This window comes from Atractosteus spatula, chromosome 13, assembly GCF_055471065.1.
Source record: "Atractosteus spatula isolate fAtrSpa1 chromosome 13, fAtrSpa1.hap1, whole genome shotgun sequence".
Taxonomy (NCBI): Eukaryota; Metazoa; Chordata; class Actinopteri; order Semionotiformes; family Lepisosteidae; genus Atractosteus; species Atractosteus spatula.
The window spans coordinates 14,292,991-14,437,169 of NC_142718.1; positions in this window are offsets into that span (position 1 = coordinate 14,292,991).

The following is a 144,179-nucleotide window of genomic DNA, read 5'->3' on the forward strand; positions in this document are numbered from 1 at the left end:
CGGGCTGAAAAACACGTTTTGAAAACTGTGCTGTTCCTGCCCTATAAGTTACATGGGGGTTACCAAAGTTGCCAAAACATGTTTATTTCTGCTGAAAAACACGTTTTGACAATTTCTGTACACTGGGGTGAAGGGCTGACTCAATGTGCTCTTCTGAGCCAGGCAGTTACACTGCGAATCTAAGAGCTGAGAAAAAGCGTTTATTTCGGGCTGAAAAACACGTTTTGAAAACTGTGCTGTTCCTGCCCTATAAGTTACATGGGGGTTACCAAAGTTGCCAAAACATGTTTATTTCTGCTGAAAAACACGTTTTGACAATTTCTGTACACTGGGGTTAAGGGCTGACTCAATGTGCTCTTCTGTGCCAGGCAGTTACACAGCGATTCTAAGGGCTGACAAAACGCGTTTAATTCGGGCTGAAAAACACGTTTTGAAAACTGTGTTGTTCCTGCCCTATAAGTTACATGGGGGTTACCAAAGTTGCCAAAACGTGTTTATTTCAGCTGAAAAACACGTTTTGACAATTTCTGAGCACTGGGGTTAAGGGCTGACTCAGTGTGCTCTTCTGAGCCAAGCAGTTACACTGCGAATCTAAGAGCTGAGAAAAAGCGTTTATTTCGGGCTGAAAAACACGTTTTGAAAACTGTGCTGTTCCTGCCCTATAAGTTACATGGGGGTTACCAAAGTTGCCAAAACATGTTTATTTCTGCTGAAAAACACGTTTTGACAATTTCTGTACACTGGGGTGAAGGGCTGACTCAATGTGCTCTTCTGAGCCAGGCAGTTACACTGCGAATCTAAGAGCTGAGAAAAAGCGTTTATTTCGGGCTGAAAAACACGTTTTGAAAACTGTGCTGTTCCTGCCCTATAAGTTACATGGGGGTTACCAAAGTTGCCAAAACATGTTTATTTCTGCTGAAAAACACGTTTTGACAATTTCTGTACACTGGGGTTAAGGGCTGACTCAATGTGCTCTTCTGAGCCAGGCAGTTACACAGCGATTCTAAGGGCTGACAAAACGCGTTTATTTCGGGCTGAAAAACACGTTTTGAAAACTGTGTTGTTCCTGCCCTATAAGTTACATGGGGGTTACCAAAGTTGCCAAAACGTGTTTATTTCTGCTGAAAAACACGTTTTGACAATTTCTGAGCACTGGGGTTAAGGGCTGACTCAGTGTGCTCTTCTGAGCCAAGCAGTTACACTGCGAATCTAAGAGCTGAGAAAAAGCGTTTATTTCGGGCTGAAAAACACGTTTTGAAAACAGTGTTGTTCCTGCCCTATAAGTTACATGGGGGTTTCCAAAGTTGCCAAAACGTGTTTATTTCTGCTGAAAAACACGTTTTGACAATTTCTGAGCACTGGGGTTAAGGGCTGACTCAGTGTGCTCTTCTGAGCCAGGCAGTTACACTGCGAATCTAAGAGCTGAGAAAAAGCGTATATTTCGGGCTGAAAAACACGTTTTGAAAACTGTGCTGTTCCTGCCCTATAAGTTACATGGGGGTTACCAAAGTTGCCAAAACATGTTTATTTCTGCTGAAAAACACGTTTTGACAATTTCTGTACACTGGGGTTAAGGGCTGACTCAATGTGCTCTTCTGAGCCAGGCAGTTACACAGCGATTCTAAGGGCTGACAAAACGCGTTTATTTCGGGCTGAAAAACACGTTTTGAAAACTGTGTTGTTCCTGCCCTATAAGTTACATGGGGGTTACCAAAGTTGCCAAAACGTGTTTATTTCTGCTGAAAAACACGTTTTGACAATTTCTGTACACTGGGGTTAAGGGCTGACTCAATGTGCTCTTCTGAGCCAGGCAGTTACACAGCGATTCTAAGGGCTGACAAAACGCGTTTATTTCGGGCTGAAAAACACGTTTTGAAAACTGTGTTGTTCCTGCCCTATAAGTTACATGGGGGTTACCAAAGTTGCCAAAACGTGTTTATTTCTGCTGAAAAACACGTTTTGACAATTTCTGAGCACTGGGGTTAAGGGCTGACTCAGTGTGCTCTTCTGAGCCAAGCAGTTACACTGCGAATCTAAGAGCTGAGAAAAAGCGTTTATTTCGGGTTGAAAAACACGTTTTGAAAACAGTGTTGTTCCTGCCTTATAAGTTACATGGGGGTTACCAAAGTTGCCAAAACGTGTTTATTTCTGCTGAAAAACACGTTTTGACAATTTCTGAGCACTGGGGTTAAGGGCTGACTCAGTGTGCTCTTCTGAGCCAGGCAGTTACACTGCGAATCTAAGAGCTGAGAAAAAGCGTTTATTTCGGGCTGAAAAACACGTTTTGAAAACTGTGCTGTTCCTGCCCTATAAGTTACATGGGGGTTACCAAAGTTGCCAAAACATGTTTATTTCTGCTGAAAAACACGTTTTGACAATTTCTGTACACTGGGGTTAAGGGCTGACTCAATGTGCTCTTCTGTGCCAGGCAGTTACACAGCGATTCTAAGGGCTGACAAAACGCGTTTATTTCGGGCTGAAAAACACGTTTTGAAAACTGTGCTGTTCCTGCCCTATAAGTTACATGGGGGTTACCAAAGTTGCCAAAACATGTTTATTTCTGCTGAAAAACACGTTTTGACAATTTCTGTACACTGGGGTGAAGGGCTGACTCAATGTGCTCTTCTGAGCCAGGCAGTTACACTGCGAATCTAAGAGCTGAGAAAAAGCGTTTATTTCGGGCTGAAAAACACGTTTTGAAAACTGTGCTGTTCCTGCCCTATAAGTTACATGGGGGTTACCAAAGTTGCCAAAACATGTTTATTTCTGCTGAAAAACACGTTTTGACAATTTCTGTACTCTGGGGTTAAGGGCTGACTCAATGTGCTCTTCTGAGCCAGGCAGTTACACAGCGATTCTAAGGGCTGACAAAACGCGTTTATTTCGGGCTGAAAAACACGTTTTGAAAACTGTGTTGTTCCTGCCCTATAAGTTACATGGGGGTTACCAAAGTTGCCAAAACATGTTTATTTCTGCTGAAAAACACGTTTTGACAATTTCTGTACACTGGGGTTAAGGGCTGACTCAATGTGCTCTTCTGTGCCAAGCAGTTACACAGCGATTCTAAGGGCTGACAAAACGCGTTTATTTCGGGCTGAAAAACACGTTTTGAAAACTGTTTTGTTCCTGCCCTATAAGTTACATGGGGGTTACCAAAGTTGCCAAAACGTGTTTATTTCTGCTGAAAAACACGTTTTGACAATTTCTGAGCACTGGGGTTAAGGGCTGACTCAGTGTGCTCTTCTGAGCCAAGCAGTTACACTGCGAATCTAAGAGCTGAGAAAAAGCGTTTATTTCGGGCTGAAAAACACGTTTTGAAAACTGTGCTGTTCCTGCCCTATAAGTTACATGGGGGTTACCAAAGTTGCCAAAACATGTTTATTTCTGCTGAAAAACACGTTTTGACAATTTCTGTACACTGGGGTGAAGGGCTGACTCAATGTGCTCTTCTGAGCCAGGCAGTTACACTGCGAATCTAAGAGCTGAGAAAAAGCGTTTATTTCAGGCTGAAAAACACGTTTTGAAAACTGTGCTGTTCCTGCCCTATAAGTTACATGGGGGTTACCAAAGTTGCCAAAACATGTTTATTTCTGCTGAAAAACACGTTTTGACAATTTCTGTACACTGGGGTTAAGGGCTGACTCAATGTGCTCTTCTGAGCCAGGCAGTTACACAGCGATTCTAAGGGCTGACAAAACGCGTTTATTTCGGGCTGAAAAACACGTTTTGAAAACTGTGTTGTTCCTGCCCTATAAGTTACATGGGGGTTACCAAAGTTGCCAAAACGTGTTTATTTCTGCTGAAAAACACATTTTGACAATTTCTGAGCACTGGGGTTAAGGGCTGACTCAGTGTGCTCTTCTGAGCCAAGCAGTTACACTGCGAATCTAAGAGCTGAGAAAAAGCGTTTATTTCGGGCTGAAAAACACGTTTTGAAAACAGTGTTGTTCCTGCCCTATAAGTTACATGGGGGTTTCCAAAGTTGCCAAAACGTGTTTATTTCTGCTGAAAAACACGTTTTGACAATTTCTGAGCACTGGGGTTAAGGGCTGACTCAGTGTGCTCTTCTGAGCCAGGCAGTTACACTGCGAATCTAAGAGCTGAGAAAAAGCGTATATTTCGGGCTGAAAAACACGTTTTGAAAACTGTGCTGTTCCTGCCCTATAAGTTACATGGGGGTTACCAAAGTTGCCAAAACATGTTTATTTCTGCTGAAAAACACGTTTTGACAATTTCTGTACACTGGGGTTAAGGGCTGACTCAATGTGCTCTTCTGAGCCAGGCAGTTACACAGCGATTCTAAGGGCTGACAAAACGCGTTTATTTCGGGCTGAAAAACACGTTTTGAAAACTGTGTTGTTCCTGCCCTATAAGTTACATGGGGGTTACCAAAGTTGCCAAAACGTGTTTATTTCTGCTGAAAAACACGTTTTGACAATTTCTGAGCACTGGGGTTAAGGGCTGACTCAGTGTGCTCTTCTGAGCCAAGCAGTTACACTGCGAATCTAAGAGCTGAGAAAAAGCGTTTATTTCGGGTTGAAAAACACGTTTTGAAAACTGTGCTGTTCCTGCCCTATAAGTTACATGGGGGTTACCAAAGTTGCCAAAACATGTTTATTTCTGCTGAAAAACACGTTTTGACAATTTCTGTACACTGGGGTTAAGGGCTGACTCAATGTGCTCTTCTGTGCCAGGCAGTTACACAGCGATTCTAAGGGCTGACAAAACGCGTTTATTTCGGGCTGAAAAACACGTTTTGAAAACTGTGTTGTTCCTGCCCTATAAGTTACATGGGGGTTACCAAAGTTGCCAAAACGTGTTTATTTCTGCTGAAAAACACGTTTTGACAATTTCTGAGCACTGGGGTTAAGGGCTGACTCAGTGTGCTCTTCTGAGCCAAGCAGTTACACTGCGAATCTAAGAGCTGAGAAAAAGCGTTTATTTCGGGCTGAAAAACACGTTTTGAAAACTGTGCTGTTCCTGCCCTATAAGTTACATGGGGGTTACCAAAGTTGCCAAAACATGTTTATTTCTGCTGAAAAACACGTTTTGACAATTTCTGTACACTGGGGTGAAGGGCTGACTCAATGTGCTCTTCTGAGCCAGGCAGTTACACTGCGAATCTAAGAGCTGAGAAAAAGCGTTTATTTCGGGCTGAAAAACACGTTTTGAAAACTGTGCTGTTCCTGCCCTATAAGTTACATGGGGGTTACCAAAGTTGCCAAAACATGTTTATTTCTGCTGAAAAACACGTTTTGACAATTTCTGTACTCTGGGGTTAAGGGCTGACTCAATGTGCTCTTCTGAGCCAGGCAGTTACACAGCGATTCTAAGGGCTGACAAAACGCGTTTATTTCGGGCTGAAAAACACGTTTTGAAAACTGTGTTGTTCCTGCCCTATAAGTTACATGGGGGTTACCAAAGTTGCCAAAACATGTTTATTTCTGCTGAAAAACACGTTTTGACAATTTCTGTACACTGGGGTTAAGGGCTGACTCAATGTGCTCTTCTGTGCCAAGCAGTTACACAGCGATTCTAAGGGCTGACAAAACGCGTTTATTTCGGGCTGAAAAACACGTTTTGAAAACTGTTTTGTTCCTGCCCTATAAGTTACATGGGGGTTACCAAAGTTGCCAAAACGTGTTTATTTCTGCTGAAAAACACGTTTTGACAATTTCTGAGCACTGGGGTTAAGGGCTGACTCAGTGTGCTCTTCTGAGCCAAGCAGTTACACTGCGAATCTAAGAGCTGAGAAAAAGCGTTTATTTCGGGCTGAAAAACACGTTTTGAAAACTGTGCTGTTCCTGCCCTATAAGTTACATGGGGGTTACCAAAGTTGCCAAAACATGTTTATTTCTGCTGAAAAACACGTTTTGACAATTTCTGTACACTGGGGTGAAGGGCTGACTCAATGTGCTCTTCTGAGCCAGGCAGTTACACTGCGAATCTAAGAGCTGAGAAAAAGCGTTTATTTCGGGCTGAAAAACACGTTTTGAAAACTGTGCTGTTCCTGCCCTATAAGTTACATGGGGGTTACCAAAGTTGCCAAAACATGTTTATTTCTGCTGAAAAACACGTTTTGACAATTTCTGTACACTGGGGTTAAGGGCTGACTCAATGTGCTCTTCTGTGCCAGGCAGTTACACAGCGATTCTAAGGGCTGACAAAACGCGTTTAATTCGGGCTGAAAAACACGTTTTGAAAACTGTGTTGTTCCTGCCCTATAAGTTACATGGGGGTTACCAAAGTTGCCAAAACGTGTTTATTTCAGCTGAAAAACACGTTTTGACAATTTCTGAGCACTGGGGTTAAGGGCTGACTCAGTGTGCTCTTCTGAGCCAAGCAGTTACACTGCGAATCTAAGAGCTGAGAAAAAGCGTTTATTTCGGGCTGAAAAACACGTTTTGAAAACTGTGCTGTTCCTGCCCTATAAGTTACATGGGGGTTACCAAAGTTGCCAAAACATGTTTATTTCTGCTGAAAAACACGTTTTGACAATTTCTGTACACTGGGGTGAAGGGCTGACTCAATGTGCTCTTCTGAGCCAGGCAGTTACACTGCGAATCTAAGAGCTGAGAAAAAGCGTTTATTTCGGGCTGAAAAACACGTTTTGAAAACTGTGCTGTTCCTGCCCTATAAGTTACATGGGGGTTACCAAAGTTGCCAAAACATGTTTATTTCTGCTGAAAAACACGTTTTGACAATTTCTGTACACTGGGGTTAAGGGCTGACTCAATGTGCTCTTCTGAGCCAGGCAGTTACACAGCGATTCTAAGGGCTGACAAAACGCGTTTATTTCGGGCTGAAAAACACGTTTTGAAAACTGTGTTGTTCCTGCCCTATAAGTTACATGGGGGTTACCAAAGTTGCCAAAACGTGTTTATTTCTGCTGAAAAACACGTTTTGACAATTTCTGAGCACTGGGGTTAAGGGCTGACTCAGTGTGCTCTTCTGAGCCAAGCAGTTACACTGCGAATCTAAGAGCTGAGAAAAAGCGTTTATTTCGGGCTGAAAAACACGTTTTGAAAACAGTGTTGTTCCTGCCCTATAAGTTACATGGGGGTTTCCAAAGTTGCCAAAACGTGTTTATTTCTGCTGAAAAACACGTTTTGACAATTTCTGAGCACTGGGGTTAAGGGCTGACTCAGTGTGCTCTTCTGAGCCAGGCAGTTACACTGCGAATCTAAGAGCTGAGAAAAAGCGTATATTTCGGGCTGAAAAACACGTTTTGAAAACTGTGCTGTTCCTGCCCTATAAGTTACATGGGGGTTACCAAAGTTGCCAAAACATGTTTATTTCTGCTGAAAAACACGTTTTGACAATTTCTGTACACTGGGGTTAAGGGCTGACTCAATGTGCTCTTCTGAGCCAGGCAGTTACACAGCGATTCTAAGGGCTGACAAAACGCGTTTATTTCGGGCTGAAAAACACGTTTTGAAAATTGTGTTGTTCCTGCCCTATAAGTTACATGGGGGTTACCAAAGTTGCCAAAACATCTTTATTTCTGCTGAAAAACACGTTTTGACAATTTCTGTACACTGGGGTTAAGGGCTGACTCAATGTGCTCTTCTGTGCCAAGCAGTTACACAGCGATTCTAAGGGCTGACAAAACGCGTTTATTTCGGGCTGAAAAACACGTTTTGAAAACTGTGTTGTTCCTGCCCTATAAGTTACATGGGGGTTACCAAAGTTGCCAAAACGTGTTTATTTCTGCTGAAAAACACGTTTTGACAATTTCTGAGCACTGGGGTTAAGGGCTGACTCAGTGTGCTCTTCTGAGCCAAGCAGTTACACTGCGAATCTAAGAGCTGAGAAAAAGCGTTTATTTCGGGCTGAAAAACACGTTTTGAAAACTGTGCTGTTCCTGCCCTATAAGTTACATGGGGGTTACCAAAGTTGCCAAAACATGTTTATTTCTGCTGAAAAACACGTTTTGACAATTTCTGTACACTGGGGTGAAGGGCTGACTCAATGTGCTCTTCTGAGCCAGGCAGTTACACTGCGAATCTAAGAGCTGAGAAAAAGCGTTTATTTCGGGCTGAAAAACACGTTTTGAAAACTGTGCTGTTCCTGCCCTATAAGTTACATGGGGGTTACCAAAGTTGCCAAAACATGTTTATTTCTGCTGAAAAACACGTTTTGACAATTTCTGTACACTGGGGTTAAGGGCTGACTCAATGTGCTCTTCTGAGCCAGGCAGTTACACAGCGATTCTAAGGGCTGACAAAACGCGTTTATTTCGGGCTGAAAAACACGTTTTGAAAACTGTGTTGTTCCTGCCCTATAAGTTACATGGGGGTTTCCAAAGTTGCCAAAACGTGTTTATTTCTGCTGAAAAACACGTTTTGACAATTTCTGAGCACTGGGGTTAAGGGCTGACTCAGTGTGCTCTTCTGAGCCAAGCAGTTACACTGCGAATCTAAGAGCTGAGAAAAAGCGTTTATTTCGGGCTGAAAAACACGTTTTAAAAACAGTGTTGTTCCTGCCCTATAAGTTACATGGGGGTTACCAAAGTTGCCAAAACGTGTTTATTTCTGCTGAAAAACACGTTTTGACAATTTCTGTACACTGGGGTTAAGGGCTGACTCAATGTGCTCTTCTGAGCCAGGCAGTTACACTGCGAATCTAAGAGCTGAGAAAAAGCGTTTATTTCTGGCTGAAAAACACGTTTTGAAAACTGTGCTGTTCCTGCCCTTTAAGTTACATGGGGGTTACCAAAGTTGCCAAAACATGTTTATTTCTGCTGAAAAACACGTTTTGACAATTTCTGTACACTGGGGTTAAGGGCTGACTCAATGTGCTCTTCTGTGCCAGGCAGTTACACAGCGATTCTAAGGGCTGACAAAACGCGTTTATTTCGGGCTGAAAAACACGTTTTGAAAACTGTGTTGTTCCTGCCCTATAAGTTACATGGGGGTTACCAAAGTTGCCAAAACGTGTTTATTTCTGCTGAAAAACACGTTTTGACAATTTCTGAGCACTGGGGTTAAGGGCTGACTCAGTGTGCTCTTCTGAGCCAAGCAGTTACACTGTGAATCTAAGAGCTGAGAAAAAGCGTTTATTTCGGGCTGAAAAACACGTTTTGAAAACTGTGCTGTTCCTGCCCTATAAGTTACATGGGGGTTACCAAAGTTGCCAAAACATGTTTATTTCTGCTGAAAAACACGTTTTGACAATTTCTGTACACTGGGGTTAAGGGCTGACTCAATGTGCTCTTCTGTGCCAGGCAGTTACACAGCGATTCTAAGGGCTGACAAAACGCGTTTATTTCGGGCTGAAAAACACGTTTTGAAAACTGTGTTGTTCCTGCCCTATAAGTTACATGGGGGTTACCAAAGTTGCCAAAACGTGTTTATTTCTGCTGAAAAACACGTTTTGACAATTTCTGAGCACTGGGGTTAAGGGCTGACTCAGTGTGCTCTTCTGAGCCAAGCAGTTACACTGCGAATCTAAGAGCTGAGAAAAAGCGTTTATTTCGGGCTGAAAAACACGTTTTGAAAACAGTGTTGTTCCTGCCCTATAAGTTACATGGGGGTTTCCAAAGTTGCCAAAACGTGTTTATTTCTGCTGAAAAACACGTTTTGACAATTTCTGAGCACTGGGGTTAAGGGCTGACTCAGTGTGCTCTTCTGAGCCAGGCAGTTACACTGCGAATCTAAGAGCTGAGAAAAAGCGTATATTTCGGGCTGAAAAACACGTTTTGAAAACTGTGCTGTTCCTGCCCTATAAGTTACATGGGGGTTACCAAAGTTGCCAAAACATGTTTATTTCTGCTGAAAAACACGTTTTGACAATTTCTGTACACTGGGGTTAAGGGCTGACTCAATGTGCTCTTCTGAGCCAGGCAGTTACACAGCGATTCTAAGGGCTGACAAAACGCGTTTATTTCGGGCTGAAAAACACGTTTTGAAAATTGTGTTGTTCCTGCCCTATAAGTTACATGGGGGTTACCAAAGTTGCCAAAACATCTTTATTTCTGCTGAAAAACACGTTTTGACAATTTCTGTACACTGGGGTTAAGGGCTGACTCAATGTGCTCTTCTGTGCCAAGCAGTTACACAGCGATTCTAAGGGCTGACAAAACGCGTTTATTTCGGGCTGAAAAACACGTTTTGAAAACTGTGTTGTTCCTGCCCTATAAGTTACATGGGGGTTACCAAAGTTGCCAAAACGTGTTTATTTCTGCTGAAAAACACGTTTTGACAATTTCTGAGCACTGGGGTTAAGGGCTGACTCAGTGTGCTCTTCTGAGCCAAGCAGTTACACTGCGAATCTAAGAGCTGAGAAAAAGCGTTTATTTCGGGCTGAAAAACACGTTTTGAAAACTGTGCTGTTCCTGCCCTATAAGTTACATGGGGGTTACCAAAGTTGCCAAAACATGTTTATTTCTGCTGAAAAACACGTTTTGACAATTTCTGTACACTGGGGTGAAGGGCTGACTCAATGTGCTCTTCTGAGCCAGGCAGTTACACTGCGAATCTAAGAGCTGAGAAAAAGCGTTTATTTCTGGCTGAAAAACACGTTTTGAAAACTGTGCTGTTCCTGCCCTTTAAGTTACATGGGGGTTACCAAAGTTGCCAAAACATGTTTATTTCTGCTGAAAAACACGTTTTGACAATTTCTGTACACTGGGGTTAAGGGCTGACTCAATGTGCTCTTCTGAGCCAGGCAGTTACACAGCGATTCTAAGGGCTGACAAAACGCGTTTATTTCGGGCTGAAAAACACGTTTTGAAAACTGTGTTGTTCCTGCCCTATAAGTTACATGGGGGTTACCAAAGTTGCCAAAACGTGTTTATTTCTGCTGAAAAACACGTTTTGACAATTTCTGAGCACTGGGGTTAAGGGCTGACTCAGTGTGCTCTTCTGAGCCAAGCAGTTACACTGCGAATCTAAGAGCTGAGAAAAAGCGTTTATTTCGGGTTGAAAAACACGTTTTGAAAACAGTGTTGTTCCTGCCTTATAAGTTACATGGGGGTTACCAAAGTTGCCAAAACGTGTTTATTTCTGCTGAAAAACACGTTTTGACAATTTCTGAGCACTGGGGTTAAGGGCTGACTCAGTGTGCTCTTCTGAGCCAGGCAGTTACACTGCGAATCTAAGAACTGAGAAAAAGCGTTTATTTCGGGCTGAAAAACACGTTTTGAAAACTGTGCTGTTCCTGCCCTATAAGTTACATGGGGGTTACCAAAGTTGCCAAAACATGTTTATTTCTGCTGAAAAACACGTTTTGACAATTTCTGTACACTGGGGTTAAGGGCTGACTCAATGTGCTCTTCTGTGCCAGGCAGTTACACAGCGATTCTAAGGGCTGACAAAACGCGTTTATTTCGGGCTGAAAAACACGTTTTGAAAACTGTGTTGTTCCTGCCCTATAAGTTACATGGGGGTTACCAAAGTTGCCAAAACGTGTTTATTTCTGCTGAAAAACACGTTTTGACAATTTCTGAGCACTGGGGTTAAGGGCTGACTCAGTGTGCTCTTCTGAGCCAAGCAGTTACACTGCGAATCTAAGAGCTGAGAAAAAGCGTTTATTTCGGGCTGAAAAACACGTTTTGAAAACTGTGCTGTTCCTGCCCTATAAGTTACATGGGGGTTACCAAAGTTGCCAAAACATGTTTATTTCTGCTGAAAAACACGTTTTGACAATTTCTGTACACTGGGGTGAAGGGCTGACTCAATGTGCTCTTCTGAGCCAGGCAGTTACACTGCGAATCTAAGAGCTGAGAAAAAGCGTTTATTTCGGGCTGAAAAACACGTTTTGAAAACTGTGCTGTTCCTGCCCTATAAGTTACATGGGGGTTACCAAAGTTGCCAAAACATGTTTATTTCTGCTGAAAAACACGTTTTGACAATTTCTGTACTCTGGGGTTAAGGGCTGACTCAATGTGCTCTTCTGAGCCAGGCAGTTACACAGCGATTCTAAGGGCTGACAAAACGCGTTTATTTCGGGCTGAAAAACACGTTTTGAAAACTGTGTTGTTCCTGCCCTATAAGTTACATGGGGGTTACCAAAGTTGCCAAAACATGTTTATTTCTGCTGAAAAACACGTTTTGACAATTTCTGTACACTGGGGTTAAGGGCTGACTCAATGTGCTCTTCTGTGCCAAGCAGTTACACAGCGATTCTAAGGGCTGACAAAACGCGTTTATTTCGGGCTGAAAAACACGTTTTGAAAACTGTTTTGTTCCTGCCCTATAAGTTACATGGGGGTTACCAAAGTTGCCAAAACGTGTTTATTTCTGCTGAAAAACACGTTTTGACAATTTCTGAGCACTGGGGTTAAGGGCTGACTCAGTGTGCTCTTCTGAGCCAAGCAGTTACACTGCGAATCTAAGAGCTGAGAAAAAGCGTTTATTTCGGGCTGAAAAACACGTTTTGAAAACTGTGCTGTTCCTGCCCTATAAGTTACATGGGGGTTACCAAAGTTGCCAAAACATGTTTATTTCTGCTGAAAAACACGTTTTGACAATTTCTGTACACTGGGGTGAAGGGCTGACTCAATGTGCTCTTCTGAGCCAGGCAGTTACACTGCGAATCTAAGAGCTGAGAAAAAGCGTTTATTTCGGGCTGAAAAACACGTTTTGAAAACTGTGCTGTTCCTGCCCTATAAGTTACATGGGGGTTACCAAAGTTGCCAAAACATGTTTATTTCTGCTGAAAAACACGTTTTGACAATTTCTGTACACTGGGGTTAAGGGCTGACTCAATGTGCTCTTCTGAGCCAGGCAGTTACACAGCGATTCTAAGGGCTGACAAAACGCGTTTATTTCGGGCTGAAAAACACGTTTTGAAAACTGTGCTGTTCCTGCCCTATAAGTTACATGGGGGTTACCAAAGTTGCCAAAACATGTTTATTTCTGCTGAAAAACACGTTTTGACAATTTCTGTACTCTGGGGTTAAGGGCTGACTCAATGTGCTCTTCTGAGCCAGGCAGTTACACAGCGATTCTAAGGGCTGACAAAACGCGTTTATTTCGGGCTGAAAAACACGTTTTGAAAACTGTGTTGTTCCTGCCCTATAAGTTACATGGGGGTTACCAAAGTTGCCAAAACATGTTTATTTCTGCTGAAAAACACGTTTTGACAATTTCTGTACACTGGGGTTAAGGGCTGACTCAATGTGCTCTTCTGTGCCAAGCAGTTACACAGCGATTCTAAGGGCTGACAAAACGCGTTTATTTCGGGCTGAAAAACACGTTTTGAAAACTGTTTTGTTCCTGCCCTATAAGTTACATGGGGGTTACCAAAGTTGCCAAAACGTGTTTATTTCTGCTGAAAAACACGTTTTGACAATTTCTGAGCACTGGGGTTAAGGGCTGACTCAGTGTGCTCTTCTGAGCCAAGCAGTTACACTGCGAATCTAAGAGCTGAGAAAAAGCGTTTATTTCGGGCTGAAAAACACGTTTTGAAAACTGTGCTGTTCCTGCCCTATAAGTTACATGGGGGTTACCAAAGTTGCCAAAACATGTTTATTTCTGCTGAAAAACACGTTTTGACAATTTCTGTACACTGGGGTGAAGGGCTGACTCAATGTGCTCTTCTGAGCCAGGCAGTTACACTGCGAATCTAAGAGCTGAGAAAAAGCGTTTATTTCGGGCTGAAAAACACGTTTTGAAAACTGTGCTGTTCCTGCCCTATAAGTTACATGGGGGTTACCAAAGTTGCCAAAACATGTTTATTTCTGCTGAAAAACACGTTTTGACAATTTCTGTACACTGGGGTTAAGGGCTGACTCAATGTGCTCTTCTGAGCCAGGCAGTTACACAGCGATTCTAAGGGCTGACAAAACGCGTTTATTTCGGGCTGAAAAACACGTTTTGAAAACTGTGTTGTTCCTGCCCTATAAGTTACATGGGGGTTACCAAAGTTGCCAAAACGTGTTTATTTCTGCTGAAAAACACGTTTTGACAATTTCTGAGCACTGGGGTTAAGGGCTGACTCAGTGTGCTCTTCTGAGCCAAGCAGTTACACTGCGAATCTAAGAGCTGAGAAAAAGCGTTTATTTCGGGCTGAAAAACACGTTTTGAAAACAGTGTTGTTCCTGCCCTATAAGTTACATGGGGGTTTCCAAAGTTGCCAAAACGTGTTTATTTCTGCTGAAAAACACGTTTTGACAATTTCTGAGCACTGGGGTTAAGGGCTGACTCAGTGTGCTCTTCTGAGCCAGGCAGTTACACTGCGAATCTAAGAGCTGAGAAAAAGCGTATATTTCGGGCTGAAAAACACGTTTTGAAAACTGTGCTGTTCCTGCCCTATAAGTTACATGGGGGTTACCAAAGTTGCCAAAACATGTTTATTTCTGCTGAAAAACACGTTTTGACAATTTCTGTACACTGGGGTTAAGGGCTGACTCAATGTGCTCTTCTGAGCCAGGCAGTTACACAGCGATTCTAAGGGCTGACAAAACGCGTTTATTTCGGGCTGAAAAACACGTTTTGAAAACTGTGTTGTTCCTGCCCTATAAGTTACATGGGGGTTACCAAAGTTGCCAAAACATGTTTATTTCTGCTGAAAAACACGTTTTGACAATTTCTGTACACTGGGGTTAAGGGCTGACTCAATGTGCTCTTCTGTGCCAGGCAGTTACACAGCGATTCTAAGGGCTGACAAAACGCGTTTATTTCGGGCTGAAAAACACGTTTTGAAAACTGTGTTGTTCCTGCCCTATAAGTTACATGGGGGTTACCAAAGTTGCCAAAACGTGTTTATTTCTGCTGAAAAACACGTTTTGACAATTTCTGAGCACTGGGGTTAAGGGCTGACTCAGTGTGCTCTTCTGAGCCAAGCAGTTACACTGCGAATCTAAGAGCTGAGAAAAAGCGTTTATTTCGGGCTGAAAAACACGTTTTGAAAACTGTGCTGTTCCTGCCCTATAAGTTACATGGGGGTTACCAAAGTTGCCAAAACATGTTTATTTCTGCTGAAAAACACGTTTTGACAATTTCTGTACACTGGGGTTAAGGGCTGACTCAATGTGCTCTTCTGTGCCAGGCAGTTACACAGCGATTCTAAGGGCTGACAAAACGCGTTTATTTCGGGCTGAAAAACACGTTTTGAAAACTGTGTTGTTCCTGCCCTATAAGTTACATGGGGGTTACCAAAGTTGCCAAAACGTGTTTATTTCTGCTGAAAAACACGTTTTGACAATTTCTGAGCACTGGGGTTAAGGGCTGACTCAGTGTGCTCTTCTGAGCCAAGCAGTTACACTGCGAATCTAAGAGCTGAGAAAAAGCGTTTATTTCGGGCTGAAAAACACGTTTTGAAAACTGTGCTGTTCCTGCCCTATAAGTTACATGGGGGTTACCAAAGTTGCCAAAACATGTTTATTTCTGCTGAAAAACACGTTTTGACAATTTCTGTACACTGGGGTGAAGGGCTGACTCAATGTGCTCTTCTGAGCCAGGCAGTTACACTGCGAATCTAAGAGCTGAGAAAAAGCGTTTATTTCGGGCTGAAAAACACGTTTTGAAAACTGTGCTGTTCCTGCCCTATAAGTTACATGGGGGTTACCAAAGTTGCCAAAACATGTTTATTTCTGCTGAAAAACACGTTTTGACAATTTCTGTACTCTGGGGTTAAGGGCTGACTCAATGTGCTCTTCTGAGCCAGGCAGTTACACAGCGATTCTAAGGGCTGACAAAACGCGTTTATTTCGGGCTGAAAAACACGTTTTGAAAACTGTGTTGTTCCTGCCCTATAAGTTACATGGGGGTTACCAAAGTTGCCAAAACATGTTTATTTCTGCTGAAAAACACGTTTTGACAATTTCTGTACACTGGGGTTAAGGGCTGACTCAATGTGCTCTTCTGTGCCAAGCAGTTACACAGCGATTCTAAGGGCTGACAAAACGCGTTTATTTCGGGCTGAAAAACACGTTTTGAAAACTGTTTTGTTCCTGCCCTATAAGTTACATGGGGGTTACCAAAGTTGCCAAAACGTGTTTATTTCTGCTGAAAAACACGTTTTGACAATTTCTGAGCACTGGGGTTAAGGGCTGACTCAGTGTGCTCTTCTGAGCCAAGCAGTTACACTGCGAATCTAAGAGCTGAGAAAAAGCGTTTATTTCGGGCTGAAAAACACGTTTTGAAAACTGTGCTGTTCCTGCCCTATAAGTTACATGGGGGTTACCAAAGTTGCCAAAACATGTTTATTTCTGCTGAAAAACACGTTTTGACAATTTCTGTACACTGGGGTGAAGGGCTGACTCAATGTGCTCTTCTGAGCCAGGCAGTTACACTGCGAATCTAAGAGCTGAGAAAAAGCGTTTATTTTGGGCTGAAAAACACGTTTTGAAAACTGTGCTGTTCCTGCCCTATAAGTTACATGGGGGTTACCAAAGTTGCCAAAACATGTTTATTTCTGCTGAAAAACACGTTTTGACAATTTCTGTACACTGGGGTTAAGGGCTGACTCAATGTGCTCTTCTGAGCCAGGCAGTTACACAGCGATTCTAAGGGCTGACAAAACGCGTTTATTTCGGGCTGAAAAACACGTTTTGAAAACTGTGTTGTTCCTGCCCTATAAGTTACATGGGGGTTACCAAAGTTGCCAAAACGTGTTTATTTCTGCTGAAAAACACGTTTTGACAATTTCTGAGCACTGGGGTTAAGGGCTGACTCAGTGTGCTCTTCTGAGCCAAGCAGTTACACTGCGAATCTAAGAGCTGAGAAAAAGCGTTTATTTTGGGCTGAAAAACACGTTTTGAAAACAGTGTTGTTCCTGCCCTATAAGTTACATGGGGGTTTCCAAAGTTGCCAAAACGTGTTTATTTCTGCTGAAAAACACGTTTTGACAATTTCTGAGCACTGGGGTTAAGGGCTGACTCAGTGTGCTCTTCTGAGCCAGGCAGTTACACTGCGAATCTAAGAGCTGAGAAAAAGCGTATATTTCGGGCTGAAAAACACGTTTTGAAAACTGTGCTGTTCCTGCCCTATAAGTTACATGGGGGTTACCAAAGTTGCCAAAACATGTTTATTTCTGCTGAAAAACACGTTTTGACAATTTCTGTACACTGGGGTTAAGGGCTGACTCAATGTGCTCTTCTGAGCCAGGCAGTTACACAGCGATTCTAAGGGCTGACAAAACGCGTTTATTTCGGGTTGAAAAACACGTTTTGAAAACTGTGTTGTTCCTGCCCTATAAGTTACATGGGGGTTACCAAAGTTGCCAAAACATCTTTATTTCTGCTGAAAAACACGTTTTGACAATTTCTGTACACTGGGGTTAAGGGCTGACTCAATGTGCTCTTCTGTGCCAAGCAGTTACACAGCGATTCTAAGGGCTGACAAAACGCGTTTATTTCGGGCTGAAAAACACGTTTTGAAAACTGTGTTGTTCCTGCCCTATAAGTTACATGGGGGTTACCAAAGTTGCCAAAACGTGTTTATTTCTGCTGAAAAACACGTTTTGACAATTTCTGAGCACTGGGGTTAAGGGCTGACTCAGTGTGCTCTTCTGAGCCAAGCAGTTACACTGCGAATCTAAGAGCTGAGAAAAAGCGTTTATTTCGGGCTGAAAAACACGTTTTGAAAACTGTGCTGTTCCTGCCCTATAAGTTACATGGGGGTTACCAAAGTTGCCAAAACATGTTTATTTCTGCTGAAAAACACGTTTTGACAATTTCTGTACACTGGGGTGAAGGGCTGACTCAATGTGCTCTTCTGAGCCAGGCAGTTACACTGCGAATCTAAGAGCTGAGAAAAAGCGTTTATTTCGGGCTGAAAAACACGTTTTGAAAACTGTGCTGTTCCTGCCCTATAAGTTACATGGGGGTTACCAAAGTTGCCAAAACATGTTTATTTCTGCTGAAAAACACGTTTTGACAATTTCTGTACACTGGGGTTAAGGGCTGACTCAATGTGCTCTTCTGAGCCAGGCAGTTACACAGCGATTCTAAGGGCTGACAAAACGCGTTTATTTCGGGCTGAAAAACACGTTTTGAAAACTGTGTTGTTCCTGCCCTATAAGTTACATGGGGGTTACCAAAGTTGCCAAAACGTGTTTATTTCTGCTGAAAAACACGTTTTGACAATTTCTGAGCACTGGGGTTAAGGGCTGACTCAGTGTGCTCTTCTGAGCCAAGCAGTTACACTGCGAATCTAAGAGCTGAGAAAAAGCGTTTATTTCGGGCTGAAAAACACGTTTTGAAAACAGTGTTGTTCCTGCCCTATAAGTTACATGGGGGTTTCCAAAGTTGCCAAAACGTGTTTATTTCTGCTGAAAAACACGTTTTGACAATTTCTGAGCACTGGGGTTAAGGGCTGACTCAGTGTGCTCTTCTGAGCCAGGCAGTTACACTGCGAATCTAAGAGCTGAGAAAAAGCGTATATTTCGGGCTGAAAAACACGTTTTGAAAACTGTGCTGTTCCTGCCCTATAAGTTACATGGGGGTTACCAAAGTTGCCAAAACATGTTTATTTCTGCTGAAAAACACGTTTTGACAATTTCTGTACACTGGGGTTAAGGGCTGACTCAATGTGCTCTTCTGTGCCAGGCAGTTACACAGCGATTCTAAGGGCTGACAAAACGCGTTTATTTCGGGCTGAAAAACACGTTTTGAAAACTGTGTTGTTCCTGCCCTATAAGTTACATGGGGGTTACCAAAGTTGCCAAAACGTGTTTATTTCTGCTGAAAAACACGTTTTGACAATTTCTGAGCACTGGGGTTAAGGGCTGACTCAGTGTGCTCTTCTGAGCCAAGCAGTTACACTGCGAATCTAAGAGCTGAGAAAAAGCGTTTATTTCGGGCTGAAAAACACGTTTTGAAAACTGTGCTGTTCCTGCCCTATAAGTTACATGGGGGTTACCAAAGTTGCCAAAACATGTTTATTTCTGCTGAAAAACACGTTTTGACAATTTCTGTACACTGGGGTGAAGGGCTGACTCAATGTGCTCTTCTGAGCCAGGCAGTTACACTGCGAATCTAAGAGCTGAGAAAAAGCGTTTATTTCGGGCTGAAAAACACGTTTTGAAAACTGTGCTGTTCCTGCCCTATAAGTTACATGGGGGTTACCAAAGTTGCCAAAACATGTTTATTTCTGCTGAAAAACACGTTTTGACAATTTCTGTACACTGGGGTTAAGGGCTGACTCAATGTGCTCTTCTGTGCCAGGCAGTTACACAGCGATTCTAAGGGCTGACAAAACGCGTTTATTTCGGGCTGAAAAACACGTTTTGAAAACTGTGTTGTTCCTGCCCTATAAGTTACATGGGGGTTACCAAAGTTGCCAAAACGTGTTTATTTCTGCTGAAAAACACGTTTTGACAATTTCTGAGCACTGGGGTTAAGGGCTGACTCAGTGTGCTCTTCTGAGCCAAGCAGTTACACTGCGAATCTAAGAGCTGAGAAAAAGCGTTTATTTCGGGCTGAAAAACACGTTTTGAAAACAGTGTTGTTCCTGCCTTATAAGTTACATGGGGGTTACCAAAGTTGCCAAAACGTGTTTATTTCTGCTGAAAAACACGTTTTGACAATTTCTGAGCACTGGGGTTAAGGGCTGACTCAGTGTGCTCTTCTGAGCCAGGCAGTTACACTGCGAATCTAAGAGCTGAGAAAAAGCGTTTATTTCGGGCTGAAAAACACGTTTTGAAAACTGTGCTGTTCCTGCCCTATAAGTTACATGGGGGTTACCAAAGTTGCCAAAACATGTTTATTTCTGCTGAAAAACACGTTTTGACAATTTCTGTACACTGGGGTTAAGGGCTGACTCAATGTGCTCTTCTGTGCCAGGCAGTTACACAGCGATTCTAAGGGCTGAGAAAACGCGTTTATTTCGGGCTGAAAAACACGTTTTGAAAACTGTGTTGTTCCTGCCCTATAAGTTACATGGGGGTTACCAAAGTTGCCAAAACGTGTTTATTTCTGCTGAAAAACACGTTTTGACAATTTCTGAGCACTGGGGTTAAGGGCTGACTCAGTGTGCTCTTCTGAGCCAAGCAGTTACACTGCGAATCTAAGAGCTGAGAAAAAGCGTTTATTTCGGGCTGAAAAACACGTTTTGAAAACTGTGCTGTTCCTGCCCTATAAGTTACATGGGGGTTACCAAAGTTGCCAAAACATGTTTATTTCTGCTGAAAAACACGTTTTGACAATTTCTGTACACTGGGGTGAAGGGCTGACTCAATGTGCTCTTCTGAGCCAGGCAGTTACACTGCGAATCTAAGAGCTGAGAAAAAGCGTTTATTTCGGGCTGAAAAACACGTTTTGAAAACTGTGCTGTTCCTGCCCTATAAGTTACATGGGGGTTACCAAAGTTGCCAAAACATGTTTATTTCTGCTGAAAAACACGTTTTGACAATTTCTGTACTCTGGGGTTAAGGGCTGACTCAATGTGCTCTTCTGAGCCAGGCAGTTACACAGCGATTCTAAGGGCTGACAAAACGCGTTTATTTCGGGCTGAAAAACACGTTTTGAAAACTGTGTTGTTCCTGCCCTATAAGTTACATGGGGGTTACCAAAGTTGCCAAAACATGTTTATTTCTGCTGAAAAACACGTTTTGACAATTTCTGTACACTGGGGTTAAGGGCTGACTCAATGTGCTCTTCTGTGCCAAGCAGTTACACAGCGATTCTAAGGGCTGACAAAACGCGTTTATTTCGGGCTGAAAAACACGTTTTGAAAACTGTTTTGTTCCTGCCCTATAAGTTACATGGGGGTTACCAAAGTTGCCAAAACGTGTTTATTTCTGCTGAAAAACACGTTTTGACAATTTCTGAGCACTGGGGTTAAGGGCTGACTCAGTGTGCTCTTCTGAGCCAAGCAGTTACACTGCGAATCTAAGAGCTGAGAAAAAGCGTTTATTTCGGGCTGAAAAACACGTTTTGAAAACTGTGCTGTTCCTGCCCTATAAGTTACATGGGGGTTACCAAAGTTGCCAAAACATGTTTATTTCTGCTGAAAAACACGTTTTGACAATTTCTGTACACTGGGGTGAAGGGCTGACTCAATGTGCTCTTCTGAGCCAGGCAGTTACACTGCGAATCTAAGAGCTGAGAAAAAGCGTTTATTTCGGGCTGAAAAACACGTTTTGAAAACTGTGCTGTTCCTGCCCTATAAGTTACATGGGGGTTACCAAAGTTGCCAAAACATGTTTATTTCTGCTGAAAAACACGTTTTGACAATTTCTGTACACTGGGGTTAAGGGCTGACTCAATGTGCTCTTCTGAGCCAGGCAGTTACACAGCGATTCTAAGGGCTGACAAAACGCGTTTATTTCGGGCTGAAAAACACGTTTTGAAAACTGTGTTGTTCCTGCCCTATAAGTTACATGGGGGTTACCAAAGTTGCCAAAACGTGTTTATTTCTGCTGAAAAACACGTTTTGACAATTTCTGTACACTGGGGTTAAGGGCTGACTCAATGTGCTCTTCTGTGCCAGGCAGTTACACAGCGATTCTAAGGGCTGACAAAACGCGTTTATTTCGGGCTGAAAAACACGTTTTGAAAACTGTGTTGTTCCTGCCCTATAAGTTACATGGGGGTTACCAAAGTTGCCAAAACGTGTTTATTTCTGCTGAAAAACACGTTTTGACAATTTCTGAGCACTGGGGTTAAGGGCTGACTCAGTGTGCTCTTCTGAGCCAAGCAGTTACACTGCGAATCTAAGAGCTGAGAAAAAGCGTTTATTTCGGGCTGAAAAACACGTTTTGAAAACTGTGCTGTTCCTGCCCTATAAGTTACATGGGGGTTACCAAAGTTGCCAAAACATGTTTATTTCTGCTGAAAAACACGTTTTGACAATTTCTGTACACTGGGGTTAAGGGCTGACTCAATGTGCTCTTCTGTGCCAGGCAGTTACACAGCGATTCAAAGGGCTGACAAAACGCGTTTATTTCGGGCTGAAAAACACGTTTTGAAAACTGTGTTGTTCCTGCCCTATAAGTTACATGGGGGTTACCAAAGTTGCCAAAACGTGTTTATTTCTGCTGAAAAACACGTTTTGACAATTTCTGAGCACTGGGGTTAAGGGCTGACTCAGTGTGCTCTTCTGAGCCAAGCAGTTACACTGCGAATCTAAGAGCTGAGAAAAAGCGTTTATTTCGGGCTGAAAAACACGTTTTGAAAACTGTGCTGTTCCTGCCCTATAAGTTACATGGGGGTTACCAAAGTTGCCAAAACATGTTTATTTCTGCTGAAAAACACGTTTTGACAATTTCTGTACACTGGGGTGAAGGGCTGACTCAATGTGCTCTTCTGAGCCAGGCAGTTACACTGCGAATCTAAGAGCTGAGAAAAAGCGTTTATTTCGGGCTGAAAAACACGTTTTGAAAACTGTGCTGTTCCTGCCCTATAAGTTACATGGGGGTTACCAAAGTTGCCAAAACATGTTTATTTCTGCTGAAAAACACGTTTTGACAATTTCTGTACTCTGGGGTTAAGGGCTGACTCAATGTGCTCTTCTGAGCCAGGCAGTTACACAGCGATTCTAAGGGCTGACAAAACGCGTTTATTTCGGGCTGAAAAACACGTTTTGAAAACTGTGTTGTTCCTGCCCTATAAGTTACATGGGGGTTACCAAAGTTGCCAAAACATGTTTATTTCTGCTGAAAAACACGTTTTGACAATTTCTGTACACTGGGGTTAAGGGCTGACTCAATGTGCTCTTCTGTGCCAAGCAGTTACACAGCGATTCTAAGGGCTGACAAAACGCGTTTATTTCGGGCTGAAAAACACGTTTTGAAAACTGTTTTGTTCCTGCCCTATAAGTTACATGGGGGTTACCAAAGTTGCCAAAACGTGTTTATTTCTGCTGAAAAACACGTTTTGACAATTTCTGAGCACTGGGGTTAAGGGCTGACTCAGTGTGCTCTTCTGAGCCAAGCAGTTACACTGCGAATCTAAGAGCTGAGAAAAAGCGTTTATTTTGGGCTGAAAAACACGTTTTGAAAACAGTGTTGTTCCTGCCCTATAAGTTACATGGGGGTTTCCAAAGTTGCCAAAACGTGTTTATTTCTGCTGAAAAACACGTTTTGACAATTTCTGAGCACTGGGGTTAAGGGCTGACTCAGTGTGCTCTTCTGAGCCAGGCAGTTACACTGCGAATCTAAGAGCTGAGAAAAAGCGTATATTTCGGGCTGAAAAACACGTTTTGAAAACTGTGCTGTTCCTGCCCTATAAGTTACATGGGGGTTACCAAAGTTGCCAAAACATGTTTATTTCTGCTGAAAAACACGTTTTGACAATTTCTGTACACTGGGGTTAAGGGCTGACTCAATGTGCTCTTCTGAGCCAGGCAGTTACACAGCGATTCTAAGGGCTGACAAAACGCGTTTATTTCGGGTTGAAAAACACGTTTTGAAAACTGTGTTGTTCCTGCCCTATAAGTTACATGGGGGTTACCAAAGTTGCCAAAACATCTTTATTTCTGCTGAAAAACACGTTTTGACAATTTCTGTACACTGGGGTTAAGGGCTGACTCAATGTGCTCTTCTGTGCCAAGCAGTTACACAGCGATTCTAAGGGCTGACAAAACGCGTTTATTTCGGGCTGAAAAACACGTTTTGAAAACTGTGTTGTTCCTGCCCTATAAGTTACATGGGGGTTACCAAAGATGCCAAAACGTGTTTATTTCTGCTGAAAAACACGTTTTGACAATTTCTGAGCACTGGGGTTAAGGGCTGACTCAGTGTGCTCTTCTGAGCCAAGCAGTTACACTGCGAATCTAAGAGCTGAGAAAAAGCGTTTATTTCGGGCTGAAAAACACGTTTTGAAAACTGTGCTGTTCCTGCCCTATAAGTTACATGGGGGTTACCAAAGTTGCCAAAACATGTTTATTTCTGCTGAAAAACACGTTTTGACAATTTCTGTACACTGGGGTGAAGGGCTGACTCAATGTGCTCTTCTGAGCCAGGCAGTTACACTGCGAATCTAAGAGCTGAGAAAAAGCGTTTATTTCGGGCTGAAAAACACGTTTTGAAAACTGTGCTGTTCCTGCCCTATAAGTTACATGGGGGTTACCAAAGTTGCCAAAACATGTTTATTTCTGCTGAAAAACACGTTTTGACAATTTCTGTACACTGGGGTTAAGGGCTGACTCAATGTGCTCTTCTGAGCCAGGCAGTTACACAGCGATTCTAAGGGCTGACAAAACGCGTTTATTTCGGGCTGAAAAACACGTTTTGAAAACTGTGTTGTTCCTGCCCTATAAGTTACATGGGGGTTACCAAAGTTGCCAAAACGTGTTTATTTCTGCTGAAAAACACGTTTTGACAATTTCTGAGCACTGGGGTTAAGGGCTGACTCAGTGTGCTCTTCTGAGCCAAGCAGTTACACTGCGAATCTAAGAGCTGAGAAAAAGCGTTTATTTCGGGCTGAAAAACACGTTTTGAAAACAGTGTTGTTCCTGCCCTATAAGTTACATGGGGGTTTCCAAAGTTGCCAAAACGTGTTTATTTCTGCTGAAAAACACGTTTTGACAATTTCTGAGCACTGGGGTTAAGGGCTGACTCAGTGTGCTCTTCTGAGCCAGGCAGTTACACTGCGAATCTAAGAGCTGAGAAAAAGCGTATATTTCGGGCTGAAAAACACGTTTTGAAAACTGTGCTGTTCCTGCCCTATAAGTTACATGGGGGTTACCAAAGTTGCCAAAACATGTTTATTTCTGCTGAAAAACACGTTTTGACAATTTCTGTACACTGGGGTTAAGGGCTGACTCAATGTGCTCTTCTGTGCCAGGCAGTTACACAGCGATTCTAAGGGCTGACAAAACGCGTTTATTTCGGGCTGAAAAACACGTTTTGAAAACTGTGTTGTTCCTGCCCTATAAGTTACATGGGGGTTACCAAAGTTGCCAAAACGTGTTTATTTCTGCTGAAAAACACGTTTTGACAATTTCTGAGCACTGGGGTTAAGGGCTGACTCAGTGTGCTCTTCTGAGCCAAGCAGTTACACTGCGAATCTAAGAGCTGAGAAAAAGCGTTTATTTCGGGCTGAAAAACACGTTTTGAAAACTGTGCTGTTCCTGCCCTATAAGTTACATGGGGGTTACCAAAGTTGCCAAAACATGTTTATTTCTGCTGAAAAACACGTTTTGACAATTTCTGTACACTGGGGTGAAGGGCTGACTCAATGTGCTCTTCTGAGCCAGGCAGTTACACTGCGAATCTAAGAGCTGAGAAAAAGCGTTTATTTCGGGCTGAAAAACACGTTTTGAAAACTGTGCTGTTCCTGCCCTATAAGTTACATGGGGGTTACCAAAGTTGCCAAAACATGTTTATTTCTGCTGAAAAACACGTTTTGACAATTTCTGTACACTGGGGTTAAGGGCTGACTCAATGTGCTCTTCTGTGCCAGGCAGTTACACAGCGATTCTAAGGGCTGACAAAACGCGTTTATTTCGGGCTGAAAAACACGTTTTGAAAACTGTGTTGTTCCTGCCCTATAAGTTACATGGGGGTTACCAAAGTTGCCAAAACGTGTTTATTTCTGCTGAAAAACACGTTTTGACAATTTCTGAGCACTGGGGTTAAGGGCTGACTCAGTGTGCTCTTCTGAGCCAAGCAGTTACACTGCGAATCTAAGAGCTGAGAAAAAGCGTTTATTTCGGGCTGAAAAACACGTTTTGAAAACAGTGTTGTTCCTGCCTTATAAGTTACATGGGGGTTACCAAAGTTGCCAAAACGTGTTTATTTCTGCTGAAAAACACGTTTTGACAATTTCTGAGCACTGGGGTTAAGGGCTGACTCAGTGTGCTCTTCTGAGCCAGGCAGTTACACTGCGAATCTAAGAGCTGAGAAAAAGCGTTTATTTCGGGCTGAAAAACACGTTTTGAAAACTGTGCTGTTCCTGCCCTATAAGTTACATGGGGGTTACCAAAGTTGCCAAAACATGTTTATTTCTGCTGAAAAACACGTTTTGACAATTTCTGTACACTGGGGTTAAGGGCTGACTCAATGTGCTCTTCTGTGCCAGGCAGTTACACAGCGATTCTAAGGGCTGAGAAAACGCGTTTATTTCGGGCTGAAAAACACGTTTTGAAAACTGTGTTGTTCCTGCCCTATAAGTTACATGGGGGTTACCAAAGTTGCCAAAACGTGTTTATTTCTGCTGAAAAACACGTTTTGACAATTTCTGAGCACTGGGGTTAAGGGCTGACTCAGTGTGCTCTTCTGAGCCAAGCAGTTACACTGCGAATCTAAGAGCTGAGAAAAAGCGTTTATTTCGGGCTGAAAAACACGTTTTGAAAACTGTGCTGTTCCTGCCCTATAAGTTACATGGGGGTTACCAAAGTTGCCAAAACATGTTTATTTCTGCTGAAAAACACGTTTTGACAATTTCTGTACACTGGGGTGAAGGGCTGACTCAATGTGCTCTTCTGAGCCAGGCAGTTACACTGCGAATCTAAGAGCTGAGAAAAAGCGTTTATTTCGGGCTGAAAAACACGTTTTGAAAACTGTGCTGTTCCTGCCCTATAAGTTACATGGGGGTTACCAAAGTTGCCAAAACATGTTTATTTCTGCTGAAAAACACGTTTTGACAATTTCTGTACTCTGGGGTTAAGGGCTGACTCAATGTGCTCTTCTGAGCCAGGCAGTTACACAGCGATTCTAAGGGCTGACAAAACGCGTTTATTTCGGGCTGAAAAACACGTTTTGAAAACTGTGTTGTTCCTGCCCTATAAGTTACATGGGGGTTACCAAAGTTGCCAAAACATGTTTATTTCTGCTGAAAAACACGTTTTGACAATTTCTGTACACTGGGGTTAAGGGCTGACTCAATGTGCTCTTCTGTGCCAAGCAGTTACACAGCGATTCTAAGGGCTGACAAAACGCGTTTATTTCGGGCTGAAAAACACGTTTTGAAAACTGTTTTGTTCCTGCCCTATAAGTTACATGGGGGTTACCAAAGTTGCCAAAACGTGTTTATTTCTGCTGAAAAACACGTTTTGACAATTTCTGAGCACTGGGGTTAAGGGCTGACTCAGTGTGTTCTTCTGAGCCAGGCAGTTACACTGCGAATCTAAGAGCTGAGAAAAAGCGTATATTTCGGGCTGAAAAACACGTTTTGAAAACTGTGCTGTTCCTGCCCTATAAGTTACATGGGGGTTACCAAAGTTGCCAAAACATGTTTATTTCTGCTGAAAAACACGTTTTGACAATTTCTGTACACTGGGGTGAAGGGCTGACTCAATGTGCTCTTCTGAGCCAGGCAGTTACACTGCGAATCTAAGAGCTGAGAAAAAGCGTTTATTTCGGGCTGAAAAACACGTTTTGAAAACTGTGCTGTTCCTGCCCTATAAGTTACATGGGGGTTACCAAAGTTGCCAAAACATGTTTATTTCTGCTGAAAAACACGTTTTGACAATTTCTGTACACTGGGGTTAAGGGCTGACTCAATGTGCTCTTCTGAGCCAGGCAGTTACACAGCGATTCTAAGGGCTGACAAAACGCGTTTATTTCGGGCTGAAAAACACGTTTTGAAAACTGTGTTGTTCCTGCCCTATAAGTTACATGGGGGTTACCAAAGTTGCCAAAACGTGTTTATTTCTGCTGAAAAACACGTTTTGACAATTTCTGAGCACTGGGGTTAAGGGCTGACTCAGTGTGCTCTTCTGAGCCAAGCAGTTACACTGCGAATCTAAGAGCTGAGAAAAAGCGTTTATTTCGGGCTGAAAAACACGTTTTGAAAACAGTGTTGTTCCTGCCCTATAAGTTACATGGGGGTTTCCAAAGTTGCCAAAACGTGTTTATTTCTGCTGAAAAACACGTTTTGACAATTTCTGAGCACTGGGGTTAAGGGCTGACTCAGTGTGCTCTTCTGAGCCAGGCAGTTACACTGCGAATCTAAGAGCTGAGAAAAAGCGTATATTTCGGGCTGAAAAACACGTTTTGAAAACTGTGCTGTTCCTGCCCTATAAGTTACATGGGGGTTACCAAAGTTGCCAAAACATGTTTATTTCTGCTGAAAAACACGTTTTGACAATTTCTGTACACTGGGGTTAAGGGCTGACTCAATGTGCTCTTCTGAGCCAGGCAGTTACACAGCGATTCTAAGGGCTGACAAAACGCGTTTATTTCGGGCTGAAAAACACGTTTTGAAAATTGTGTTGTTCCTGCCCTATAAGTTACATGGGGGTTACCAAAGTTGCCAAAACATCTTTATTTCTGCTGAAAAACACGTTTTGACAATTTCTGTACACTGGGGTTAAGGGCTGACTCAATGTGCTCTTCTGTGCCAAGCAGTTACACAGCGATTCTAAGGGCTGACAAAACGCGTTTATTTCGGGCTGAAAAACACGTTTTGAAAACTGTGTTGTTCCTGCCCTATAAGTTACATGGGGGTTACCAAAGTTGCCAAAACGTGTTTATTTCTGCTGAAAAACACGTTTTGACAATTTCTGAGCACTGGGGTTAAGGGCTGACTCAGTGTGCTCTTCTGAGCCAAGCAGTTACACTGCGAATCTAAGAGCTGAGAAAAAGCGTTTATTTCGGGCTGAAAAACACGTTTTGAAAACTGTGCTGTTCCTGCCCTATAAGTTACATGGGGGTTACCAAAGTTGCCAAAACATGTTTATTTCTGCTGAAAAACACGTTTTGACAATTTCTGTACACTGGGGTGAAGGGCTGACTCAATGTGCTCTTCTGAGCCAGGCAGTTACACTGCGAATCTAAGAGCTGAAAAAAGCGTTTATTTCGGGCTGAAAAACACGTTTTGAAAACTGTGCTGTTCCTGCCCTATAAGTTACATGGGGGTTACCAAAGTTGCCAAAACATGTTTATTTCTGCTGAAAAACACGTTTTGACAATTTCTGTACACTGGGGTTAAGGGCTGACTCAATGTGCTCTTCTGAGCCAGGCAGTTACACAGCGATTCTAAGGGCTTACAAAACGCGTTTATTTCGGGCTGAAAAACACGTTTTGAAAACTGTGTTGTTCCTGCCCTATAAGTTACATGGGGGTTACCAAAGTTGCCAAAACGTGTTTATTTCTGCTGAAAAACACGTTTTGACAATTTCTGAGCACTGGGGTTAAGGGCTGACTCAGTGTGCTCTTCTGAGCCAAGCAGTTACACTGCGAATCTAAGAGCTGAGAAAAAGCGTTTATTTCGGGCTGAAAAACACGTTTTAAAAACAGTGTTGTTCCTGCCCTATAAGTTACATGGGGGTTTCCAAAGTTGCCAAAACGTGTTTATTTCTGCTGAAAAACACGTTTTGACAATTTCTGAGCACTGGGGTTAAGGGCTGACTCAATGTGCTCTTCTGAGCCAGGCAGTTACACTGCGAATCTAAGAGCTGAGAAAAAGCGTTTATTTCTGGCTGAAAAACACGTTTTGAAAACTGTGCTGTTCCTGCCCTTTAAGTTACATGGGGGTTACCAAAGTTGCCAAAACATGTTTATTTCTGCTGAAAAACACGTTTTGACAATTTCTGTACACTGGGGTTAAGGGCTGACTCAATGTGCTCTTCTGAGCCAGGCAGTTACACAGCGATTCTAAGGGCTGACAAAACGCGTTTATTTCGGGCTGAAAAACACGTTTTAAAAACTGTGTTGTTCCTGCCCTATAAGTTACATGGGGGTTACCAAAGTTGCCAAAACGTGTTTATTTCTGCTGAAAAACACGTTTTGACAATTTCTGAGCACTGGGGTTAAGGGCTGACTCAGTGTGCTCTTCTGAGCCAAGCAGTTACACTGCGAATCTAAGAGCTGAGAAAAAGCGTTTATTTCGGGTTGAAAAACACGTTTTGAAAACAGTGTTGTTCCTGCCTTATAAGTTACATGGGGGTTACCAAAGTTGCCAAAACGTGTTTATTTCTGCTGAAAAACACGTTTTGACAATTTCTGAGCACTGGGGTTAAGGGCTGACTCAGTGTGCTCTTCTGAGCCAGGCAGTTACACTGCGAATCTAAGAGCTGAGAAAAAGCGTTTATTTCGGGCTGAAAAACACGTTTTGAAAACTGTGCTGTTCCTGCCCTATAAGTTACATGGGGGTTACCAAAGTTGCCAAAACATGTTTATTTCTGCTGAAAAACACGTTTTGACAATTTCTGTACACTGGGGTTAAGGGCTGACTCAATGTGCTCTTCTGTGCCAGGCAGTTACACAGCGATTCTAAGGGCTGACAAAACGCGTTTATTTCGGGCTGAAAAACACGTTTTGAAAACTGTGTTGTTCCTGCCCTATAAGTTACATGGGGGTTACCAAAGTTGCCAAAACGTGTTTATTTCTGCTGAAAAACACGTTTTGACAATTTCTGAGCACTGGGGTTAAGGGCTGACTCAGTGTGCTCTTCTGAGCCAAGCAGTTACACTGCGAATCTAAGAGCTGAGAAAAAGCGTTTATTTCGGGCTGAAAAACACGTTTTGAAAACTGTGCTGTTCCTGCCCTATAAGTTACATGGGGGTTACCAAAGTTGCCAAAACATGTTTATTTCTGCTGAAAAACACGTTTTGACAATTTCTGTACACTGGGGTGAAGGGCTGACTCAATGTGCTCTTCTGAGCCAGGCAGTTACACTGCGAATCTAAGAGCTGAGAAAAAGCGTTTATTTCGGGCTGAAAAACACGTTTTGAAAACTGTGCTGTTCCTGCCCTATAAGTTACATGGGGGTTACCAAAGTTGCCAAAACATGTTTATTTCTGCTGAAAAACACGTTTTGACAATTTCTGTACTCTGGGGTTAAGGGCTGACTCAATGTGCTCTTCTGAGCCAGGCAGTTACACAGCGATTCTAAGGGCTGACAAAACGCGTTTATTTCGGGCTGAAAAACACGTTTTGAAAACTGTGTTGTTCCTGCCCTATAAGTTACATGGGGGTTACCAAAGTTGCCAAAACATGTTTATTTCTGCTGAAAAACACGTTTTGACAATTTCTGTACACTGGGGTTAAGGGCTGACTCAATGTGCTCTTCTGTGCCAAGCAGTTACACAGCGATTCTAAGGGCTGACAAAACGCGTTTATTTCGGGCTGAAAAACACGTTTTGAAAACTGTTTTGTTCCTGCCCTATAAGTTACATGGGGGTTACCAAAGTTGCCAAAACATGTTTATTTCTGCTGAAAAACACGTTTTGACAATTTCTGTACACTGGGGTGAAGGGCTGACTCAATGTGCTCTTCTGAGCCAGGCAGTTACACTGCGAATCTAAGAGCTGAGAAAAAGCGTTTATTTCGGGCTGAAAAACACGTTTTGAAAACTGTGCTGTTCCTGCCCTATAAGTTACATGGGGGTTACCAAAGTTGCCAAAACATGTTTATTTCTGCTGAAAAACACGTTTTGACCATTTCTGTACACTGGGGTTAAGGGCTGACTCAATGTGCTCTTCTGAGCCAGGCAGTTACACAGCGATTCTAAGGGCTGACAAAACGCGTTTATTTCGGGCTGAAAAACACGTTTTGAAAACTGTGTTGTTCCTGCCCTATAAGTTACATGGGGGTTACCAAAGTTGCCAAAACGTGTTTATTTCTGCTGAAAAACACGTTTTGACAATTTCTGAGCACTGGGGTTAAGGGCTGACTCAGTGTGCTCTTCTGAGCCAAGCAGTTACACTGCGAATCTAAGAGCTGAGAAAAAGCGTTTATTTCGGGCTGAAAAACACGTTTTGAAAACAGTGTTGTTCCTGCCCTATAAGTTACATGGGGGTTTCCAAAGTTGCCAAAACGTGTTTATTTCTGCTGAAAAACACGTTTTGACAATTTCTGAGCACTGGGGTTAAGGGCTGACTCAGTGTGCTCTTCTGAGCCAGGCAGTTACACTGCGAATCTAAGAGCTGAGAAAAAGCGTATATTTCGGGCTGAAAAACACGTTTTGAAAACTGTGCTGTTCCTGCCCTATAAGTTACATGGGGGTTACCAAAGTTGCCAAAACATGTTTATTTCTGCTGAAAAACACGTTTTGACAATTTCTGTACACTGGGGTTAAGGGCTGACTCAATGTGCTCTTCTGAGCCAGGCAGTTACACAGCGATTCTAAGGGCTGACAAAACGCGTTTATTTCGGGCTGAAAAACACGTTTTGAAAATTGTGTTGTTCCTGCCCTATAAGTTACATGGGGGTTACCAAAGTTGCCAAAACATCTTTATTTCTGCTGAAAAACACGTTTTGACAATTTCTGTACACTGGGGTTAAGGGCTGACTCAATGTGCTCTTCTGTGCCAAGCAGTTACACAGCGATTCTAAGGGCTGACAAAACGCGTTTATTTCGGGCTGAAAAACACGTTTTGAAAACTGTGTTGTTCCTGCCCTATAAGTTACATGGGGGTTACCAAAGTTGCCAAAACGTGTTTATTTCTGCTGAAAAACACGTTTTGACAATTTCTGAGCACTGGGGTTAAGGGCTGACTCAGTGTGCTCTTCTGAGCCAAGCAGTTACACTGCGAATCTAAGAGCTGAGAAAAAGCGTTTATTTCGGGCTGAAAAACACGTTTTGAAAACTGTGCTGTTCCTGCCCTATAAGTTACATGGGGGTTACCAAAGTTGCCAAAACATGTTTATTTCTGCTGAAAAACACGTTTTGACAATTTCTGTACACTGGGGTGAAGGGCTGACTCAATGTGCTCTTCTGAGCCAGGCAGTTACACTGCGAATCTAAGAGCTGAGAAAAAGCGTTTATTTCGGGCTGAAAAACACGTTTTGAAAACTGTGCTGTTCCTGCCCTATAAGTTACATGGGGGTTACCAAAGTTGCCAAAACATGTTTATTTCTGCTGAAAAACACGTTTTGACAATTTCTGTACACTGGGGTTAAGGGCTGACTCAATGTGCTCTTCTGAGCCAGGCAGTTACACAGCGATTCTAAGGGCTGACAAAACGCGTTTATTTCGGGCTGAAAAACACGTTTTGAAAACTGTGTTGTTCCTGCCCTATAAGTTACATGGGGGTTACCAAAGTTGCCAAAACGTGTTTATTTCTGCTGAAAAACACGTTTTGACAATTTCTGAGCACTGGGGTTAAGGGCTGACTCAGTGTGCTCTTCTGAGCCAAGCAGTTACACTGCGAATCTAAGAGCTGAGAAAAAGCGTTTATTTCGGGCTGAAAAACACGTTTTAAAAACAGTGTTGTTCCTGCCCTATAAGTTACATGGGGGTTTCCAAAGTTGCCAAAACGTGTTTATTTCTGCTGAAAAACACGTTTTGACAATTTCTGAGCACTGGGGTTAAGGGCTGACTCAATGTGCTCTTCTGAGCCAGGCAGTTACACTGCGAATCTAAGAGCTGAGAAAAAGCGTTTATTTCTGGCTGAAAAACACGTTTTGAAAACTGTGCTGTTCCTGCCCTTTAAGTTACATGGGGGTTACCAAAGTTGCCAAAACATGTTTATTTCTGCTGAAAAACACGTTTTGACAATTTCTGTACACTGGGGTTAAGGGCTGACTCAATGTGCTCTTCTGAGCCAGGCAGTTACACAGCGATTCTAAGGGCTGACAAAACGCGTTTATTTCGGGCTGAAAAACACGTTTTGAAAACTGTGTTGTTCCTGCCCTATAAGTTACATGGGGGTTACCAAAGTTGCCAAAACGTGTTTATTTCTGCTGAAAAACACGTTTTGACAATTTCTGAGCACTGGGGTTAAGGGCTGACTCAGTGTGCTCTTCTGAGCCAAGCAGTTACACTGCGAATCTAAGAGCTGAGAAAAAGCGTTTATTTCGGGTTGAAAAACACGTTTTGAAAACAGTGTTGTTCCTGCCTTATAAGTTACATGGGGGTTACCAAAGTTGCCAAAACGTGTTTATTTCTGCTGAAAAACACGTTTTGACAATTTCTGAGCACTGGGGTTAAGGGCTGACTCAGTGTGCTCTTCTGAGCCAGGCAGTTACACTGCGAATCTAAGAGCTGAGAAAAAGCGTTTATTTCGGGCTGAAAAACACGTTTTGAAAACTGTGCTGTTCCTGCCCTATAAGTTACATGGGGGTTACCAAAGTTGCCAAAACATGTTTATTTCTGCTGAAAAACACGTTTTGACAATTTCTGTACACTGGGGTTAAGGGCTGACTCAATGTGCTCTTCTGTGCCAGGCAGTTACACAGCGATTCTAAGGGCTGACAAAACGCGTTTATTTCGGGCTGAAAAACACGTTTTGAAAACTGTGTTGTTCCTGCCCTATAAGTTACATGGGGGTTACCAAAGTTGCCAAAACGTGTTTATTTCTGCTGAAAAACACGATTTGACAATTTCTGAGCACTGGGGTTAAGGGCTGACTCAGTGTGCTCTTCTGAGCCAAGCAGTTACACTGCGAATCTAAGAGCTGAGAAAAAGCGTTTATTTCGGGCTGAAAAACACGTTTTGAAAACTGTGCTGTTCCTGCCCTATAAGTTACATGGGGGTTACCAAAGTTGCCAAAACATGTTTATTTCTGCTGAAAAACACGTTTTGACAATTTCTGTACACTGGGGTGAAGGGCTGACTCAATGTGCTCTTCTGAGCCAGGCAGTTACACTGCGAATCTAAGAGCTGAGAAAAAGCGTTTATTTCGGGCTGAAAAACACGTTTTGAAAACTGTGCTGTTCCTGCCCTATAAGTTACATGGGGGTTACCAAAGTTGCCAAAACATGTTTATTTCTGCTGAAAAACACGTTTTGACAATTTCTGTACTCTGGGGTTAAGGGCTGACTCAATGTGCTCTTCTGAGCCAGGCAGTTACACAGCGATTCTAAGGGCTGACAAAACGCGTTTATTTCGGGCTGAAAAACACGTTTTGAAAACTGTGTTGTTCCTGCCCTATAAGTTACATGGGGGTTACCAAAGTTGCCAAAACATGTTTATTTCTGCTGAAAAACACGTTTTGACAATTTCTGTACACTGGGGTTAAGGGCTGACTCAATGTGCTCTTCTGTGCCAAGCAGTTACACAGCGATTCTAAGGGCTGACAAAACGCGTTTATTTCGGGCTGAAAAACACGTTTTGAAAACTGTTTTGTTCCTGCCCTATAAGTTACATGGGGGTTACCAAAGTTGCCAAAACGTGTTTATTTCTGCTGAAAAACACGTTTTGACAATTTCTGAGCACTGGGGTTAAGGGCTGACTCAGTGTGCTCTTCTGAGCCAAGCAGTTACACTGCGAATCTAAGAGCTGAGAAAAAGCGTTTATTTCGGGCTGAAAAACACGTTTTGAAAACAGTGTTGTTCCTGCCCTATAAGTTACATGGGGGTTACCAAAGTTGCCAAAACGTGTTTATTTCTGCTGAAAAACACGTTTTGACAATTTCTGAGCACTGGGGTTAAGGGCTGACTCAGTGTGCTCTTCTGAGCCAAGCAGTTACACTGCGAATCTAAGAGCTGAGAAAAAGCGTTTATTTCGGGCTGAAAAACACGTTTTGAAAACTGTGCTGTTCCTGCCCTATAAGTTACATGGGGGTTACCAAAGTTGCCAAAACATGTTTATTTCTGCTGAAAAACACGTTTTGACAATTTCTGTACACTGGGGTGAAGGGCTGACTCAATGTGCTCTTCTGAGCCAGGCAGTTACACTGCGAATCTAAGAGCTGAGAAAAAGCGTTTATTTCGGGCTGAAAAACACGTTTTGAAAACTGTGCTGTTCCTGCCCTATAAGTTACATGGGGGTTACCAAAGTTGCCAAAACATGTTTATTTCTGCTGAAAAACACGTTTTGACAATTTCTGTACACTGGGGTTAAGGGCTGACTCAATGTGCTCTTCTGAGCCAGGCAGTTACACAGCGATTCTAAGGGCTGACAAAACGCGTTTATTTCGGGCTGAAAAACACGTTTTGAAAACTGTGTTGTTCCTGCCCTATAAGTTACATGGGGGTTACCAAAGTTGCCAAAACGTGTTTATTTCTGCTGAAAAACACGGTTTGACAATTTCTGAGCACTGGGGTTAAGGGCTGACTCAGTGTGCTCTTCTGAGCCAAGCAGTTACACTGCGAATCTAAGAGCTGAGAAAAAGCGTTTATTTCGGGCTGAAAAACACGTTTTGAAAACAGTGTTGTTCCTGCCCTATAAGTTACATGGGGGTTTCCAAAGTTGCCAAAACGTGTTTATTTCTGCTGAAAAACACGTTTTGACAATTTCTGAGCACTGGGGTTAAGGGCTGACTCAGTGTGCTCTTCTGAGCCAGGCAGTTACACTGCGAATCTAAGAGCTGAGAAAAAGCGTATATTTCGGGCTGAAAAACACGTTTTGAAAACTGTGCTGTTCCTGCCCTATAAGTTACATGGGGGTTACCAAAGTTGCCAAAACATGTTTATTTCTGCTGAAAAACACGTTTTGACAATTTCTGTACACTGGGGTTAAGGGCTGACTCAATGTGCTCTTCTGAGCCAGGCAGTTACACAGCGATTCTAAGGGCTGACAAAACGCGTTTATTTCGGGCTGAAAAACACGTTTTGAAAACTGTGTTGTTCCTGCCCTATAAGTTACATGGGGGTTACCAAAGTTGCCAAAACATGTTTATTTCTGCTGAAAAACACGTTTTGACAATTTCTGTACACTGGGGTTAAGGGCTGACTCAATGTGCTCTTCTGTGCCAGGCAGTTACACAGCGATTCTAAGGGCTGACAAAACGCGTTTATTTCGGGCTGAAAAACACGTTTTGAAAACTGTGTTGTTCCTGCCCTATAAGTTACATGGGGGTTACCAAAGTTGCCAAAACGTGTTTATTTCTGCTGAAAAACACGTTTTGACAATTTCTGAGCACTGGAGTTAAGGGCTGACTCAGTGTGCTCTTCTGAGCCAAGCAGTTACACTGCGAATCTAAGAGCTGAGAAAAAGCGTTTATTTCGGGCTGAAAAACACGTTTTGAAAACTGTGCTGTTCCTGCCCTATAAGTTACATGGGGGTTACCAAAGTTGCCAAAACATGTTTATTTCTGCTGAAAAACACGTTTTGACAATTTCTGTACACTGGGGTTAAGGGCTGACTCAATGTGCTCTTCTGTGCCAGGCAGTTACACAGCGATTCTAAGGGCTGACAAAACGCGTTTATTTCGGGCTGAAAAACACGTTTTGAAAACTGTGTTGTTCCTGCCCTATAAGTTACATGGGGGTTACCAAAGTTGCCAAAACGTGTTTATTTCTGCTGAAAAACACGTTTTGACAATTTCTGAGCACTGGGGTTAAGGGCTGACTCAGTGTGCTCTTCTGAGCCAAGCAGTTACACTGCGAATCTAAGAGCTGAGAAAAAGCGTTTATTTCGGGCTGAAAAACACGTTTTGAAAACTGTGCTGTTCCTGCCCTATAAGTTACATGGGGGTTACCAAAGTTGCCAAAACATGTTTATTTCTGCTGAAAAACACGTTTTGACAATTTCTGTACACTGGGGTGAAGGGCTGACTCAATGTGCTCTTCTGAGCCAGGCAGTTACACTGCGAATCTAAGAGCTGAGAAAAAGCGTTTATTTCGGGCTGAAAAACACGTTTTGAAAACTGTGCTGTTCCTGCCCTATAAGTTACATGGGGGTTACCAAAGTTGCCAAAACATGTTTATTTCTGCTGAAAAACACGTTTTGACAATTTCTGTACTCTGGGGTTAAGGGCTGACTCAATGTGCTCTTCTGAGCCAGGCAGTTACACAGCGATTCTAAGGGCTGACAAAACGCGTTTATTTCGGGCTGAAAAACACGTTTTGAAAACTGTGTTGTTCCTGCCCTATAAGTTACATGGGGGTTACCAAAGTTGCCAAAACATGTTTATTTCTGCTGAAAAACACGTTTTGACAATTTCTGTACACTGGGGTTAAGGGCTGACTCAATGTGCTCTTCTGTGCCAAGCAGTTACACAGCGATTCTAAGGGCTGACAAAACGCGTTTATTTCGGGCTGAAAAACACGTTTTGAAAACTGTTTTGTTCCTGCCCTATAAGTTACATGGGGGTTACCAAAGTTGCCAAAACGTGTTTATTTCTGCTGAAAAACACGTTTTGACAATTTCTGAGCACTGGGGTTAAGGGCTGACTCAGTGTGCTCTTCTGAGCCAAGCAGTTACACTGCGAATCTAAGAGCTGAGAAAAAGCGTTTATTTCGGGCTGAAAAACACGTTTTGAAAACTGTGCTGTTCCTGCCCTATAAGTTACATGGGGGTTACCAAAGTTGCCAAAACATGTTTATTTCTGCTGAAAAACACGTTTTGACAATTTCTGTACACTGGGGTGAAGGGCTGACTCAATGTGCTCTTCTGAGCCAGGCAGTTACACTGCGAATCTAAGAGCTGAGAAAAAGCGTTTATTTCGGGCTGAAAAACACGTTTTGAAAACTGTGCTGTTCCTGCCCTATAAGTTACATGGGGGTTACCAAAGTTGCCAAAACATGTTTATTTCTGCTGAAAAACACGTTTTGACAATTTCTGTACACTGGGGTTAAGGGCTGACTCAATGTGCTCTTCTGAGCCAGGCAGTTACACAGCGATTCTAAGGGCTGACAAAACGCGTTTATTTCGGGCTGAAAAACACGTTTTGAAAACTGTGTTGTTCCTGCCCTATAAGTTACATGGGGGTTACCAAAGTTGCCAAAACGTGTTTATTTCTGCTGAAAAACACGTTTTGACAATTTCTGAGCACTGGGGTTAAGGGCTGACTCAGTGTGCTCTTCTGAGCCAAGCAGTTACACTGCGAATCTAAGAGCTGAGAAAAAGCGTTTATTTCGGGCTGAAAAACACGTTTTGAAAACAGTGTTGTTCCTGCCCTATAAGTTACATGGGGGTTTCCAAAGTTGCCAAAACGTGTTTATTTCTGCTGAAAAACACGTTTTGACAATTTCTGAGCACTGGGGTTAAGGGCTGACTCAGTGTGCTCTTCTGAGCCAGGCAGTTACACTGCGAATCTAAGAGCTGAGAAAAAGCGTATATTTCGGGCTGAAAAACACGTTTTGAAAACTGTGCTGTTCCTGCCCTATAAGTTACATGGGGGTTACCAAAGTTGCCAAAACATGTTTATTTCTGCTGAAAAACACGTTTTGACAATTTCTGTACACTGGGGTTAAGGGCTGACTCAATGTGCTCTTCTGAGCCAGGCAGTTACACAGCGATTCTAAGGGCTGACAAAACGCGTTTATTTCGGGTTGAAAAACACGTTTTGAAAACTGTGTTGTTCCTGCCCTATAAGTTACATGGGGGTTACCAAAGTTGCCAAAACATCTTTATTTCTGCTGAAAAACACGTTTTGACAATTTCTGTACACTGGGGTTAAGGGCTGACTCAATGTGCTCTTCTGTGCCAAGCAGTTACACAGCGATTCTAAGGGCTGACAAAACGCGTTTATTTCGGGCTGAAAAACACGTTTTGAAAACTGTGTTGTTCCTGCCCTATAAGTTACATGGGGGTTACCAAAGTTGCCAAAACGTGTTTATTTCTGCTGAAAAACACGTTTTGACAATTTCTGAGCACTGGGGTTAAGGGCTGACTCAGTGTGCTCTTCTGAGCCAAGCAGTTACACTGCGAATCTAAGAGCTGAGAAAAAGCGTTTATTTCGGGCTGAAAAACACGTTTTGAAAACTGTGCTGTTCCTGCCCTATAAGTTACATGGGGGTTACCAAAGTTGCCAAAACATGTTTATTTCTGCTGAAAAACACGTTTTGACAATTTCTGTACACTGGGGTGAAGGGCTGACTCAATGTGCTCTTCTGAGCCAGGCAGTTACACTGCGAATCTAAGAGCTGAGAAAAAGCGTTTATTTCGGGCTGAAAAACACGTTTTGAAAACTGTGCTGTTCCTGCCCTATAAGTTACATGGGGGTTACCAAAGTTGCCAAAACATGTTTATTTCTGCTGAAAAACACGTTTTGACAATTTCTGTACACTGGGGTTAAGGGCTGACTCAATGTGCTCTTCTGAGCCAGGCAGTTACACAGCGATTCTAAGGGCTGACAAAACGCGTTTATTTCGGGCTGAAAAACACGTTTTGAAAACTGTGTTGTTCCTGCCCTATAAGTTACATGGGGGTTACCAAAGTTGCCAAAACGTGTTTATTTCTGCTGAAAAACACGTTTTGACAATTTCTGAGCACTGGGGTTAAGGGCTGACTCAGTGTGCTCTTCTGAGCCAAGCAGTTACACTGCGAATCTAAGAGCTGAGAAAAGCGTTTATTTCGGGCTGAAAAACACGTTTTGAAAACAGTGTTGTTCCTGCCCTATAAGTTACATGGGGGTTTCCAAAGTTGCCAAAACGTGTTTATTTCTGCTGAAAAACACGTTTTGACAATTTCTGAGCACTGGGGTTAAGGGCTGACTCAGTGTGCTCTTCTGAGCCAGGCAGTTACACTGCGAATCTAAGAGCTGAGAAAAAGCGTATATTTCGGGCTGAAAAACACGTTTTGAAAACTGTGCTGTTCCTGCCCTATAAGTTACATGGGGGTTACCAAAGTTGCCAAAACATGTTTATTTCTGCTGAAAAACACGTTTTGACAATTTCTGTACACTGGGGTTAAGGGCTGACTCAATGTGCTCTTCTGTGCCAAGCAGTTACACAGCGATTCTAAGGGCTGACAAAACGCGTTTATTTCGGGCTGAAAAACACGTTTTGAAAACTGTGTTGTTCCTGCCCTATAAGTTACATGGGGGTTACCAAAGTTGCCAAAACGTGTTTATTTCTGCTGAAAAACACGTTTTGACAATTTCTGAGCACTGGGGTTAAGGGCTGACTCAGTGTGCTCTTCTGAGCCAAGCAGTTACACTGCGAATCTAAGAGCTGAGAAAAAGCGTTTATTTCGGGCTGAAAAACACGTTTTGAAAACTGTGCTGTTCCTGCCCTATAAGTTACATGGGGGTTACCAAAGTTGCCAAAACATGTTTATTTCTGCTGAAAAACACGTTTTGACAATTTCTGTACACTGGGGTGAAGGGCTGACTCAATGTGCTCTTCTGAGCCAGGCAGTTACACTGCGAATCTAAGAGCTGAGAAAAAGCGTTTATTTCGGGCTGAAAAACACGTTTTGAAAACTGTGCTGTTCCTGCCCTATAAGTTACATGGGGGTTACCAAAGTTGCCAAAACATGTTTATTTCTGCTGAAAAACACGTTTTGACAATTTCTGTACACTGGGGTTAAGGGCTGACTCAATGTGCTCTTCTGAGCCAAGCAGTTACACTGCGAATCTAAGAGCTGAGAAAAAGCGTTTATTTCGGGCTGAAAAACACGTTTTGAAAACTGTGCTGTTCCTGCCCTATAAGTTACATGGGGGTTACCAAAGTTGCCAAAACATGTTTATTTCTGCTGAAAAACACGTTTTGACAATTTCTGTACACTGGGGTTAAGGGCTGACTCAATGTGCTCTTCTGAGCCAGGCAGTTACACAGCGATTCTAAGGGCTGACAAAACGCGTTTATTTCGGGCTGAAAAACACGTTTTGAAAACTGTGTTGTTCCTGCCCTATAAGTTACATGGGGGTTACCAAAGTTGCCAAAACATGTTTATTTCTGCTGAAAAACACGTTTTGACAATTTCTGTACACTGGGGTTAAGGGCTGACTCAATGTGCTCTTCTGTGCCAGGCAGTTACACAGCGATTCTAAGGGCTGACAAAACGCGTTTATTTCGGGCTGAAAAACACGTTTTGAAAACTGTGTTGTTCCTGCCCTATAAGTTACATGGGGGTTACCAAAGTTGCCAAAACGTGTTTATTTCTGCTGAAAAACACGTTTTGACAATTTCTGAGCACTGGGGTTAAGGGCTGACTCAGTGTGCTCTTCTGAGCCAAGCAGTTACACTGCGAATCTAAGAGCTGAGAAAAAGCGTTTATTTCGGGCTGAAAAACACGTTTTGAAAACTGTGCTGTTCCTGCCCTATAAGTTACATGGGGGTTACCAAAGTTGCCAAAACATGTTTATTTCTGCTGAAAAACACGTTTTGACAATTTCTGTACACTGGGGTGAAGGGCTGACTCAATGTGCTCTTCTGAGCCAGGCAGTTACACTGCGAATCTAAGAGCTGAGAAAAAGCGTTTATTTCGGGCTGAAAAACACGTTTTGAAAACTGTGCTGTTCCTGCCCTATAAGTTACATGGGGGTTACCAAAGTTGCCAAAACATGTTTATTTCTGCTGAAAAACACGTTTTGACAATTTCTGTACACTGGGGTTAAGGGCTGACTCAATGTGCTCTTCTGAGCCAGGCAGTTACACAGCGATTCTAAGGGCTGACAAAACGCGTTTATTTCGGGCTGAAAAACACGTTTTGAAAACTGTGTTGTTCCTGCCCTATAAGTTACATGGGGGTTACCAAAGTTGCCAAAACGTGTTTATTTCTGCTGAAAAACACGTTTTGACAATTTCTGAGCACTGGGGTTAAGGGCTGACTCAGTGTGCTCTTCTGAGCCAAGCAGTTACACTGCGAATCTAAGAGCTGAGAAAAAGCGTTTATTTCGGGCTGAAAAACACGTTTTGAAAACAGTGTTGTTCCTGCCTTATAAGTTACATGGGGGTTACCAAAGTTGCCAAAACGTGTTTATTTCTGCTGAAAAACACGTTTTGACAATTTCTGAGCACTGGGGTTAAGGGCTGACTCAGTGTGCTCTTCTGAGCCAGGCAGTTACACTGCGAATCTAAGAGCTGAGAAAAAGCGTTTATTTCGGGCTGAAAAACACGTTTTGAAAACTGTGCTGTTCCTGCCCTATAAGTTACATGGGGGTTACCAAAGTTGCCAAAACATGTTTATTTCTGCTGAAAAACACGTTTTGACAATTTCTGTACACTGGGGTTAAGGGCTGACTCAATGTGCTCTTCTGTGCCAGGCAGTTACACAGCGATTCTAAGGGCTGAGAAAACGCGTTTATTTCGGGCTGAAAAACACGTTTTGAAAACTGTGTTGTTCCTGCCCTATAAGTTACATGGGGGTTACCAAAGTTGCCAAAACGTGTTTATTTCTGCTGAAAAACACGTTTTGACAATTTCTGAGCACTGGGGTTAAGGGCTGACTCAGTGTGCTCTTCTGAGCCAAGCAGTTACACTGCGAATCTAAGAGCTGAGAAAAAGCGTTTATTTCGGGCTGAAAAACACGTTTTGAAAACTGTGCTGTTCCTGCCCTATAAGTTACATGGGGGTTACCAAAGTTGCCAAAACATGTTTATTTCTGCTGAAAAACACGTTTTGACAATTTCTGTACACTGGGGTGAAGGGCTGACTCAATGTGCTCTTCTGAGCCAGGCAGTTACACTGCGAATCTAAGAGCTGAGAAAAAGCGTTTATTTCGGGCTGAAAAACACGTTTTGAAAACTGTGCTGTTCCTGCCCTATAAGTTACATGGGGGTTACCAAAGTTGCCAAAACATGTTTATTTCTGCTGAAAAACACGTTTTGACAATTTCTGTACTCTGGGGTTAAGGGCTGACTCAATGTGCTCTTCTGAGCCAGGCAGTTACACAGCGATTCTAAGGGCTGACAAAACGCGTTTATTTCGGGCTGAAAAACACGTTTTGAAAACTGTGTTGTTCCTGCCCTATAAGTTACATGGGGGTTACCAAAGTTGCCAAAACATGTTTATTTCTGCTGAAAAACACGTTTTGACAATTTCTGTACACTGGGGTTAAGGGCTGACTCAATGTGCTCTTCTGTGCCAAGCAGTTACACAGCGATTCTAAGGGCTGACAAAACGCGTTTATTTCGGGCTGAAAAACACGTTTTGAAAACTGTGTTGTTCCTGCCCTATAAGTTACATGGGGGTTACCAAAGTTGCCAAAACGTGTTTATTTCTGCTGAAAAACACGTTTTGACAATTTCTGAGCACTGGGGTTAAGGGCTGACTCAGTGTGCTCTTCTGAGCCAAGCAGTTACACTGCGAATCTAAGAGCTGAGAAAAAGCGTTTATTTCGGGCTGAAAAACACGTTTTGAAAACTGTGCTGTTCCTGCCCTATAAGTTACATGGGGGTTACCAAAGTTGCCAAAACATGTTTATTTCTGCTGAAAAACACGTTTTGACAATTTCTGTACACTGGGGTGAAGGGCTGACTCAATGTGCTCTTCTGAGCCAGGCAGTTACACTGCGAATCTAAGAGCTGAGAAAAAGCGTTTATTTCGGGCTGAAAAACACGTTTTGAAAACTGTGCTGTTCCTGCCCTATAAGTTACATGGGGGTTACCAAAGTTGCCAAAACATGTTTATTTCTGCTGAAAAACACGTTTTGACAATTTCTGTACACTGGGGTTAAGGGCTGACTCAATGTGCTCTTCTGAGCCAGGCAGTTACACAGCGATTCTAAGGGCTGACAAGCGTTTATTTCGGGCTGAAAAACACGTTTTGAAAACTGTGTTGTTCCTGCCCTATAAGTTACATGGGGGTTACCAAAGTTGCCAAAACATCTTTATTTCTGCTGAAAAACACGTTTTGACAATTTCTGTACACTGGGGTTAAGGGCTGACTCAATGTGCTCTTCTGTGCCAAGCAGTTACACAGCGATTCTAAGGGCTGACAAAACGCGTTTATTTCGGGCTGAAAAACACGTTTTGAAAACTGTGTTGTTCCTGCCCTATAAGTTACATGGGGGTTACCAAAGTTGCCAAAACGTGTTTATTTCTGCTGAAAAACACGTTTTGACAATTTCTGAGCACTGGGGTTAAGGGCTGACTCAGTGTGCTCTTCTGAGCCAAGCAGTTACACTGCGAATCTAAGAGCTGAGAAAAAGCGTTTATTTCGGGCTGAAAAACACGTTTTGAAAACTGTGCTGTTCCTGCCCTATAAGTTACATGGGGGTTACCAAAGTTGCCAAAACATGTTTATTTCTGCTGAAAAACACGTTTTGACAATTTCTGTACACTGGGGTGAAGGGCTGACTCAATGTGCTCTTCTGAGCCAGGCAGTTACACTGCGAATCTAAGAGCTGAGAAAAAGCGTTTATTTCGGGCTGAAAAACACGTTTTGAAAACTGTGCTGTTCCTGCCCTATAAGTTACATGGGGGTTACCAAAGTTGCCAAAACATGTTTATTTCTGCTGAAAAACACGTTTTGACAATTTCTGTACACTGGGGTTAAGGGCTGACTCAATGTGCTCTTCTGAGCCAGGCAGTTACACAGCGATTCTAAGGGCTGACAAAACGCGTTTATTTCGGGCTGAAAAACACGTTTTGAAAACTGTGTTGTTCCTGCCCTATAAGTTACATGGGGGTTACCAAAGTTGCCAAAACGTGTATATTTCTGCTGAAAAACACGTTTTGACAATTTCTGAGCACTGGGGTTAAGGGCTGACTCAGTGTGCTCTTCTGAGCCAAGCAGTTACACTGCGAATCTAAGAGCTGAGAAAAAGCGTTTATTTCGGGCTGAAAAACACGTTTTGAAAACAGTGTTGTTCCTGCCCTATAAGTTACATGGGGGTTACCAAAGTTGCCAAAACATGTTTATTTCTGCTGAAAAACACGTTTTGACAATTTCTGTACACTGGGGTTAAGGGCTGACTCAATGTGCTCTTCTGAGCCAGGCAGTTACTCAGCGATTCTAAGGGCTGACAAAACGCGTTTATTTCGGGCTGAAAAACACGTTTTGAAAACTGTGTTGTTCCTGCCCTATAAGTTACATGGGGGTTACCAAAGTTGCCAAAACGTGTTTATTTCTGCTGAAAAACACGTTTTGACAATTTCTGAGCACTGGGGTTAAGGGCTGACTCAGTGTGCTCTTCTGAGCCAAGCAGTGACACTGCGAATCTAAGAGCTGAGAAAAAGCGTTTATTTCGGGCTGAAAAACACGTTTTGAAAACAGTGTTGTTCCTGCCCTATAAGTTACATGGGGGTTTCCAAAGTTGCCAAAACGTGTTTATTTCTGCTGAAAAACACGTTTTGACAATTTCTGTACACTGGGGTTAAGGGCTGACTCAATGTGCTCTTCTGAGCCAGGCAGGTACACAGCGATTCTAAGGGCTGACAAAACGCGTTTATTTCGGGCTGAAAAACACGTTTTGAAAACTGTGTTGTTCCTGCCCTATAAGTTACATGGGGGTTACCAAAGTTGCCAAAACGTGTTTATTTCTTCTGAAAAACACGTTTTGACAATTTCTGAGCACTGGGGTTAAGGGCTGACTCAGTGTGCTCTTCTGTGCCAAGCAGTTACACAGCGATTCTAAGGGCTGACAAAACGCGTTTATTTCGGGCTGAAAAACACGTTTTGAAAACTGTGTTGTTCCTGCCCTATAAGTTACATGGGGGTTACCAAAGTTGCCAAAACGTGTTTATTTCTGCTGAAAAACACGTTTTGACAATTTCTGAGCACTGGGGTTAAGGGCTGACTCAGTGTGCTCTTCTGAGCCAAGCAGTTACACTGCGAATCTAAGAGCTGAGAAAAAGCGTTTATTTCGGGCTGAAAAACACGTTTTGAAAACTGTGCTGTTCCTGCCCTATAAGTTACATGGGGGTTACCAAAGTTGCCAAAACATGTTTATTTCTGCTGAAAAACACGTTTTGACAATTTCTGTACACTGGGGTGAAGGGCTGACTCAATGTGCTCTTCTGAGCCAGGCAGTTACACTGCGAATCTAAGAGCTGAGAAAAAGCGTTTATTTCGGGCTGAAAAACACGTTTTGAAAACTGTGCTGTTCCTGCCCTATAAGTTACATGGGGGTTACCAAAGTTGCCAAAACATGTTTATTTCTGCTGAAAAACACGTTTTGACAATTTCTGTACACTGGGGTTAAGGGCTGACTCAATGTGCTCTTCTGAGCCAGGCAGTTACACAGCGATTCTAAGGGCTGACAAAACGCGTTTATTTCGGGCTGAAAAACACGTTTTGAAAACTGTGTTGTTCCTGCCCTATAAGTTACATGGGGGTTACCAAAGTTGCCAAAACGTGTTTATTTCTGCTGAAAAACACGTTTTGACAATTTCTGAGCACTGGGGTTAAGGGCTGACTCAGTGTGCTCTTCTGAGCCAAGCAGTTACACTGCGAATCTAAGAGCTGAGAAAAAGCGTTTATTTCGGGCTGAAAAACACGTTTTGAAAACAGTGTTGTTCCTGCCCTATAAGTTACATGGGGGTTTCCAAAGTTGCCAAAACGTGTTTATTTCTGCTGAAAAACACGTTTTGACAATTTCTGTACACTGGGGTTAAGGGCTGACTCAATGTGCTCTTCTGAGCCAGGCAGTTACACAGCGATTCTAAGGGCTGACAAAACGCGTTTATTTCGGGCTGAAAAACACGTTTTGAAAACTGTGTTGTTCCTGCCCTATAAGTTACATGGGGGTTACCAAAGTTGCCAAAACGTGTTTATTTCTGCTGAAAAACACGTTTTGACAATTTCTGAGCACTGGGGTTAAGGGCTGACTCAGTGTGCTCTTCTGAGCCAAGCAGTTACACTGCGAATCTAAGAGCTGAGAAAAAGCGTTTATTTCGGGCTGAAAAACACGTTTTGAAAACAGTGTTGTTCCTGCCTTATAAGTTACATGGGGGTTACCAAAGTTGCCAAAACGTGTTTATTTCTGCTGAAAAACACGTTTTGACAATTTCTGAGCACTGGGGTTAAGGGCTGACTCAGTGTGCTCTTCTGAGCCAGGCAGTTACACTGCGAATCTAAGAGCTGAGAAAAAGCGTTTATTTCGGGCTGAAAAACACGTTTTGAAAACTGTGCTGTTCCTGCCCTATAAGTTACATGGGGGTTACCAAAGTTGCCAAAACATGTTTATTTCTGCTGAAAAACACGTTTTGACAATTTCTGTACACTGGGGTTAAGGGCTGACTCAATGTGCTCTTCTGTGCCAGGCAGTTACACAGCGATTCTAAGGGCTGAGAAAACGCGTTTATTTCGGGCTGAAAAACACGTTTTGAAAACTGTGTTGTTCCTGCCCTATAAGTTACATGGGGGTTACCAAAGTTGCCAAAACGTGTTTATTTCTGCTGAAAAACACGTTTTGACAATTTCTGAGCACTGGGGTTAAGGGCTGACTCAGTGTGCTCTTCTGAGCCAAGCAGTTACACTGCGAATCTAAGAGCTGAGAAAAAGCGTTTATTTCGGGCTGAAAAACACGTTTTGAAAACTGTGCTGTTCCTGCCCTATAAGTTACATGGGGGTTACCAAAGTTGCCAAAACATGTTTATTTCTGCTGAAAAACACGTTTTGACAATTTCTGTACACTGGGGTGAAGGGCTGACTCAATGTGCTCTTCTGAGCCAGGCAGTTACACTGCGAATCTAAGAGCTGAGAAAAAGCGTTTATTTCGGGCTGAAAAACACGTTTTGAAAACTGTGCTGTTCCTGCCCTATAAGTTACATGGGGGTTACCAAAGTTGCCAAAACATGTTTATTTCTGCTGAAAAACACGTTTTGACAATTTCTGTACTCTGGGGTTAAGGGCTGACTCAATGTGCTCTTCTGAGCCAGGCAGTTACACAGCGATTCTAAGGGCTGACAAAACGCGTTTATTTCGGGCTGAAAAACACGTTTTGAAAACTGTGTTGTTCCTGCCCTATAAGTTACATGGGGGTTACCAAAGTTGCCAAAACATGTTTATTTCTGCTGAAAAACACGTTTTGACAATTTCTGTACACTGGGGTTAAGGGCTGACTCAATGTGCTCTTCTGTGCCAAGCAGTTACACAGCGATTCTAAGGGCTGACAAAACGCGTTTATTTCGGGCTGAAAAACACGTTTTGAAAACTGTGTTGTTCCTGCCCTATAAGTTACATGGGGGTTACCAAAGTTGCCAAAACGTGTTTATTTCTGCTGAAAAACACGTTTTGACAATTTCTGAGCACTGGGGTTAAGGGCTGACTCAGTGTGCTCTTCTGAGCCAAGCAGTTACACTGCGAATCTAAGAGCTGAGAAAAAGCGTTTATTTCGGGCTGAAAAACACGTTTTGAAAACTGTGCTGTTCCTGCCCTATAAGTTACATGGGGGTTACCAAAGTTGCCAAAACATGTTTATTTCTGCTGAAAAACACGTTTTGACAATTTCTGTACACTGGGGTGAAGGGCTGACTCAATGTGCTCTTCTGAGCCAGGCAGTTACACTGCGAATCTAAGAGCTGAGAAAAAGCGTTTATTTCGGGCTGAAAAACACGTTTTGAAAACTGTGCTGTTCCTGCCCTATAAGTTACATGGGGGTTACCAAAGTTGCCAAAACATGTTTATTTCTGCTGAAAAACACGTTTTGACAATTTCTGTACACTGGGGTTAAGGGCTGACTCAATGTGCTCTTCTGAGCCAGGCAGTTACACAGCGATTCTAAGGGCTGACAAGCGTTTATTTCGGGCTGAAAAACACGTTTTGAAAACTGTGTTGTTCCTGCCCTATAAGTTACATGGGGGTTACCAAAGTTGCCAAAACATCTTTATTTCTGCTGAAAAACACGTTTTGACAATTTCTGTACACTGGGGTTAAGGGCTGACTCAATGTGCTCTTCTGTGCCAAGCAGTTACACAGCGATTCTAAGGGCTGACAAAACGCGTTTATTTCGGGCTGAAAAACACGTTTTGAAAACTGTGTTGTTCCTGCCCTATAAGTTACATGGGGGTTACCAAAGTTGCCAAAACGTGTTTATTTCTGCTGAAAAACACGTTTTGACAATTTCTGAGCACTGGGGTTAAGGGCTGACTCAGTGTGCTCTTCTGAGCCAAGCAGTTACACTGCGAATCTAAGAGCTGAGAAAAAGCGTTTATTTCGGGCTGAAAAACACGTTTTGAAAACTGTGCTGTTCCTGCCCTATAAGTTACATGGGGGTTACCAAAGTTGCCAAAACATGTTTATTTCTGCTGAAAAACACGTTTTGACAATTTCTGTACACTGGGGTGAAGGGCTGACTCAATGTGCTCTTCTGAGCCAGGCAGTTACACTGCGAATCTAAGAGCTGAGAAAAAGCGTTTATTTCGGGCTGAAAAACACGTTTTGAAAACTGTGCTGTTCCTGCCCTATAAGTTACATGGGGGTTACCAAAGTTGCCAAAACATGTTTATTTCTGCTGAAAAACACGTTTTGACAATTTCTGTACACTGGGGTTAAGGGCTGACTCAATGTGCTCTTCTGAGCCAGGCAGTTACACAGCGATTCTAAGGGCTGACAAAACGCGTTTATTTCGGGCTGAAAAACACGTTTTGAAAACTGTGTTGTTCCTGCCCTATAAGTTACATGGGGGTTACCAAAGTTGCCAAAACGTGTATATTTCTGCTGAAAAACACGTTTTGACAATTTCTGAGCACTGGGGTTAAGGGCTGACTCAGTGTGCTCTTCTGAGCCAAGCAGTTACACTGCGAATCTAAGAGCTGAGAAAAAGCGTTTATTTCGGGCTGAAAAACACGTTTTGAAAACAGTGTTGTTCCTGCCCTATAAGTTACATGGGGGTTACCAAAGTTGCCAAAACATGTTTATTTCTGCTGAAAAACACGTTTTGACAATTTCTGTACACTGGGGTTAAGGGCTGACTCAATGTGCTCTTCTGAGCCAGGCAGTTACTCAGCGATTCTAAGGGCTGACAAAACGCGTTTATTTCGGGCTGAAAAACACGTTTTGAAAACTGTGTTGTTCCTGCCCTATAAGTTACATGGGGGTTACCAAAGTTGCCAAAACGTGTTTATTTCTGCTGAAAAACACGTTTTGACAATTTCTGAGCACTGGGGTTAAGGGCTGACTCAGTGTGCTCTTCTGAGCCAAGCAGTGACACTGCGAATCTAAGAGCTGAGAAAAAGCGTTTATTTCGGGCTGAAAAACACGTTTTGAAAACAGTGTTGTTCCTGCCCTATAAGTTACATGGGGGTTTCCAAAGTTGCCAAAACGTGTTTATTTCTGCTGAAAAACACGTTTTGACAATTTCTGTACACTGGGGTTAAGGGCTGACTCAATGTGCTCTTCTGAGCCAGGCAGGTACACAGCGATTCTAAGGGCTGACAAAACGCGTTTATTTCGGGCTGAAAAACACGTTTTGAAAACTGTGTTGTTCCTGCCCTATAAGTTACATGGGGGTTACCAAAGTTGCCAAAACGTGTTTATTTCTGCTGAAAAACACGTTTTGACAATTTCTGAGCACTGGGGTTAAGGGCTGACTCAGTGTGCTCTTCTGTGCCAAGCAGTTACACAGCGATTCTAAGGGCTGACAAAACGCGTTTATTTCGGGCTGAAAAACACGTTTTGAAAACTGTGTTGTTCCTGCCCTATAAGTTACATGGGGGTTACCAAAGTTGCCAAAACGTGTTTATTTCTGCTGAAAAACACGTTTTGACAATTTCTGAGCACTGGGGTTAAGGGCTGACTCAGTGTGCTCTTCTGAGCCAAGCAGTTACACTGCGAATCTAAGAGCTGAGAAAAAGCGTTTATTTCGGGCTGAAAAACACGTTTTGAAAACTGTGCTGTTCCTGCCCTATAAGTTACATGGGGGTTACCAAAGTTGCCAAAACATGTTTATTTCTGCTGAAAAACACGTTTTGACAATTTCTGTACACTGGGGTGAAGGGCTGACTCAATGTGCTCTTCTGAGCCAGGCAGTTACACTGCGAATCTAAGAGCTGAGAAAAAGCGTTTATTTCGGGCTGAAAAACACGTTTTGAAAACTGTGCTGTTCCTGCCCTATAAGTTACATGGGGGTTACCAAAGTTGCCAAAACATGTTTATTTCTGCTGAAAAACACGTTTTGACAATTTCTGTACTCTGGGGTTAAGGGCTGACTCAATGTGCTCTTCTGAGCCAGGCAGTTACACAGCGATTCTAAGGGCTGACAAAACGCGTTTATTTCGGGCTGAAAAACACGTTTTGAAAACTGTGTTGTTCCTGCCCTATAAGTTACATGGGGGTTACCAAAGTTGCCAAAACATGTTTATTTCTGCTGAAAAACACGTTTTGACAATTTCTGTACACTGGGGTTAAGGGCTGACTCAATGTGCTCTTCTGTGCCAAGCAGTTACACAGCGATTCTAAGGGCTGACAAAACGCGTTTATTTCGGGCTGAAAAACACGTTTTGAAAACTGTGTTGTTCCTGCCCTATAAGTTACATGGGGGTTACCAAAGTTGCCAAAACGTGTTTATTTCTGCTGAAAAACACGTTTTGACAATTTCTGAGCACTGGGGTTAAGGGCTGACTCAGTGTGCTCTTCTGAGCCAAGCAGTTACACTGCGAATCTAAGAGCTGAGAAAAAGCGTTTATTTCGGGCTGAAAAACACGTTTTGAAAACTGTGCTGTTCCTGCCCTATAAGTTACATGGGGGTTACCAAAGTTGCCAAAACATGTTTATTTCTGCTGAAAAACACGTTTTGACAATTTCTGTACACTGGGGTGAAGGGCTGACTCAATGTGCTCTTCTGAGCCAGGCAGTTACACTGCGAATCTAAGAGCTGAGAAAAAGCGTTTATTTCGGGCTGAAAAACACGTTTTGAAAACTGTGCTGTTCCTGCCCTATAAGTTACATGGGGGTTACCAAAGTTGCCAAAACATGTTTATTTCTGCTGAAAAACACGTTTTGACAATTTCTGTACACTGGGGTTAAGGGCTGACTCAATGTGCTCTTCTGAGCCAGGCAGTTACACAGCGATTCTAAGGGCTGACAAAACGCGTTTATTTCGGGCTGAAAAACACGTTTTGAAAACTGTGTTGTTCCTGCCCTATAAGTTACATGGGGGTTACCAAAGTTGCCAAAACATCTTTATTTCTGCTGAAAAACACGTTTTGACAATTTCTGTACACTGGGGTTAAGGGCTGACTCAATGTGCTCTTCTGTGCCAAGCAGTTACACAGCGATTCTAAGGGCTGACAAAACGCGTTTATTTCGGGCTGAAAAACACGTTTTGAAAACTGTGTTGTTCCTGCCCTATAAGTTACATGGGGGTTACCAAAGTTGCCAAAACGTGTTTATTTCTGCTGAAAAACACGTTTTGACAATTTCTGAGCACTGGGGTTAAGGGCTGACTCAGTGTGCTCTTCTGAGCCAAGCAGTTACACTGCGAATCTAAGAGCTGAGAAAAAGCGTTTATTTCGGGCTGAAAAACACGTTTTGAAAACTGTGCTGTTCCTGCCCTATAAGTTACATGGGGGTTACCAAAGTTGCCAAAACATGTTTATTTCTGCTGAAAAACACGTTTTGACAATTTCTGTACACTGGGGTTAAGGGCTGACTCAATGTGCTCTTCTGTGCCAGGCAGTTACACAGCGATTCTAAGGGCTGAGAAAACGCGTTTATTTCGGGCTGAAAAACACGTTTTGAAAACTGTGTTGTTCCTGCCCTATAAGTTACATGGGGGTTACCAAAGTTGCCAAAACGTGTTTATTTCTGCTGAAAAACACGTTTTGACAATTTCTGAGCACTGGGGTTAAGGGCTGACTCAGTGTGCTCTTCTGAGCCAAGCAGTTACACTGCGAATCTAAGAGCTGAGAAAAAGCGTTTATTTCGGGCTGAAAAACACGTTTTGAAAACTGTGCTGTTCCTGCCCTATAAGTTACATGGGGGTTACCAAAGTTGCCAAAACATGTTTATTTCTGCTGAAAAACACGTTTTGACAATTTCTGTACACTGGGGTGAAGGGCTGACTCAATGTGCTCTTCTGAGCCAGGCAGTTACACTGCGAATCTAAGAGCTGAGAAAAAGCGTTTATTTCGGGCTGAAAAACACGTTTTGAAAACTGTGCTGTTCCTGCCCTATAAGTTACATGGGGGTTACCAAAGTTGCCAAAACATGTTTATTTCTGCTGAAAAACACGTTTTGACAATTTCTGTACTCTGGGGTTAAGGGCTGACTCAATGTGCTCTTCTGAGCCAGGCAGTTACACAGCGATTCTAAGGGCTGACAAAACGCGTTTATTTCGGGCTGAAAAACACGTTTTGAAAACTGTGTTGTTCCTGCCCTATAAGTTACATGGGGGTTACCAAAGTTGCCAAAACATGTTTATTTCTGCTGAAAAACACGTTTTGACAATTTCTGTACACTGGGGTTAAGGGCTGACTCAATGTGCTCTTCTGTGCCAAGCAGTTACACAGCGATTCTAAGGGCTGACAAAACGCGTTTATTTCGGGCTGAAAAACACGTTTTGAAAACTGTGTTGTTCCTGCCCTATAAGTTACATGGGGGTTACCAAAGTTGCCAAAACGTGTTTATTTCTGCTGAAAAACACGTTTTGACAATTTCTGAGCACTGGGGTTAAGGGCTGACTCAGTGTGCTCTTCTGAGCCAAGCAGTTACACTGCGAATCTAAGAGCTGAGAAAAAGCGTTTATTTCGGGCTGAAAAACACGTTTTGAAAACTGTGCTGTTCCTGCCCTATAAGTTACATGGGGGTTACCAAAGTTGCCAAAACATGTTTATTTCTGCTGAAAAACACGTTTTGACAATTTCTGTACACTGGGGTGAAGGGCTGACTCAATGTGCTCTTCTGAGCCAGGCAGTTACACTGCGAATCTAAGAGCTGAGAAAAAGCGTTTATTTCGGGCTGAAAAACACGTTTTGAAAACTGTGCTGTTCCTGCCCTATAAGTTACATGGGGGTTACCAAAGTTGCCAAAACATGTTTATTTCTGCTGAAAAACACGTTTTGACAATTTCTGTACACTGGGGTTAAGGGCTGACTCAATGTGCTCTTCTGAGCCAGGCAGTTACACAGCGATTCTAAGGGCTGACAAGCGTTTATTTCGGGCTGAAAAACACGTTTTGAAAACTGTGTTGTTCCTGCCCTATAAGTTACATGGGGGTTACCAAAGTTGCCAAAACATCTTTATTTCTGCTGAAAAACACGTTTTGACAATTTCTGTACACTGGGGTTAAGGGCTGACTCAATGTGCTCTTCTGTGCCAAGCAGTTACACAGCGATTCTAAGGGCTGACAAAACGCGTTTATTTCGGGCTGAAAAACACGTTTTGAAAACTGTGTTGTTCCTGCCCTATAAGTTACATGGGGGTTACCAAAGTTGCCAAAACGTGTTTATTTCTGCTGAAAAACACGTTTTGACAATTTCTGAGCACTGGGGTTAAGGGCTGACTCAGTGTGCTCTTCTGAGCCAAGCAGTTACACTGCGAATCTAAGAGCTGAGAAAAAGCGTTTATTTCGGGCTGAAAAACACGTTTTGAAAACTGTGCTGTTCCTGCCCTATAAGTTACATGGGGGTTACCAAAGTTGCCAAAACATGTTTATTTCTGCTGAAAAACACGTTTTGACAATTTCTGTACACTGGGGTGAAGGGCTGACTCAATGTGCTCTTCTGAGCCAGGCAGTTACACTGCGAATCTAAGAGCTGAGAAAAAGCGTTTATTTCGGGCTGAAAAACACGTTTTGAAAACTGTGCTGTTCCTGCCCTATAAGTTACATGGGGGTTACCAAAGTTGCCAAAACATGTTTATTTCTGCTGAAAAACACGTTTTGACAATTTCTGTACACTGGGGTTAAGGGCTGACTCAATGTGCTCTTCTGAGCCAGGCAGTTACACAGCGATTCTAAGGGCTGACAAAACGCGTTTATTTCGGGCTGAAAAACACGTTTTGAAAACTGTGTTGTTCCTGCCCTATAAGTTACATGGGGGTTACCAAAGTTGCCAAAACGTGTTTATTTCTGCTGAAAAACACGTTTTGACAATTTCTGAGCACTGGGGTTAAGGGCTGACTCAGTGTGCTCTTCTGAGCCAAGCAGTTACACTGCGATTCTAAGAGCTGAGAAAAAGCGTTTATTTCGGGCTGAAAAACACGTTTTGAAAACAGTGTTGTTCCTGCCCTATAAGTTACATGGGGGTTACCAAAGTTGCCAAAACATGTTTATTTCTGCTGAAAAACACGTTTTGACAATTTCTGTACACTGGGGTTAAGGGCTGACTCAATGTGCTCTTCTGAGCCAGGCAGTTACACAGCGATTCTAAGGTATGACAAAACGCGTTTATTTCGGGCTGAAAAACACGTTTTGAAAACTGTGTTGTTCCTGCCCTATAAGTTACATGGGGGTTACCAAAGTTGCCAAAACGTGTTTATTTCTGCTGAAAAACACGTTTTGACAATTTCTGAGCACTGGGGTTAAGGGCTGACTCAGTGTGCTCTTCTGAGCCAAGCAGTGACACTGCGAATCTAAGAGCTGAGAAAAAGCGTTTATTTCGGGCTGAAAAACACGTTTTGAAAACAGTGTTGTTCCTGCCCTATAAGTTACATGGGGGTTTCCAAAGTTGCCAAAACGTGTTTATTTCTGCTGAAAAACACGTTTTGACAATTTCTGTACACTGGGGTTAAGGGCTGACTCAATGTGCTCTTCTGAGCCAGGCAGGTACACAGCGATTCTAAGGGCTGACAAAACGCGTTTATTTCGGGCTGAAAAACACGTTTTGAAAACTGTGTTGTTCCTGCCCTATAAGTTACATGGGGGTTACCAAAGTTGCCAAAACGTGTTTATTTCTGCTGAAAAACACGTTTTGACAATTTCTGAGCACTGGGGTTAAGGGCTGACTCAGTGTGCTCTTCTGTGCCAAGCAGTTACACAGCGATTCTAAGGGCTGACAAAACGCGTTTATTTCGGGCTGAAAAACACGTTTTGAAAACTGTGTTGTTCCTGCCCTATAAGTTACATGGGGGTTACCAAAGTTGCCAAAACGTGTTTATTTCTGCTGAAAAACACGTTTTGACAATTTCTGAGCACTGGGGTTAAGGGCTGACTCAGTGTGCTCTTCTGAGCCAAGCAGTTACACTGCGAATCTAAGAGCTGAGAAAAAGCGTTTATTTCGGGCTGAAAAACACGTTTTGAAAACTGTGCTGTTCCTGCCCTATAAGTTACATGGGGGTTACCAAAGTTGCCAAAACATGTTTATTTCTGCTGAAAAACACGTTTTGACAATTTCTGTACACTGGGGTGAAGGGCTGACTCAATGTGCTCTTCTGAGCCAGGCAGTTACACTGCGAATCTAAGAGCTGAGAAAAAGCGTTTATTTCGGGCTGAAAAACACGTTTTGAAAACTGTGCTGTTCCTGCCCTATAAGTTACATGGGGGTTACCAAAGTTGCCAAAACATGTTTATTTCTGCTGAAAAACACGTTTTGACAATTTCTGTACACTGGGGTTAAGGGCTGACTCAATGTGCTCTTCTGAGCCAGGCAGTTACACAGCGATTCTAAGGGCTGACAAAACGCGTTTATTTCGGGCTGAAAAACACGTTTTGAAAACTGTGTTGTTCCTGCCCTATAAGTTACATGGGGGTTACCAAAGTTGCCAAAACGTGTTTATTTCTGCTGAAAAACACGTTTTGACAATTTCTGAGCACTGGGGTTAAGGGCTGACTCAGTGTGCTCTTCTGAGCCAAGCAGTTACACTGCGAATCTAAGAGCTGACAAAACGCGTTTATTTCGGGCTGAAAAACACGTTTTGAAAACTGTGTTGTTCCTGCCCTATAAGTTACATGGGGGTTACCAAAGTTGCCAAAACGTGTTTATTTCTGCTGAAAAACACGTTTTGACAATTTCTGAGCACTGGGGTTAAGGGCTGACTCAGTGTGCTCTTCTGAGCCAAGCAGTGACACTGCGAATCTAAGAGCTGAGAAAAAGCGTTTATTTCGGGCTGAAAAACACGTTTTGAAAACAGTGTTGTTCCTGCCCTATAAGTTACATGGGGGTTTCCAAAGTTGCCAAAACGTGTTTATTTCTGCTGAAAAACACGTTTTGACAATTTCTGTACACTGGGGTTAAGGGCTGACTCAATGTGCTCTTCTGAGCCAGGCAGGTACACAGCGATTCTAAGGGCTGACAAAACGCGTTTATTTCGGGCTGAAAAACACGTTTTGAAAACTGTGTTGTTCCTGCCCTATAAGTTACATGGGGGTTACCAAAGTTGCCAAAACGTGTTTATTTCTGCTGAAAAACACGTTTTGACAATTTCTGAGCACTGGGGTTAAGGGCTGACTCAGTGTGCTCTTCTGTGCCAAGCAGTTACACAGCGATTCTAAGGGCTGACAAAACGCGTTTATTTCGGGCTGAAAAACACGTTTTGAAAACTGTGTTGTTCCTGCCCTATAAGTTACATGGGGGTTACCAAAGTTGCCAAAACGTGTTTATTTCTGCTGAAAAACACGTTTTGACAATTTCTGAGCACTGGGGTTAAGGGCTGACTCAGTGTGCTCTTCTGAGCCAAGCAGTTACACTGCGAATCTAAGAGCTGAGAAAAAGCGTTAATTTCGGGCTGAAAAACACGTTTTGAAAACTGTGCTGTTCCTGCCCTATAAGTTACATGGGGGTTACCAAAGTTGCCAAAACATGTTTATTTCTGCTGAAAAACACGTTTTGACAATTTCTGTACACTGGGGTGAAGGGCTGACTCAATGTGCTCTTCTGAGCCAGGCAGTTACACTGCGAATCTAAGAGCTGAGAAAAAGCGTTTATTTCGGGCTGAAAAACACGTTTTGAAAACTGTGCTGTTCCTGCCCTATAAGTTACATGGGGGTTACCAAAGTTGCCAAAACATGTTTATTTCTGCTGAAAAACACGTTTTGACAATTTCTGTACACTGGGGTTAAGGGCTGACTCAATGTGCTCTTCTGAGCCAGGCAGTTACACAGCGATTCTAAGGGCTGACAAAACGCGTTTATTTCGGGCTGAAAAACACGTTTTGAAAACTGTGTTGTTCCTGCCCTATAAGTTACATGGGGGTTACCAAAGTTGCCAAAACATCTTTATTTCTGCTGAAAAACACGTTTTGACAATTTCTGTACACTGGGGTTAAGGGCTGACTCAATGTGCTCTTCTGTGCCAAGCAGTTACACAGCGATTCTAAGGGCTGACAAAACGCGTTTATTTCGGGCTGAAAAACACGTTTTGAAAACTGTGTTGTTCCTGCCCTATAAGTTACATGGGGGTTACCAAAGTTGCCAAAACGTGTTTATTTCTGCTGAAAAACACGTTTTGACAATTTCTGAGCACTGGGGTTAAGGGCTGACTCAGTGTGCTCTTCTGAGCCAAGCAGTTACACTGCGAATCTAAGAGCTGAGAAAAAGCGTTTATTTCGGGCTGAAAAACACGTTTTGAAAACTGTGCTGTTCCTGCCCTATAAGTTACATGGGGGTTACCAAAGTTGCCAAAACATGTTTATTTCTGCTGAAAAACACGTTTTGACAATTTCTGTACACTGGGGTTAAGGGCTGACTCAATGTGCTCTTCTGTGCCAGGCAGTTACACAGCGATTCTAAGGGCTGAGAAAACGCGTTTATTTCGGGCTGAAAAACACGTTTTGAAAACTGTGTTGTTCCTGCCCTATAAGTTACATGGGGGTTACCAAAGTTGCCAAAACGTGTTTATTTCTGCTGAAAAACACGTTTTGACAATTTCTGAGCACTGGGGTTAAGGGCTGACTCAGTGTGCTCTTCTGAGCCAAGCAGTTACACTGCGAATCTAAGAGCTGAGAAAAAGCGTTTATTTCGGGCTGAAAAACACGTTTTGAAAACTGTGCTGTTCCTGCCCTATAAGTTACATGGGGGTTACCAAAGTTGCCAAAACATGTTTATTTCTGCTGAAAAACACGTTTTGACAATTTCTGTACACTGGGGTGAAGGGCTGACTCAATGTGCTCTTCTGAGCCAGGCAGTTACACTGCGAATCTAAGAGCTGAGAAAAAGCGTTTATTTCGGGCTGAAAAACACGTTTTGAAAACTGTGCTGTTCCTGCCCTATAAGTTACATGGGGGTTACCAAAGTTGCCAAAACATGTTTATTTCTGCTGAAAAACACGTTTTGACAATTTCTGTACTCTGGGGTTAAGGGCTGACTCAATGTGCTCTTCTGAGCCAGGCAGTTACACAGCGATTCTAAGGGCTGACAAAACGCGTTTATTTCGGGCTGAAAAACACGTTTTGAAAACTGTGTTGTTCCTGCCCTATAAGTTACATGGGGGTTACCAAAGTTGCCAAAACATGTTTATTTCTGCTGAAAAACACGTTTTGACAATTTCTGTACACTGGGGTTAAGGGCTGACTCAATGTGCTCTTCTGTGCCAAGCAGTTACACAGCGATTCTAAGGGCTGACAAAACGCGTTTATTTCGGGCTGAAAAACACGTTTTGAAAACTGTGTTGTTCCTGCCCTATAAGTTACATGGGGGTTACCAAAGTTGCCAAAACGTGTTTATTTCTGCTGAAAAACACGTTTTGACAATTTCTGAGCACTGGGGTTAAGGGCTGACTCAGTGTGCTCTTCTGAGCCAAGCAGTTACACTGCGAATCTAAGAGCTGAGAAAAAGCGTTTATTTCGGGCTGAAAAACACGTTTTGAAAACTGTGCTGTTCCTGCCCTATAAGTTACATGGGGGTTACCAAAGTTGCCAAAACATGTTTATTTCTGCTGAAAAACACGTTTTGACAATTTCTGTACACTGGGGTGAAGGGCTGACTCAATGTGCTCTTCTGAGCCAGGCAGTTACACTGCGAATCTAAGAGCTGAGAAAAAGCGTTTATTTCGGGCTGAAAAACACGTTTTGAAAACTGTGCTGTTCCTGCCCTATAAGTTACATGGGGGTTACCAAAGTTGCCAAAACATGTTTATTTCTGCTGAAAAACACGTTTTGAAAACTTTGCTGTTCCTGCCCTATAAGTTACATGGGGGTTACCAAAGTTGCCAAAACATGTTTATTTCTGCTGAAAAACACGTTTTGACAATTTCTGTACACTGGGGTTAAGGGCTGACTCAATGTGCTCTTCTGTGCCAGGCAGTTACACAGCGATTCTAAGGGCTGACAAAACGCGTTTATTTCGGGCTGAAAAACACGTTTTGAAAACTGTTTTGTTCCTGCCCTATAAGTTACATGGGGGTTACCAAAGTTACCAAAACGTGTTTATTTCTGCTGAAAAACACGTTTTGACAATTTCTGAGCACTGGGGTTAAGGGCTGACTCAGTGTGCTCTTCTGAGCCAAGCAGTTACACTGCGAATCTAAGAGCTGAGAAAAAGCGTTTATTTCGGGCTGAAAAACACGTTTTGAAAACTGTGCTGTTCCTGCCCTATAAGTTACATGGGGGTTACCAAAGTTGCCAAAACATGTTTATTTCTGCTGAAAAACACGTTTTGACAATTTCTGTACACTGGGGTGAAGGGCTGACTCAATGTGCTCTTCTGAGCCAGGCAGTTACACTGCGAATCTAAGAGCTGAGAAAAAGCGTTTATTTCGGGCTGAAAAACACGTTTTGAAAACTGTGCTGTTCCTGCCCTATAAGTTACATGGGGGTTACCAAAGTTGCCAAAACATGTTTATTTCTGCTGAAAAACACGTTTTGACAATTTCTGTACACTGGGGTTAAGGGCTGACTCAATGTGCTCTTCTGAGCCAGGCAGTTACACAGCGATTCTAAGGGCTGACAAAACGCGTTTATTTCGGGCTGAAAAACACGTTTTGAAAACTGTGTTGTTCCTGCCCTATAAGTTACATGGGGGTTACCAAAGTTGCCAAAACATGTTTATTTCTGCTGAAAAACACGTTTTGACAATTTCTGTACACTGGGGTTAAGGGCTGACTCAATGTGCTCTTCTGTGCCAGGCAGTTACACAGCGATTCTAAGGGCTTACAAAACGCGTTTATTTCGGGCTGAAAAACACGTTTTGAAAACTGTGTTGTTCCTGCCCTATAAGTTACATGGGGGTTACCAAAGTGGCCAAAACGTGTTTATTTCTGCTGAAAAACACGTTTTGACAATTTCTGAGCACTGGGGTTAAGGGCTGACTCAGTGTGCTCTTCTGAGCCAAGCAGTTACACTGCGAATCTAAGAGCTGAGAAAAAGCGTTTATTTCGGGCTGAAAAACACGTTTTGAAAACTGTGCTGTTCCTGCCCTATAAGTTACATGGGGGTTACCAAAGTTGCCAAAACATGTTTATTTCTGCTGAAAAACACGTTTTGACAATTTCTGTACACTGGGGTGAAGGGCTGACTTAATGTGCTCTTCTGAGCCAGGCAGTTACACTGCGAATCTAAGAGCTGAGAAAAAGCGTTTATTTCGGGCTGAAAAACACGTTTTGAAAACTGTGCTGTTCCTGCCCTATAAGTTACATGGGGGTTTCCAAAGTTGCCAAAACGTGTTTATTTCTGCTGAAAAACACGTTTTGACAATTTCTGAGCACTGGGGTTAAGGGCTGACTCAGTGTGCTCTTCTGAGCCAGGCATTTACACTGCGAATCTAAGAGCTGAGAAAAAGCGTTTATTTCGGGCTGAAAAACACGTTTTGAAAACTGTGCTGTTCCTGCCCTATAAGTTACATGGGGGTTACCAAAGTTGCCAAAACATGTTTATTTCTGCTGAAAAACACGTTTTGACAATTTCTGTACACTGGGGTTAAGGGCTGACTCAATGTGCTCTTCTGTGCCAGGCAGGTACACAGCGATTGTAAGGGCTGACAAAACGCGTTTATTTCGGGCTGAAAAACACGTTTTGAAAACTGTGTTGTTCCTGCCCTATAAGTTACATGGGGGTTACCAAAGTTGCCAAAACGTGTTTATTTCTGCTGAAAAACACGTTTTGACAATTTCTGAGCACTGGGGTTAAGGGCTGACTCAGTGTGCTCTTCTGTGCCAAGCAGTTACACAGCGATTCTAAGGGCTGACAAAACGCGTTTATTTCGGGCTGAAAAACACGTTTTGAAAACTGTGTTGTTCCTGCCCTATAAGTTACATGGGGGTTACCAAAGTTGCCAAAACGTGTTTATTTCTGCTGAAAAACACGTTTTGACAATTTCTGAGCACTGGGGTTAAGGGCTGACTCAGTGTGCTCTTCTGAGCCAAGCAGTTACACTGCGAATCTAAGAGCTGAGAAAAAGCGTTTATTTCGGGCTGAAAAACACGTTTTGAAAACTGTGCTGTTCCTGCCCTATAAGTTACATGGGGGTTACCAAAGTTGCCAAAACATGTTTATTTCTGCTGAAAAACACGTTTTGACAATTTCTGTACACTGGGGTGAAGGGCTGACTCAATGTGCTCTTCTGAGCCAGGCAGTTACACTGCGAATCTAAGAGCTGAGAAAAAGCGTTTATTTCGGGCTGAAAAACACGTTTTGAAAACTGTGCTGTTCCTGCCCTATAAGTTACATGGGGGTTACCAAAGTTGCCAAAACATGTTTATTTCTGCTGAAAAACACGTTTTGACAATTTCTGTACTCTGGGGTTAAGGGCTGACTCAATGTGCTCTTCTGTGCCAAGCAGTTACACAGCGATTCTAAGGGCTGACAAAACGCGTTTATTTCGGGCTGAAAAACACGTTTTGAAAACTGTGTTGTTCCTGCCCTATAAGTTACATGGGGGTTACCAAAGTTGCCAAAACGTGTTTATTTCTGCTGAAAAACACGTTTTGACAATTTCTGAGCACTGGGGTTAAGGGCTGACTCAGTGTGCTCTTCTGAGCCAAGCAGTTACACTGCGAATCTAAGAGCTGAGAAAAAGCGTTTATTTCGGGCTGAAAAACACGTTTTGAAAACTGTGCTGTTCCTGCCCTATAAGTTACATGGGGGTTACCAAAGTTGCCAAAACATGTTTATTTCTGCTGAAAAACACGTTTTGACAATTTCTGTACACTGGGGTGAAGGGCTGACTCAATGTGCTCTTCTGAGCCAGGCAGTTACACTGCGAATCTAAGAGCTGAGAAAAAGCGTTTATTTCGGGCTGAAAAACACGTTTTGAAAACTGTGCTGTTCCTGCCCTATAAGTTACATGGGGGTTACCAAAGTTGCCAAAACATGTTTATTTCTGCTGAAAAACACGTTTTGACAATTTCTGTACACTGGGGTTAAGGGCTGACTCAATGTGCTCTTCTGAGCCAGGCAGTTACACAGCGATTCTAAGGGCTGACAAGCGTTTATTTGGGCTGAAAAACACGTTTTGAAAACTGTGTTGTTCCTGCCCTATAAGTTACATGGGGGTTACCAAAGTTGCCAAAACATCTTTATTTCTGCTGAAAAACACGTTTTGACAATTTCTGTACACTGGGGTTAAGGGCTGACTCAATGTGCTCTTCTGTGCCAAGCAGTTACACAGCGATTCTAAGGGCTGACAAAACGCGTTTATTTCGGGCTGAAAAACACGTTTTGAAAACTGTGTTGTTCCTGCCCTATAAGTTACATGGGGGTTACCAAAGTTGCCAAAACGTGTTTATTTCTGCTGAAAAACACGTTTTGACAATTTCTGAGCACTGGGGTTAAGGGCTGACTCAGTGTGCTCTTCTGAGCCAAGCAGTTACACTGCGAATCTAAGAGCTGAGAAAAAGCGTTTATTTCGGGCTGAAAAACACGTTTTGAAAACTGTGCTGTTCCTGCCCTATAAGTTACATGGGGGTTACCAAAGTTGCCAAAACATGTTTATTTCTGCTGAAAAACACGTTTTGACAATTTCTGTACACTGGGGTGAAGGGCTGACTCAATGTGCTCTTCTGAGCCAGGCAGTTACACTGCGAATCTAAGAGCTGAGAAAAAGCGTTTATTTCGGGCTGAAAAACACGTTTTGAAAACTGTGCTGTTCCTGCCCTATAAGTTACATGGGGGTTACCAAAGTTGCCAAAACATGTTTATTTCTGCTGAAAAACACGTTTTGACAATTTCTGTACACTGGGGTTAAGGGCTGACTCAATGTGCTCTTCTGAGCCAGGCAGTTACACAGCGATTCTAAGGGCTGACAAAACGCGTTTATTTCGGGCTGAAAAACACGTTTTGAAAACTGTGTTGTTCCTGCCCTATAAGTTACATGGGGGTTACCAAAGTTGCCAAAACGTGTTTATTTCTGCTGAAAAACACGTTTTGACAATTTCTGAGCACTGGGGTTAAGGGCTGACTCAGTGTGCTCTTCTGAGCCAAGCAGTTACACTGCGATTCTAAGAGCTGAGAAAAAGCGTTTATTTCGGGCTGAAAAACACGTTTTGAAAACAGTGTTGTTCCTGCCCTATAAGTTACATGGGGGTTACCAAAGTTGCCAAAACATGTTTATTTCTGCTGAAAAACACGTTTTGACAATTTCTGTACACTGGGGTTAAGGGCTGACTCAATGTGCTCTTCTGAGCCAGGCAGTTACACAGCGATTCTAAGGGCTGACAAAACGCGTTTATTTCGGGCTGAAAAACACGTTTTGAAAACTGTGTTGTTCCTGCCCTATAAGTTACATGGGGGTTACCAAAGTTGCCAAAACGTGTTTATTTCTGCTGAAAAACACGTTTTGACAATTTCTGAGCACTGGGGTTAAGGGCTGACTCAGTGTGCTCTTCTGAGCCAAGCAGTGACACTGCGAATCTAAGAGCTGAGAAAAAGCGTTTATTTCGGGCTGAAAAACACGTTTTGAAAACAGTGTTGTTCCTGCCCTATAAGTTACATGGGGGTTTCCAAAGTTGCCAAAACGTGTTTATTTCTGCTGAAAAACACGTTTTGACAATTTCTGTACACTGGGGTTAAGGGCTGACTCAATGTGCTCTTCTGAGCCAGGCAGGTACACAGCGATTCTAAGGGCTGACAAAACGCGTTTATTTCGGGCTGAAAAACACGTTTTGAAAACTGTGTTGTTCCTGCCCTATAAGTTACATGGGGGTTACCAATGTTGCCAAAACGTGTTTATTTCTGCTGAAAAACACGTTTTGACAATTTCTGAGCACTGGGGTTAAGGGCTGACTCAGTGTGCTCTTCTGTGCCAAGCAGTTACACAGCGATTCTAAGGGCTGACAAAACGCGTTTATTTCGGGCTGAAAAACACGTTTTGAAAACTGTGTTGTTCCTGCCCTATAAGTTACATGGGGGTTACCAAAGTTGCCAAAACGTGTTTATTTCTGCTGAAAAACACGTTTTGACAATTTCTGAGCACTGGGGTTAAGGGCTGACTCAGTGTGCTCTTCTGAGCCAAGCAGTTACACTGCGAATCTAAGAGCTGAGAAAAAGCGTTTATTTCGGGCTGAAAAACACGTTTTGAAAACTGTGCTGTTCCTGCCCTATAAGTTACATGGGGGTTACCAAAGTTGCCAAAACATGTTTATTTCTGCTGAAAAACACGTTTTGACAATTTCTGTACACTGGGGTGAAGGGCTGACTCAATGTGCTCTTCTGAGCCAGGCAGTTACACTGCGAATCTAAGAGCTGAGAAAAAGCGTTTATTTCGGGCTGAAAAACACGTTTTGAAAACTGTGCTGTTCCTGCCCTATAAGTTACATGGGGGTTACCAAAGTTGCCAAAACATGTTTATTTCTGCTGAAAAACACGTTTTGACAATTTCTGTACACTGGGGTTAAGGGCTGACTCAATGTGCTCTTCTGAGCCAGGCAGTTACACAGCGATTCTAAGGGCTGACAAAACGCGTTTATTTCGGGCTGAAAAACACGTTTTGAAAACTGTGTTGTTCCTGCCCTATAAGTTACATGGGGGTTACCAAAGTTGCCAAAACGTGTTTATTTCTGCTGAAAAACACGTTTTGACAATTTCTGAGCACTGGGGTTAAGGGCTGACTCAGTGTGCTCTTCTGAGCCAAGCAGTTACACTGCGAATCTAAGAGCTGAGAAAAAGCGTTTATTTCGGGCTGAAAAACACGTTTTGAAAACAGTGTTGTTCCTGCCTTATAAGTTACATGGGGGTTACCAAAGTTGCCAAAACGTGTTTATTTCTGCTGAAAAACACGTTTTGACAATTTCTGAGCACTGGGGTTAAGGGCTGACTCAGTGTGGTCTTCTGAGCCAGGCAGTTACACTGCGAATCTAAGAGCTGAGAAAAAGCGTTTATTTCGGGCTGAAAAACACGTTTTGAAAACTGTGCTGTTCCTGCCCTATAAGTTACATGGGGGTTACCAAAGTTGCCAAAACATGTTTATTTCTGCTGAAAAACACGTTTTGACAATTTCTGTACACTGGGGTTAAGGGCTGACTCAATGTGCTCTTCTGTGCCAGGCAGTTACACAGCGATTCTAAGGGCTGAGAAAACGCGTTTATTTCGGGCTGAAAAACACGTTTTGAAAACTGTGTTGTTCCTGCCCTATAAGTTACATGGGGGTTACCAAAGTTGCCAAAACGTGTTTATTTCTGCTGAAAAACACGTTTTGACAATTTCTGAGCACTGGGGTTAAGGGCTGACTCAGTGTGCTCTTCTGAGCCAAGCAGTTACACTGCGAATCTAAGAGCTGAGAAAAAGCGTTTATTTCGGGCTGAAAAACACGTTTTGAAAACTGTGCTGTTCCTGCCCTATAAGTTACATGGGGGTTACCAAAGTTGCCAAAACATGTTTATTTCTGCTGAAAAACACGTTTTGACAATTTCTGTACACTGGGGTGAAGGGCTGACTCAATGTGCTCTTCTGAGCCAGGCAGTTACACTGCGAATCTAAGAGCTGAGAAAAAGCGTTTATTTCGGGCTGAAAAACACGTTTTGAAAACTGTGCTGTTCCTGCCCTATAAGTTACATGGGGGTTACCAAAGTTGCCAAAACATGTTTATTTCTGCTGAAAAACACGTTTTGACAATTTCTGTACTCTGGGGTTAAGGGCTGACTCAATGTGCTCTTCTGAGCCAGGCAGTTACACAGCGATTCTAAGGGCTGACAAAACGCGTTTATTTCGGGCTGAAAAACACGTTTTGAAAACTGTGTTGTTCCTGCCCTATAAGTTACATGGGGGTTACCAAAGTTGCCAAAACATGTTTATTTCTGCTGAAAAACACGTTTTGACAATTTCTGTACACTGGGGTTAAGGGCTGACTCAATGTGCTCTTCTGTGCCAAGCAGTTACACAGCGATTCTAAGGGCTGACAAAACGCGTTTATTTCGGGCTGAAAAACACGTTTTGAAAACTGTGTTGTTCCTGCCCTATAAGTTACATGGGGGTTACCAAAGTTGCCAAAACGTGTTTATTTCTGCTGAAAAACACGTTTTGACAATTTCTGAGCACTGGGGTTAAGGGCTGACTCAGTGTGCTCTTCTGAGCCAAGCAGTTACACTGCGAATCTAAGAGCTGAGAAAAAGCGTTTATTTCGGGCTGAAAAACACGTTTTGAAAACTGTGCTGTTCCTGCCCTATAAGTTACATGGGGGTTACCAAAGTTGCCAAAACATGTTTATTTCTGCTGAAAAACACGTTTTGACAATTTCTGTACACTGGGGTGAAGGGCTGACTCAATGTGCTCTTCTGAGCCAGGCAGTTACACTGCGAATCTAAGAGCTGAGAAAAAGCGTTTATTTCGGGCTGAAAAACACGTTTTGAAAACTGTGCTGTTCCTGCCCTATAAGTTACATGGGGGTTACCAAAGTTGCCAAAACATGTTTATTTCTGCTGAAAAACACGTTTTGACAATTTCTGTACACTGGGGTTAAGGGCTGACTCAATGTGCTCTTCTGAGCCAGGCAGTTACACAGCGATTCTAAGGGCTGACAAGCGTTTATTTCGGGCTGAAAAACACGTTTTGAAAACTGTGTTGTTCCTGCCCTATAAGTTACATGGGGGTTACCAAAGTTGCCAAAACATCTTTATTTCTGCTGAAAAACACGTTTTGACAATTTCTGTACACTGGGGTTAAGGGCTGACTCAATGTGCTCTTCTGTGCCAAGCAGTTACACAGCGATTCTAAGGGCTGACAAAACGCGTTTATTTCGGGCTGAAAAACACGTTTTGAAAACTGTGTTGTTCCTGCCCTATAAGTTACATGGGGGTTACCAAAGTTGCCAAAACGTGTTTATTTCTGCTGAAAAACACGTTTTGACAATTTCTGAGCACTGGGGTTAAGGGCTGACTCAGTGTGCTCTTCTGAGCCAAGCAGTTACACTGCGAATCTAAGAGCTGAGAAAAAGCGTTTATTTCGGGCTGAAAAACACGTTTTGAAAACTGTGCTGTTCCTGCCCTATAAGTTACATGGGGGTTACCAAAGTTGCCAAAACATGTTTATTTCTGCTGAAAAACACGTTTTGACAATTTCTGTACACTGGGGTGAAGGGCTGACTCAATGTGCTCTTCTGAGCCAGGCAGTTACACTGCGAATCTAAGAGCTGAGAAAAAGCGTTTATTTCGGGCTGAAAAACACGTTTTGAAAACTGTGCTGTTCCTGCCCTATAAGTTACATGGGGGTTACCAAAGTTGCCAAAACATGTTTATTTCTGCTGAAAAACACGTTTTGACAATTTCTGTACACTGGGGTTAAGGGCTGACTCAATGTGCTCTTCTGAGCCAGGCAGTTACACAGCGATTCTAAGGGCTGACAAAACGCGTTTATTTCGGGCTGAAAAACACGTTTTGAAAACTGTGTTGTTCCTGCCCTATAAGTTACATGGGGGTTACCAAAGTTGCCAAAACGTGTATATTTCTGCTGAAAAACACGTTTTGACAATTTCTGAGCACTGGGGTTAAGGGCTGACTCAGTGTGCTCTTCTGAGCCAAGCAGTTACACTGCGAATCTAAGAGCTGAGAAAAAGCGTTTATTTCGGGCTGAAAAACACGTTTTGAAAACAGTGTTGTTCCTGCCCTATAAGTTACATGGGGGTTACCAAAGTTGCCAAAACATGTTTATTTCTGCTGAAAAACACGTTTTGACAATTTCTGTACACTGGGGTTAAGGGCTGACTCAATGTGCTCTTCTGAGCCAGGCAGTTACTCAGCGATTCTAAGGGCTGACAAAACGCGTTTATTTCGGGCTGAAAAACACGTTTTGAAAACTGTGTTGTTCCTGCCCTATAAGTTACATGGGGGTTACCAAAGTTGCCAAAACGTGTTTATTTCTGCTGAAAAACACGTTTTGACAATTTCTGAGCACTGGGGTTAAGGGCTGACTCAGTGTGCTCTTCTGAGCCAAGCAGTGACACTGCGAATCTAAGAGCTGAGAAAAAGCGTTTATTTCGGGCTGAAAAACACGTTTTGAAAACAGTGTTGTTCCTGCCCTATAAGTTACATGGGGGTTTCCAAAGTTGCCAAAACGTGTTTATTTCTGCTGAAAAACACGTTTTGACAATTTCTGTACACTGGGGTTAAGGGCTGACTCAATGTGCTCTTCTGAGCCAGGCAGGTACACAGCGATTCTAAGGGCTGACAAAACGCGTTTATTTCGGGCTGAAAAACACGTTTTGAAAACTGTGTTGTTCCTGCCCTATAAGTTACATGGGGGTTACCAAAGTTGCCAAAACGTGTTTATTTCTGCTGAAAAACACGTTTTGACAATTTCTGAGCACTGGGGTTAAGGGCTGACTCAGTGTGCTCTTCTGTGCCAAGCAGTTACACAGCGATTCTAAGGGCTGACAAAACGCGTTTATTTCGGGCTGAAAAACACGTTTTGAAAACTGTGTTGTTCCTGCCCTATAAGTTACATGGGGGTTACCAAAGTTGCCAAAACGTGTTTATTTCTGCTGAAAAACACGTTTTGACAATTTCTGAGCACTGGGGTTAAGGGCTGACTCAGTGTGCTCTTCTGAGCCAAGCAGTTACACTGCGAATCTAAGAGCTGAGAAAAAGCGTTTATTTCGGGCTGAAAAACACGTTTTGAAAACTGTGCTGTTCCTGCCCTATAAGTTACATGGGGGTTACCAAAGTTGCCAAAACATGTTTATTTCTGCTGAAAAACACGTTTTGACAATTTCTGTACACTGGGGTGAAGGGCTGACTCAATGTGCTCTTCTGAGCCAGGCAGTTACACTGCGAATCTAAGAGCTGAGAAAAAGCGTTTATTTCGGGCTGAAAAACACGTTTTGAAAACTGTGCTGTTCCTGCCCTATAAGTTACATGGGGGTTACCAAAGTTGCCAAAACATGTTTATTTCTGCTGAAAAACACGTTTTGACAATTTCTGTACACTGGGGTTAAGGGCTGACTCAATGTGCTCTTCTGAGCCAGGCAGTTACACAGCGATTCTAAGGGCTGACAAAACGCGTTTATTTCGGGCTGAAAAACACGTTTTGAAAACTGTGTTGTTCCTGCCCTATAAGTTACATGGGGGTTACCAAAGTTGCCAAAACGTGTTTATTTCTGCTGAAAAACACGTTTTGACAATTTCTGAGCACTGGGGTTAAGGGCTGACTCAGTGTGCTCTTCTGAGCCAAGCAGTTACACTGCGAATCTAAGAGCTGAGAAAAAGCGTTTATTTCGGGCTGAAAAACACGTTTTGAAAACAGTGTTGTTCCTGCCCTATAAGTTACATGGGGGTTTCCAAAGTTGCCAAAACGTGTTTATTTCTGCTGAAAAACACGTTTTGACAATTTCTGTACACTGGGGTTAAGGGCTGACTCAATGTGCTCTTCTGAGCCAGGCAGTTACACAGCGATTCTAAGGGCTGACAAAACGCGTTTATTTCGGGCTGAAAAACACGTTTTGAAAACTGTGTTGTTCCTGCCCTATAAGTTACATGGGGGTTACCAAAGTTGCCAAAACGTGTTTATTTCTGCTGAAAAACACGTTTTGACAATTTCTGAGCACTGGGGTTAAGGGCTGACTCAGTGTGCTCTTCTGAGCCAAGCAGTTACACTGCGAATCTAAGAGCTGAGAAAAAGCGTTTATTTCGGGCTGAAAAACACGTTTTGAAAACAGTGTTGTTCCTGCCTTATAAGTTACATGGGGGTTACCAAAGTTGCCAAAACGTGTTTATTTCTGCTGAAAAACACGTTTTGACAATTTCTGAGCACTGGGGTTAAGGGCTGACTCAGTGTGCTCTTCTGAGCCAGGCAGTTACACTGCGAATCTAAGAGCTGAGAAAAAGCGTTTATTTCGGGCTGAAAAACACGTTTTGAAAACTGTGCTGTTCCTGCCCTATAAGTTACATGGGGGTTACCAAAGTTGCCAAAACATGTTTATTTCTGCTGAAAAACACGTTTTGACAATTTCTGTACACTGGGGTTAAGGGCTGACTCAATGTGCTCTTCTGTGCCAGGCAGTTACACAGCGATTCTAAGGGCTGAGAAAACGCGTTTATTTCGGGCTGAAAAACACGTTTTGAAAACTGTGTTGTTCCTGCCCTATAAGTTACATGGGGGTTACCAAAGTTGCCAAAACGTGTTTATTTCTGCTGAAAAACACGTTTTGACAATTTCTGAGCACTGGGGTTAAGGGCTGACTCAGTGTGCTCTTCTGAGCCAAGCAGTTACACTGCGAATCTAAGAGCTGAGAAAAAGCGTTTATTTCGGGCTGAAAAACACGTTTTGAAAACTGTGCTGTTCCTGCCCTATAAGTTACATGGGGGTTACCAAAGTTGCCAAAACATGTTTATTTCTGCTGAAAAACACGTTTTGACAATTTCTGTACACTGGGGTGAAGGGCTGACTCAATGTGCTCTTCTGAGCCAGGCAGTTACACTGCGAATCTAAGAGCTGAGAAAAAGCGTTTATTTCGGGCTGAAAAACACGTTTTGAAAACTGTGCTGTTCCTGCCCTATAAGTTACATGGGGGTTACCAAAGTTGCCAAAACATGTTTATTTCTGCTGAAAAACACGTTTTGACAATTTCTGTACTCTGGGGTTAAGGGCTGACTCAATGTGCTCTTCTGAGCCAGGCAGTTACACAGCGATTCTAAGGGCTGACAAAACGCGTTTATTTCGGGCTGAAAAACACGTTTTGAAAACTGTGTTGTTCCTGCCCTATAAGTTACATGGGGGTTACCAAAGTTGCCAAAACATGTTTATTTCTGCTGAAAAACACGTTTTGACAATTTCTGTACACTGGGGTTAAGGGCTGACTCAATGTGCTCTTCTGTGCCAAGCAGTTACACAGCGATTCTAAGGGCTGACAAAACGCGTTTATTTCGGGCTGAAAAACACGTTTTGAAAACTGTGTTGTTCCTGCCCTATAAGTTACATGGGGGTTACCAAAGTTGCCAAAACGTGTTTATTTCTGCTGAAAAACACGTTTTGACAATTTCTGAGCACTGGGGTTAAGGGCTGACTCAGTGTGCTCTTCTGAGCCAAGCAGTTACACTGCGAATCTAAGAGCTGAGAAAAAGCGTTTATTTCGGGCTGAAAAACACGTTTTGAAAACTGTGCTGTTCCTGCCCTATAAGTTACATGGGGGTTACCAAAGTTGCCAAAACATGTTTATTTCTGCTGAAAAACACGTTTTGACAATTTCTGTACACTGGGGTGAAGGGCTGACTCAATGTGCTCTTCTGAGCCAGGCAGTTACACTGCGAATCTAAGAGCTGAGAAAAAGCGTTTATTTCGGGCTGAAAAACACGTTTTGAAAACTGTGCTGTTCCTGCCCTATAAGTTACATGGGGGTTACCAAAGTTGCCAAAACATGTTTATTTCTGCTGAAAAACACGTTTTGACAATTTCTGTACACTGGGGTTAAGGGCTGACTCAATGTGCTCTTCTGAGCCAGGCAGTTACACAGCGATTCTAAGGGCTGACAAGCGTTTATTTCGGGCTGAAAAACACGTTTTGAAAACTGTGTTGTTCCTGCCCTATAAGTTACATGGGGGTTACCAAAGTTGCCAAAACATCTTTATTTCTGCTGAAAAACACGTTTTGACAATTTCTGTACACTGGGGTTAAGGGCTGACTCAATGTGCTCTTCTGTGCCAAGCAGTTACACAGCGATTCTAAGGGCTGACAAAACGCGTTTATTTCGGGCTGAAAAACACGTTTTGAAAACTGTGTTGTTCCTGCCCTATAAGTTACATGGGGGTTACCAAAGTTGCCAAAACGTGTTTATTTCTGCTGAAAAACACGTTTTGACAATTTCTGAGCACTGGGGTTAAGGGCTGACTCAGTGTGCTCTTCTGAGCCAAGCAGTTACACTGCGAATCTAAGAGCTGAGAAAAAGCGTTTATTTCGGGCTGAAAAACACGTTTTGAAAACTGTGCTGTTCCTGCCCTATAAGTTACATGGGGGTTACCAAAGTTGCCAAAACATGTTTATTTCTGCTGAAAAACACGTTTTGACAATTTCTGTACACTGGGGTGAAGGGCTGACTCAATGTGCTCTTCTGAGCCAGGCAGTTACACTGCGAATCTAAGAGCTGAGAAAAAGCGTTTATTTCGGGCTGAAAAACACGTTTTGAAAACTGTGCTGTTCCTGCCCTATAAGTTACATGGGGGTTACCAAAGTTGCCAAAACATGTTTATTTCTGCTGAAAAACACGTTTTGACAATTTCTGTACACTGGGGTTAAGGGCTGACTCAATGTGCTCTTCTGAGCCAGGCAGTTACACAGCGATTCTAAGGGCTGACAAAACGCGTTTATTTCGGGCTGAAAAACACGTTTTGAAAACTGTGTTGTTCCTGCCCTATAAGTTACATGGGGGTTACCAAAGTTGCCAAAACGTGTATATTTCTGCTGAAAAACACGTTTTGACAATTTCTGAGCACTGGGGTTAAGGGCTGACTCAGTGTGCTCTTCTGAGCCAAGCAGTTACACTGCGAATCTAAGAGCTGAGAAAAAGCGTTTATTTCGGGCTGAAAAACACGTTTTGAAAACAGTGTTGTTCCTGCCCTATAAGTTACATGGGGGTTACCAAAGTTGCCAAAACATGTTTATTTCTGCTGAAAAACACGTTTTGACAATTTCTGTACACTGGGGTTAAGGGCTGACTCAATGTGCTCTTCTGAGCCAGGCAGTTACTCAGCGATTCTAAGGGCTGACAAAACGCGTTTATTTCGGGCTGAAAAACACGTTTTGAAAACTGTGTTGTTCCTGCCCTATAAGTTACATGGGGGTTACCAAAGTTGCCAAAACGTGTTTATTTCTGCTGAAAAACACGTTTTGACAATTTCTGAGCACTGGGGTTAAGGGCTGACTCAGTGTGCTCTTCTGAGCCAAGCAGTGACACTGCGAATCTAAGAGCTGAGAAAAAGCGTTTATTTCGGGCTGAAAAACACGTTTTGAAAACAGTGTTGTTCCTGCCCTATAAGTTACATGGGGGTTTCCAAAGTTGCCAAAACGTGTTTATTTCTGCTGAAAAACACGTTTTGACAATTTCTGTACACTGGGGTTAAGGGCTGACTCAATGTGCTCTTCTGAGCCAGGCAGGTACACAGCGATTCTAAGGGCTGACAAAACGCGTTTATTTCGGGCTGAAAAACACGTTTTGAAAACTGTGTTGTTCCTGCCCTATAAGTTACATGGGGGTTACCAAAGTTGCCAAAACGTGTTTATTTCTGCTGAAAAACACGTTTTGACAATTTCTGAGCACTGGGGTTAAGGGCTGACTCAGTGTGCTCTTCTGTGCCAAGCAGTTACACAGCGATTCTAAGGGCTGACAAAACGCGTTTATTTCGGGCTGAAAAACACGTTTTGAAAACTGTGTTGTTCCTGCCCTATAAGTTACATGGGGGTTACCAAAGTTGCCAAAACGTGTTTATTTCTGCTGAAAAACACGTTTTGACAATTTCTGAGCACTGGGGTTAAGGGCTGACTCAGTGTGCTCTTCTGAGCCAAGCAGTTACACTGCGAATCTAAGAGCTGAGAAAAAGCGTTTATTTCGGGCTGAAAAACACGTTTTGAAAACTGTGCTGTTCCTGCCCTATAAGTTACATGGGGGTTACCAAAGTTGCCAAAACATGTTTATTTCTGCTGAAAAACACGTTTTGACAATTTCTGTACACTGGGGTGAAGGGCTGACTCAATGTGCTCTTCTGAGCCAGGCAGTTACACTGCGAATCTAAGAGCTGAGAAAAAGCGTTTATTTCGGGCTGAAAAACACGTTTTGAAAACTGTGCTGTTCCTGCCCTATAAGTTACATGGGGGTTACCAAAGTTGCCAAAACATGTTTATTTCTGCTGAAAAACACGTTTTGACAATTTCTGTACTCTGGGGTTAAGGGCTGACTCAATGTGCTCTTCTGAGCCAGGCAGTTACACAGCGATTCTAAGGGCTGACAAAACGCGTTTATTTCGGGCTGAAAAACACGTTTTGAAAACTGTGTTGTTCCTGCCCTATAAGTTACATGGGGGTTACCAAAGTTGCCAAAACATGTTTATTTCTGCTGAAAAACACGTTTTGACAATTTCTGTACACTGGGGTTAAGGGCTGACTCAATGTGCTCTTCTGTGCCAAGCAGTTACACAGCGATTCTAAGGGCTGACAAAACGCGTTTATTTCGGGCTGAAAAACACGTTTTGAAAACTGTGTTGTTCCTGCCCTATAAGTTACATGGGGGTTACCAAAGTTGCCAAAACGTGTTTATTTCTGCTGAAAAACACGTTTTGACAATTTCTGAGCACTGGGGTTAAGGGCTGACTCAGTGTGCTCTTCTGAGCCAAGCAGTTACACTGCGAATCTAAGAGCTGAGAAAAAGCGTTTATTTCGGGCTGAAAAACACGTTTTGAAAACTGTGCTGTTCCTGCCCTATAAGTTACATGGGGGTTACCAAAGTTGCCAAAACATGTTTATTTCTGCTGAAAAACACGTTTTGACAATTTCTGTACACTGGGGTGAAGGGCTGACTCAATGTGCTCTTCTGAGCCAGGCAGTTACACTGCGAATCTAAGAGCTGAGAAAAAGCGTTTATTTCGGGCTGAAAAACACGTTTTGAAAACTGTGCTGTTCCTGCCCTATAAGTTACATGGGGGTTACCAAAGTTGCCAAAACATGTTTATTTCTGCTGAAAAACACGTTTTGACAATTTCTGTACACTGGGGTTAAGGGCTGACTCAATGTGCTCTTCTGAGCCAGGCAGTTACACAGCGATTCTAAGGGCTGACAAAACGCGTTTATTTCGGGCTGAAAAACACGTTTTGAAAACTGTGTTGTTCCTGCCCTATAAGTTACATGGGGGTTACCAAAGTTGCCAAAACATCTTTATTTCTGCTGAAAAACACGTTTTGACAATTTCTGTACACTGGGGTTAAGGGCTGACTCAATGTGCTCTTCTGTGCCAAGCAGTTACACAGCGATTCTAAGGGCTGACAAAACGCGTTTATTTCGGGCTGAAAAACACGTTTTGAAAACTGTGTTGTTCCTGCCCTATAAGTTACATGGGGGTTACCAAAGTTGCCAAAACGTGTTTATTTCTGCTGAAAAACACGTTTTGACAATTTCTGAGCACTGGGGTTAAGGGCTGACTCAGTGTGCTCTTCTGAGCCAAGCAGTTACACTGCGAATCTAAGAGCTGAGAAAAAGCGTTTATTTCGGGCTGAAAAACACGTTTTGAAAACTGTGCTGTTCCTGCCCTATAAGTTACATGGGGGTTACCAAAGTTGCCAAAACATGTTTATTTCTGCTGAAAAACACGTTTTGACAATTTCTGTACACTGGGGTTAAGGGCTGACTCAATGTGCTCTTCTGTGCCAGGCAGTTACACAGCGATTCTAAGGGCTGAGAAAACGCGTTTATTTCGGGCTGAAAAACACGTTTTGAAAACTGTGTTGTTCCTGCCCTATAAGTTACATGGGGGTTACCAAAGTTGCCAAAACGTGTTTATTTCTGCTGAAAAACACGTTTTGACAATTTCTGAGCACTGGGGTTAAGGGCTGACTCAGTGTGCTCTTCTGAGCCAAGCAGTTACACTGCGAATCTAAGAGCTGAGAAAAAGCGTTTATTTCGGGCTGAAAAACACGTTTTGAAAACTGTGCTGTTCCTGCCCTATAAGTTACATGGGGGTTACCAAAGTTGCCAAAACATGTTTATTTCTGCTGAAAAACACGTTTTGACAATTTCTGTACACTGGGGTGAAGGGCTGACTCAATGTGCTCTTCTGAGCCAGGCAGTTACACTGCGAATCTAAGAGCTGAGAAAAAGCGTTTATTTCGGGCTGAAAAACACGTTTTGAAAACTGTGCTGTTCCTGCCCTATAAGTTACATGGGGGTTACCAAAGTTGCCAAAACATGTTTATTTCTGCTGAAAAACACGTTTTGACAATTTCTGTACTCTGGGGTTAAGGGCTGACTCAATGTGCTCTTCTGAGCCAGGCAGTTACACAGCGATTCTAAGGGCTGACAAAACGCGTTTATTTCGGGCTGAAAAACACGTTTTGAAAACTGTGTTGTTCCTGCCCTATAAGTTACATGGGGGTTACCAAAGTTGCCAAAACATGTTTATTTCTGCTGAAAAACACGTTTTGACAATTTCTGTACACTGGGGTTAAGGGCTGACTCAATGTGCTCTTCTGTGCCAAGCAGTTACACAGCGATTCTAAGGGCTGACAAAACGCGTTTATTTCGGGCTGAAAAACACGTTTTGAAAACTGTGTTGTTCCTGCCCTATAAGTTACATGGGGGTTACCAAAGTTGCCAAAACGTGTTTATTTCTGCTGAAAAACACGTTTTGACAATTTCTGAGCACTGGGGTTAAGGGCTGACTCAGTGTGCTCTTCTGAGCCAAGCAGTTACACTGCGAATCTAAGAGCTGAGAAAAAGCGTTTATTTCGGGCTGAAAAACACGTTTTGAAAACTGTGCTGTTCCTGCCCTATAAGTTACATGGGGGTTACCAAAGTTGCCAAAACATGTTTATTTCTGCTGAAAAACACGTTTTGACAATTTCTGTACACTGGGGTGAAGGGCTGACTCAATGTGCTCTTCTGAGCCAGGCAGTTACACTGCGAATCTAAGAGCTGAGAAAAAGCGTTTATTTCGGGCTGAAAAACACGTTTTGAAAACTGTGCTGTTCCTGCCCTATAAGTTACATGGGGGTTACCAAAGTTGCCAAAACATGTTTATTTCTGCTGAAAAACACGTTTTGACAATTTCTGTACACTGGGGTTAAGGGCTGACTCAATGTGCTCTTCTGAGCCAGGCAGTTACACAGCGATTCTAAGGGCTGACAAGCGTTTATTTCGGGCTGAAAAACACGTTTTGAAAACTGTGTTGTTCCTGCCCTATAAGTTACATGGGGGTTACCAAAGTTGCCAAAACATCTTTATTTCTGCTGAAAAACACGTTTTGACAATTTCTGTACACTGGGGTTAAGGGCTGACTCAATGTGCTCTTCTGTGCCAAGCAGTTACACAGCGATTCTAAGGGCTGACAAAACGCGTTTATTTCGGGCTGAAAAACACGTTTTGAAAACTGTGTTGTTCCTGCCCTATAAGTTACATGGGGGTTACCAAAGTTGCCAAAACGTGTTTATTTCTGCTGAAAAACACGTTTTGACAATTTCTGAGCACTGGGGTTAAGGGCTGACTCAGTGTGCTCTTCTGAGCCAAGCAGTTACACTGCGAATCTAAGAGCTGAGAAAAAGCGTTTATTTCGGGCTGAAAAACACGTTTTGAAAACTGTGCTGTTCCTGCCCTATAAGTTACATGGGGGTTACCAAAGTTGCCAAAACATGTTTATTTCTGCTGAAAAACACGTTTTGACAATTTCTGTACACTGGGGTGAAGGGCTGACTCAATGTGCTCTTCTGAGCCAGGCAGTTACACTGCGAATCTAAGAGCTGAGAAAAAGCGTTTATTTCGGGCTGAAAAACACGTTTTGAAAACTGTGCTGTTCCTGCCCTATAAGTTACATGGGGGTTACCAAAGTTGCCAAAACATGTTTATTTCTGCTGAAAAACACGTTTTGACAATTTCTGTACACTGGGGTTAAGGGCTGACTCAATGTGCTCTTCTGAGCCAGGCAGTTACACAGCGATTCTAAAGGCTGACAAAACGCGTTTATTTCGGGCTGAAAAACACGTTTTGAAAACTGTGTTGTTCCTGCCCTATAAGTTACATGGGGGTTACCAAAGTTGCCAAAACGTGTTTATTTCTGCTGAAAAACACGTTTTGACAATTTCTGAGCACTGGGGTTAAGGGCTGACTCAGTGTGCTCTTCTGAGCCAAGCAGTTACACTGCGATTCTAAGAGCTGAGAAAAAGCGTTTATTTCGGGCTGAAAAACACGTTTTGAAAACAGTGTTGTTCCTGCCCTATAAGTTACATGGGGGTTACCAAAGTTGCCAAAACATGTTTATTTCTGCTGAAAAACACGTTTTGACAATTTCTGTACACTGGGGTTAAGGGCTGACTCAATGTGCTCTTCTGAGCCAGGCAGTTACACAGCGATTCTAAGGGATGACAAAACGCGTTTATTTCGGGCTGAAAAACACGTTTTGAAAACTGTGTTGTTCCTGCCCTATAAGTTACATGGGGGTTACCAAAGTTGCCAAAACGTGTTTATTTCTGCTGAAAAACACGTTTTGACAATTTCTGAGCACTGGGGTTAAGGGCTGACTCAGTGTGCTCTTCTGAGCCAAGCAGTGACACTGCGAATCTAAGAGCTGAGAAAAAGCGTTTATTTCGGGCTGAAAAACACGTTTTGAAAACAGTGTTGTTCCTGCCCTATAAGTTACATGGGGGTTTCCAAAGTTGCCAAAACGTGTTTATTTCTGCTGAAAAACACGTTTTGACAATTTCTGTACACTGGGGTTAAGGGCTGACTCAATGTGCTCTTCTGAGCCAGGCAGGTACACAGCGATTCTAAGGGCTGACAAAACGCGTTTATTTCGGGCTGAAAAACACGTTTTGAAAACTGTGTTGTTCCTGCCCTATAAGTTACATGGGGGTTACCAAATTTGCCAAAACGTGTTTATTTCTGCTGAAAAACACGTTTTGACAATTTCTGAGCACTGGGGTTAAGGGCTGACTCAGTGTGCTCTTCTGTGCCAAGCAGTTACACAGCGATTCTAAGGGCTGACAAAACGCGTTTATTTCGGGCTGAAAAACACGTTTTGAAAACTGTGTTGTTCCTGCCCTATAAGTTACATGGGGGTTACCAAAGTTGCCAAAACGTGTTTATTTCCGCTGAAAAACACGTTTTGACAATTTCTGAGCACTGGGGTTAAGGGCTGACTCAGTGTGCTCTTCTGAGCCAAGCAGTTACACTGCGAATCTAAGAGCTGAGAAAAAGCGTTTATTTCGGGCTGAAAAACACGTTTTGAAAACTGTGCTGTTCCTGCCCTATAAGTTACATGGGGGTTACCAAAGTTGCCAAAACATGTTTATTTCTGCTGAAAAACACGTTTTGACAATTTCTGTACACTGGGGTGAAGGGCTGACTCAATGTGCTCTTCTGAGCCAGGCAGTTACACTGCGAATCTAAGAGCTGAGAAAAAGCGTTTATTTCGGGCTGAAAAACACGTTTTGAAAACTGTGCTGTTCCTGCCCTATAAGTTACATGGGGGTTACCAAAGTTGCCAAAACATGTTTATTTCTGCTGAAAAACACGTTTTGACAATTTCTGTACACTGGGGTTAAGGGCTGACTCAATGTGCTCTTCTGAGCCAGGCAGTTACACAGCGATTCTAAGGGCTGACAAAACGCGTTTATTTCGGGCTGAAAAACACGTTTTGAAAACTGTGTTGTTCCTGCCCTATAAGTTACATGGGGGTTACCAAAGTTGCCAAAACGTGTTTATTTCTGCTGAAAAACACGTTTTGACAATTTCTGAGCACTGGGGTTAAGGGCTGACTCAGTGTGCTCTTCTGAGCCAAGCAGTTACACTGCGAATCTAAGAGCTGACAAAACGCGTTTATTTCGGGCTGAAAAACACGTTTTGAAAACTGTGTTGTTCCTGCCCTATAAGTTACATGGGGGTTACCAAAGTTGCCAAAACGTGTTTATTTCTGCTGAAAAACACGTTTTGACAATTTCTGAGCACTGGGGTTAAGGGCTGACTCAGTGTGCTCTTCTGAGCCAAGCAGTGACACTGCGAATCTAAGAGCTGAGAAAAAGCGTTTATTTCGGGCTGAAAAACACGTTTTGAAAACAGTGTTGTTCCTGCCCTATAAGTTACATGGGGGTTTCCAAAGTTGCCAAAACGTGTTTATTTCTGCTGAAAAACACGTTTTGACAATTTCTGTACACTGGGGTTAAGGGCTGACTCAATGTGCTCTTCTGAGCCAGGCAGGTACACAGCGATTCTAAGGGCTGACAAAACGCGTTTATTTCGGGCTGAAAAACACGTTTTGAAAACTGTGTTGTTCCTGCCCTATAAGTTACATGGGGGTTACCAAAGTTGCCAAAACGTGTTTATTTCTGCTGAAAAACACGTTTTGACAATTTCTGAGCACTGGGGTTAAGGGCTGACTCAGTGTGCTCTTCTGTGCCAAGCAGTTACACAGCGATTCTAAGGGCTGACAAAACGCGTTTATTTCGGGCTGAAAAACACGTTTTGAAAACTGTGTTGTTCCTGCCCTATAAGTTACATGGGGGTTACCAAAGTTGCCAAAACGTGTTTATTTCTGCTGAAAAACACGTTTTGACAATTTCTGAGCACTGGGGTTAAGGGCTGACTCAGTGTGCTCTTCTGAGCCAAGCAGTTACACTGCGAATCTAAGAGCTGAGAAAAAGCGTTTATTTCGGGCTGAAAAACACGTTTTGAAAACTGTGCTGTTCCTGCCCTATAAGTTACATGGGGGTTACCAAAGTTGCCAAAACATGTTTATTTCTGCTGAAAAACACGTTTTGACAATTTCTGTACACTGGGGTGAAGGGCTGACTCAATGTGCTCTTCTGAGCCAGGCAGTTACACTGCGAATCTAAGAGCTGAGAAAAAGCGTTTATTTCGGGCTGAAAAACACGTTTTGAAAACTGTGCTGTTCCTGCCCTATAAGTTACATGGGGGTTACCAAAGTTGCCAAAACATGTTTATTTCTGCTGAAAAACACGTTTTGACAATTTCTGTACACTGGGGTTAAGGGCTGACTCAATGTGCTCTTCTGAGCCAGGCAGTTACACAGCGATTCTAAGGGCTGACAAAACGCGTTTATTTCGGGCTGAAAAACACGTTTTGAAAACTGTGTTGTTCCTGCCCTATAAGTTACATGGGGGTTACCAAAGTTGCCAAAACGTGTTTATTTCTGCTGAAAAACACGTTTTGACAATTTCTGAGCACTGGGGTTAAGGGCTGACTCAGTGTGCTCTTCTGAGCCAAGCAGTTACACTGCGAATCTCAGAGCTGAGAAAAAGCGTTTATTTCGGGCTGAAAAACACGTTTTGAAAACTTTGCTGTTCCTGCCCTATAAGTTACATGGGGGTTACCAAAGTTGCCAAAACATGTTTATTTCTGCTGAAAAACACGTTTTGACAATTTCTGTACACTGGGGTTAAGGGCTGACTCAATGTGCTCTTCTGTGCCAGGCAGTTACACAGCGATTCTAAGGGCTGACAAAACGCGTTTATTTCGGGCTGAAAAACACGTTTTGAAAACTGTTTTGTTCCTGCCCTATAAGTTACATGGGGGTTACCAAAGTTACCAAAACGTGTTTATTTCTGCTGAAAAACACGTTTTGACAATTTCTGAGCACTGGGGTTAAGGGCTGACTCAGTGTGCTCTTCTGAGCCAAGCAGTTACACTGCGAATCTAAGAGCTGAGAAAAAGCGTTTATTTCGGGCTGAAAAACACGTTTTGAAAACTGTGCTGTTCCTGCCCTATAAGTTACATGGGGGTTACCAAAGTTGCCAAAACATGTTTATTTCTGCTGAAAAACACGTTTTGACAATTTCTGTACACTGGGGTGAAGGGCTGACTCAATGTGCTCTTCTGAGCCAGGCAGTTACACTGCGAATCTAAGAGCTGAGAAAAAGCGTTTATTTCGGGCTGAAAAACACGTTTTGAAAACTGTGCTGTTCCTGCCCTATAAGTTACATGGGGGTTACCAAAGTTGCCAAAACATGTTTATTTCTGCTGAAAAACACGTTTTGACAATTTCTGTACACTGGGGTTAAGGGCTGACTCAATGTGCTCTTCTGAGCCAGGCAGTTACACAGCGATTCTAAGGGCTGACAAAACGCGTTTATTTCGGGCTGAAAAACACGTTTTGAAAACTGTGTTGTTCCTGCCCTATAAGTTACATGGGGGTTACCAAAGTTGCCAAAACATGTTTATTTCTGCTGAAAAACACGTTTTGACAATTTCTGTACACTGGGGTGAAGGGCTGACTTAATGTGCTCTTCTGAGCCAGGCAGTTACACTGCGAATCTAAGAGCTGAGAAAAAGCGTTTATTTCGGGCTGAAAAACACGTTTTGAAAACTGTGCTGTTCCTGCCCTATAAGTTACATGGGGGTTTCCAAAGTTGCCAAAACGTGTTTATTTCTGCTGAAAAACACGTTTTGACAATTTCTGAGCACTGGGGTTAAGGGCTGACTCAGTGTGCTCTTCTGAGCCAGGCATTTACACTGCGAATCTAAGAGCTGAGAAAAAGCGTTTATTTCGGGCTGAAAAACACGTTTTGAAAACTGTGCTGTTCCTGCCCTATAAGTTACATGGGGGTTACCAAAGTTGCCAAAACATGTTTATTTCTGCTGAAAAACACGTTTTGACAATTTCTGTACACTGGGGTTAAGGGCTGACTCAATGTGCTCTTCTGTGCCAGGCAGGTACACAGCGATTGTAAGGGCTGACAAAACGCGTTTATTTCGGGCTGAAAAACACGTTTTGAAAACTGTGTTGTTCCTGCCCTATAAGTTACATGGGGGTTACCAAAGTTGCCAAAACGTGTTTATTTCTGCTGAAAAACACGTTTTGACAATTTCTGAGCACTGGGGTTAAGGGCTGACTCAGTGTGCTCTTCTGTGCCAAGCAGTTACACAGCGATTCTATGGGCTGACAAAACGCGTTTATTTCGGGCTGAAAAACACGTTTTGAAAACTGTGTTGTTCCTGCCCTATAAGTTACATGGGGGTTACCAAAGTTGCCAAAACGTGTTTATTTCTGCTGAAAAACACGTTTTGACAATTTCTGAGCACTGGGGTTAAGGGCTGACTCAGTGTGCTCTTCTGAGCCAAGCAGTTACACTGCGAATCTAAGAGCTGAGAAAAAGCGTTTATTTCGGGCTGAAAAACACGTTTTGAAAACTGTGCTGTTCCTGCCCTATAAGTTACATGGGGGTTACCAAAGTTGCCAAAACATGTTTATTTCTGCTGAAAAACACGTTTTGACAATTTCTGTACACTGGGGTGAAGGGCTGACTCAATGTGCACTTCTGAGCCAGGCAGTTACACTGCGAATCTAAGAGCTGAGAAAAAGCGTTTATTTCGGGCTGAAAAACACGTTTTGAAAACTGTGCTGTTCCTGCCCTATAAGTTACATGGGGGTTACCAAAGTTGCCAAAACATGTTTATTTCTGCTGAAAAACACGTTTTGACAATTTCTGTACTCTGGGGTTAAGGGCTGACTCAATGTGCTCTTCTGAGCCAAGCAGTTACACAGCGATTCTAAGGGCTGACAAAACGCGTTTATTTCGGGCTGAAAAACACGTTTTGAAAACTGTGTTGTTCCTGCCCTATAAGTTACATGGGGGTTACCAAAGTTGCCAAAACATGTTTATTTCTGCTGAAAAACACGTTTTGACAATTTCTGTACACTGGGGTTAAGGGCTGACTCAATGTGCTCTTCTGTGCCAAGCAGTTACACAGCGATTCTAAGGGCTGACAAAACGCGTTTATTTCGGGCTGAAAAACACGTTTTGAAAACTGTGTTGTTCCTGCCCTATAAGTTACATGGGGGTTACCAAAGTTGCCAAAACGTGTTTATTTCTGCTGAAAAACACGTTTTGACAATTTCTGAGCACTGGGGTTAAGGGCTGACTCAGTGTGCTCTTCTGAGCCAAGCAGTTACACTGCGAATCTAAGAGCTGAGAAAAAGCGTTTATTTCGGGCTGAAAAACACGTTTTGAAAACTGTGCTGTTCCTGCCCTATAAGTTACATGGGGGTTACCAAAGTTGCCAAAACATGTTTATTTCTGCTGAAAAACACGTTTTGACAATTTCTGTACACTGGGGTGAAGGGCTGACTCAATGTGCTCTTCTGAGCCAGGCAGTTACACTGCGAATCTAAGAGCTGAGAAAAAGCGTTTATTTCGGGCTGAAAAACACGTTTTGAAAACTGTGCTGTTCCTGCCCTATAAGTTACATGGGGGTTACCAAAGTTGCCAAAACATGTTTATTTCTGCTGAAAAACACGTTTTGACAATTTCTGTACACTGGGGTTAAGGGCTGACTCAATGTGCTCTTCTGAGCCAGGCAGTTACACAGCGATTCTAAGGGCTGACAAGCGTTTATTTGGGCTGAAAAACACGTTTTGAAAACTGTGTTGTTCCTGCCCTATAAGTTACATGGGGGTTACCAAAGTTGCCAAAACATCTTTATTTCTGCTGAAAAACACGTTTTGACAATTTCTGTACACTGGGGTTAAGGGCTGACTCAATGTGCTCTTCTGTGCCAAGCAGTTACACAGCGATTCTAAGGGCTGACAAAACGCGTTTATTTCGGGCTGAAAAACACGTTTTGAAAACTGTGTTGTTCCTGCCCTATAAGTTACATGGGGGTTACCAAAGTTGCCAAAACGTGTTTATTTCTGCTGAAAAACACGTTTTGACAATTTCTGAGCACTGGGGTTAAGGGCTGACTCAGTGTGCTCTTCTGAGCCAAGCAGTTACACTGCGAATCTAAGAGCTGAGAAAAAGCGTTTATTTCGGGCTGAAAAACACGTTTTGAAAACTGTGCTGTTCCTGCCCTATAAGTTACATGGGGGTTACCAAAGTTGCCAAAACATGTTTATTTCTGCTGAAAAACACGTTTTGACAATTTCTGTACACTGGGGTGAAGGGCTGACTCAATGTGCTCTTCTGAGCCAGGCAGTTACACTGCGAATCTAAGAGCTGAGAAAAAGCGTTTATTTCGGGCTGAAAAACACGTTTTGAAAACTGTGCTGTTCCTGCCCTATAAGTTACATGGGGGTTACCAAAGTTGCCAAAACATGTTTATTTCTGCTGAAAAACACGTTTTGACAATTTCTGTACACTGGGGTTAAGGGCTGACTCAATGTGCTCTTCTGAGCCAGGCAGTTACACAGCGATTCTAAGGGCTGACAAAACGCGTTTATTTCGGGCTGAAAAACACGTTTTGAAAACTGTGTTGTTCCTGCCCTATAAGTTACATGGGGGTTACCAAAGTTGCCAAAACGTGTTTATTTCTGCTGAAAAACACGTTTTGACAATTTCTGAGCACTGGGGTTAAGGGCTGACTCAGTGTGCTCTTCTGAGCCAAGCAGTTACACTGCGATTCTAAGAGCTGAGAAAAAGCGTTTATTTCGGGCTGAAAAACACGTTTTGAAAACAGTGTTGTTCCTGCCCTATAAGTTACATGGGGGTTACCAAAGTTGCCAAAACATGTTTATTTCTGCTGAAAAACACGTTTTGACAATTTCTGTACACTGGGGTTAAGGGCTGACTCAATGTGCTCTTCTGAGCCAGGCAGTTACACAGCGATTCTAAGGGCTGACAAAACGCGTTTATTTCGGGCTGAAAAACACGTTTTGAAAACTGTGTTGTTCCTGCCCTATAAGTTACATGGGGGTTACCAAAGTTGCCAAAACGTGTTTATTTCTGCTGAAAAACACGTTTTGACAATTTCTGAGCACTGGGGTTAAGGGCTGACTCAGTGTGCTCTTCTGAGCCAAGCAGTGACACTGCGAATCTAAGAGCTGAGAAAAAGCGTTTATTTCGGGCTGAAAAACACGTTTTGAAAACAGTGTTGTTCCTGCCCTATAAGTTACATGGGGGTTTCCAAAGTTGCCAAAACGTGTTTATTTCTGCTGAAAAACACGTTTTGACAATTTCTGTACACTGGGGTTAAGGGCTGACTCAATGTGCTCTTCTGAGCCAGGCAGGTACACAGCGATTCTAAGGGCTGACAAAACGCGTTTATTTCGGGCTGAAAAACACGTTTTGAAAACTGTGTTGTTCCTGCCCTATAAGTTACATGGGGGTTACCAAAGTTGCCAAAACGTGTTTATTTCTGCTGAAAAACACGTTTTGACAATTTCTGAGCACTGGGGTTAAGGGCTGACTCAGTGTGCTCTTCTGTGCCAAGCAGTTACACAGCGATTCTAAGGGCTGACAAAACGCGTTTATTTCGGGCTGAAAAACACGTTTTGAAAACTGTGTTGTTCCTGCCCTATAAGTTACATGGGGGTTACCAAAGTTGCCAAAACGTGTTTATTTCTGCTGAAAAACACGTTTTGACAATTTCTGAGCACTGGGGTTAAGGGCTGACTCAGTGTGCTCTTCTGAGCCAAGCAGTTACACTGCGAATCTAAGAGCTGAGAAAAAGCGTTTATTTCGGGCTGAAAAACACGTTTTGAAAACTGTGCTGTTCCTGCCCTATAAGTTACATGGGGGTTACCAAAGTTGCCAAAACATGTTTATTTCTGCTGAAAAACACGTTTTGACAATTTCTGTACACTGGGGTGAAGGGCTGACTCAATGTGCTCTTCTGAGCCAGGCAGTTACACTGCGAATCTAAGAGCTGAGAAAAAGCGTTTATTTCGGGCTGAAAAACACGTTTTGAAAACTGTGCTGTTCCTGCCCTATAAGTTACATGGGGGTTACCAAAGTTGCCAAAACATGTTTATTTCTGCTGAAAAACACGTTTTGACAATTTCTGTACACTGGGGTTAAGGGCTGACTCAATGTGCTCTTCTGAGCCAGGCAGTTACACAGCGATTCTAAGGGCTGACAAAACGCGTTTATTTCGGGCTGAAAAACACGTTTTGAAAACTGTGTTGTTCCTGCCCTATAAGTTACATGGGGGTTACCAAAGTTGCCAAAACGTGTTTATTTCTGCTGAAAAACACGTTTTGACAATTTCTGAGCACTGGGGTTAAGGGCTGACTCAGTGTGCTCTTCTGAGCCAAGCAGTTACACTGCGAATCTAAGAGCTGAGAAAAAGCGTTTATTTCGGGCTGAAAAACACGTTTTGAAAACTGTGCTGTTCCTGCCCTATAAGTTACATGGGGGTTACCAAAGTTGCCAAAACATGTTTATTTCTGCTGAAAAACACGTTTTGACAATTTCTGTACACTGGGGTTAAGGGCTGACTCAATGTGCTCTTCTGTGCCAGGCAGTTACACAGCGATTCTAAGGGCTGACAAAACGCGTTTATTTCGGGCTGAAAAACACGTTTTGAAAACTGTTTTGTTCCTGCCCTATAAGTTACATGGGGGTTACCAAAGTTACCAAAACGTGTTTATTTCTGCTGAAAAACACGTTTTGACAATTTCTGAGCACTGGGGTTAAGGGCTGACTCAGTGTGCTCTTCTGAGCCAAGCAGTTACACTGCGAATCTAAGAGCTGAGAAAAAGCGTTTATTTCGGGCTGAAAAACACGTTTTGAAAACTGTGCTGTTCCTGCCCTATAAGTTACATGGGGGTTACCAAAGTTGCCAAAACATGTTTATTTCTGCTGAAAAACACGTTTTGACAATTTCTGTACACTGGGGTGAAGGGCTGACTCAATGTGCTCTTCTGAGCCAGGCAGTTACACTGCGAATCTAAGAGCTGAGAAAAAGCGTTTATTTCGGGCTGAAAAACACGTTTTGAAAACTGTGCTGTTCCTGCCCTATAAGTTACATGGGGGTTACCAAAGTTGCCAAAACATGTTTATTTCTGCTGAAAAACACGTTTTGACAATTTCTGTACACTGGGGTTAAGGGCTGACTCAATGTGCTCTTCTGAGCCAGGCAGTTACACAGCGATTCTAAGGGCTGACAAAACGCGTTTATTTCGGGCTGAAAAACACGTTTTGAAAACTGTGTTGTTCCTGCCCTATAAGTTACATGGGGGTTACCAAAGTTGCCAAAACATGTTTATTTCTGCTGAAAAACACGTTTTGACAATTTCTGTACACTGGGGTTAAGGGCTGACTCAATGTGCTCTTCTGTGCCAGGCAGTTACACAGCGATTCTAAGGGCTTACAAAACGCGTTTATTTCGGGCTGAAAAACACGTTTTGAAAACTGTGTTGTTCCTGCCCTATAAGTTACATGGGGGTTACCAAAGTGGCCAAAACGTGTTTATTTCTGCTGAAAAACACGTTTTGACAATTTCTGAGCACTGGGGTTAAGGGCTGACTCAGTGTGCTCTTCTGAGCCAAGCAGTTACACTGCGAATCTAAGAGCTGAGAAAAAGCGTTTATTTCGGGCTGAAAAACACGTTTTGAAAACTGTGCTGTTCCTGCCCTATAAGTTACATGGGGGTTACCAAAGTTGCCAAAACATGTTTATTTCTGCTGAAAAACACGTTTTGACAATTTCTGTACACTGGGGTGAAGGGCTGACTTAATGTGCTCTTCTGAGCCAGGCAGTTACACTGCGAATCTAAGAGCTGAGAAAAAGCGTTTATTTCGGGCTGAAAAACACGTTTTGAAAACTGTGCTGTTCCTGCCCTATAAGTTACATGGGGGTTTCCAAAGTTGCCAAAACGTGTTTATTTCTGCTGAAAAACACGTTTTGACAATTTCTGAGCACTGGGGTTAAGGGCTGACTCAGTGTGCTCTTCTGAGCCAGGCATTTACACTGCGAATCTAAGAGCTGAGAAAAAGCGTTTATTTCGGGCTGAAAAACACGTTTTGAAAACTGTGCTGTTCCTGCCCTATAAGTTACATGGGGGTTACCAAAGTTGCCAAAACATGTTTATTTCTGCTGAAAAACACGTTTTGACAATTTCTGTACACTGGGGTTAAGGGCTGACTCAATGTGCTCTTCTGTGCCAGGCAGTTACACAGCGATTCTAAGGGCTGACAAAACGCGTTTATTTCGGGCTGAAAAACACGTTTTGAAAACTGTGTTGTTCCTGCCCTATAAGTTACATGGGGGTTACCAAAGTTGCCAAAACGTGTTTATTTCTGCTGAAAAACACGTTTTGACAATTTCTGAGCACTGGGGTTAAGGGCTGACTCAGTGTGCTCTTCTGAGCCAAGCAGTTACACTGCGAATCTAAGAGCTGAGAAAAAGCGTTTATTTCGGGCTGAAAAACACGTTTTGAAAACTGTGCTGTTCCTGCCCTATAAGTTACATGGGGGTTACCAAAGTTGCCAAAACATGTTTATTTCTGCTGAAAAACACGTTTTGACAATTTCTGTACACTGGGGTGAAGGGCTGACTCAATGTGCTCTTCTGAGCCAGGCAGTTACACTGCGAATCTAAGAGCTGAGAAAAAGCGTTTATTTCTGGCTGAAAAACACGTTTTGAAAACTGTGCTGTTCCTGCCCTATAAGTTACATGGGGGTTACCAAAGTTGCCAAAACATGTTTATTTCTGCTGAAAAACACGTTTTGACAATTTCTGTACACTGGGGTTAAGGGCTGACTCAATGTGCTCTTCTGAGCCAGGCAGTTACACAGCGATTCTAAGGGCTGACAAAACGCGTTTATTTCGGGCTGAAAAACACGTTTTGAAAACTGTGTTGTTCCTGCCCTATAAGTTACATGGGGGTTACCAAAGTTGCCAAAACGTGTTTATTTCGGCTGAAAAACACGTTTTGACAATTTCTGAGCACTGGGGTTAAGGGCTGACTCAGTGTGCTCTTCTGAGCCAAGCAGTTACACTGCGAATCTAAGAGCTGAGAAAAAGCGTTTATTTCGGGCTGAAAAACACGTTTTGAAAACTGTGCTGTTCCTGCCCTATAAGTTACATGGGGGTTACCAAAGTTGCCAAAACATGTTTATTTCTGCTGAAAAACACGTTTTGACAATTTCTGTACACTGGGGTTAAGGGCTGACTCAATGTGCTCTTCTGAGCCAAGCAGTTACACAGCGATTCTAAGGGCTGACAAAACGCGTTTATTTCGGGCTGAAAAACACGTTTTGAAAACTGTGTTGTTCCTGCCCTATAAGTTACATGGGGGTTACCAAAGTTGCCAAAACATGTTTATTTCTGCTGAAAAACACGTTTTGACAATTTCTGTACACTGGGGTTAAGGGCTGACTCAATGTGCTCTTCTGTGCCAGGCAGTTACACAGCGATTCTAAGGGCTGACAAAACGCGTTTATTTCGGGCTGAAAAACACGTTTTGAAAACTGTGTTGTTCCTGCCCTATAAGTTACATGGGGGTTACCAAAGTTGCCAAAACGTGTTTATTTCTGCTGAAAAACACGTTTTGACAATTTCTGAGCACTGGGGTTAAGGGCTGACTCAGTGTGCTCTTCTGAGCCAAGCAGTTACACTGCGAATCTAAGAGCTGAGAAAAAGCGTTTATTTCGGGCTGAAAAACACGTTTTGAAAACTGTGCTGTTCCTGCCCTATAAGTTACATGGGGGTTACCAAAGTTGCCAAAACATGTTTATTTCTGCTGAAAAACACGTTTTGACAATTTCTGTACACTGGGGTGAAGGGCTGACTCAATGTGCTCTTCTGAGCCAGGCAGTTACACTGCGAATCTAAGAGCTGAGAAAAAGCGTTTATTTCGGGCTGAAAAACACGTTTTGAAAACTGTGCTGTTCCTGCCCTATAAGTTACATGGGGGTTTCCAAAGTTGCCAAAACGTGTTTATTTCTGCTGAAAAACACGTTTTGACAATTTCTGAGCACTGGGGTTAAGGGCTGACTCAGTGTGCTCTTCTGAGCCAGGCAGTTACACTGCGAATCTAAGAGCTGAGAAAAAGCGTTTATTTCGGGCTGAAAAACACGTTTTGAAAACTGTGCTGTTCCTGCCCTATAAGTTACATGGGGGTTACCAAAGTTGCCAAAACATGTTTATTTCTGCTGAAAAACACGTTTTGACAATTTCTGTACACTGGGGTTAAGGGCTGACTCAATGTGCTCTTCTGAGCCAGGCAGTTACACAGCGAATCTAAGAGCTGAGAAAAAGCGTTTATTTCTGGCTGAAAAACACGTTTTGAAAACTGTGCTGTTCCTGCCCTATAAGTTACATGGGGGTTACCAAAGTTGCCAAAACATGTTTATTTCTGCTGAAAAACACGTTTTGACAATTTCTGTACACTGGGGTTAAGGGCTGACTCAATGTGCTCTTCTGAGCCAGGCAGTTACACAGCGATTCTAAGGGCTGACAAAACGCGTTTATTTCGGGCTGAAAAACACGTTTTGAAAACTGTGTTGTTCCTGCCCTATAAGTTACATGGGGGTTACCAAAGTTGCCAAAACGTGTTTATTTCTGCTGAAAAACACGTTTTGACAATTTCTGAGCACTGGGGTTAAGGGCTGACTCAGTGTGCTCTTCTGAGCCAAGCAGTTACACTGCGAATCTAAGAGCTGAGAAAAAGCGTTTATTTCGGGCTGAAAAACACGTTTTGAAAACAGTGTTGTTCCTGCCTTATAAGTTACATGGGGGTTACCAAAGTTGCCAAAACGTGTTTATTTCTGCTGAAAAACACGTTTTGACAATTTCTGAGCACTGGGGTTAAGGGCTGACTCAGTGTGCTCTTCTGAGCCAGGCAGTTACACTGCGAATCTAAGAGCTGAGAAAAAGCGTTTATTTCGGGCTGAAAAACACGTTTTGAAAACTGTGCTGTTCCTGCCCTATAAGTTACATGGGGGTTACCAAAGTTGCCAAAACATGTTTATTTCTGCTGAAAAACACGTTTTGACAATTTCTGTACACTGGGGTGAAGGGCTGACTCAATGTGCTCTTCTGAGCCAGGCAGTTACACTGCGAATCTAAGAGCTGAGAAAAAGCGTTTATTTCGGGCTGAAAAACACGTTTTGAAAACTGTGCTGTTCCTGCCCTATAAGTTACATGGGGGTTACCAAAGTTGCCAAAACATGTTTATTTCTGCTGAAAAACACGTTTTGACAATTTCTGTACACTGGGGTTAAGGGCTGACTCAATGTGCTCTTCTGAGCCAGGCAGTTACACAGCGATTCTAAGGGCTGACAAAACGCGTTTATTTCGGGCTGAAAAACACGTTTTGAAAACTGTGTTGTTCCTGCCCTATAAGTTACATGGGGGTTACCAAAGTTGCCAAAACGTGTTTATTTCTGCTGAAAAACACGTTTTGACAATTTCTGAGCACTGGGGTTAAGGGCTGACTCAGTGTGCTCTTCTGAGCCAAGCAGTTACACTGCGAATCTAAGAGCTGAGAAAAAGCGTTTATTTCGGGCTGAAAAACACGTTTTGAAAACTGTGCTGTTCCTGCCCTATAAGTTACATGGGGGTTACCAAAGTTGCCAAAACATGTTTATTTCTGCTGAAAAACACGTTTTGACAATTTCTGTACACTGGGGTGAAGGGCTGACTCAATGTGCTCTTCTGAGCCAGGCAGTTACACTGCGAATCTAAGAGCTGAGAAAAAGCGTTTATTTCGGGCTGAAAAACACGTTTTGAAAACTGTGCTGTTCCTGCCCTATAAGTTACATGGGGGTTACCAAAGTTGCCAAAACATGTTTATTTCTGCTGAAAAACACGTTTTGACAATTTCTGTACTCTGGGGTTAAGGGCTGACTCAATGTGCTCTTCTGAGCCAGGCAGTTACACAGCGATTCTAAGGGCTGACAAAACGCGTTTATTTCGGGCTGAAAAACACGTTTTGAAAACTGTGTTGTTCCTGCCCTATAAGTTACATGGGGGTTACCAAAGTTGCCAAAACATGTTTATTTCTGCTGAAAAACACGTTTTGACAATTTCTGTACACTGGGGTTAAGGGCTGACTCAATGTGCTCTTCTGTGCCAAGCAGTTACACAGCGATTCTAAGGGCTGACAAAACGCGTTTATTTCGGGCTGAAAAACACGTTTTGAAAACTGTGTTGTTCCTGCCCTATAAGTTACATGGGGGTTACCAAAGTTGCCAAAACGTGTTTATTTCTGCTGAAAAACACGTTTTGACAATTTCTGAGCACTGGGGTTAAGGGCTGACTCAGTGTGCTCTTCTGAGCCAAGCAGTTACACTGCGAATCTAAGAGCTGAGAAAAAGCGTTTATTTCGGGCTGAAAAACACGTTTTGAAAACTGTGCTGTTCCTGCCCTATAAGTTACATGGGGGTTACCAAAGTTGCCAAAACATGTTTATTTCTGCTGAAAAACACGTTTTGACAATTTCTGTACACTGGGGTGAAGGGCTGACTCAATGTGCTCTTCTGAGCCAGGCAGTTACACTGCGAATCTAAGAGCTGAGAAAAAGCGTTTATTTCGGGCTGAAAAACACGTTTTGAAAACTGTGCTGTTCCTGCCCTATAAGTTACATGGGGGTTACCAAAGTTGCCAAAACATGTTTATTTCTGCTGAAAAACACGTTTTGACAATTTCTGTACACTGGGGTTAAGGGCTGACTCAATGTGCTCTTCTGAGCCAGGCAGTTACACAGCGATTCTAAGGGCTGACAAGCGTTTATTTCGGGCTGAAAAACACGTTTTGAAAACTGTGTTGTTCCTGCCCTATAAGTTACATGGGGGTTACCAAAGTTGCCAAAACATCTTTATTTCTGCTGAAAAACACGTTTTGACAATTTCTGTACACTGGGGTTAAGGGCTGACTCAATGTGCTCTTCTGTGCCAAGCAGTTACACAGCGATTCTAAGGGCTGACAAAACGCGTTTATTTCGGGCTGAAAAACACGTTTTGAAAACTGTGTTGTTCCTGCCCTATAAGTTACATGGGGGTTACCAAAGTTGCCAAAACGTGTTTATTTCTGCTGAAAAACACGTTTTGACAATTTCTGAGCACTGGGGTTAAGGGCTGACTCAGTGTGCTCTTCTGAGCCAAGCAGTTACACTGCGAATCTAAGAGCTGAGAAAAAGCGTTTATTTCGGGCTGAAAAACACGTTTTGAAAACTGTGCTGTTCCTGCCCTATAAGTTACATGGGGGTTACCAAAGTTGCCAAAACATGTTTATTTCTGCTGAAAAACACGTTTTGACAATTTCTGTACACTGGGGTGAAGGGCTGACTCAATGTGCTCTTCTGAGCCAGGCAGTTACACTGCGAATCTAAGAGCTGAGAAAAAGCGTTTATTTCGGGCTGAAAAACACGTTTTGAAAACTGTGCTGTTCCTGCCCTATAAGTTACATGGGGGTTACCAAAGTTGCCAAAACATGTTTATTTCTGCTGAAAAACACGTTTTGACAATTTCTGTACACTGGGGTTAAGGGCTGACTCAATGTGCTCTTCTGAGCCAGGCAGTTACACAGCGATTCTAAGGGCTGACAAAACGCGTTTATTTCGGGCTGAAAAACACGTTTTGAAAACTGTGTTGTTCCTGCCCTATAAGTTACATGGGGGTTACCAAAGTTGCCAAAACGTGTATATTTCTGCTGAAAAACACGTTTTGACAATTTCTGAGCACTGGGGTTAAGGGCTGACTCAGTGTGCTCTTCTGAGCCAAGCAGTTACACTGCGAATCTAAGAGCTGAGAAAAAGCGTTTATTTCGGGCTGAAAAACACGTTTTGAAAACAGTGTTGTTCCTGCCCTATAAGTTACATGGGGGTTACCAAAGTTGCCAAAACGTGTTTATTTCTGCTGAAAAACACGTTTTGACAATTTCTGAGCACTGGGGTTAAGGGCTGACTCAGTGTGCTCTTCTGTGCCAAGCAGTTACACAGCGATTCTAAGGGCTGACAAAACGCGTTTATTTCGGGCTGAAAAACACGTTTTGAAAACTGTGTTGTTCCTGCCCTATAAGTTACATGGGGGTTACCAAAGTTGCCAAAACGTGTTTATTTCTGCTGAAAAACACGTTTTGACAATTTCTGAGCACTGGGGTTAAGGGCTGACTCAGTGTGCTCTTCTGAGCCAAGCAGTTACACTGCGAATCTAAGAGCTGAGAAAAAGCGTTTATTTCGGGCTGAAAAACACGTTTTGAAAACTGTGCTGTTCCTGCCCTATAAGTTACATGGGGGTTACCAAAGTTGCCAAAACATGTTTATTTCTGCTGAAAAACACGTTTTGACAATTTCTGTACACTGGGGTGAAGGGCTGACTCAATGTGCACTTCTGAGCCAGGCAGTTACACTGCGAATCTAAGAGCTGAGAAAAAGCGTTTATTTCGGGCTGAAAAACACGTTTTGAAAACTGTGCTGTTCCTGCCCTATAAGTTACATGGGGGTTACCAAAGTTGCCAAAACATGTTTATTTCTGCTGAAAAACACGTTTTGACAATTTCTGTACTCTGGGGTTAAGGGCTGACTCAATGTGCTCTTCTGAGCCAAGCAGTTACACAGCGATTCTAAGGGCTGACAAAACGCGTTTATTTCGGGCTGAAAAACACGTTTTGAAAACTGTGTTGTTCCTGCCCTATAAGTTACATGGGGGTTACCAAAGTTGCCAAAACATGTTTATTTCTGCTGAAAAACACGTTTTGACAATTTCTGTACACTGGGGTTAAGGGCTGACTCAATGTGCTCTTCTGTGCCAAGCAGTTACACAGCGATTCTAAGGGCTGACAAAACGCGTTTATTTCGGGCTGAAAAACACGTTTTGAAAACTGTGTTGTTCCTGCCCTATAAGTTACATGGGGGTTACCAAAGTTGCCAAAACGTGTTTATTTCTGCTGAAAAACACGTTTTGACAATTTCTGAGCACTGGGGTTAAGGGCTGACTCAGTGTGCTCTTCTGAGCCAAGCAGTTACACTGCGAATCTAAGAGCTGAGAAAAAGCGTTTATTTCGGGCTGAAAAACACGTTTTGAAAACTGTGCTGTTCCTGCCCTATAAGTTACATGGGGGTTACCAAAGTTGCCAAAACATGTTTATTTCTGCTGAAAAACACGTTTTGACAATTTCTGTACACTGGGGTGAAGGGCTGACTCAATGTGCTCTTCTGAGCCAGGCAGTTACACTGCGAATCTAAGAGCTGAGAAAAAGCGTTTATTTCGGGCTGAAAAACACGTTTTGAAAACTGTGCTGTTCCTGCCCTATAAGTTACATGGGGGTTACCAAAGTTGCCAAAACATGTTTATTTCTGCTGAAAAACACGTTTTGACAATTTCTGTACACTGGGGTTAAGGGCTGACTCAATGTGCTCTTCTGAGCCAGGCAGTTACACAGCGATTCTAAGGGCTGACAAGCGTTTATTTGGGCTGAAAAACACGTTTTGAAAACTGTGTTGTTCCTGCCCTATAAGTTACATGGGGGTTACCAAAGTTGCCAAAACATCTTTATTTCTGCTGAAAAACACGTTTTGACAATTTCTGTACACTGGGGTTAAGGGCTGACTCAATGTGCTCTTCTGTGCCAAGCAGTTACACAGCGATTCTAAGGGCTGACAAAACGCGTTTATTTCGGGCTGAAAAACACGTTTTGAAAACTGTGTTGTTCCTGCCCTATAAGTTACATGGGGGTTACCAAAGTTGCCAAAACGTGTTTATTTCTGCTGAAAAACACGTTTTGACAATTTCTGAGCACTGGGGTTAAGGGCTGACTCAGTGTGCTCTTCTGAGCCAAGCAGTTACACTGCGAATCTAAGAGCTGAGAAAAAGCGTTTATTTCGGGCTGAAAAACACGTTTTGAAAACTGTGCTGTTCCTGCCCTATAAGTTACATGGGGGTTACCAAAGTTGCCAAAACATGTTTATTTCTGCTGAAAAACACGTTTTGACAATTTCTGTACACTGGGGTTAAGGGCTGACTCAATGTGCTCTTCTGAGCCAGGCAGTTACACAGCGATTCTAAGGGCTGACAAAACGCGTTTATTTCGGGCTGAAAAACACGTTTTGAAAACTGTGTTGTTCCTGCCCTATAAGTTACATGGGGGTTACCAAAGTTGCCAAAACGTGTTTATTTCTGCTGAAAAACACGTTTTGACAATTTCTGAGCACTGGGGTTAAGGGCTGACTCAGTGTGCTCTTCTGAGCCAAGCAGTTACACTGCGATTCTAAGAGCTGAGAAAAAGCGTTTATTTCGGGCTGAAAAACACGTTTTGAAAACAGTGTTGTTCCTGCCCTATAAGTTACATGGGGGTTACCAAAGTTGCCAAAACATGTTTATTTCTGCTGAAAAACACGTTTTGACAATTTCTGTACACTGGGGTTAAGGGCTGACTCAATGTGCTCTTCTGAGCCAGGCAGTTACACAGCGATTCTAAGGGCTGACAAAACGCGTTTATTTCGGGCTGAAAAACACGTTTTGAAAACTGTGTTGTTCCTGCCCTATAAGTTACATGGGGGTTACCAAAGTTGCCAAAACGTGTTTATTTCTGCTGAAAAACACGTTTTGACAATTTCTGAGCACTGGGGTTAAGGGCTGACTCAGTGTGCTCTTCTGAGCCAAGCAGTGACACTGCGAATCTAAGAGCTGAGAAAAAGCGTTTATTTCGGGCTGAAAAACACGTTTTGAAAACAGTGTTGTTCCTGCCCTATAAGTTACATGGGGGTTTCCAAAGTTGCCAAAACGTGTTTATTTCTGCTGAAAAACACGTTTTGACAATTTCTGTACACTGGGGTTAAGGGCTGACTCAATGTGCTCTTCTGAGCCAGGCAGGTACACAGCGATTCTAAGGGCTGACAAAACGCGTTTATTTCGGGCTGAAAAACACGTTTTGAAAACTGTGTTGTTCCTGCCCTATAAGTTACATGGGGGTTACCAAAGTTGCCAAAACGTGTTTATTTCTGCTGAAAAACACGTTTTGACAATTTCTGAGCACTGGGGTTAAGGGCTGACTCAGTGTGCTCTTCTGTGCCAAGCAGTTACACAGCGATTCTAAGGGCTGACAAAACGCGTTTATTTCGGGCTGAAAAACACGTTTTGAAAACTGTGTTGTTCCTGCCCTATAAGTTACATGGGGGTTACCAAAGTTGCCAAAACGTGTTTATTTCTGCTGAAAAACACGTTTTGACAATTTCTGAGCACTGGGGTTAAGGGCTGACTCAGTGTGCTCTTCTGAGCCAAGCAGTTACACTGCGAATCTAAGAGCTGAGAAAAAGCGTTTATTTCGGGCTGAAAAACACGTTTTGAAAACTGTGCTGTTCCTGCCCTATAAGTTACATGGGGGTTACCAAAGTTGCCAAAACATGTTTATTTCTGCTGAAAAACACGTTTTGACAATTTCTGTACACTGGGGTGAAGGGCTGACTCAATGTGCTCTTCTGAGCCAGGCAGTTACACTGCGAATCTAAGAGCTGAGAAAAAGCGTTTATTTCGGGCTGAAAAACACGTTTTGAAAACTGTGCTGTTCCTGCCCTATAAGTTACATGGGGGTTACCAAAGTTGCCAAAACATGTTTATTTCTGCTGAAAAACACGTTTTGACAATTTCTGTACACTGGGGTTAAGGGCTGACTCAATGTGCTCTTCTGAGCCAGGCAGTTACACAGCGATTCTAAGGGCTGACAAAACGCGTTTATTTCGGGCTGAAAAACACGTTTTGAAAACTGTGTTGTTCCTGCCCTATAAGTTACATGGGGGTTACCAAAGTTGCCAAAACGTGTTTATTTCTGCTGAAAAACACGTTTTGACAATTTCTGAGCACTGGGGTTAAGGGCTGACTCAGTGTGCTCTTCTGAGCCAAGCAGTTACACTGCGAATCTAAGAGCTGAGAAAAAGCGTTTATTTCGGGCTGAAAAACACGTTTTGAAAACTGTGCTGTTCCTGCCCTATAAGTTACATGGGGGTTACCAAAGTTGCCAAAACATGTTTATTTCTGCTGAAAAACACGTTTTGACAATTTCTGTACACTGGGGTTAAGGGCTGACTCAATGTGCTCTTCTGTGCCAGGCAGTTACACAGCGATTCTAAGGGCTGACAAAACGCGTTTATTTCGGGCTGAAAAACACGTTTTGAAAACTGTTTTGTTCCTGCCCTATAAGTTACATGGGGGTTACCAAAGTTACCAAAACGTGTTTATTTCTGCTGAAAAACACGTTTTGACAATTTCTGAGCACTGGGGTTAAGGGCTGACTCAGTGTGCTCTTCTGAGCCAAGCAGTTACACTGCGAATCTAAGAGCTGAGAAAAAGCGTTTATTTCGGGCTGAAAAACACGTTTTGAAAACTGTGCTGTTCCTGCCCTATAAGTTACATGGGGGTTACCAAAGTTGCCAAAACATGTTTATTTCTGCTGAAAAACACGTTTTGACAATTTCTGTACACTGGGGTGAAGGGCTGACTCAATGTGCTCTTCTGAGCCAGGCAGTTACACTGCGAATCTAAGAGCTGAGAAAAAGCGTTTATTTCGGGCTGAAAAACACGTTTTGAAAACTGTGCTGTTCCTGCCCTATAAGTTACATGGGGGTTACCAAAGTTGCCAAAACATGTTTATTTCTGCTGAAAAACACGTTTTGACAATTTCTGTACACTGGGGTTAAGGGCTGACTCAATGTGCTCTTCTGAGCCAGGCAGTTACACAGCGATTCTAAGGGCTGACAAAACGCGTTTATTTCGGGCTGAAAAACACGTTTTGAAAACTGTGTTGTTCCTGCCCTATAAGTTACATGGGGGTTACCAAAGTTGCCAAAACATGTTTATTTCTGCTGAAAAACACGTTTTGACAATTTCTGTACACTGGGGTTAAGGGCTGACTCAATGTGCTCTTCTGTGCCAGGCAGTTACACAGCGATTCTAAGGGCTTACAAAACGCGTTTATTTCGGGCTGAAAAACACGTTTTGAAAACTGTGTTGTTCCTGCCCTATAAGTTACATGGGGGTTACCAAAGTGGCCAAAACGTGTTTATTTCTGCTGAAAAACACGTTTTGACAATTTCTGAGCACTGGGGTTAAGGGCTGACTCAGTGTGCTCTTCTGAGCCAAGCAGTTACACTGCGAATCTAAGAGCTGAGAAAAAGCGTTTATTTCGGGCTGAAAAACACGTTTTGAAAACTGTGCTGTTCCTGCCCTATAAGTTACATGGGGGTTACCAAAGTTGCCAAAACATGTTTATTTCTGCTGAAAAACACGTTTTGACAATTTCTGTACACTGGGGTGAAGGGCTGACTTAATGTGCTCTTCTGAGCCAGGCAGTTACACTGCGAATCTAAGAGCTGAGAAAAAGCGTTTATTTCGGGCTGAAAAACACGTTTTGAAAACTGTGCTGTTCCTGCCCTATAAGTTACATGGGGGTTTCCAAAGTTGCCAAAACGTGTTTATTTCTGCTGAAAAACACGTTTTGACAATTTCTGAGCACTGGGGTTAAGGGCTGACTCAGTGTGCTCTTCTGAGCCAGGCATTTACACTGCGAATCTAAGAGCTGAGAAAAAGCGTTTATTTCGGGCTGAAAAACACGTTTTGAAAACTGTGCTGTTCCTGCCCTATAAGTTACATGGGGGTTACCAAAGTTGCCAAAACATGTTTATTTCTGCTGAAAAACACGTTTTGACAATTTCTGTACACTGGGGATAAGGGCTGACTCAATGTGCTCTTCTGTGCCAGGCAGTTACACAGCGATTCTAAGGGCTGACAAAACGCGTTTATTTCGGGCTGAAAAACACGTTTTGAAAACTGTGTTGTTCCTGCCCTATAAGTTACATGGGGGTTACCAAAGTTGCCAAAACGTGTTTATTTCTGCTGAAAAACACGTTTTGACAATTTCTGAGCACTGGGGTTAAGGGCTGACTCAGTGTGCTCTTCTGAGCCAAGCAGTTACACTGCGAATCTAAGAGCTGAGAAAAAGCGTTTATTTCGGGCTGAAAAACACGTTTTGAAAACTGTGCTGTTCCTGCCCTATAAGTTACATGGGGGTTACCAAAGTTGCCAAAACATGTTTATTTCTGCTGAAAAACACGTTTTGACAATTTCTGTACACTGGGGTGAAGGGCTGACTCAATGTGCTCTTCTGAGCCAGGCAGTTACACTGCGAATCTAAGAGCTGAGAAAAAGCGTTTATTTCTGGCTGAAAAACACGTTTTGAAAACTGTGCTGTTCCTGCCCTATAAGTTACATGGGGGTTACCAAAGTTGCCAAAACATGTTTATTTCTGCTGAAAAACACGTTTTGACAATTTCTGTACACTGGGGTTAAGGGCTGACTCAATGTGCTCTTCTGAGCCAGGCAGTTACACAGCGATTCTAAGGGCTGACAAAACGCGTTTATTTCGGGCTGAAAAACACGTTTTGAAAACTGTGTTGTTCCTGCCCTATAAGTTACATGGGGGTTACCAAAGTTGCCAAAACGTGTTTATTTCGGCTGAAAAACACGTTTTGACAATTTCTGAGCACTGGGGTTAAGGGCTGACTCAGTGTGCTCTTCTGAGCCAAGCAGTTACACTGCGAATCTAAGAGCTGAGAAAAAGCGTTTATTTCGGGCTGAAAAACACGTTTTGAAAACTGTGCTGTTCCTGCCCTATAAGTTACATGGGGGTTACCAAAGTTGCCAAAACATGTTTATTTCTGCTGAAAAACACGTTTTGACAATTTCTGTACACTGGGGTTAAGGGCTGACTCAATGTGCTCTTCTGAGCCAAGCAGTTACACAGCGATTCTAAGGGCTGACAAAACGCGTTTATTTCGGGCTGAAAAACACGTTTTGAAAACTGTGTTGTTCCTGCCCTATAAGTTACATGGGGGTTACCAAAGTTGCCAAAACATGTTTATTTCTGCTGAAAAACACGTTTTGACAATTTCTGTACACTGGGGTTAAGGGCTGACTCAATGTGCTCTTCTGTGCCAGGCAGTTACACAGCGATTCTAAGGGCTGACAAAACGCGTTTATTTCGGGCTGAAAAACACGTTTTGAAAACTGTGTTGTTCCTGCCCTATAAGTTACATGGGGGTTACCAAAGTTGCCAAAACGTGTTTATTTCTGCTGAAAAACACGTTTTGACAATTTCTGAGCACTGGGGTTAAGGGCTGACTCAGTGTGCTCTTCTGAGCCAAGCAGTTACACTGCGAATCTAAGAGCTGAGAAAAAGCGTTTATTTCGGGCTGAAAAACACGTTTTGAAAACTGTGCTGTTCCTGCCCTATAAGTTACATGGGGGTTACCAAAGTTGCCAAAACATGTTTATTTCTGCTGAAAAACACGTTTTGACAATTTCTGTACACTGGGGTGAAGGGCTGACTCAATGTGCTCTTCTGAACCAGGCAGTTACACTGCGAATCTAAGAGCTGAGAAAAAGCGTTTATTTCGGGCTGAAAAACACGTTTTGAAAACTGTGCTGTTCCTGCCCTATAAGTTACATGGGGGTTTCCAAAGTTGCCAAAACGTGTTTATTTCTGCTGAAAAACACGTTTTGACAATTTCTGAGCACTGGGGTTAAGGGCTGACTCAGTGTGCTCTTCTGAGCCAGGCAGTTACACTGCGAATCTAAGAGCTGAGAAAAAGCGTTTATTTCGGGCTGAAAAACACGTTTTGAAAACTGTGCTGTTCCTGCCCTATAAGTTACATGGGGGTTACCAAAGTTGCCAAAACATGTTTATTTCTGCTGAAAAACACGTTTTGACAATTTCTGTACACTGGGGTTAAGGGCTGACTCAATGTGCTCTTCTGAGCCAGGCAGTTACACAGCGAATCTAAGAGCTGAGAAAAAGCGTTTATTTCTGGCTGAAAAACACGTTTTGAAAACTGTGCTGTTCCTGCCCTATAAGTTACATGGGGGTTACCAAAGTTGCCAAAACATGTTTATTTCTGCTGAAAAACACGTTTTGACAATTTCTGTACACTGGGGTTAAGGGCTGACTCAATGTGCTCTTCTGAGCCAGGCAGTTACACAGCGATTCTAAGGGCTGACAAAACGCGTTTATTTCGGGCTGAAAAACACGTTTTGAAAACTGTGTTGTTCCTGCCCTATAAGTTACATGGGGGTTACCAAAGTTGCCAAAACGTGTTTATTTCTGCTGAAAAACACGTTTTGACAATTTCTGAGCACTGGGGTTAAGGGCTGACTCAGTGTGCTCTTCTGAGCCAAGCAGTTACACTGCGAATCTAAGAGCTGAGAAAAAGCGTTTATTTCGGGCTGAAAAACACGTTTTGAAAACAGTGTTGTTCCTGCCTTATAAGTTACATGGGGGTTACCAAAGTTGCCAAAACGTGTTTATTTCTGCTGAAAAACACGTTTTGACAATTTCTGAGCACTGGGGTTAAGGGCTGACTCAGTGTGCTCTTCTGAGCCAGGCAGTTACACTGCGAATCTAAGAGCTGAGAAAAAGCGTTTATTTCGGGCTGAAAAACACGTTTTGAAAACTGTGCTGTTCCTGCCCTATAAGTTACATGGGGGTTACCAAAGTTGCCAAAACATGTTTATTTCTGCTGAAAAACACGTTTTGACAATTTCTGTACACTGGGGTGAAGGGCTGACTCAATGTGCTCTTCTGAGCCAGGCAGTTACACTGCGAATCTAAGAGCTGAGAAAAAGCGTTTATTTCGGGCTGAAAAACACGTTTTGAAAACTGTGCTGTTCCTGCCCTATAAGTTACATGGGGGTTACCAAAGTTGCCAAAACATGTTTATTTCTGCTGAAAAACACGTTTTGACAATTTCTGTACACTGGGGTTAAGGGCTGACTCAATGTGCTCTTCTGAGCCAGGCAGTTACACAGCGATTCTAAGGGCTGACAAAACGCGTTTATTTCGGGCTGAAAAACACGTTTTGAAAACTGTGTTGTTCCTGCCCTATAAGTTACATGGGGGTTACCAAAGTTGCCAAAACGTGTTTATTTCTGCTGAAAAACACGTTTTGACAATTTCTGAGCACTGGGGTTAAGGGCTGACTCAGTGTGCTCTTCTGAGCCAAGCAGTTACACTGCGAATCTAAGAGCTGAGAAAAAGCGTTTATTTCGGGCTGAAAAACACGTTTTGAAAACTGTGCTGTTCCTGCCCTATAAGTTACATGGGGGTTACCAAAGTTGCCAAAACATGTTTATTTCTGCTGAAAAACACGTTTTGACAATTTCTGTACACTGGGGTGAAGGGCTGACTCAATGTGCTCTTCTGAGCCAGGCAGTTACACTGCGAATCTAAGAGCTGAGAAAAAGCGTTTATTTCGGGCTGAAAAACACGTTTTGAAAACTGTGCTGTTCCTGCCCTATAAGTTACATGGGGGTTACCAAAGTTGCCAAAACATGTTTATTTCTGCTGAAAAACACGTTTTGACAATTTCTGTACTCTGGGGTTAAGGGCTGACTCAATGTGCTCTTCTGAGCCAGGCAGTTACACAGCGATTCTAAGGGCTGACAAAACGCGTTTATTTCGGGCTGAAAAACACGTTTTGAAAACTGTGTTGTTCCTGCCCTATAAGTTACATGGGGGTTACCAAAGTTGCCAAAACATGTTTATTTCTGCTGAAAAACACGTTTTGACAATTTCTGTACACTGGGGTTAAGGGCTGACTCAATGTGCTCTTCTGTGCCAAGCAGTTACACAGCGATTCTAAGGGCTGACAAAACGCGTTTATTTCGGGCTGAAAAACACGTTTTGAAAACTGTGTTGTTCCTGCCCTATAAGTTACATGGGGGTTACCAAAGTTGCCAAAACGTGTTTATTTCTGCTGAAAAACACGTTTTGACAATTTCTGAGCACTGGGGTTAAGGGCTGACTCAGTGTGCTCTTCTGAGCCAAGCAGTTACACTGCGAATCTAAGAGCTGAGAAAAAGCGTTTATTTCGGGCTGAAAAACACGTTTTGAAAACTGTGCTGTTCCTGCCCTATAAGTTACATGGGGGTTACCAAAGTTGCCAAAACATGTTTATTTCTGCTGAAAAACACGTTTTGACAATTTCTGTACACTGGGGTGAAGGGCTGACTCAATGTGCTCTTCTGAGCCAGGCAGTTACACTGCGAATCTAAGAGCTGAGAAAAAGCGTTTATTTCGGGCTGAAAAACACGTTTTGAAAACTGTGCTGTTCCTGCCCTATAAGTTACATGGGGGTTACCAAAGTTGCCAAAACATGTTTATTTCTGCTGAAAAACACGTTTTGACAATTTCTGTACACTGGGGTTAAGGGCTGACTCAATGTGCTCTTCTGAGCCAGGCAGTTACACAGCGATTCTAAGGGCTGACAAAACGCGTTTATTTCGGGCTGAAAAACACGTTTTGAAAACTGTGTTGTTCCTGCCCTATAAGTTACATGGGGGTTACCAAAGTTGCCAAAACATCTTTATTTCTGCTGAAAAACACGTTTTGACAATTTCTGTACACTGGGGTTAAGGGCTGACTCAATGTGCTCTTCTGTGCCAAGCAGTTACACAGCGATTCTAAGGGCTGACAAAACGCGTTTATTTCGGGCTGAAAAACACGTTTTGAAAACTGTGTTGTTCCTGCCCTATAAGTTACATGGGGGTTACCAAAGTTGCCAAAACGTGTTTATTTCTGCTGAAAAACACGTTTTGACAATTTCTGAGCACTGGGGTTAAGGGCTGACTCAGTGTGCTCTTCTGAGCCAAGCAGTTACACTGCGAATCTAAGAGCTGAGAAAAAGCGTTTATTTCGGGCTGAAAAACACGTTTTGAAAACTGTGCTGTTCCTGCCCTATAAGTTACATGGGGGTTACCAAAGTTGCCAAAACATGTTTATTTCTGCTGAAAAACACGTTTTGACAATTTCTGTACACTGGGGTTAAGGGCTGACTCAATGTGCTCTTCTGTGCCAGGCAGTTACACAGCGATTCTAAGGGCTGAGAAAACGCGTTTATTTCGGGCTGAAAAACACGTTTTGAAAACTGTGTTGTTCCTGCCCTATAAGTTACATGGGGGTTACCAAAGTTGCCAAAACGTGTTTATTTCTGCTGAAAAACACGTTTTGACAATTTCTGAGCACTGGGGTTAAGGGCTGACTCAGTGTGCTCTTCTGAGCCAAGCAGTTACACTGCGAATCTAAGAGCTGAGAAAAAGCGTTTATTTCGGGCTGAAAAACACGTTTTGAAAACTGTGCTGTTCCTGCCCTATAAGTTACATGGGGGTTACCAAAGTTGCCAAAACATGTTTATTTCTGCTGAAAAACACGTTTTGACAATTTCTGTACACTGGGGTGAAGGGCTGACTCAATGTGCTCTTCTGAGCCAGGCAGTTACACTGCGAATCTAAGAGCTGAGAAAAAGCGTTTATTTCGGGCTGAAAAACACGTTTTGAAAACTGTGCTGTTCCTGCCCTATAAGTTACATGGGGGTTACCAAAGTTGCCAAAACATGTTTATTTCTGCTGAAAAACACGTTTTGACAATTTCTGTACTCTGGGGTTAAGGGCTGACTCAATGTGCTCTTCTGAGCCAGGCAGTTACACAGCGATTCTAAGGGCTGACAAAACGCGTTTATTTCGGGCTGAAAAACACGTTTTGAAAACTGTGTTGTTCCTGCCCTATAAGTTACATGGGGGTTACCAAAGTTGCCAAAACATCTTTATTTCTGCTGAAAAACACGTTTTGACAATTTCTGTACACTGGGGTTAAGGGCTGACTCAATGTGCTCTTCTGTGCCAAGCAGTTACACAGCGATTCTAAGGGCTGACAAAACGCGTTTATTTCGGGCTGAAAAACACGTTTTGAAAACTGTGTTGTTCCTGCCCTATAAGTTACATGGGGGTTACCAAAGTTGCCAAAACGTGTTTATTTCTGCTGAAAAACACGTTTTGACAATTTCTGAGCACTGGGGTTAAGGGCTGACTCAGTGTGCTCTTCTGAGCCAAGCAGTTACACTGCGAATCTAAGAGCTGAGAAAAAGCGTTTATTTCGGGCTGAAAAACACGTTTTGAAAACTGTGCTGTTCCTGCCCTATAAGTTACATGGGGGTTACCAAAGTTGCCAAAACATGTTTATTTCTGCTGAAAAACACGTTTTGACAATTTCTGTACACTGGGGTTAAGGGCTGACTCAATGTGCTCTTCTGTGCCAGGCAGTTACACAGCGATTCTAAGGGCTGACAAAACGCGTTTATTTCGGGCTGAAAAACACGTTTTGAAAACTGTGTTGTTCCTGCCCTATAAGTTACATGGGGGTTACCAAAGTTGCCAAAACGTGTTTATTTCTGCTGAAAAACACGTTTTGACAATTTCTGAGCACTGGGGTTAAGGGCTGACTCAGTGTGCTCTTCTGAGCCAAGCAGTTACACTGCGAATCTAAGAGCTGAGAAAAAGCGTTTATTTCGGGCTGAAAAACACGTTTTGAAAACTGTGCTGTTCCTGCCCTATAAGTTACATGGGGGTTACCAAAGTTGCCAAAACATGTTTATTTCTGCTGAAAAACACGTTTTGACAATTTCTGTACACTGGGGTGAAGGGCTGACTCAATGTGCTCTTCTGAGCCAGGCAGTTACACTGCGAATCTAAGAGCTGAGAAAAAGCGTTTATTTCGGGCTGAAAAACACGTTTTGAAAACTGTGCTGTTCCTGCCCTATAAGTTACATGGGGGTTACCAAAGTTGCCAAAACATGTTTATTTCTGCTGAAAAACACGTTTTGACAATTTCTGTACTCTGGGGTTAAGGGCTGACTCAATGTGCTCTTCTGAGCCAGGCAGTTACACAGCGATTCTAAGGGCTGACAAAACGCGTTTATTTCGGGCTGAAAAACACGTTTTGAAAACTGTGTTGTTCCTGCCCTATAAGTTACATGGGGGTTACCAAAGTTGCCAAAACATGTTTATTTCTGCTGAAAAACACGTTTTGACAATTTCTGTACACTGGGGTTAAGGGCTGACTCAATGTGCTCTTCTGTGCCAAGCAGTTACACAGCGATTCTAAGGGCTGACAAAACGCGTTTATTTCGGGCTGAAAAACACGTTTTGAAAACTGTGTTGTTCCTGCCCTATAAGTTACATGGGGGTTACCAAAGTTGCCAAAACGTGTTTATTTCTGCTGAAAAACACGTTTTGACAATTTCTGAGCACTGGGGTTAAGGGCTGACTCAGTGTGCTCTTCTGAGCCAAGCAGTTACACTGCGAATCTAAGAGCTGAGAAAAAGCGTTTATTTCGGGCTGAAAAACACGTTTTGAAAACTGTGCTGTTCCTGCCCTATAAGTTACATGGGGGTTACCAAAGTTGCCAAAACATGTTTATTTCTGCTGAAAAACACGTTTTGACAATTTCTGTACACTGGGGTGAAGGGCTGACTCAATGTGCTCTTCTGAGCCAGGCAGTTACACTGCGAATCTAAGAGCTGAGAAAAAGCGTTTATTTCGGGCTGAAAAACACGTTTTGAAAACTGTGCTGTTCCTGCCCTATAAGTTACATGGGGGTTACCAAAGTTGCCAAAACATGTTTATTTCTGCTGAAAAACACGTTTTGACAATTTCTGTACACTGGGGTTAAGGGCTGACTCAATGTGCTCTTCTGAGCCAGGCAGTTACACAGCGATTCTAAGGGCTGACAAGCGTTTATTTCGGGCTGAAAAACACGTTTTGAAAACTGTGTTGTTCCTGCCCTATAAGTTACATGGGGGTTACCAAAGTTGCCAAAACATCTTTATTTCTGCTGAAAAACACGTTTTGACAATTTCTGTACACTGGGGTTAAGGGCTGACTCAATGTGCTCTTCTGTGCCAAGCAGTTACACAGCGATTCTAAGGGCTGACAAAACGCGTTTATTTCGGGCTGAAAAACACGTTTTGAAAACTGTGTTGTTCCTGCCCTATAAGTTACATGGGGGTTACCAAAGTTGCCAAAACGTGTTTATTTCTGCTGAAAAACACGTTTTGACAATTTCTGAGCACTGGGGTTAAGGGCTGACTCAGTGTGCTCTTCTGAGCCAAGCAGTTACACTGCGAATCTAAGAGCTGAGAAAAAGCGTTTATTTCGGGCTGAAAAACACGTTTTGAAAACTGTGCTGTTCCTGCCCTATAAGTTACATGGGGGTTACCAAAGTTGCCAAAACATGTTTATTTCTGCTGAAAAACACGTTTTGACAATTTCTGTACACTGGGGTGAAGGGCTGACTCAATGTGCTCTTCTGAGCCAGGCAGTTACACTGCGAATCTAAGAGCTGAGAAAAAGCGTTTATTTCGGGCTGAAAAACACGTTTTGAAAACTGTGCTGTTCCTGCCCTATAAGTTACATGGGGGTTACCAAAGTTGCCAAAACATGTTTATTTCTGCTGAAAAACACGTTTTGACAATTTCTGTACACTGGGGTTAAGGGCTGACTCAATGTGCTCTTCTGAGCCAGGCAGTTACACAGCGATTCTAAGGGCTGACAAAACGCGTTTATTTCGGGCTGAAAAACACGTTTTGAAAACTGTGTTGTTCCTGCCCTATAAGTTACATGGGGGTTACCAAAGTTGCCAAAACGTGTTTATTTCTGCTGAAAAACACGTTTTGACAATTTCTGAGCACTGGGGTTAAGGGCTGACTCAGTGTGCTCTTCTGAGCCAAGCAGTTACACTGCGATTCTAAGAGCTGAGAAAAAGCGTTTATTTCGGGCTGAAAAACACGTTTTGAAAACAGTGTTGTTCCTGCCCTATAAGTTACATGGGGGTTACCAAAGTTGCCAAAACATGTTTATTTCTGCTGAAAAACACGTTTTGACAATTTCTGTACACTGGGGTTAAGGGCTGACTCAATGTGCTCTTCTGAGCCAGGCAGTTACACAGCGATTCTAAGGGATGACAAAACGCGTTTATTTCGGGCTGAAAAACACGTTTTGAAAACTGTGTTGTTCCTGCCCTATAAGTTACATGGGGGTTACCAAAGTTGCCAAAACGTGTTTATTTCTGCTGAAAAACACGTTTTGACAATTTCTGAGCACTGGGGTTAAGGGCTGACTCAGTGTGCTCTTCTGAGCCAAGCAGTGACACTGCGAATCTAAGAGCTGAGAAAAAGCGTTTATTTCGGGCTGAAAAACACGTTTTGAAAACAGTGTTGTTCCTGCCCTATAAGTTACATGGGGGTTTCCAAAGTTGCCAAAACGTGTTTATTTCTGCTGAAAAACACGTTTTGACAATTTCTGTACACTGGGGTTAAGGGCTGACTCAATGTGCTCTTCTGAGCCAGGCAGGTACACAGCGATTCTAAGGGCTGACAAAACGCGTTTATTTCGGGCTGAAAAACACGTTTTGAAAACTGTGTTGTTCCTGCCCTATAAGTTACATGGGGGTTACCAAAGTTGCCAAAACGTGTTTATTTCTGCTGAAAAACACGTTTTGACAATTTCTGAGCACTGGGGTTAAGGGCTGACTCAGTGTGCTCTTCTGTGCCAAGCAGTTACACAGCGATTCTAAGGGCTGACAAAACGCGTTTATTTCGGGCTGAAAAACACGTTTTGAAAACTGTGTTGTTCCTGCCCTATAAGTTACATGGGGGTTACCAAAGTTGCCAAAACGTGTTTATTTCTGCTGAAAAACACGTTTTGACAATTTCTGAGCACTGGGGTTAAGGGCTGACTCAGTGTGCTCTTCTGAGCCAAGCAGTTACACTGCGAATCTAAGAGCTGAGAAAAAGCGTTTATTTCGGGCTGAAAAACACGTTTTGAAAACTGTGCTGTTCCTGCCCTATAAGTTACATGGGGGTTACCAAAGTTGCCAAAACATGTTTATTTCTGCTGAAAAACACGTTTTGACAATTTCTGAGCACTGGGGTTAAGGGCTGACTCAGTGTGCTCTTCTGTGCCAAGCAGTTACACAGCGATTCTAAGGGCTGACAAAACGCGTTTATTTCGGGCTGAAAAACACGTTTTGAAAACTGTGTTGTTCCTGCCCTATAAGTTACATGGGGGTTACCAAAGTTGCCAAAACGTGTTTATTTCTGCTGAAAAACACGTTTTGACAATTTCTGAGCACTGGGGTTAAGGGCTGACTCAGTGTGCTCTTCTGAGCCAAGCAGTTACACTGCGAATCTAAGAGCTGAGAAAAAGCGTTTATTTCGGGCTGAAAAACACGTTTTGAAAACTGTGCTGTTCCTGCCCTATAAGTTACATGGGGGTTACCAAAGTTGCCAAAACATGTTTATTTCTGCTGAAAAACACGTTTTGACAATTTCTGTACACTGGGGTGAAGGGCTGACTCAATGTGCTCTTCTGAGCCAGGCAGTTACACTGCGAATCTAAGAGCTGAGAAAAAGCGTTTATTTCGGGCTGAAAAACACGTTTTGAAAACTGTGCTGTTCCTGCCCTATAAGTTACATGGGGGTTACCAAAGTTGCCAAAACATGTTTATTTCTGCTGAAAAACACGTTTTGACAATTTCTGTACACTGGGGTTAAGGGCTGACTCAATGTGCTCTTCTGAGCCAGGCAGTTACACAGCGATTCTAAGGGCTGACAAAACGCGTTTATTTCGGGCTGAAAAACACGTTTTGAAAACTGTGTTGTTCCTGCCCTATAAGTTACATGGGGGTTACCAAAGTTGCCAAAACGTGTTTATTTCTGCTGAAAAACACGTTTTGACAATTTCTGAGCACTGGGGTTAAGGGCTGACTCAGTGTGCTCTTCTGAGCCAAGCAGTTACACTGCGAATCTAAGAGCTGAGAAAAAGCGTTTATTTCGGGCTGAAAAACACGTTTTGAAAACTGTGCTGTTCCTGCCCTATAAGTTACATGGGGGTTACCAAAGTTGCCAAAACATGTTTATTTCTGCTGAAAAACACGTTTTGACAATTTCTGTACACTGGGGTTAAGGGCTGACTCAATGTGCTCTTCTGTGCCAGGCAGTTACACAGCGATTCTAAGGGCTGACAAAACGCGTTTATTTCGGGCTGAAAAACACGTTTTGAAAACTGTTTTGTTCCTGCCCTATAAGTTACATGGGGGTTACCAAAGTTACCAAAACGTGTTTATTTCTGCTGAAAAACACGTTTTGACAATTTCTGAGCACTGGGGTTAAGGGCTGACTCAGTGTGCTCTTCTGAGCCAAGCAGTTACACTGCGAATCTAAGAGCTGAGAAAAAGCGTTTATTTCGGGCTGAAAAACACGTTTTGAAAACTGTGTTGTTCCTGCCCTATAAGTTACATGGGGGTTACCAAAGTTGCCAAAACGTGTTTATTTCTGCTGAAAAACACGTTTTGACAATTTCTGAGCACTGGGGTTAAGGGCTGACTCAGTGTGCTCTTCTGAGCCAAGCAGTTACACTGCGAATCTAAGAGCTGAGAAAAAGCGTTTATTTCGGGCTGAAAAACACGTTTTGAAAACTGTGCTGTTCCTGCCCTATAAGTTACATGGGGGTTACCAAAGTTGCCAAAACATGTTTATTTCTGCTGAAAAACACGTTTTGACAATTTCTGTACACTGGGGTGAAGGGCTGACTCAATGTGCTCTTCTGAGCCAGGCAGTTACACTGCGAATCTAAGAGCTGAGAAAAAGCGTTTATTTCGGGCTGAAAAACACGTTTTGAAAACTGTGCTGTTCCTGCCCTATAAGTTACATGGGGGTTACCAAAGTTGCCAAAACATGTTTATTTCTGCTGAAAAACACGTTTTGACAATTTCTGTACACTGGGGTTAAGGGCTGACTCAATGTGCTCTTCTGAGCCAGGCAGTTACACAGCGATTCTAAGGGCTGACAAAACGCGTTTATTTCGGGCTGAAAAACACGTTTTGAAAACTGTGTTGTTCCTGCCCTATAAGTTACATGGGGGTTACCAAAGTTGCCAAAACGTGTTTATTTCTGCTGAAAAACACGTTTTGACAATTTCTGAGCACTGGGGTTAAGGGCTGACTCAGTGTGCTCTTCTGAGCCAAGCAGTTACACTGCGATTCTAAGAGCTGAGAAAAAGCGTTTATTTCGGGCTGAAAAACACGTTTTGAAAACAGTGTTGTTCCTGCCCTATAAGTTACATGGGGGTTACCAAAGTTGCCAAAACATGTTTATTTCTGCTGAAAAACACGTTTTGACAATTTCTGTACACTGGGGTTAAGGGCTGACTCAATGTGCTCTTCTGAGCCAGGCAGTTACACAGCGATTCTAAGGGATGACAAAACGCGTTTATTTCGGGCTGAAAAACACGTTTTGAAAACTGTGTTGTTCCTGCCCTATAAGTTACATGGGGGTTACCAAAGTTGCCAAAACGTGTTTATTTCTGCTGAAAAACACGTTTTGACAATTTCTGAGCACTGGGGTTAAGGGCTGACTCAGTGTGCTCTTCTGAGCCAAGCAGTGACACTGCGAATCTAAGAGCTGAGAAAAAGCGTTTATTTCGGGCTGAAAAACACGTTTTGAAAACAGTGTTGTTCCTGCCCTATAAGTTACATGGGGGTTTCCAAAGTTGCCAAAACGTGTTTATTTCTGCTGAAAAACACGTTTTGACAATTTCTGTACACTGGGGTTAAGGGCTGACTCAATGTGCTCTTCTGAGCCAGGCAGGTACACAGCGATTCTAAGGGCTGACAAAACGCGTTTATTTCGGGCTGAAAAACACGTTTTGAAAACTGTGTTGTTCCTGCCCTATAAGTTACATGGGGGTTACCAAAGTTGCCAAAACGTGTTTATTTCTGCTGAAAAACACGTTTTGACAATTTCTGAGCACTGGGGTTAAGGGCTGACTCAGTGTGCTCTTCTGTGCCAAGCAGTTACACAGCGATTCTAAGGGCTGACAAAACGCGTTTATTTCGGGCTGAAAAACACGTTTTGAAAACTGTGTTGTTCCTGCCCTATAAGTTACATGGGGGTTACCAAAGTTGCCAAAACGTGTTTATTTCTGCTGAAAAACACGTTTTGACAATTTCTGAGCACTGGGGTTAAGGGCTGACTCAGTGTGCTCTTCTGAGCCAAGCAGTTACACTGCGAATCTAAGAGCTGAGAAAAAGCGTTTATTTCGGGCTGAAAAACACGTTTTGAAAACTGTGCTGTTCCTGCCCTATAAGTTACATGGGGGTTACCAAAGTTGCCAAAACATGTTTATTTCTGCTGAAAAACACGTTTTGACAATTTCTGAGCACTGGGGTTAAGGGCTGACTCAGTGTGCTCTTCTGTGCCAAGCAGTTACACAGCGATTCTAAGGGCTGACAAAACGCGTTTATTTCGGGCTGAAAAACACGTTTTGAAAACTGTGTTGTTCCTGCCCTATAAGTTACATGGGGGTTACCAAAGTTGCCAAAACGTGTTTATTTCTGCTGAAAAACACGTTTTGACAATTTCTGAGCACTGGGGTTAAGGGCTGACTCAGTGTGCTCTTCTGAGCCAAGCAGTTACACTGCGAATCTAAGAGCTGAGAAAAAGCGTTTATTTCGGGCTGAAAAACACGTTTTGAAAACTGTGCTGTTCCTGCCCTATAAGTTACATGGGGGTTACCAAAGTTGCCAAAACATGTTTATTTCTGCTGAAAAACACGTTTTGACAATTTCTGTACACTGGGGTGAAGGGCTGACTCAATGTGCTCTTCTGAGCCAGGCAGTTACACTGCGAATCTAAGAGCTGAGAAAAAGCGTTTATTTCGGGCTGAAAAACACGTTTTGAAAACTGTGCTGTTCCTGCCCTATAAGTTACATGGGGGTTACCAAAGTTGCCAAAACATGTTTATTTCTGCTGAAAAACACGTTTTGACAATTTCTGTACACTGGGGTTAAGGGCTGACTCAATGTGCTCTTCTGAGCCAGGCAGTTACACAGCGATTCTAAGGGCTGACAAAACGCGTTTATTTCGGGCTGAAAAACACGTTTTGAAAACTGTGTTGTTCCTGCCCTATAAGTTACATGGGGGTTACCAAAGTTGCCAAAACGTGTTTATTTCTGCTGAAAAACACGTTTTGACAATTTCTGAGCACTGGGGTTAAGGGCTGACTCAGTGTGCTCTTCTGAGCCAAGCAGTTACACTGCGAATCTAAGAGCTGAGAAAAAGCGTTTATTTCGGGCTGAAAAACACGTTTTGAAAACTGTGCTGTTCCTGCCCTATAAGTTACATGGGGGTTACCAAAGTTGCCAAAACATGTTTATTTCTGCTGAAAAACACGTTTTGACAATTTCTGTACACTGGGGTTAAGGGCTGACTCAATGTGCTCTTCTGTGCCAGGCAGTTACACAGCGATTCTAAGGGCTGACAAAACGCGTTTATTTCGGGCTGAAAAACACGTTTTGAAAACTGTTTTGTTCCTGCCCTATAAGTTACATGGGGGTTACCAAAGTTACCAAAACGTGTTTATTTCTGCTGAAAAACACGTTTTGACAATTTCTGAGCACTGGGGTTAAGGGCTGACTCAGTGTGCTCTTCTGAGCCAAGCAGTTACACTGCGAATCTAAGAGCTGAGAAAAAGCGTTTATTTCGGGCTGAAAAACACGTTTTGAAAACTGTGCTGTTCCTGCCCTATAAGTTACATGGGGGTTACCAAAGTTGCCAAAACATGTTTATTTCTGCTGAAAAACACGTTTTGACAATTTCTGTACACTGGGGTGAAGGGCTGACTCAATGTGCTCTTCTGAGCCAGGCAGTTACACTGCGAATCTAAGAGCTGAGAAAAAGCGTTTATTTCGGGCTGAAAAACACGTTTTGAAAACTGTGCTGTTCCTGCCCTATAAGTTACATGGGGGTTACCAAAGTTGCCAAAACATGTTTATTTCTGCTGAAAAACACGTTTTGACAATTTCTGTACACTGGGGTTAAGGGCTGACTCAATGTGCTCTTCTGAGCCAGGCAGTTACACAGCGATTCTAAGGGCTGACAAAACGCGTTTATTTCGGGCTGAAAAACACGTTTTGAAAACTGTGTTGTTCCTGCCCTATAAGTTACATGGGGGTTACCAAAGTTGCCAAAACATGTTTATTTCTGCTGAAAAACACGTTTTGACAATTTCTGTACACTGGGGTTAAGGGCTGACTCAATGTGCTCTTCTGTGCCAGGCAGTTACACAGCGATTCTAAGGGCTTACAAAACGCGTTTATTTCGGGCTGAAAAACACGTTTTGAAAACTGTGTTGTTCCTGCCCTATAAGTTACATGGGGGTTACCAAAGTGGCCAAAACGTGTTTATTTCTGCTGAAAAACACGTTTTGACAATTTCTGAGCACTGGGGTTAAGGGCTGACTCAGTGTGCTCTTCTGAGCCAAGCAGTTACACTGCGAATCTAAGAGCTGAGAAAAAGCGTTTATTTCGGGCTGAAAAACACGTTTTGAAAACTGTGCTGTTCCTGCCCTATAAGTTACATGGGGGTTACCAAAGTTGCCAAAACATGTTTATTTCTGCTGAAAAACACGTTTTGACAATTTCTGTACACTGGGGTGAAGGGCTGACTTAATGTGCTCTTCTGAGCCAGGCAGTTACACTGCGAATCTAAGAGCTGAGAAAAAGCGTTTATTTCGGGCTGAAAAACACGTTTTGAAAACTGTGCTGTTCCTGCCCTATAAGTTACATGGGGGTTTCCAAAGTTGCCAAAACGTGTTTATTTCTGCTGAAAAACACGTTTTGACAATTTCTGAGCACTGGGGTTAAGGGCTGACTCAGTGTGCTCTTCTGAGCCAGGCATTTACACTGCGAATCTAAGAGCTGAGAAAAAGCGTTTATTTCGGGCTGAAAAACACGTTTTGAAAACTGTGCTGTTCCTGCCCTATAAGTTACATGGGGGTTACCAAAGTTGCCAAAACATGTTTATTTCTGCTGAAAAACACGTTTTGACAATTTCTGTACACTGGGGTTAAGGGCTGACTCAATGTGCTCTTCTGTGCCAGGCAGTTACACAGCGATTCTAAGGGCTGACAAAACGCGTTTATTTCGGGCTGAAAAACACGTTTTGAAAACTGTGTTGTTCCTGCCCTATAAGTTACATGGGGGTTACCAAAGTTGCCAAAACGTGTTTATTTCTGCTGAAAAACACGTTTTGACAATTTCTGAGCACTGGGGTTAAGGGCTGACTCAGTGTGCTCTTCTGAGCCAAGCAGTTACACTGCGAATCTAAGAGCTGAGAAAAAGCGTTTATTTCGGGCTGAAAAACACGTTTTGAAAACTGTGCTGTTCCTGCCCTATAAGTTACATGGGGGTTACCAAAGTTGCCAAAACATGTTTATTTCTGCTGAAAAACACGTTTTGACAATTTCTGTACACTGGGGTGAAGGGCTGACTCAATGTGCTCTTCTGAGCCAGGCAGTTACACTGCGAATCTAAGAGCTGAGAAAAAGCGTTTATTTCTGGCTGAAAAACACGTTTTGAAAACTGTGCTGTTCCTGCCCTATAAGTTACATGGGGGTTACCAAAGTTGCCAAAACATGTTTATTTCTGCTGAAAAACACGTTTTGACAATTTCTGTACACTGGGGTTAAGGGCTGACTCAATGTGCTCTTCTGAGCCAGGCAGTTACACAGCGATTCTAAGGGCTGACAAAACGCGTTTATTTCGGGCTGAAAAACACGTTTTGAAAACTGTGTTGTTCCTGCCCTATAAGTTACATGGGGGTTACCAAAGTTGCCAAAACGTGTTTATTTCGGCTGAAAAACACGTTTTGACAATTTCTGAGCACTGGGGTTAAGGGCTGACTCAGTGTGCTCTTCTGAGCCAAGCAGTTACACTGCGAATCTAAGAGCTGAGAAAAAGCGTTTATTTCGGGCTGAAAAACACGTTTTGAAAACTGTGCTGTTCCTGCCCTATAAGTTACATGGGGGTTACCAAAGTTGCCAAAACATGTTTATTTCTGCTGAAAAACACGTTTTGACAATTTCTGTACACTGGGGTTAAGGGCTGACTCAATGTGCTCTTCTGAGCCAAGCAGTTACACAGCGATTCTAAGGGCTGACAAAACGCGTTTATTTCGGGCTGAAAAACACGTTTTGAAAACTGTGTTGTTCCTGCCCTATAAGTTACATGGGGGTTACCAAAGTTGCCAAAACATGTTTATTTCTGCTGAAAAACACGTTTTGACAATTTCTGTACACTGGGGTTAAGGGCTGACTCAATGTGCTCTTCTGTGCCAGGCAGTTACACAGCGATTCTAAGGGCTGACAAAACGCGTTTATTTCGGGCTGAAAAACACGTTTTGAAAACTGTGTTGTTCCTGCCCTATAAGTTACATGGGGGTTACCAAAGTTGCCAAAACGTGTTTATTTCTGCTGAAAAACACGTTTTGACAATTTCTGAGCACTGGGGTTAAGGGCTGACTCAGTGTGCTCTTCTGAGCCAAGCAGTTACACTGCGAATCTAAGAGCTGAGAAAAAGCGTTTATTTCGGGCTGAAAAACACGTTTTGAAAACTGTGCTGTTCCTGCCCTATAAGTTACATGGGGGTTACCAAAGTTGCCAAAACATGTTTATTTCTGCTGAAAAACACGTTTTGACAATTTCTGTACACTGGGGTGAAGGGCTGACTCAATGTGCTCTTCTGAGCCAGGCAGTTACACTGCGAATCTAAGAGCTGAGAAAAAGCGTTTATTTCGGGCTGAAAAACACGTTTTGAAAACTGTGCTGTTCCTGCCCTATAAGTTACATGGGGGTTTCCAAAGTTGCCAAAACGTGTTTATTTCTGCTGAAAAACACGTTTTGACAATTTCTGAGCACTGGGGTTAAGGGCTGACTCAGTGTGCTCTTCTGAGCCAGGCAGTTACACTGCGAATCTAAGAGCTGAGAAAAAGCGTTTATTTCTGGCTGAAAAACACGTTTTGAAAACTGTGCTGTTCCTGCCCTATAAGTTACATGGGGGTTACCAAAGTTGCCAAAACATGTTTATTTCTGCTGAAAAACACGTTTTGACAATTTCTGTACACTGGGGTTAAGGGCTGACTCAATGTGCTCTTCTGAGCCAGGCAGTTACACAGCGATTCTAAGGGCTGACAAAACGCGTTTATTTCGGGCTGAAAAACACGTTTTGAAAACTGTGTTGTTCCTGCCCTATAAGTTACATGGGGGTTACCAAAGTTGCCAAAACGTGTTTATTTCTGCTGAAAAACACGTTTTGACAATTTCTGAGCACTGGGGTTAAGGGCTGACTCAGTGTGCTCTTCTGAGCCAAGCAGTTACACTGCGAATCTAAGAGCTGAGAAAAAGCGTTTATTTCGGGCTGAAAAACACGTTTTGAAAACAGTGTTGTTCCTGCCTTATAAGTTACATGGGGGTTACCAAAGTTGCCAAAACGTGTTTATTTCTGCTGAAAAACACGTTTTGACAATTTCTGAGCACTGGGGTTAAGGGCTGACTCAGTGTGCTCTTCTGAGCCAGGCAGTTACACTGCGAATCTAAGAGCTGAGAAAAAGCGTTTATTTCGGGCTGAAAAACACGTTTTGAAAACTGTGCTGTTCCTGCCCTATAAGTTACATGGGGGTTACCAAAGTTGCCAAAACATGTTTATTTCTGCTGAAAAACACGTTTTGACAATTTCTGTACACTGGGGTGAAGGGCTGACTCAATGTGCTCTTCTGAGCCAGGCAGTTACACTGCGAATCTAAGAGCTGAGAAAAAGCGTTTATTTCGGGCTGAAAAACACGTTTTGAAAACTGTGCTGTTCCTGCCCTATAAGTTACATGGGGGTTACCAAAGTTGCCAAAACATGTTTATTTCTGCTGAAAAACACGTTTTGACAATTTCTGTACACTGGGGTTAAGGGCTGACTCAATGTGCTCTTCTGAGCCAGGCAGTTACACAGCGATTCTAAGGGCTGACAAAACGCGTTTATTTCGGGCTGAAAAACACGTTTTGAAAACTGTGTTGTTCCTGCCCTATAAGTTACATGGGGGTTACCAAAGTTGCCAAAACGTGTTTATTTCTGCTGAAAAACACGTTTTGACAATTTCTGAGCACTGGGGTTAAGGGCTGACTCAGTGTGCTCTTCTGAGCCAAGCAGTTACACTGCGAATCTAAGAGCTGAGAAAAAGCGTTTATTTCGGGCTGAAAAACACGTTTTGAAAACTGTGCTGTTCCTGCCCTATAAGTTACATGGGGGTTACCAAAGTTGCCAAAACATGTTTATTTCTGCTGAAAAACACGTTTTGACAATTTCTGTACACTGGGGTGAAGGGCTGACTCAATGTGCTCTTCTGAGCCAGGCAGTTACACTGCGAATCTAAGAGCTGAGAAAAAGCGTTTATTTCGGGCTGAAAAACACGTTTTGAAAACTGTGCTGTTCCTGCCCTATAAGTTACATGGGGGTTACCAAAGTTGCCAAAACATGTTTATTTCTGCTGAAAAACACGTTTTGACAATTTCTGTACACTGGGGTTAAGGGCTGACTCAATGTGCTCTTCTGTGCCAAGCAGTTACACAGCGATTCTAAGGGCTGACAAAACGCGTTTATTTCGGGCTGAAAAACACGTTTTGAAAACTGTGTTGTTCCTGCCCTATAAGTTACATGGGGGTTACCAAAGTTGCCAAAACGTGTTTATTTCTGCTGAAAAACACGTTTTGACAATTTCTGAGCACTGGGGTTAAGGGCTGACTCAGTGTGCTCTTCTGAGCCAAGCAGTTACACTGCGAATCTAAGAGCTGAGAAAAAGCGTTTATTTCGGGCTGAAAAACACGTTTTGAAAACTGTGCTGTTCCTGCCCTATAAGTTACATGGGGGTTACCAAAGTTGCCAAAACATGTTTATTTCTGCTGAAAAACACGTTTTGACAATTTCTGTACACTGGGGTGAAGGGCTGACTCAATGTGCTCTTCTGAGCCAGGCAGTTACACTGCGAATCTAAGAGCTGAGAAAAAGCGTTTATTTCGGGCTGAAAAACACGTTTTGAAAACTGTGCTGTTCCTGCCCTATAAGTTACATGGGGGTTACCAAAGTTGCCAAAACATGTTTATTTCTGCTGAAAAACACGTTTTGACAATTTCTGTACACTGGGGTTAAGGGCTGACTCAATGTGCTCTTCTGAGCCAGGCAGTTACACAGCGATTCTAAGGGCTGACAAGCGTTTATTTCGGGCTGAAAAACACGTTTTGAAAACTGTGTTGTTCCTGCCCTATAAGTTACATGGGGGTTACCAAAGTTGCCAAAACATCTTTATTTCTGCTGAAAAACACGTTTTGACAATTTCTGTACACTGGGGTTAAGGGCTGACTCAATGTGCTCTTCTGTGCCAAGCAGTTACACAGCGATTCTAAGGGCTGACAAAACGCGTTTATTTCGGGCTGAAAAACACGTTTTGAAAACTGTGTTGTTCCTGCCCTATAAGTTACATGGGGGTTACCAAAGTTGCCAAAACGTGTTTATTTCTGCTGAAAAACACGTTTTGACAATTTCTGAGCACTGGGGTTAAGGGCTGACTCAGTGTGCTCTTCTGAGCCAAGCAGTTACACTGCGAATCTAAGAGCTGAGAAAAAGCGTTTATTTCGGGCTGAAAAACACGTTTTGAAAACTGTGCTGTTCCTGCCCTATAAGTTACATGGGGGTTACCAAAGTTGCCAAAACATGTTTATTTCTGCTGAAAAACACGTTTTGACAATTTCTGTACACTGGGGTGAAGGGCTGACTCAATGTGCTCTTCTGAGCCAGGCAGTTACACTGCGAATCTAAGAGCTGAGAAAAAGCGTTTATTTCGGGCTGAAAAACACGTTTTGAAAACTGTGCTGTTCCTGCCCTATAAGTTACATGGGGGTTACCAAAGTTGCCAAAACATGTTTATTTCTGCTGAAAAACACGTTTTGACAATTTCTGTACACTGGGGTTAAGGGCTGACTCAATGTGCTCTTCTGAGCCAGGCAGTTACACAGCGATTCTAAGGGCTGACAAAACGCGTTTATTTCGGGCTGAAAAACACGTTTTGAAAACTGTGTTGTTCCTGCCCTATAAGTTACATGGGGGTTACCAAAGTTGCCAAAACGTGTATATTTCTGCTGAAAAACACGTTTTGACAATTTCTGAGCACTGGGGTTAAGGGCTGACTCAGTGTGCTCTTCTGAGCCAAGCAGTTACACTGCGAATCTAAGAGCTGAGAAAAAGCGTTTATTTCGGGCTGAAAAACACGTTTTGAAAACAGTGTTGTTCCTGCCCTATAAGTTACATGGGGGTTACCAAAGTTGCCAAAACATGTTTATTTCTGCTGAAAAACACGTTTTGACAATTTCTGTACACTGGGGTTAAGGGCTGACTCAATGTGCTCTTCTGAGCCAGGCAGTTACTCAGCGATTCTAAGGGCTGACAAAACGCGTTTATTTCGGGCTGAAAAACACGTTTTGAAAACTGTGTTGTTCCTGCCCTATAAGTTACATGGGGGTTACCAAAGTTGCCAAAACGTGTTTATTTCTGCTGAAAAACACGTTTTGACAATTTCTGAGCACTGGGGTTAAGGGCTGACTCAGTGTGCTCTTCTGAGCCAAGCAGTGACACTGCGAATCTAAGAGCTGAGAAAAAGCGTTTATTTCGGGCTGAAAAACACGTTTTGAAAACAGTGTTGTTCCTGCCCTATAAGTTACATGGGGGTTTCCAAAGTTGCCAAAACGTGTTTATTTCTGCTGAAAAACACGTTTTGACAATTTCTGTACACTGGGGTTAAGGGCTGACTCAATGTGCTCTTCTGAGCCAGGCAGGTACACAGCGATTCTAAGGGCTGACAAAACGCGTTTATTTCGGGCTGAAAAACACGTTTTGAAAACTGTGTTGTTCCTGCCCTATAAGTTACATGGGGGTTACCAAAGTTGCCAAAACGTGTTTATTTCTGCTGAAAAACACGTTTTGACAATTTCTGAGCACTGGGGTTAAGGGCTGACTCAGTGTGCTCTTCTGTGCCAAGCAGTTACACAGCGATTCTAAGGGCTGACAAAACGCGTTTATTTCGGGCTGAAAAACACGTTTTGAAAACTGTGTTGTTCCTGCCCTATAAGTTACATGGGGGTTACCAAAGTTGCCAAAACGTGTTTATTTCTGCTGAAAAACACGTTTTGACAATTTCTGAGCACTGGGGTTAAGGGCTGACTCAGTGTGCTCTTCTGAGCCAAGCAGTTACACTGCGAATCTAAGAGCTGAGAAAAAGCGTTTATTTCGGGCTGAAAAACACGTTTTGAAAACTGTGCTGTTCCTGCCCTATAAGTTACATGGGGGTTACCAAAGTTGCCAAAACATGTTTATTTCTGCTGAAAAACACGTTTTGACAATTTCTGTACTCTGGGGTTAAGGGCTGACTCAATGTGCTCTTCTGAGCCAGGCAGTTACACAGCGATTCTAAGGGCTGACAAAACGCGTTTATTTCGGGCTGAAAAACACGTTTTGAAAACTGTGTTGTTCCTGCCCTATAAGTTACATGGGGGTTACCAAAGTTGCCAAAACGTGTTTATTTCTGCTGAAAAACACGTTTTGACAATTTCTGTACACTGGGGTTAAGGGCTGACTCAATGTGCTCTTCTGTGCCAAGCAGTTACACAGCGATTCTAAGGGCTGACAAAACGCGTTTATTTCGGGCTGAAAAACACGTTTTGAAAACTGTGTTGTTCCTGCCCTATAAGTTACATGGGGGTTACCAAAGTTGCCAAAACGTGTTTATTTCTGCTGAAAAACACGTTTTGACAATTTCTGAGCACTGGGGTTAAGGGCTGACTCAGTGTGCTCTTCTGAGCCAAGCAGTTACACTGCGAATCTAAGAGCTGAGAAAAAGCGTTTATTTCGGGCTGAAAAACACGTTTTGAAAACTGTGCTGTTCCTGCCCTATAAGTTACATGGGGGTTACCAAAGTTGCCAAAACATGTTTATTTCTGCTGAAAAACACGTTTTGACAATTTCTGTACACTGGGGTGAAGGGCTGACTCAATGTGCTCTTCTGAGCCAGGCAGTTACACTGCGAATCTAAGAGCTGAGAAAAAGCGTTTATTTCGGGCTGAAAAACACGTTTTGAAAACTGTGCTGTTCCTGCCCTATAAGTTACATGGGGGTTACCAAAGTTGCCAAAACATGTTTATTTCTGCTGAAAAACACGTTTTGACAATTTCTGTACACTGGGGTTAAGGGCTGACTCAATGTGCTCTTCTGAGCCAGGCAGTTACACAGCGATTCTAAGGGCTGACAAAACGCGTTTATTTCGGGCTGAAAAACACGTTTTGAAAACTGTGTTGTTCCTGCCCTATAAGTTACATGGGGGTTACCAAAGTTGCCAAAACATGTTTATTTCTGCTGAAAAACACGTTTTGACAATTTCTGTACACTGGGGTTAAGGGCTGACTCAATGTGCTCTTCTGTGCCAAGCAGTTACACAGCGATTCTAAGGGCTGACAAAACGCGTTTATTTCGGGCTGAAAAACACGTTTTGAAAACTGTGTTGTTCCTGCCCTATAAGTTACATGGGGGTTACCAAAGTTGCCAAAACGTGTTTATTTCTGCTGAAAAACACGTTTTGACAATTTCTGAGCACTGGGGTTAAGGGCTGACTCAGTGTGCTCTTCTGAGCCAAGCAGTTACACTGCGAATCTAAGAGCTGAGAAAAAGCGTTTATTTCGGGCTGAAAAACACGTTTTGAAAACTGTGCTGTTCCTGCCCTATAAGTTACATGGGGGTTACCAAAGTTGCCAAAACATGTTTATTTCTGCTGAAAAACACGTTTTGACAATTTCTGTACACTGGGGTTAAGGGCTGACTCAATGTGCTCTTCTGTGCCAGGCAGTTACACAGCGATTCTAAGGGCTGAGAAAACGCGTTTATTTCGGGCTGAAAAACACGTTTTGAAAACTGTGTTGTTCCTGCCCTATAAGTTACATGGGGGTTACCAAAGTTGCCAAAACGTGTTTATTTCTGCTGAAAAACACGTTTTGACAATTTCTGAGCACTGGGGTTAAGGGCTGACTCAGTGTGCTCTTCTGAGCCAAGCAGTTACACTGCGAATCTAAGAGCTGAGAAAAACCGTTTATTTCGGGCTGAAAAACACGTTTTGAAAACTGTGCTGTTCCTGCCCTATAAGTTACATGGGGGTTACCAAAGTTGCCAAAACATGTTTATTTCTGCTGAAAAACACGTTTTGACAATTTCTGTACACTGGGGTGAAGGGCTGACTCAATGTGCTCTTCTGAGCCAGGCAGTTACACTGCGAATCTAAGAGCTGAGAAAAAGCGTTTATTTCGGGCTGAAAAACACGTTTTGAAAACTGTGCTGTTCCTGCCCTATAAGTTACATGGGGGTTACCAAAGTTGCCAAAACATGTTTATTTCTGCTGAAAAACACGTTTTGACAATTTCTGTACTCTGGGGTTAAGGGCTGACTCAATGTGCTCTTCTGAGCCAGGCAGTTACACAGCGATTCTAAGGGCTGACAAAACGCGTTTATTTCGGGCTGAAAAACACGTTTTGAAAACTGTGTTGTTCCTGCCCTATAAGTTACATGGGGGTTACCAAAGTTGCCAAAACATGTTTATTTCTGCTGAAAAACACGTTTTGACAATTTCTGTACACTGGGGTTAAGGGCTGACTCAATGTGCTCTTCTGTGCCAAGCAGTTACACAGCGATTCTAAGGGCTGACAAAACGCGTTTATTTCGGGCTGAAAAACACGTTTTGAAAACTGTGTTGTTCCTGCCCTATAAGTTACATGGGGGTTACCAAAGTTGCCAAAACGTGTTTATTTCTGCTGAAAAACACGTTTTGACAATTTCTGAGCACTGGGGTTAAGGGCTGACTCAGTGTGCTCTTCTGAGCCAAGCAGTTACACTGCGAATCTAAGAGCTGAGAAAAAGCGTTTATTTCGGGCTGAAAAACACGTTTTGAAAACTGTGCTGTTCCTGCCCTATAAGTTACATGGGGGTTACCAAAGTTGCCAAAACATGTTTATTTCTGCTGAAAAACACGTTTTGACAATTTCTGTACACTGGGGTTAAGGGCTGACTCAATGTGCTCTTCTGAGCCAGGCAGTTACACAGCGATTCTAAGGGCTGACAAGCGTTTATTTCGGGCTGAAAAACACGTTTTGAAAACTGTGTTGTTCCTGCCCTATAAGTTACATGGGGGTTACCAAAGTTGCCAAAACATCTTTATTTCTGCTGAAAAACACGTTTTGACAATTTCTGTACACTGGGGTTAAGGGCTGACTCAATGTGCTCTTCTGTGCCAAGCAGTTACACAGCGATTCTAAGGGCTGACAAAACGCGTTTATTTCGGGCTGAAAAACACGTTTTGAAAACTGTGTTGTTCCTGCCCTATAAGTTACATGGGGGTTACCAAAGTTGCCAAAACGTGTTTATTTCTGCTGAAAAACACGTTTTGACAATTTCTGAGCACTGGGGTTAAGGGCTGACTCAGTGTGCTCTTCTGAGCCAAGCAGTTACACTGCGAATCTAAGAGCTGAGAAAAAGCGTTTATTTCGGGCTGAAAAACACGTTTTGAAAACTGTGCTGTTCCTGCCCTATAAGTTACATGGGGGTTACCAAAGTTGCCAAAACATGTTTATTTCTGCTGAAAAACACGTTTTGACAATTTCTGTACACTGGGGTGAAGGGCTGACTCAATGTGCTCTTCTGAGCCAGGCAGTTACACTGCGAATCTAAGAGCTGAGAAAAAGCGTTTATTTCGGGCTGAAAAACACGTTTTGAAAACTGTGCTGTTCCTGCCCTATAAGTTACATGGGGGTTACCAAAGTTGCCAAAACATGTTTATTTCTGCTGAAAAACACGTTTTGACAATTTCTGTACACTGGGGTTAAGGGCTGACTCAATGTGCTCTTCTGAGCCAGGCAGTTACACAGCGATTCTAAGGGCTGACAAAACGCGTTTATTTCGGGCTGAAAAACACGTTTTGAAAACTGTGTTGTTCCTGCCCTATAAGTTACATGGGGGTTACCAAAGTTGCCAAAACGTGTTTATTTCTGCTGAAAAACACGTTTTGACAATTTCTGAGCACTGGGGTTAAGGGCTGACTCAGTGTGCTCTTCTGAGCCAAGCAGTTACACTGCGATTCTAAGAGCTGAGAAAAAGCGTTTATTTCGGGCTGAAAAACACGTTTTGAAAACAGTGTTGTTCCTGCCCTATAAGTTACATGGGGGTTACCAAAGTTGCCAAAACATGTTTATTTCTGCTGAAAAACACGTTTTGACAATTTCTGTACACTGGGGTTAAGGGCTGACTCAATGTGCTCTTCTGAGCCAGGCAGTTACACAGCGATTCTAAGGGATGACAAAACGCGTTTATTTCGGGCTGAAAAACACGTTTTGAAAACTGTGTTGTTCCTGCCCTATAAGTTACATGGGGGTTACCAAAGTTGCCAAAACGTGTTTATTTCTGCTGAAAAACACGTTTTGACAATTTCTGAGCACTGGGGTTAAGGGCTGACTCAGTGTGCTCTTCTGAGCCAAGCAGTGACACTGCGAATCTAAGAGCTGAGAAAAAGCGTTTATTTCGGGCTGAAAAACACGTTTTGAAAACAGTGTTGTTCCTGCCCTATAAGTTACATGGGGGTTTCCAAAGTTGCCAAAACGTGTTTATTTCTGCTGAAAAACACGTTTTGACAATTTCTGTACACTGGGGTTAAGGGCTGACTCAATGTGCTCTTCTGAGCCAGGCAGGTACACAGCGATTCTAAGGGCTGACAAAACGCGTTTATTTCGGGCTGAAAAACACGTTTTGAAAACTGTGTTGTTCCTGCCCTATAAGTTACATGGGGGTTACCAAAGTTGCCAAAACGTGTTTATTTCTGCTGAAAAACACGTTTTGACAATTTCTGAGCACTGGGGTTAAGGGCTGACTCAGTGTGCTCTTCTGTGCCAAGCAGTTACACAGCGATTCTAAGGGCTGACAAAACGCGTTTATTTCGGGCTGAAAAACACGTTTTGAAAACTGTGTTGTTCCTGCCCTATAAGTTACATGGGGGTTACCAAAGTTGCCAAAACGTGTTTATTTCTGCTGAAAAACACGTTTTGACAATTTCTGAGCACTGGGGTTAAGGGCTGACTCAGTGTGCTCTTCTGAGCCAAGCAGTTACACTGCGAATCTAAGAGCTGAGAAAAAGCGTTTATTTCGGGCTGAAAAACACGTTTTGAAAACTGTGCTGTTCCTGCCCTATAAGTTACATGGGGGTTACCAAAGTTGCCAAAACATGTTTATTTCTGCTGAAAAACACGTTTTGACAATTTCGGTACACTGGGGTGAAGGGCTGACTCAATGTGCTCTTCTGAGCCAGGCAGTTACACTGCGAATCTAAGAGCTGAGAAAAAGCGTTTATTTCGGGCTGAAAAACACGTTTTGAAAACTGTGCTGTTCCTGCCCTATAAGTTACATGGGGGTTACCAAAGTTGCCAAAACATGTTTATTTCTGCTGAAAAACACGTTTTGACAATTTCTGTACACTGGGGTTAAGGGCTGACTCAATGTGCTCTTCTGAGCCAGGCAGTTACACAGCGATTCTAAGGGCTGACAAAACGCGTTTATTTCGGGCTGAAAAACACGTTTTGAAAACTGTGTTGTTCCTGCCCTATAAGTTACATGGGGGTTACCAAAGTTGCCAAAACGTGTTTATTTCTGCTGAAAAACACGTTTTGACAATTTCTGAGCACTGGGGTTAAGGGCTGACTCAGTGTGCTCTTCTGAGCCAAGCAGTTACACTGCGAATCTAAGAGCTGACAAAACGCGTTTATTTCGGGCTGAAAAACACGTTTTGAAAACTGTGTTGTTCCTGCCCTATAAGTTACATGGGGGTTACCAAAGTTGCCAAAACGTGTTTATTTCTGCTGAAAAACACGTTTTGACAATTTCTGAGCACTGGGGTTAAGGGCTGACTCAGTGTGCTCTTCTGAGCCAAGCAGTGACACTGCGAATCTAAGAGCTGAGAAAAAGCGTTTATTTCGGGCTGAAAAACACGTTTTGAAAACAGTGTTGTTCCTGCCCTATAAGTTACATGGGGGTTTCCAAAGTTGCCAAAACGTGTTTATTTCTGCTGAAAAACACGTTTTGACAATTTCTGTACACTGGGGTTAAGGGCTGACTCAATGTGCTCTTCTGAGCCAGGCAGGTACACAGCGATTCTAAGGGCTGACAAAACGCGTTTATTTCGGGCTGAAAAACACGTTTTGAAAACTGTGTTGTTCCTGCCCTATAAGTTACATGGGGGTTACCAAAGTTGCCAAAACGTGTTTATTTCTGCTGAAAAACACGTTTTGACAATTTCTGAGCACTGGGGTTAAGGGCTGACTCAGTGTGCTCTTCTGTGCCAAGCAGTTACACAGCGATTCTAAGGGCTGACAAAACGCGTTTATTTCGGGCTGAAAAACACGTTTTGAAAACTGTGTTGTTCCTGCCCTATAAGTTACATGGGGGTTACCAAAGTTGCCAAAACGTGTTTATTTCTGCTGAAAAACACGTTTTGACAATTTCTGAGCACTGGGGTTAAGGGCTGACTCAGTGTGCTCTTCTGAGCCAAGCAGTTACACTGCGAATCTAAGAGCTGAGAAAAAGCGTTTATTTCGGGCTGAAAAACACGTTTTGAAAACTGTGCTGTTCCTGCCCTATAAGTTACATGGGGGTTACCAAAGTTGCCAAAACATGTTTATTTCTGCTGAAAAACACGTTTTGACAATTTCTGTACACTGGGGTGAAGGGCTGACTCAATGTGCTCTTCTGAGCCAGGCAGTTACACTGCGAATCTAAGAGCTGAGAAAAAGCGTTTATTTCGGGCTGAAAAACACGTTTTGAAAACTGTGCTGTTCCTGCCCTATAAGTTACATGGGGGTTACCAAAGTTGCCAAAACATGTTTATTTCTGCTGAAAAACACGTTTTGACAATTTCTGTACACTGGGGTTAAGGGCTGACTCAATGTGCTCTTCTGAGCCAGGCAGTTACACAGCGATTCTAAGGGCTGACAAAACGCGTTTATTTCGGGCTGAAAAACACGTTTTGAAAACTGTGTTGTTCCTGCCCTATAAGTTACATGGGGGTTACCAAAGTTGCCAAAACGTGTTTATTTCTGCTGAAAAACACGTTTTGACAATTTCTGAGCACTGGGGTTAAGGGCTGACTCAGTGTGCTCTTCTGAGCCAAGCAGTTACACTGCGAATCTAAGAGCTGAGAAAAAGCGTTTATTTCGGGCTGAAAAACACGTTTTGAAAACTGTGCTGTTCCTGCCCTATAAGTTACATGGGGGTTACCAAAGTTGCCAAAACATGTTTATTTCTGCTGAAAAACACGTTTTGACAATTTCTTTACACTGGGGTTAAGGGCTGACTCAATGTGCTCTTCTGTGCCAGGCAGTTACACAGCGATTCTAAGGGCTGACAAAACGCGTTTATTTCGGGCTGAAAAACACGTTTTGAAAACTGTTTTGTTCCTGCCCTATAAGTTACATGGGGGTTACCAAAGTTACCAAAACGTGTTTATTTCTGCTGAAAAACACGTTTTGACAATTTCTGAGCACTGGGGTTAAGGGCTGACTCAGTGTGCTCTTCTGAGCCAAGCAGTTACACTGCGAATCTAAGAGCTGAGAAAAAGCGTTTATTTCGGGCTGAAAAACACGTTTTGAAAACTGTGCTGTTCCTGCCCTATAAGTTACATGGGGGTTACCAAAGTTGCCAAAACATGTTTATTTCTGCTGAAAAACACGTTTTGACAATTTCTGTACACTGGGGTGAAGGGCTGACTCAATGTGCTCTTCTGAGCCAGGCAGTTACACTGCGAATCTAAGAGCTGAGAAAAAGCGTTTATTTCGGGCTGAAAAACACGTTTTGAAAACTGTGCTGTTCCTGCCCTATAAGTTACATGGGGGTTACCAAAGTTGCCAAAACATGTTTATTTCTGCTGAAAAACACGTTTTGACAATTTCTGTACACTGGGGTTAAGGGCTGACTCAATGTGCTCTTCTGAGCCAGGCAGTTACACAGCGATTCTAAGGGCTGACAAAACGCGTTTATTTCGGGCTGAAAAACACGTTTTGAAAACTGTGTTGTTCCTGCCCTATAAGTTACATGGGGGTTACCAAAGTTGCCAAAACATGTTTATTTCTGCTGAAAAACACGTTTTGACAATTTCTGTACACTGGGGTTAAGGGCTGACTCAATGTGCTCTTCTGTGCCAGGCAGTTACACAGCGATTCTAAGGGCTTACAAAACGCGTTTATTTCGGGCTGAAAAACAAGTTTTGAAAACTGTGTTGTTCCTGCCCTATAAGTTACATGGGGGTTACCAAAGTGGCCAAAACGTGTTTATTTCTGCTGAAAAACACGTTTTGACAATTTCTGAGCACTGGGGTTAAGGGCTGACTCAGTGTGCTCTTCTGAGCCAAGCAGTTACACTGCGAATCTAAGAGCTGAGAAAAAGCGTTTATTTCGGGCTGAAAAACACGTTTTGAAAACTGTGCTGTTCCTGCCCTATAAGTTACATGGGGGTTACCAAAGTTGCCAAAACATGTTTATTTCTGCTGAAAAACACGTTTTGACAATTTCTGTACACTGGGGTGAAGGGCTGACTTAATGTGCTCTTCTGAGCCAGGCAGTTACACTGCGAATCTAAGAGCTGAGAAAAAGCGTTTATTTCGGGCTGAAAAACACGTTTTGAAAACTGTGCTGTTCCTGCCCTATAAGTTACATGGGGGTTTCCAAAGTTGCCAAAACGTGTTTATTTCTGCTGAAAAACACGTTTTGACAATTTCTGAGCACTGGGGTTAAGGGCTGACTCAGTGTGCTCTTCTGAGCCAGGCATTTACACTGCGAATCTAAGAGCTGAGAAAAAGCGTTTATTTCGGGCTGAAAAACACGTTTTGAAAACTGTGCTGTTCCTGCCCTATAAGTTACATGGGGGTTACCAAAGTTGCCAAAACATGTTTATTTCTGCTGAAAAACACGTTTTGACAATTTCTGTACACTGGGGTTAAGGGCTGACTCAATGTGCTCTTCTGTGCCAGGCAGGTACACAGCGATTCTAAGGGCTGACAAAACGCGTTTATTTCGGGCTGAAAAACACGTTTTGAAAACTGTGTTGTTCCTGCCCTATAAGTTACATGGGGGTTACCAAAGTTGCCAAAACGTGTTAATTTCTGCTGAAAAACACGTTTTGACAATTTCTGAGCACTGGGGTTAAGGGCTGACTCAGTGTGCTCTTCTGTGCCAAGCAGTTACACAGCGATTCTAAGGGCTGACAAAACGCGTTTATTTCGGGCTGAAAAACACGTTTTGAAAACTGTGTTGTTCCTGCCCTATAAGTTACATGGGGGTTACCAAAGTTGCCAAAACGTGTTTATTTCTGCTGAAAAACACGTTTTGACAATTTCTGAGCACTGGGGTTAAGGGCTGACTCAGTGTGCTCTTCTGAGCCAAGCAGTTACACTGCGAATCTAAGAGCTGAGAAAAAGCGTTTATTTCGGGCTGAAAAACACGTTTTGAAAACTGTGCTGTTCCTGCCCTATAAGTTACATGGGGGTTACCAAAGTTGCCAAAACATGTTTATTTCTGCTGAAAAACACGTTTTGACAATTTCTGTACACTGGGGTGAAGGGCTGACTCAATGTGCTCTTCTGAGCCAGGCAGTTACACTGCGAATCTAAGAGCTGAGAAAAAGCGTTTATTTCGGGCTGAAAAACACGTTTTGAAAACTGTGCTGTTCCTGCCCTATAAGTTACATGGGGGTTACCAAAGTTGCCAAAACATGTTTATTTCTGCTGAAAAACACGTTTTGACAATTTCTGTACTCTGGGGTTAAGGGCTGACTCAATGTGCTCTTCTGAGCCAAGCAGTTACACAGCGATTCTAAGGGCTGACAAAACGCGTTTATTTCGGGCTGAAAAACACGTTTTGAAAACTGTGTTGTTCCTGCCCTATAAGTTACATGGGGGTTACCAAAGTTGCCAAAACATGTTTATTTCTGCTGAAAAACACGTTTTGACAATTTCTGTACACTGGGGTTAAGGGCTGACTCAATGTGCTCTTCTGTGCCAAGCAGTTACACAGCGATTCTAAGGGCTGACAAAACGCGTTTATTTCGGGCTGAAAAACACGTTTTGAAAACTGTGTTGTTCCTGCCCTATAAGTTACATGGGGGTTACCAAAGTTGCCAAAACGTGTTTATTTCTGCTGAAAAACACGTTTTGACAATTTCTGAGCACTGGGGTTAAGGGCTGACTCAGTGTGCTCTTCTGAGCCAAGCAGTTACACTGCGAATCTAAGAGCTGAGAAAAAGCGTTTATTTCGGGCTGAAAAACACGTTTTGAAAACTGTGCTGTTCCTGCCCTATAAGTTACATGGGGGTTACCAAAGTTGCCAAAACATGTTTATTTCTGCTGAAAAACACGTTTTGACAATTTCTGTACACTGGGGTGAAGGGCTGACTCAATGTGCTCTTCTGAGCCAGGCAGTTACACTGCGAATCTAAGAGCTGAGAAAAAGCGTTTATTTCGGGCTGAAAAACACGTTTTGAAAACTGTGCTGTTCCTGCCCTATAAGTTACATGGGGGTTACCAAAGTTGCCAAAACATGTTTATTTCTGCTGAAAAACACGTTTTGACAATTTCTGTACACTGGGGTTAAGGGCTGACTCAATGTGCTCTTCTGAGCCAGGCAGTTACACAGCGATTCTAAGGGCTGACAAGCGTTTATTTGGGCTGAAAAACACGTTTTGAAAACTGTGTTGTTCCTGCCCTATAAGTTACATGGGGGTTACCAAAGTTGCCAAAACATCTTTATTTCTGCTGAAAAACACGTTTTGACAATTTCTGTACACTGGGGTTAAGGGCTGACTCAATGTGCTCTTCTGTGCCAAGCAGTTACACAGCGATTCTAAGGGCTGACAAAACGCGTTTATTTCGGGCTGAAAAACACGTTTTGAAAACTGTGTTGTTCCTGCCCTATAAGTTACATGGGGGTTACCAAAGTTGCCAAAACGTGTTTATTTCTGCTGAAAAACACGTTTTGACAATTTCTGAGCACTGGGGTTAAGGGCTGACTCAGTGTGCTCTTCTGAGCCAAGCAGTTACACTGCGAATCTAAGAGCTGAGAAAAAGCGTTTATTTCGGGCTGAAAAACACGTTTTGAAAACTGTGCTGTTCCTGCCCTATAAGTTACATGGGGGTTACCAAAGTTGCCAAAACATGTTTATTTCTGCTGAAAAACACGTTTTGACAATTTCTGTACACTGGGGTGAAGGGCTGACTCAATGTGCTCTTCTGAGCCAGGCAGTTACACTGCGAATCTAAGAGCTGAGAAAAAGCGTTTATTTCGGGCTGAAAAACACGTTTTGAAAACTGTGCTGTTCCTGCCCTATAAGTTACATGGGGGTTACCAAAGTTGCCAAAACATGTTTATTTCTGCTGAAAAACACGTTTTGACAATTTCTGTACACTGGGGTTAAGGGCTGACTCAATGTGCTCTTCTGAGCCAGGCAGTTACACAGCGATTCTAAGGGCTGACAAAACGCGTTTATTTCGGGCTGAAAAACACGTTTTGAAAACTGTGTTGTTCCTGCCCTATAAGTTACATGGGGGTTACCAAAGTTGCCAAAACGTGTTTATTTCTGCTGAAAAACACGTTTTGACAATTTCTGAGCACTGGGGTTAAGGGCTGACTCAGTGTGCTCTTCTGAGCCAAGCAGTTACACTGCGATTCTAAGAGCTGAGAAAAAGCGTTTATTTCGGGCTGAAAAACACGTTTTGAAAACAGTGTTGTTCCTGCCCTATAAGTTACATGGGGGTTACCAAAGTTGCCAAAACATGTTTATTTCTGCTGAAAAACACGTTTTGACAATTTCTGTACACTGGGGTTAAGGGCTGACTCAATGTGCTCTTCTGAGCCAGGCAGTTACACAGCGATTCTAAGGGCTGACAAAACGCGTTTATTTCGGGCTGAAAAACACGTTTTGAAAACTGTGTTGTTCCTGCCCTATAAGTTACATGGGGGTTACCAAAGTTGCCAAAACGTGTTTATTTCTGCTGAAAAACACGTTTTGACAATTTCTGAGCACTGGGGTTAAGGGCTGACTCAGTGTGCTCTTCTGAGCCAAGCAGTGACACTGCGAATCTAAGAGCTGAGAAAAAGCGTTTATTTCGGGCTGAAAAACACGTTTTGAAAACAGTGTTGTTCCTGCCCTATAAGTTACATGGGGGTTTCCAAAGTTGCCAAAACGTGTTTATTTCTGCTGAAAAACACGTTTTGACAATTTCTGTACACTGGGGTTAAGGGCTGACTCAATGTGCTCTTCTGAGCCAGGCAGGTACACAGCGATTCTAAGGGCTGACAAAACGCGTTTATTTCGGGCTGAAAAACACGTTTTGAAAACTGTGTTGTTCCTGCCCTATAAGTTACATGGGGGTTACCAAAGTTGCCAAAACGTGTTTATTTCTGCTGAAAAACACGTTTTGACAATTTCTGAGCACTGGGGTTAAGGGCTGACTCAGTGTGCTCTTCTGTGCCAAGCAGTTACACAGCGATTCTAAGGGCTGACAAAACGCGTTTATTTCGGGCTGAAAAACACGTTTTGAAAACTGTGTTGTTCCTGCCCTATAAGTTACATGGGGGTTACCAAAGTTGCCAAAACGTGTTTATTTCTGCTGAAAAACACGTTTTGACAATTTCTGAGCACTGGGGTTAAGGGCTGACTCAGTGTGCTCTTCTGAGCCAAGCAGTTACACTGCGAATCTAAGAGCTGAGAAAAAGCGTTTATTTCGGGCTGAAAAACACGTTTTGAAAACTGTGCTGTTCCTGCCCTATAAGTTACATGGGGGTTACCAAAGTTGCCAAAACATGTTTATTTCTGCTGAAAAACACGTTTTGACAATTTCTGTACACTGGGGTGAAGGGCTGACTCAATGTGCTCTTCTGAGCCAGGCAGTTACACTGCGAATCTAAGAGCTGAGAAAAAGCGTTTATTTCGGGCTGAAAAACACGTTTTGAAAACTGTGCTGTTCCTGCCCTATAAGTTACATGGGGGTTACCAAAGTTGCCAAAACGTGTTTATTTCTGCTGAAAAACACGTTTTGACAATTTCTGAGCACTGGGGTTAAGGGCTGACTCAGTGTGTTCTTCTGAGCCAAGCAGTTACACTGCGAATCTAAGAGCTGAGAAAAAGCGTTTATTTCGGGCTGAAAAACACGTTTTGAAAACTGTGCTGTTCCTGCCCTATAAGTTACATGGGGGTTACCAAAGTTGCCAAAACATGTTTATTTCTGCTGAAAAACACGTTTTGACAATTTCTGTACACTGGGGTTAAGGGCTGACTCAATGTGCTCTTCTGTGCCAGGCAGTTACACAGCGATTCTAAGGGCTGACAAAACGCGTTTATTTCGGGCTGAAAAACACGTTTTGAAAACTGTTTTGTTCCTGCCCTATAAGTTACATGGGGGTTACCAAAGTTACCAAAACGTGTTTATTTCTGCTGAAAAACACGTTTTGACAATTTCTGAGCACTGGGGTTAAGGGCTGACTCAGTGTGCTCTTCTGAGCCAAGCAGTTACACTGCGAATCTAAGAGCTGAGAAAAAGCGTTTATTTCGGGCTGAAAAACACGTTTTGAAAACTGTGCTGTTCCTGCCCTATAAGTTACATGGGGGTTACCAAAGTTGCCAAAACATGTTTATTTCTGCTGAAAAACACGTTTTGACAATTTCTGTACACTGGGGTGAAGGGCTGACTCAATGTGCTCTTCTGAGCCAGGCAGTTACACTGCGAATCTAAGAGCTGAGAAAAAGCGTTTATTTCGGGCTGAAAAACACGTTTTGAAAACTGTGCTGTTCCTGCCCTATAAGTTACATGGGGGTTACCAAAGTTGCCAAAACATGTTTATTTCTGCTGAAAAACACGTTTTGACAATTTCTGTACACTGGGGTTAAGGGCTGACTCAATGTGCTCTTCTGAGCCAGGCAGTTACACAGCGATTCTAAGGGCTGACAAAACGCGTTTATTTCGGGCTGAAAAACACGTTTTGAAAACTGTGTTGTTCCTGCCCTATAAGTTACATGGGGGTTACCAAAGTTGCCAAAACATGTTTATTTCTGCTGAAAAACACGTTTTGACAATTTCTGTACACTGGGGTTAAGGGCTGACTCAATGTGCTCTTCTGTGCCAGGCAGTTACACAGCGATTCTAAGGGCTTACAAAACGCGTTTATTTCGGGCTGAAAAACACGTTTTGAAAACTGTGTTGTTCCTGCCCTATAAGTTACATGGGGGTTACCAAAGTGGCCAAAACGTGTTTATTTCTGCTGAAAAACACGTTTTGACAATTTCTGAGCACTGGGGTTAAGGGCTGACTCAGTGTGCTCTTCTGAGCCAAGCAGTTACACTGCGAATCTAAGAGCTGAGAAAAAGCGTTTATTTCGGGCTGAAAAACACGTTTTGAAAACTGTGCTGTTCCTGCCCTATAAGTTACATGGGGGTTACCAAAGTTGCCAAAACATGTTTATTTCTGCTGAAAAACACGTTTTGACAATTTCTGTACACTGGGGTGAAGGGCTGACTTAATGTGCTCTTCTGAGCCAGGCAGTTACACTGCGAATCTAAGAGCTGAGAAAAAGCGTTTATTTCGGGCTGAAAAACACGTTTTGAAAACTGTGCTGTTCCTGCCCTATAAGTTACATGGGGGTTTCCAAAGTTGCCAAAACGTGTTTATTTCTGCTGAAAAACACGTTTTGACAATTTCTGAGCACTGGGGTTAAGGGCTGACTCAGTGTGCTCTTCTGAGCCAGGCATTTACACTGCGAATCTAAGAGCTGAGAAAAAGCGTTTATTTCGGGCTGAAAAACACGTTTTGAAAACTGTGCTGTTCCTGCCCTATAAGTTACATGGGGGTTACCAAAGTTGCCAAAACATGTTTATTTCTGCTGAAAAACACGTTTTGACAATTTCTGTACACTGGGGTTAAGGGCTGACTCAATGTGCTCTTCTGTGCCAGGCAGTTACACAGCGATTCTAAGGGCTGACAAAACGCGTTTATTTCGGGCTGAAAAACACGTTTTGAAAACTGTGTTGTTCCTGCCCTATAAGTTACATGGGGGTTACCAAAGTTGCCAAAACGTGTTTATTTCTGCTGAAAAACACGTTTTGACAATTTCTGAGCACTGGGGTTAAGGGCTGACTCAGTGTGCTCTTCTGAGCCAAGCAGTTACACTGCGAATCTAAGAGCTGAGAAAAAGCGTTTATTTCGGGCTGAAAAACACGTTTTGAAAACTGTGCTGTTCCTGCCCTATAAGTTACATGGGGGTTACCAAAGTTGCCAAAACATGTTTATTTCTGCTGAAAAACACGTTTTGACAATTTCTGTACACTGGGGTGAAGGGCTGACTCAATGTGCTCTTCTGAGCCAGGCAGTTACACTGCGAATCTAAGAGCTGAGAAAAAGCGTTTATTTCTGGCTGAAAAACACGTTTTGAAAACTGTGCTGTTCCTGCCCTATAAGTTACATGGGGGTTACCAAAGTTGCCAAAACATGTTTATTTCTGCTGAAAAACACGTTTTGACAATTTCTGTACACTGGGGTTAAGGGCTGACTCAATGTGCTCTTCTGAGCCAGGCAGTTACACAGCGATTCTAAGGGCTGACAAAACGCGTTTATTTCGGGCTGAAAAACACGTTTTGAAAACTGTGTTGTTCCTGCCCTATAAGTTACATGGGGGTTACCAAAGTTGCCAAAACGTGTTTATTTCGGCTGAAAAACACGTTTTGACAATTTCTGAGCACTGGGGTTAAGGGCTGACTCAGTGTGCTCTTCTGAGCCAAGCAGTTACACTGCGAATCTAAGAGCTGAGAAAAAGCGTTTATTTCGGGCTGAAAAACACGTTTTGAAAACTGTGCTGTTCCTGCCCTATAAGTTACATGGGGGTTACCAAAGTTGCCAAAACATGTTTATTTCTGCTGAAAAACACGTTTTGACAATTTCTGTACACTGGGGTTAAGGGCTGACTCAATGTGCTCTTCTGAGCCAAGCAGTTACACAGCGATTCTAAGGGCTGACAAAACGCGTTTATTTCGGGCTGAAAAACACGTTTTGAAAACTGTGTTGTTCCTGCCCTATAAGTTACATGGGGGTTACCAAAGTTGCCAAAACATGTTTATTTCTGCTGAAAAACACGTTTTGACAATTTCTGTACACTGGGGTTAAGGGCTGACTCAATGTGCTCTTCTGTGCCAGGCAGTTACACAGCGATTCTAAGGGCTGACAAAACGCGTTTATTTCGGGCTGAAAAACACGTTTTGAAAACTGTGTTGTTCCTGCCCTATAAGTTACATGGGGGTTACCAAAGTTGCCAAAACGTGTTTATTTCTGCTGAAAAACACGTTTTGACAATTTCTGAGCACTGGGGTTAAGGGCTGACTCAGTGTGCTCTTCTGAGCCAAGCAGTTACACTGCGAATCTAAGAGCTGAGAAAAAGCGTTTATTTCGGGCTGAAAAACACGTTTTGAAAACTGTGCTGTTCCTGCCCTATAAGTTACATGGGGGTTACCAAAGTTGCCAAAACATGTTTATTTCTGCTGAAAAACACGTTTTGACAATTTCTGTACACTGGGGTGAAGGGCTGACTCAATGTGCTCTTCTGAGCCAGGCAGTTACACTGCGAATCTAAGAGCTGAGAAAAAGCGTTTATTTCGGGCTGAAAAACACGTTTTGAAAACTGTGCTGTTCCTGCCCTATAAGTTACATGGGGGTTTCCAAAGTTGCCAAAACGTGTTTATTTCTGCTGAAAAACACGTTTTGACAATTTCTGAGCACTGGGGTTAAGGGCTGACTCAGTGTGCTCTTCTGAGCCAGGCAGTTACACTGCGAATCTAAGAGCTGAGAAAAAGCGTTTATTTCGGGCTGAAAAACACGTTTTGAAAACTGTGCTGTTCCTGCCCTATAAGTTACATGGGGGTTACCAAAGTTGCCAAAACATGTTTATTTCTGCTGAAAAACACGTTTTGACAATTTCTGTACACTGGGGTTAAGGGCTGACTCAATGTGCTCTTCTGAGCCAGGCAGTTACACAGCGAATCTAAGAGCTGAGAAAAAGCGTTTATTTCTGGCTGAAAAACACGTTTTGAAAACTGTGCTGTTCCTGCCCTATAAGTTACATGGGGGTTACCAAAGTTGCCAAAACATGTTTATTTCTGCTGAAAAACACGTTTTGACAATTTCTGTACACTGGGGTTAAGGGCTGACTCAATGTGCTCTTCTGAGCCAGGCAGTTACACAGCGATTCTAAGGGCTGACAAAACGCGTTTATTTCGGGCTGAAAAACACGTTTTGAAAACTGTGTTGTTCCTGCCCTATAAGTTACATGGGGGTTACCAAAGTTGCCAAAACGTGTTTATTTCTGCTGAAAAACACGTTTTGACAATTTCTGAGCACTGGGGTTAAGGGCTGACTCAGTGTGCTCTTCTGAGCCAAGCAGTTACACTGCGAATCTAAGAGCTGAGAAAAAGCGTTTATTTCGGGCTGAAAAACACGTTTTGAAAACAGTGTTGTTCCTGCCTTATAAGTTACATGGGGGTTACCAAAGTTGCCAAAACGTGTTTATTTCTGCTGAAAAACACGTTTTGACAATTTCTGAGCACTGGGGTTAAGGGCTGACTCAGTGTGCTCTTCTGAGCCAGGCAGTTACACTGCGAATCTAAGAGCTGAGAAAAAGCGTTTATTTCGGGCTGAAAAACACGTTTTGAAAACTGTGCTGTTCCTGCCCTATAAGTTACATGGGGGTTACCAAAGTTGCCAAAACATGTTTATTTCTGCTGAAAAACACGTTTTGACAATTTCTGTACACTGGGGTGAAGGGCTGACTCAATGTGCTCTTCTGAGCCAGGCAGTTACACTGCGAATCTAAGAGCTGAGAAAAAGCGTTTATTTCGGGCTGAAAAACACGTTTTGAAAACTGTGCTGTTCCTGCCCTATAAGTTACATGGGGGTTACCAAAGTTGCCAAAACATGTTTATTTCTGCTGAAAAACACGTTTTGACAATTTCTGTACACTGGGGTTAAGGGCTGACTCAATGTGCTCTTCTGAGCCAGGCAGTTACACAGCGATTCTAAGGGCTGACAAAACGCGTTTATTTCGGGCTGAAAAACACGTTTTGAAAACTGTGTTGTTCCTGCCCTATAAGTTACATGGGGGTTACCAAAGTTGCCAAAACGTGTTTATTTCTGCTGAAAAACACGTTTTGACAATTTCTGAGCACTGGGGTTAAGGGCTGACTCAGTGTGCTCTTCTGAGCCAAGCAGTTACACTGCGAATCTAAGAGCTGAGAAAAAGCGTTTATTTCGGGCTGAAAAACACGTTTTGAAAACTGTGCTGTTCCTGCCCTATAAGTTACATGGGGGTTACCAAAGTTGCCAAAACATGTTTATTTCTGCTGAAAAACACGTTTTGACAATTTCTGTACACTGGGGTGAAGGGCTGACTCAATGTGCTCTTCTGAGCCAGGCAGTTACACTGCGAATCTAAGAGCTGAGAAAAAGCGTTTATTTCGGGCTGAAAAACACGTTTTGAAAACTGTGCTGTTCCTGCCCTATAAGTTACATGGGGGTTACCAAAGTTGCCAAAACATGTTTATTTCTGCTGAAAAACACGTTTTGACAATTTCTGTACTCTGGGGTTAAGGGCTGACTCAATGTGCTCTTCTGAGCCAGGCAGTTACACAGCGATTCTAAGGGCTGACAAAACGCGTTTATTTCGGGCTGAAAAACACGTTTTGAAAACTGTGTTGTTCCTGCCCTATAAGTTACATGGGGGTTACCAAAGTTGCCAAAACATGTTTATTTCTGCTGAAAAACACGTTTTGACAATTTCTGTACACTGGGGTTAAGGGCTGACTCAATGTGCTCTTCTGTGCCAAGCAGTTACACAGCGATTCTAAGGGCTGACAAAACGCGTTTATTTCGGGCTGAAAAACACGTTTTGAAAACTGTGTTGTTCCTGCCCTATAAGTTACATGGGGGTTACCAAAGTTGCCAAAACGTGTTTATTTCTGCTGAAAAACACGTTTTGACAATTTCTGAGCACTGGGGTTAAGGGCTGACTCAGTGTGCTCTTCTGAGCCAAGCAGTTACACTGCGAATCTAAGAGCTGAGAAAAAGCGTTTATTTCGGGCTGAAAAACACGTTTTGAAAACTGTGCTGTTCCTGCCCTATAAGTTACATGGGGGTTACCAAAGTTGCCAAAACATGTTTATTTCTGCTGAAAAACACGTTTTGACAATTTCTGTACACTGGGGTGAAGGGCTGACTCAATGTGCTCTTCTGAGCCAGGCAGTTACACTGCGAATCTAAGAGCTGAGAAAAAGCGTTTATTTCGGGCTGAAAAACACGTTTTGAAAACTGTGCTGTTCCTGCCCTATAAGTTACATGGGGGTTACCAAAGTTGCCAAAACATGTTTATTTCTGCTGAAAAACACGTTTTGACAATTTCTGTACACTGGGGTTAAGGGCTGACTCAATGTGCTCTTCTGAGCCAGGCAGTTACACAGCGATTCTAAGGGCTGACAAAACGCGTTTATTTCGGGCTGAAAAACACGTTTTGAAAACTGTGTTGTTCCTGCCCTATAAGTTACATGGGGGTTACCAAAGTTGCCAAAACATCTTTATTTCTGCTGAAAAACACGTTTTGACAATTTCTGTACACTGGGGTTAAGGGCTGACTCAATGTGCTCTTCTGTGCCAAGCAGTTACACAGCGATTCTAAGGGCTGACAAAACGCGTTTATTTCGGGCTGAAAAACACGTTTTGAAAACTGTGTTGTTCCTGCCCTATAAGTTACATGGGGGTTACCAAAGTTGCCAAAACGTGTTTATTTCTGCTGAAAAACACGTTTTGACAATTTCTGAGCACTGGGGTTAAGGGCTGACTCAGTGTGCTCTTCTGAGCCAAGCAGTTACACTGCGAATCTAAGAGCTGAGAAAAAGCGTTTATTTCGGGCTGAAAAACACGTTTTGAAAACTGTGCTGTTCCTGCCCTATAAGTTAAATGGGGGTTACCAAAGTTGCCAAAACATGTTTATTTCTGCTGAAAAACACGTTTTGACAATTTCTGTACTCTGGGGTTAAGGGCTGACTCAATGTGCTCTTCTGAGCCAGGCAGTTACACAGCGATTCTAAGGGCTGACAAAACGCGTTTATTTCGGGCTGAAAAACACGTTTTGAAAACTGTGTTGTTCCTGCCCTATAAGTTACATGGGGGTTACCAAAGTTGCCAAAACATGTTTATTTCTGCTGAAAAACACGTTTTGACAATTTCTGTACACTGGGGTTAAGGGCTGACTCAATGTGCTCTTCTGTGCCAAGCAGTTACACAGCGATTCTAAGGGCTGACAAAACGCGTTTATTTCGGGCTGAAAAACACGTTTTGAAAACTGTGTTGTTCCTGCCCTATAAGTTACATGGGGGTTACCAAAGTTGCCAAAACGTGTTTATTTCTGCTGAAAAACACGTTTTGACAATTTCTGAGCACTGGGGTTAAGGGCTGACTCAGTG